The 127,376-nt window shown below is 48.8% G+C and overlaps 3 protein-coding genes, 1 long non-coding RNA gene and 1 other non-coding gene across 14 annotated transcripts; 2 read left to right on the top strand and 3 right to left on the bottom strand.

Annotated features, from left to right (window-relative positions):
• Positions 1 to 23,036: 23,036 nt before the first annotated feature.
• TRNASTOP-UCA (transfer RNA opal suppressor (anticodon UCA)) lies at positions 23,037 to 23,123 on the bottom strand. The gene has a single exon. It is a non-coding gene; the product is annotated as a tRNA-Sec (tRNA).
• A 12,235-nt stretch (positions 23,124 to 35,358) lies between these two features.
• FOSB (FosB proto-oncogene, AP-1 transcription factor subunit) lies at positions 35,359 to 52,106 on the top strand. 5 transcript variants are annotated; one of them, XR_013221413.1, is made up of 5 exons: positions 35,359 to 36,817; positions 45,696 to 45,977; positions 46,060 to 46,167; positions 48,590 to 50,882; positions 51,327 to 52,106. XR_013221413.1 is itself a non-coding variant. In XM_077286391.1 (5 exons), exons 1-5 carry the CDS (start codon positions 36,713 to 36,715, stop codon positions 48,990 to 48,992), a joined length of 804 nt encoding a protein of 267 aa, XP_077142506.1. In that variant the 5' UTR covers positions 35,359 to 36,712; the 3' UTR covers positions 48,993 to 52,106. The 5 variants fall into 5 exon arrangements, 4 of the variants coding, with proteins under 4 accessions (XP_077142506.1, XP_077142505.1, XP_077142508.1 ...); XM_077286391.1 differs by having other exon boundaries at positions 48,590 to 48,796; positions 48,891 to 52,106; XM_077286390.1 differs by having other exon boundaries at positions 48,590 to 52,106.
• On the bottom strand, positions 36,681 to 64,208 carry LOC143806231 (uncharacterized). Its single transcript, XR_013221414.1, has 3 exons — positions 64,138 to 64,208; positions 40,997 to 41,086; positions 36,681 to 36,903 (listed from the first exon to the last, which is right to left on the bottom strand). It is a non-coding gene; the product is annotated as an uncharacterized LOC143806231 (long non-coding RNA).
• A 15,992-nt stretch (positions 64,209 to 80,200) lies between these two features.
• LOC143806226 (uncharacterized) lies at positions 80,201 to 108,630 on the top strand. Of its 3 annotated transcripts, none has more exons than XM_077286382.1 (4): positions 80,201 to 80,288; positions 104,988 to 105,116; positions 106,764 to 106,894; positions 107,930 to 108,630. In XM_077286382.1, exons 1-4 carry the CDS (start codon positions 80,216 to 80,218, stop codon positions 108,488 to 108,490), a joined length of 894 nt encoding a protein of 297 aa, XP_077142497.1. In that variant the 5' UTR covers positions 80,201 to 80,215; the 3' UTR covers positions 108,491 to 108,630. The 3 variants fall into 3 exon arrangements, with proteins under 3 accessions (XP_077142497.1, XP_077142498.1, XP_077142496.1); XM_077286383.1 differs by lacking the exon at positions 80,201 to 80,288 and adding an exon at positions 101,101 to 101,229; XM_077286381.1 differs by lacking the exon at positions 80,201 to 80,288 and adding an exon at positions 102,012 to 102,066.
• A 24-nt stretch (positions 108,631 to 108,654) lies between these two features.
• POLR1G (RNA polymerase I subunit G) lies at positions 108,655 to 112,918 on the bottom strand. 4 transcript variants are annotated; one of them, XM_077286385.1, is made up of 4 exons: positions 112,787 to 112,918; positions 112,507 to 112,677; positions 112,279 to 112,399; positions 108,655 to 109,199 (listed from the first exon to the last, which is right to left on the bottom strand). In XM_077286385.1, the coding sequence occupies exons 2-4, from the start codon at positions 112,586 to 112,588 to the stop codon at positions 108,794 to 108,796; spliced, it is 609 nt and encodes a 202-aa protein (XP_077142500.1). In that variant the 5' UTR covers positions 112,589 to 112,677; positions 112,787 to 112,918; the 3' UTR covers positions 108,655 to 108,793. The 4 variants fall into 4 exon arrangements, with proteins under 4 accessions (XP_077142500.1, XP_077142499.1, XP_077142501.1 ...); XM_077286384.1 differs by lacking the exon at positions 112,787 to 112,918 and having other exon boundaries at positions 112,507 to 112,748; XM_077286386.1 differs by lacking the exon at positions 112,787 to 112,918 and having other exon boundaries at positions 112,472 to 112,545.
• Positions 112,919 to 127,376: the final 14,458 nt, after the last annotated feature.

Here is a 127,376-nt window from a genome sequence, read left to right as displayed (position 1 = left end):
GATCCGCAAAAATGAAAAAGTACTTTTTTTCACACAAAATTTCTTTTAGCCTCAATTCTTTCATTTTCACATGGGCAACAGGATAAAATGGATCCTAAAATTTGTTGGGCAATTTCTCCTGAGTATGCCGATACCTCATATGTGGGGGTAAACCACTGTTTGGGTGCACGGCAAGGCTCGGAAGGGGAGGCGTGCCATTTGACTTTTTGAATGGGAAATTAGCTCCAATCGTTAGCGGACACCATGTCGCGTTTGGAGAGCCCCTGTGTGCCTAAACATTGGAGCTCCCCTACAAGTGACCCCATTTTGGAAACTAGACCCCCCAAGGAACTTATCTAGATGCATAGTGAGCACTTATAACCCCCAGGTGCTTCACAGAAGTTTATAACGCAGAGCCGTGAAAATAAAAAAATATTTTTTCTTTCCTCAAAAATGATTTTTAGCCCAGAATTTTTTATTTTCCCAAGGGTAATAGGAGAAATTGGACCCCAAATGTTGTTGTCCAGTTTGTCCTGAGTACGATGATACCCCATATGTTGGGGTAAACCACTGTTTTGGCACACGTCGGGGTTCGGAAGGGAAGTAGTGACGTTTTGAAATGCAGACTTTGATGGAATGCTCTGCGGGCGTCAGGTTGCGTTTGCAGAGCCCCTGATGTGCCTAAACAGTAGGAACTCCCCACATGTGACTCCATTTTGGAAACTAGACCCCCAAGGGAACTTATCTAGATGTGTAGTGAGCACTTTGAACCCCCAAGTGCTTCACAGAAGTTTATAACGCAGAGCTGTGAAAATAAAAAATGTGTTTCCTTTCCTCAAAAACATTTTTTTAGCCCAGAATTTTTTATTTTTGCAAGAGTAACAGGAGAAATTGGACCCCAAAAGTTGTTGTCCAGTTTCTCCTGAGTACGCTGATACCCCATATGTGGGGGTAAACCACTGTTTTGGCACACGTCGGGGTTCGGAAGGGAAGTAGTGACGTTTTGAAATGCAGACTTTGATGGAATGCTCTGCGGGCATCAGGTTGCGTTTGCAGAGCCCCTGATGTGCCTAAACAGTAGGAACTCCCCACAAGTGACTCCATTTTGGAAACTAGACCCCCAAGGGAACTTATCTAGATGTGTGGTGAGCACTTTGAACCCCCAAGTGCTTCACAGAAGTTTATAACGCAGAGCCGTGAAAATAATAAATGTGTTTCCTTTCCTCAAAAATATTTTTTTGCCCAGAATTTTTTATTTTTGCAAGAGTAACAGGAGAAATTGGACCCCAAAAGTTGTTGTCCAGTTTCTCCTGAGTACGCTGATACCCCATATGTGGGGGTAAACCACTGTTTGGGCACATGCCGGGGCTCGGAAGGGAAGTAGTGACGTTTTGGAATGCAAACTTTGATCGAATGGTCTGCGGGCATCATGTTACGTTTGCAGAGCCCCTGATGTGCCTAAACAGTAGAAACCCCCCACAAGTTACCCCATTTTGGAAACTAGACCCCCCAAGGAACTTATCTAGATATGTGGTGAGCACGTTCAACCCCCAAGTGCTTCACAGAAGTTTACAACGCAGAGCCGTGAAAATAAAAAATCATTTTTCTTTCCTCAAAAAAGATGTTTTAGCAAGCAATTTTTTATTTTCACAAGGGTAACAGGAGAATTTGGACCCCAATATTTCTTGCCCAGTTTGTTGTGAGTACGCTGATACTCCATATGTGGGGGTAAACCACTGTTTGGGCACACGTCAGGGCTCGGAAGGGAAGTAGTGACATTTGAAATGCAGACTTTGATGGAATGGTCTGCGGGCGTCACATTGCATTTGCAGAGCCCCTGATGTGCCTAAACAGTAGAAACACCCCACAAGTGACCCCATTTTGGAAACTAGACCCCCGAAGGAACTTATCTAGATGTGTGGTGAGCACTTTCAACCCCCAAGTGCTTCACAGAAGTTTATAACGCAGAGCCGTGAAAATAAAAAATAATTGTTCTTTCCTCAAAAATTATGTTTTAGCAAGTAATTTTTTATTTTTACAAGGGTAACAGGAGAAATTGGACCCCAACAGTTGTTGCCCAGTTTGTCCTGAGTACGCTGGTACCCCAAATGTGGGGGTAAACCACTGTTTGAGCGCACGTCGGGGCTTGGAAGGGCGGGAGCACCATTTGACTTTTTGAACGCAAGATTGGCTGGAATCAATAGTGGCGCCATGTTGCGTTTGGAGACCCCTGATGTGCCTAAACAGTGGAAACCCCTCAATTCTAACTTCAACACTAACCCCAACACACCCCTAATCCTAATCCCAACTGTAGCCATAACCCTAATCACAACCCTAACCCCAACACACCCCTAACCACAACCCTAACCGCAACACACCCGTAACCCTAATTCCAACCCTAACCCTAATCCTAACCCTAATCCCAACCGTAACCCTAATCCCAACCCTAACCACAACTGTAACCCCAACACACCCCTAACCCTATCCGTAACCCTAACCACAAGCCTAATCTTAACCCTATTTCAAACCCTAGCCCTAATTCCAACCCTAACTCTAATTCCAACCCTAACCCTAAGGCTATGTGCCCACGTTGCGGATTCGTGTGAGATTTTTCCGCACGATTTTTGAAAAATCTGCAGGTAAAAGGCACTGCGTTTTACCTGCGGATTTACAGCAGATTTCCAGTGTTTTTTTGTGCGGATTTCACCTGCGGATTCCTATTGAGGAACAGGTGTAAAACGCTGCGGAATCCGCACAAAGAATTGACATGCTGCGGAAAATACAACGCAGCGTTTCTGCACGGAATTTTCCGCACCATGGGCACAGCGGATTTGGTTTTCCATAGGTGTACATGGTACTGTAAACCTGATGGAAAACTGCTTCGAATTCGCAGCGGCCAATCCGCTGCGGATCCGCGGCCGATCCGCTGCGGATCCGCGGCCGATCCGCTGCGGATCCGCGGCCGATCCGCTGCGGATCCGCAGCCAAATCCGCACTGTGTGCACATGCCATAACCCTACCCCTACCCGTAACCCTAACCCTACCCCTAACCCTAACCCTACCCCTAGTTCTAACCCTAGTTCTAACCCTAACCCTAGTGGAAAAAGAAAAAAAAATATTTTCTTTATTTTATTATTGTCCCTACCTATGGGGGTGATAAAGGGGGGGGGGTTTATTTATTATTTTTTTATTTTGATCGGTGCGATAGAACCTACCACAGCGATCAAAATGTACTTGTAATGAATCTGCCGGCTGGCAGATTCGGCGGGCGCACTGCGCATGCGCCCGCCATTTTCCAAGATGGCGGCGCCCATGGAGAAGACGGCCGGACACCGGGAGGGACATCGAAGCTAGGTAAGTATGGGGGGGTGGGATCGGAACACGGGGGGGGGGGGGATCGGAGGACCAGGGGAGCGGACAAGAGGACCGGGGGAGCGGACAGGAGGGAGGAGGGGAGCGGACAGGAGATCGGGGCAGAAAGGACGACTGGGGGGGCGATCGGTGGGGTGGGGGGGGGCAGATCGGGGTCTCCAGCCATGGCAGATGCTATTGCAGTATCGGCCATGGCTGGATTGTGATATTTCACCATTTTCAGGTGAAATATTACAAATCGCTCTGATTGGCTGTTTCACTTTCAATAGCCAATCAGAGCGATCGTAGCCACGGGGGGGGTGAAGCCACCCCCCCTGGGCTGAAGTACCACTCCCCCTGTCTCTGCAGATCGGGTGAAAATGGAGTTAACCCTTTCACCCGATCTGCAGGGATGCGATCTTTCCATGACGCCACATAGGCGTCATGGGTCGGATTGGCACGGGTTTTCATGACGCCTACGTGGCATCAAAGGTCGGGAAGGGGTTAAAGAAAAAAAATTAAAAAAAATAAAAAAATTGTGTGGGCTCCCGCGTAATTTTAGTAACCAGCAGAGGGAAAGCCAACGGCTGGGTGCTGATGTTAATATTCTGGGAAGGAGCCAATAGCCATAAAGGTTCACAGGCTATTAACCCCTTCATGACCCAGCCTATTTTGGCCTTAATGACCTTGCCGTTTTTTGCAATTCTGACCAGTGTCCCTTTATGAGGTAATAACTCCGGAACGCTTCAACGGATCCTACCGATTCTGAGATTGTTTTTTCGAGACATATTGGGCTTCATGTTAGTGGTAAATTTAGGTCGATAATTTCTGAGTTTATTTGTGAAAAAAACGGAAATTTGGCGAAAATTTTGAAAATTTCGCAATTTTCACATTTTGAATTTTTATTCTGTTAAACCAGAGAGTTATGTGACACAAAATAGTTAATAAATAACTTTTCCCACATGTCTACTTTACATCAGCACAATTTTGGAAACAAATTTTTTTTTTGCTAGGAAGTTATAAGGGTTAAAATTTGACCAGTGATTTCTCATTTTTACAACAAAATTTACAAAACCATTTTTTTAGGGACCACCTCACATTTGAAGTCAGTTTGAGGGTTCTATATGGCTGAAAATACCCAAAAGTGACACCATTCTAAAAACTGCACCCCTCAAGGTGCTCAAAACCACATTCAAGAAGTTTATTAACCCTTCAGGTGTTTCACAGCAGCAGAAGCAACATGGAAGTAAAAAATGAACATTTAACTTTTTAGTCACAAAAATGATCTTTTAGCAACAATTTTTTTATTTTCCCAAGGGTAAAAGGAGAAACTGGACCATGGACGTTGTTGTCCAATTTGTCCTGAGTACGCTGATACCTCATATGTGGGGGTAAACCACTGTTTGGGCGCACGGCATGGCTCGGAAGGGAAGGAGCGCCATTTGACTTTTTCAATGAAAAATTGGCTCCAATCTTTAGCGGACACTATGTCGCGTTTGGAGAGCCCCCGTGTGCCTAAACATTGGATCTCCCCCACAAGTGACCCCATTTTGGAAACTAGACCCCCAAAGGAACTTATCTAGAAGCATAGTGAGCACTTTAAACCCCCAGGTGCTTCACAAATTGTTCCGTAAAAATGAAAAAGTACTTTTTTTTCACAAAAAAATTATTTTAGCCTCAATTTTTTCATTTTCACATGGGCAACAGGATAAAATGGATCCTAAAATTTGTTGGACAATTTCTCCTGAGTACACCAATACCTCACATGTGGGGGTAAACCACTGTTTGGACCCATGGTAAGGCTCGGAAGGGAAGGAGCGCCATTTGACTTTTTGAATGAAAAATTATCTCCATCGTTAGCGGACACCATGTCGCGTTTGGAAAGCCCCTGTGTGCCTAAACATTGGAGCTCCTCCACAAGTGACCCCATTTTGGAAACTAGACCCCCCAAGGAACTTATCTAGAGGCATAGTGAGCACTTTAAACCCCCAGGTACTTCACAAATTGATCCGCAAAAATGAAAAAGTACTTTTTTTTCACACAAAACTTCCTTTAGCCTCAATTCTTTCATTTTCACATGGGCAACAGGATAAAATGGATCCTAAAATTTGTTGGGCAATTTCTCCTGAGTACGCCGATACCTCATATGTGGGGGTAAACCACTGTTTGGGTGCACGGCAAGGCTCGGAAGGGGAGGCGTGCCATTTGACTTTTTGAATGGAAAATTAGCTCCAATCGTTAGCGGACACCATGTCGCGTTTGGAGCTCCCCTACAAGTTACCCCATTTTGGAAACTAGACCCCCCAAGGAACTTATCTAGATGCATAGTGAGCACTTATAACCCCCAGGTGCTTCACAGAAGTTTATAACGCAGAGCCGTGAAAATAAAAAAAATTTCTTTCCTCAAAAATGATTTTTAGCCCAGAATTTTTTATTTTCCCAAGGGTAATAGGAGAAATTGGACCCCAAATGTTGTTGTCCAGTTTGTCCTGAGTACGATGATACCACATATGTGGGGGTAAACCACTGTTTTGGCACACGTCGGGGTTCGGAAGGGAAGTAGTGACGTTTTGAAATGCAGACTTTGATGGAATGCTCTGCGGGCATCAGGTTGCGTTTGCAGAGCCCCTGATGTGCCTAAACAGTAGGAACTCCCCACAAGTGACTCCACTTTGGAAACTAGACCCCCAAGGGAACTTATCTAGATGTGTGGTGAGCACTTTGAACCCCCAAGTGCTTCACAGAAGTTTATAACGCAGAGCCGTGAAAATAATAAATGTGTTTCATTTCCTCAAAAATATTTTTTTGCCCAGAATTTTTTATTTTTGCAAGAGTAACAGGAGAAATTGGACCCCAAAAGTTGTTGTCCAGTTTCTCCTGAGTACGCTGATACCCCATATGTGGGGGTAGACCACTGTTTGGGCATATGCCGGGGCTCGGAAGGGAAGTAGTGGCATTTGAAATGCAGACTTTGATGGAATGGTCCGCGGGCGTCACATTGCATTTGCAGAGCCCCTGATGTGCCTAAACAGTAGAAACACCCCACAAGTGACCCCATTTTGGAAACTAGACCCCCCAAGGAACTTATCTAGATGTGTGATGAGCACGTTCAACCCCCAAGTGCTTCACAGAAGTTTACAACGCAGAGCCGTGAAAATAAATAATCATTTTTCTTTCCTCAAAAAAGATGTTTTAGCAAGCAATTTGTTATTTTCACAAGGGTAACAGGAGAAATTGGACCCCAATATTTGTTGCCCAGTTTGTTGTGAGTGTGCTGGTACCCCATATGTGGGGGTAAACCTGTTGTGAATTTGGATTCTGGGCTCCCCCGGTGGCCGCTTGTGGAATTGGACTTGTCATCCTCTTTCCTGTTTCACCTGGTTCCATCAGTAGTGGGTGTCGCTATTTAAGCTCATTTCTCTGGTGGTTTCTTGCCGGTCAACAATGTTATCTGATGCCTCTCAGTGCTTGTTCCTGCTTCTAGACAACTACTAGATAAGTTGGACTTTTGTCCATGTTTCGTTTTGCCTATTTGTTCCAGTTCACAGCTGAAGTTTTGTTACTGTGTCTGGAAAGCTCTCGTTGATCAGGGATTGCTACTCTGGCGTTATGAGTTAATGCCAGAGTTTAAGGTAATCTCTGGATGGTGTTTTGTTAGTGTTTTTCTGCTGACCATGAAAGTATACTATCTGTCTTCTGCTATCTAGTAAGCGGACCTCAAATTTGCTAAGACTATTTTCCTGCTGCGTTTGTTGTTTCATCTGAACTCACCGTCATTATATGTGGGGGGCTACTGTCTTCTTTGGAATATTTCTCTAGAGGTGAGCCAGGTCTTATATTTCCCTCTGCTAGCTATTTAGGTCTTAGGCCAGAGCTGGGCATCTAGCGATAAATAGGAAATGCTACCTGGCTATTTCTAGTTGCGCGGCAGGCTTAGTTCATGGTCAGTATAGTTCCATCTTCCGAGAGCTTGTCCCTCTATAGGCTTGCTATGATCTCTGCCTGCAGAGATCATGATAGTTTGACCGGCCAATAAAGTGTTAAAGACCCAGGTTGAGAAAGGAGAGTTATAAGAAGTCTGCTGGAAATTTTTTTTTTTTTTTTTTTTTTTCTTTCCCTCCAGTCTGCCTTGCTGCAGTCTTTTTTCTCTCTCTCCTCCTAATCTCTGTATGGCTCTGTGTGCACCTGACAATAATGGATCTCCAGAGTGTAACTGCGGGTTTGAATAATCTCATCACGAAAGTACAAAATTTACAAGATTTTGTGGTACATGCTCCGGTATCTGACCCGAGAATTCCTTTGCCGGAGTTCTTCACAGGGAATAGAGCTAGCTTCCAGAATTTCCGAAATAATTGTAAGCTTTATTTGTCCCTGAAGTCTCGTTCAGCTGGAGACCCTGCTCAGCAGGTTAGGATTGTGATTTCCTTGCTCAGGGGTGACCCTCAAGATTGGGCCTTCTCATTGCCAGCAGGGGATCCTGCGTTACGCGATGTGGATGCGTTTTTTCTGGCCTTGGGCTTGCTTTATGAGGAACCTCATTTGGAACTTCAGGCAGAAAAAACTTTGATGGCACTATCTCAGGGGCAAGACGAAGCTGAAGTTTTCTGCCAAAAATTCCGTAAATGGTCTGTGCTTACTCAGTGGAATGAGTGCGCCTTGGCGGCAACTTTCAGAGAAGGTCTCTCTGATGCCGTTAAGGATGTTATGGTGGGGTTCCCTGTGCCTGCAGGTCTGAATGAGTCCATGACAATGGCTATTCAGATTGATAGGCGTCTGCGGGAGCGCAAACCGGTGCACCATCTGGCGGTGTCTATGGAAAAGACGCCAGAAAGTATGCAGTGTGATAGAATTCTGTCCAGGAGCGAGCGACAGAATTTTAGACGGAAGAATGGATTGTGTTTCTATTGTGGGGATTCTACTCATGTTATATCAGCATGCTCTAGGCGTACAAAGAAGCTTGATAAGTCTGTTTCCATTGGCACCATTCAGTCTAAGTTTATTTTGTCTGTAACCCTGATTTGCTCTTTGTCATCCATTGCCACGGACGCCTATGTTGACTCTGGCGCCGCTCTGAGTCTTATGGATTGGTCCTTTGCCAATCGTTGTGGTTTTGATTTAGAGCCTTTGGAGACTCTTATTCCTCTGAAGGGGATTGACTCCACCCCATTGGCTAATAATAAACCACAATACTGGACACAAGTAACCATGCGTATCAATCCGGATCACCAGGAGATTATTCGTTTCCTGGTGCTGTATAATTTACATGACGATTTGGTACTGGGATTGCCATGGTTGCAGTCTCACAACCCAGTCTTGGACTGGAGAGCAATGTCTGTGTTGAGCTGGGGATGTAAGGGTATTCATGGGGACTTACCTTTGGTTTCTATTTCGTCGTCCATTCCCTCTGAAGTCCCTGAGTTCCTCTCTGATTATCAAGACGTCTTTGACGAACCCAAGCTTGGGTCGTTACCTCCGCACCGTGAGTGCGATTGTGCCATAGATTTGATACCGGGTTGTAAATATCCCAAGGGTCGTTTGTTTAATCTGTCTGTGCCGGAACATGCTGCTATGCGGGAATATATAAAGGAGTCTTTGGAAAAGGGACATATTCGTCCATCTTCTTCTCCCTTGGGAGCTGGGTTTTTCTTTGTCTCAAAAAAAAGACGGCTCTTTGAGACCATGTATTGATTATCGGCTTCTGAATAAGATCACTGTTAAGTATCAATACCCATTGCCATTGCTTACTGATTTGTTTGCTCGTATAGAGGGTGCTAAGTGGTTCTCTAAAATTGATCTTCGTGGGGCGTATAATTTGGTGCGGATCAGGCAGGGGGATGAGTGGAAGACCGCATTTAATACGCCCGAGGGCCACTTTGAGTATTTGGTCATGCCTTTTGGTCTTTCTAATGCCCCTTCAGTTTTCCAGTCTTTTATGCATGATATTTTCCGCGATTTTCTGGATAAATTTATGATAATATATCTGGATGATATTCTGATTTTTTCTGATGACTGGGACTCTCATGTCCAGCAGGTCAGGAGAGTTTTTCAGGTTCTGCGGTCTAATTCTTTATGTGTGAAGGGGTCTAAGTGCGTTTTTGGGGTCCAGAAAATTTCCTTTTTGGGGTATATTTTTTCTCCCTCTTCCATTGAGATGGATCCCGTCAAGGTGCAAGCTATTTGTGACTGGACTCAGCCCTCCTCTCTTAAGGGTCTTCAGAGATTTTGGGGCTTTGCCAACTTTTACCGCCGATTTATTGCTGGTTTTTCGGATGTCGTTAAACCACTGACTGATTTGACCAGACAAGGCGCTGATGTTGCTAATTGGTCCCCTCATGCTGTAGAGGCCTTTCAGGAGCTTAAGCGCCGTTTTGCCTCTGCCCCTGTGTTGCGTCAGCCTGATGTGAATCTGCCTTTTCAGGTTGAGGTTGACGCTTCGGAGATCGGAGCTGGGGCAGTGTTGTCGCAGAAAGGTTCCGACTGCTCCGTCATTAGGCCTTGTGCCTTCTTTTCTCGCAAATTTTCGCCCGCAGAGCGGAATTATGATGTTGGGAATCGGGAGCTTTTGGCCATGAAGTGGGCGTTTGAGGAGTGGCGCCATTGGCTCGAGGGGGCTAGGCATCAGGTGGTGGTATTGACTGACCACAAAAATTTGATTTATCTTGAGACTGCCAGACGCCTGAATCCTAGACAGGCGCGCTGGTCTTTATTTTTTTCTCGCTTTAATTTTGTGGTGTCATACCTACCGGGTTCTAAGAATGTTAAGGCAGATGCCCTTTCTAGGAGTTTTGACCCGGACTCTCCTGGTAATTCTGAACCCACAGGTATCCTTAGGGAGGGAGTAATTTTGTCGGCCGTTTCTCCTGATCTGCGGCGGTCCTTGCAAGAGTTTCAGGCGGATAGACCGGATCGTTGTCCGCCTGATAGACTGTTTGTTCCGGATGATTGGACCAGCAGAGTCATCTCTGAGGTACATTCTTCTGCATTGGCAGGTCATCCCGGAATTTTTGGTACCAGGGATTTGGTGGCAAGATCCTTCTGGTGGCCTTCCCTGTCACGAGATGTGCGAGTCTTTGTGCAGTCATGTGACGTTTGTGCTCGGGCCAAGTCTTGTAGTTCTCGGGCTAGCGGACTGCTGTTGCCCTTGCCTATTCCTAAGAGGCCTTGGACACACATCTCGATGGATTTTATTTCAGATCTGCCTGTTTCCCAGAAGATGTCTGTCATCTGGGTGGTCTGTGACCGTTTCTCTAAAATGGTCCATTTGGTTCCTCTGCCCAAGTTGCCTTCTTCTTCTGAGTTGGTTCCTCTGTTTTTTCAGAATGTTGTCCGATTGCACGGTATTCCTGAGAATATTGTTTCTGACAGAGGTACCCAATTTGTGTCTAGATTTTGGCGGGCATTCTGTGCTAGGATGGGCATAGATTTGTCTTTTTCATCTGCTTTTCACCCTCAGACTAATGGCCAGACCGAGCGGACTAATCAGACCCTGGAGACATATCTGAGGTGTTTTGTCTCTGCTGACCAGGATGATTGGGTTGCTTTTTTGCCATTGGCAGAGTTCGCCCTCAATAATCGGGCCAGCTCTTCCACCTTGGTGTCCCCGTTTTTCTGTAATTCGGGGTTTCACCCTCGATTTTCCTCCGGTCAGGTGGAATCCTCGGATTGTCCTGGAGTGGATGCGGTGGTGGAGAGATTGCATCACATCTGGGGGCAGGTTATGGACAATTTGAAGTTGTCCCAGGAGAAGACTCAGCGTTTTGCCAACCGTCATCGTCGTGTTGGTTCTCGGCTTTGTGTTGGAGATTTGGTGTGGTTGTCTTCTCGTTTTGTCCCTATGAGGGTCTCTTCTCCTAAGTTTAAACCTCGGTTCATCGGCCCTTATAGAATATTGGAGATTCTTAATCCTGTTTCTTTCCGTTTGGACCTCCCTGCGTCCTTTTCCATTCATAACGTTTTTCATCGGTCGTTATTGCGCAGGTATGAGGTACCTGTTGTACCTTCAGTTGAGCCTCCTGCTCCGGTGTTGGTTGAGGGTGAGTTGGAGTACGTTGTGGAGAAAATTTTGGACTCTCGTGTTTCCAGACGGAGACTCCAGTATCTGGTCAACTGGAAGGGTTACGGCCAGGAGGATAATTCTTGGGTCAATGCATCTGATGTTCATGCTTCTGATCTTGTTCGTGCCTTCCATAGGGCTCATCCTGGTCGCCCTGGTGGATCTGGTGAGGGTTCGGTGCCCCCTCCTTGAGGGGGGGGTACTGTTGTGAATTTGGATTCTGGGCTCCCCCGGTGGCCGCTTGTGGAATTGGACTTGTCATCCTCTTTCCTGTTTCACCTGGTTCCATCAGTAGTGGGTGTCGCTATTTAAGCTCATTTCTCTGGTGGTTTCTTGCCGGTCAACAATGTTATCTGATGCCTCTCAGTGCTTGTTCCTGCTTCTAGACAACTACTAGATAAGTTGGACTTTTGTCCATGTTTCGTTTTGCCTATTTGTTCCAGTTCACAGCTGAAGTTTTGTTACTGTGTCTGGAAAGCTCTCGTTGATCAGGGATTGCTACTCTGGCGTTATGAGTTAATGCCAGAGTTTAAGGTAATCTCTGGATGGTGTTTTGTTAGTGTTTTTCTGCTGACCATGAAAGTATACTATCTGTCTTCTGCTATCTAGTAAGCGGACCTCAAATTTGCTAAGACTATTTTCCTGCTGCGTTTGTTGTTTCATCTGAACTCACCGTCATTATATGTGGGGGGCTACTGTCTTCTTTGGAATATTTCTCTAGAGGTGAGCCAGGTCTTATATTTCCCTCTGCTAGCTATTTAGGTCTTAGGCCAGAGCTGGGCATCTAGCGATAAATAGGAAATGCTACCTGGCTATTTCTAGTTGCGCGGCAGGCTTAGTTCATGGTCAGTATAGTTCCATCTTCCGAGAGCTTGTCCCTCTATAGGCTTGCTATGATCTCTGCCTGCAGAGATCATGATATAAACCACTGTTTGGGCGCATGTCAGGGCTCGGAAGGGAAGTAGTGACATTTGAAATGCAGACTTTGATGGAATGGTCTGCGGGCATCACGTTGCATTTGCAGAGCCCCTGATGTGCCTAAACAGTAGAAACACCCCACAAGTGACCCCATTTTGGAAACTAGACCCCCGATGGAACTTATCTGGATGTGTGGTGAGCACTTTCAACCCCCAAGTGCTTCACAGAAGTTTATAACGCAGAGCCGTGAAAATAAAAAATAATTGTTCTTTCCTCAAAAATTATGTTTTAGCAAGTAATTTTTTATTTTTGCAAGGGTAACAGGAGAAATTGGACCCCAACAGTTGTTGCCCAGTTTGTCCTGAGTACGCTGGTACCCCAAATGTGGGGGTAAACCACTGTTTGGGCGCACGTTGAGGCTTGGAAGGGAGGGAGCACCATTTGACTTTTTGAACGCAAGATTGGCTGGAATCAATGGTGGCGCCATGTTGCGTTTGGAGACCCCTGATGTGCCTAAACAGTGGAAACCCCTCAATTCTAACTTCAACACTAACCCCAACACACCCCTAATCCTAATCCCAACTGTAGCCATAACCCTAATCACAACCCTAACCCCAACACACCCCTAACCACAACCCTAACCGCAACACACCCGTAACCCTAATTCCAACCCTAACCCTAATCCCAACCCTAACCACAACTGTAACCCCAACACACCCTTAACCCTATCCGTAACCCTAACCACAAGCCTAATCTTAACCCTATTTCCAACCCTAGCCCTATTTCCAACCCTAACTCTAATTCCAACCCTAACCCTAAGGCTATGTGCCCACGTTGCGGATTCGTGTGAGATTTGTCCGCACGATTTTTGAAAAATCTGCAGGTAAAAGGCACTGCGTTTTACCTGCAGATTTACAGCAGATTTCCAGTGTTTTTTTGTGCGGATTTCACCTGCGGATTCCTATTGAGGAACAGGTGTAAAACGCTGCGGAATCCGCACAAAGAATTGACATGCTGCGGAAAATACAACGCAGCGTTTCTGCACGGAATTTTCCGCACCATGGGCACAGTGGATTTGGTTTTCCATAGGTGTACATGGTACTGTAAACCTGATGGAAAACTGCTACGAATTCGCAGCAGCCAATCCGCTGCGGATCCGCAGCCAAAGCCGCTGCGGATCCGCGGCCAATCCGCTGCGGATCCACAGCCAAATCCGCACTGTGTGCACATGCCATAACCCTAACCCTACCCGTAACCCTACCCCTAACCCTACCCGTAACCCTAACCCTACCCCTACCCCTAACCCTACCCGAAAACGAAAAAAAAAAATATATATATATTTTCTTTATTTTATTATTGTCCCTACCTATGGGGGTGATAAAGGGGGGGTTTATTTATTATTTTTTTTATTTTGATCGCTGTGGTAGAACCTACCACAGCGATCAAAATGTACTTGTAAGGAATCTGCCGGCTGGCAGATTCGGCGGGCGCGCTGAGCATGCGCCCGCCATTTTCCAAGATGGCGGCGCCCAGCGAGGAGACGTACGGACACCGGGAGGATCGGTAAGTATGAAGGGGTGGTGGGGGGGTGGATCGGAGCACGGGGGGGTGATCGGACCACAGGGGGGAGCGGACAGGAGGACGGGGGAGCCGGCAGGCGGACGGAGGGGACCGGACCCCATAACGGAGGACTGGGGGGGCGATCGGTGGGGTGGGGGGGGCTCACTTCAGGTTTTCCAGCCATGGCCGATGATATTGCAGCATCGGCCATGGCTGGATTGTAATATTTCACCTGTTTTTTTAGGTGAAATATTACAAATCGCTCTGATTGGCAGTTTCACTTTCAACAGCCAATCAGAGCGATCGTAGCCACGGGGGGGCCTGGGCTGAAGCACCACACCCCCTGTCTCTGCAGATCGGGTAAAATGGGAGTTAACCCCTTCACCCGATCTGCAGGGACGCGATCATTCTGTGACACAGCATATGCGTCACAGGTCGGATTGGCACCGACTTTCATGACGCATACGCTGTGTCACAGGTCGGGAAGGGGTTAATATCAGTTCACAGTTGTTTGTGTAGTCTGAACTGGCTAGTTTACAGGGGGACCCCAGAAAAAAATTGACATAGGATCCCCCTATAAAATCTAACGAGCAAAGCCTAGGCAGACAGCTACACCCAATCTGGTGCTTAGCCTCGCTCTTCCCACTTGCTCTGTAGCGGTGGCAAGTGGGTTTCATATTTGTGGGGGTTGATGTCACCTTTGCATTGTCAGGTGACATTATGACCACGGATTAATAATGGAGAGGCATCTATAAAACACCTATCCATTAACCCCTTCCCGACCTGTGATGCCACGTATGCGTCATGAAAGTTGGTGCCAATCCAACCTGTGACGCCTATGTGGTGTCATGGCGGGATCGCGTTCCTGCAGGTCGAGTGAAAGGGTTAACTCAAATATCACCCGACCTGCAGGTACAGGGGGACTTGTACTTGTCACAGCTGGGTGCTGTGGCGCACACCTGTAATCCTAGCTACTATGGGAGGCTTGGGCTGTGGGATCACTGGAGCTTGTCAGTTCTGGTCCATCCTGTGCTATGTGGATCAGGGGTCTTCTCTGTCCTCAGCATCAATATGGTGAATCTGAGCCAGCTGCTGGGAGACACTGAGTTGATGGAGGAGGGGATGTCCTTGGTCAAAAAAAAAGAAAAAAAACCCACACAAATCATAAAGTATCAGATCACTATGAAAAATAGGACTTGTACTTAAGCCCAGGGAGTGAGTGGCTTTGCCCCTCCCCCTGTGGCTACGATCGCTCTGATTGGCTGTTGAAAGTGAAACAGCCAATCATAGCAATTGTGAATGAAACTTGGTGAAATATTACAATCCAGCCGATGCTGCAATATCATCTGCACCGGCCACTGACTGACGGTGGCGATCTGCTGCCGCTGTCAGTCTTTTCTCCCCTCCGTCCTGTCCTCCGCTGCCCTCTTCTCCCCTCCGTCCTTTCCTCCGCTCCCCCGTGGTCCGATCCCACCCCCCTGTACCTCCCGAGTCCTGGTGTCCGTCCGTCTTCACTCATGGGCTCTGCCATATTACAAAATGGCGGGCGCATGCGCTGTGCGCCCGCCGAATCTGCCGGCCGGCAGATTAATTCATTCGTTCGTTCCATGTATATTTTGATCACTGTGATAGGGTCTATCACAGTGATCAAAATAAAAAAAAACCTGTAAATAACCCCCCCTTTAAATAAAGAAAATATAGTTATTTTTATTTTTCCACTAGGGTTAGGGTCAGAATTAGAGTTAGGGTTGGGATTAAGGATGGGGTTGGAATTGGGGTTAGGGTTGGAATTAGGGTTAAGATTAGGGGTGTGTTGGGGTTAGGGTTAGAGTTAGAATTGAAAGGTTTCCACTGTTTAGGCACATCAGGGGCTCTCCAAACGTGACATGGCGCCACCATTGATTCCAGCCAATTTAGCGTTCAAAAAGTCAAATGGTGCGCCCTCCCTTCCGAGCCCCGACGTGCGCCTAAACAGTGTTTTACCCAAACATATGGGGAATCAGATCAGAGTACTCGGGAAAAATTGCACAACTTTGGGGGTCTAATTTCTCCTGTTACCCTGGGTAAAATAAAAAATTGGGGGCTAAAAATGTATTTAAAAAAAATAAATGATTTTTTTATTTTCACGACTCTGCGTTATAAAATTCTGTGAAGCACTTGGGGGTTCAAAGTGCTCACTATAAATCTAAATAAGTTGTTTGGGGGGTCTAGTTTCCAAAATGGGGTCATTTGTGGGGGGTTTCTAATGTTTAGGCACATCAGGGGCTCTCCAAACGTAACATGATGCCCCCAGACCATTCCATCAAAGTCTGCATTTCAAAACATCACTATTTCCCTTCCGAGCTCTGCCGTGCGCCCAAACAGTGGTTCCCCCCACATATGGGGTATCAGCGAACTCAGGACAAATTGGACACCAACTTTTGCTGTCCACTTTCTCCTTTTACCCTTGGGAAAATGAAAAAATTGTTGCTAAAATATCATTTTTGTGACTAAAAAGTTAAATGTTCATTTTTTCCTTCCATGTTGCTTCTGCTGCTGTGAAACACCGGAAGGGTTAATAAACTTCTTGAATGTGGTTTTGAGCACCTTGAGGGTTGCAGTTTTTAGAATGGTGTCACTTTTGGGTACTTTCAGCCATATAGAACCCTCAAACTGACTTCAAATGTAAGGTGGTCCTAAAAAAAATGGTCTTGTAAATTTTGTTGCAAAAATGAGAAATCGCTGGTCAACTTTTAACCCTTATAACTTCCTAACAAAAAAAAATGTTGTTTCCAAAATTGTGCTGATGTAAAGTAGTCATGTGGGAAATGTTATTTATTAACTATTTTGTGTCACATAACTCTCTGGCTTAACAGAATAAAAATAAAAATTTGAAAATTGCGAAATTTTAAAAATTTTCGCCAAAATTCCAATTTAATTTTTTTCACAAATAAACGCAAAAATTATCGACCTAAATTTACCACTAACATGAAGCCCAATATGTCACGAAAAAACAGTCTCACAATCGCTAGGATCCATTGAAGCGTTCCTGAGTTATTACCTCATAGAGGGACACTGGTCAGAATTGCAAAAAACGGCCAGGTCCTTAACCCCTTAATCCCATATGACGTACTATACCGTCGAGGTGGGGTGGGCCTTAATTCCCGGTGACGGTATAGTACGTCATACGCGATCGGCCGCGCTCACGGGGGGAGCGCGGCCGATCGCGGCCGGGTGTCGGTTGCATATCGCAGCTGACATCCGGCACTATGTGCCAGGAGCGGTCACGGACCGCCCCCGGCACATTAACCCCCGGCACACCGCGATCAAACATGATCGCGGTGTACCGGCGGTACAGGGAAGCATCGCTCAGGGAGGGGGCTCCCTGCGGGCTTCCCTGAGACGATCGGTACAAGGTGATGTACTCACCTCGTACCGAACGTCTTCTCCCTGCAGGCCCCGGATCCAAAATGGCCGAGGGGCTGTATCCGGGTCCTGCAGGGAGCACTTCCGGGTCGGAGCAGGCTGCAGATGAAAGCTGCAGCCTGCTCCGATGAAAGTATGATCGCGGATCTGATAGAGTGCTGTGCACACTATCAGATCTGCGATCTGTGATGTCCCCCCCTGGGACAAAGTAAAAAAGTAAAAAAAAAAATTTCCACATGTGTAAAAAAAAAAAATAATAATTCCTAAATAAATAATAATAATAAAAAAAAAATATTATTCCCATAAATACATTTCTTTATCTAAAAAAAACAAACAAAAACAATAAAAGTACACATATTTAGTATCGCCGCGTCCGTAACGACCCAACCTATAAAACTGGCCCACTAGTTAACCCCTTCAGTAAACACCGTAAGAAAAAAAAAAAAAAGAGGCAAAAAACAACGCTTTATTACCATACCGCCGAACAAAAAGTGGAATAACACGCGATCAAAAAGACGGATATAAATAACCATGTTACCGCTGAAAACGTCATCTTGTCCCGCAAAAAACGAGCCGCCATACAGCATCATCAGCAAAAAAATAAAAAAGTTATAGTCCTCAGAATAAAGCGATGCCAAAATAATTATTTTTTCTATAAAATAGTTTTTATCGTATAAAAGCGTCAAAACATAAAAAAATGATATAAATGAGATATCGCTGTAATCGTACTGACCCGACGAATAAAACTGCTTTATCAATTTTACCAAGCGCAGAACGGTATAAACGCCTCTCCCAAAAGAAATTCATGAATAGCTGGTTTTTGGTTATTCTGCCTCACAAAAATCGGAATAAAAAGTGATAAAAAATGGTCACGTGTCCGAAAATGTTACCAATAAAAACGTCAACTCGTCCCGCAAAAAACAAGACCTCACATGACTGTGGACCAAAATGAGGAAAAATTATAGGTCTCAAAATGTGGAGACGCAAAAACTATATAAAAACTATATATTTGCTATAAAAAGCGTCTTTTAGTCTGGTTTCACACTTGCGTTTTTATCTGCATGCGTTTTTTAAAAAAACCGCATGTGTGAAAAAATGCATGTAAACGCGGTAAAACGCATGCGTTTTTATAGAAAAACACAAGAAAACAAGAAAAAAACAAAAAACCCTAACCCTACCCCTAACCTGAAATACGTGGCACTGAAATATACGTTTATATACGTATATACGTATATAAGTGCCACGATATTTCAGTGGCCACGTATATAAGTGCCACTTATTTAAGTGCCACGTATTTAAGTGCCACGTATTTAAGTGCCACGTATTTAAGTGCCACGTATTTAAGTGCCACGTATTTAAGTGCCACGTATTTAAGTGCCACGTATTTAAGTGCCACGTATTTACGTGCCACGTATTTACGTGCCACGTATTTTTCAGTGCCTGAAATACGTGGCACTGAAATACGTGGCACTGAAATATCGTGGCACTGAAATATCGTGGCACTGAAGTATTTACGTGCCACGTATTTTTCAGTGCCTGAAATACGTGGCACTGAAATACGTGGCACTGAAATACGTGGCACTAAAATATTGTGGCACTGAAATATCGTGGCACTGAAATACGTACGTGGCACTTAAATACGTGGCACTTAAATACGTGGCACTTAAATACGTGGCACTTAAATACGTGGCACTTATATACGTGGCACTTATATACGTGGCACTTATATACGTGGCACTTATATACGTGGCACTTATGACTGTCAGAAAATGTTCAGTAAACGGTTAGGGGTAGGGTTTCAGGTAGAATTGGGGAGTTTCCACTGTTCAGGCACATCAGGGGCTCTCCAAACGCGACATGGCGTCCAATCTCAATTCCAGCCAATTCTGCGTTGAAAAAGTAAAACAGTGCTCCTTCCCTTCCGAGCTCTCCCGTGCGTCCAAAAAGGGGTTTACCCCAACATATGGGGTATCAGCGTACTAGGGACAAATTGAACAACAACTTCTGGGGTCCAAGTTCTCTTGTTATCCTTGGGAAAATAAAAATTTGGGGGGCTAAAAATCATTTTTGTGGGAAAAAAAAGATGTTTTATTTTCACGGCTCTGCGTTGTAAACTGTAGTGAAACACTTGGGGGTTCAAAGTTCTCACAACACATCTAGATAAGTTCCTTGGGAGGTCTAGTTTCCAATATGGGGTCACTTGTGGGGGGTTTGTACTATTTGGGTACATCAGGGGCTCTGCAAATGCAACGTGACGCCTGCAGACCAATCCATTTAAGTCTGCATTCCAAATGGCGCTCCTTCCCTTCCGAGCTCTGTCATGCGCCCAAACAGTGGTTCCCCCCCACATAGGGGGTATCCGCGTACTCAGGACAAATTGGACAACAACTTTTAGGGTCCAATTTATCCTGATACCCTTGTGAAAATACAAAACTGGGGGCTAAAAAATCATTTTTGTGAAAAAGAAAAATAATTTTTATTTTCACGGCTCTGCGTTATAAACTGTAGTGAAACACTTGGGGGTTCAAAGTTCTCACAACACATCTAGATAAGTTCCTTGGGGGGTCTAGTTTCCAATATGGGGTCACTTGTGGGGGGTTTGTACTGTTTAGGTACATCAGGGGCTCTGCAAATGCAACGTGACGCCTGCAGACCAATCCATTTAAGTCTGCATTCCAAATGGCGCTCCTTCCCTTCCGAGCTCTGTCATGCGCCCAAACAGTGGTCCCTCCCCACAAATGGGGTATCAGCGTACTCCAGACAAATTGGACAACAACTTTTGGGGTCCAATTTATCCTGATACCCTTGTGAAAATACAAAACTGGGGGCTAAAAAATCATTTTTGTGAAAAAAAAAAATAATTTTTATTTTCACGGCTCTGCGTTATAAACTGTAGTGAAACACTTGGGGGTTCAAAGCTCTCAAAACACATCTAGATAAGTTCCTTAGGGGGTCTACTTTCCAAAATGGTGTCACTTGTGGGGGGGTTTAATGTTTAGGCACATCAGGGGCTCTCCAAACGCAACATGGCATCCCATCTTAATTCCAGTCAATTTTGCATTGAAAAGTAAAATAGCGCTTCTTCCCTTCTGAGCTCTGCTATGCGCCCAAACAATGGTTTACACCCACATATGGGGTATCGTCGTACTCAGGACAAATTGCACAACAACTTTTGTGGTCTAATTTCTTCTCTTACCCTTGGGGAAATAAAAAAATGGGGGTGAAAAGATCATTTTTGTGAAAAAATATGATTTGTTATTTTTACGGCTCTGCATTATAAACTTCTGTGAAGCACTTGTTGGGTCAAAGTGCTCAACACACATCTAGATAAGTTCCTTAAGGGGTCTACTTTCCAAAATGGTGTCACTCGTGGGGGGTTTCAATGTTTAGGCACATTAGGGGCTCTCCAAACGCAACATGGCGTCCCATCTCAATTCCAGTCAATTTTGCATTGAAAAGTCAAATGGCGCTCCTTCCCTTCCGAGCTCTGCCCTGCGCCCAAACAATGGTTTACACCCACATATGGGGTATCAGCGTACTCAGGACAAATTGCACAACAATTTTTGGGGTCCAATTTCTTCTCTCACGCTTGGGAAAATAAAAAATTGGGGGTGAAAAGATAATTTTTGTGAAAAAATATGATTTTTTATTTTTACGGCTCTGCATTATAAACTTCTGTAAAGCACTTGTTGGGTCAAAGTGCTCACCACACATCTAGATAAGTTCCTTAGGGGGTCTACTTTCCAAAATGGTGTCACTTGTGGGGGGTTTCAATGTTTAGGCACATCAGGGGCTCTCCAAATGCAACATGGCGTCCCATCTCAATTCCAGTCAATTTTGCATTGAAAAGTCAAATGGCGCTCCTTTGCTTCCAAGCTCTGCCATGCGCCCAAACTGTGGTTTACCCCCACATATGGGGTATCAGCGTACTCAGGACAAATTGTACAACAACTTTTGGGGTCTATTTTCTCCTGTTACCCTTGGTAAAATAAAACAAATTGGAGCTGAAATAAATTTTGTGTGAAAAAAAGTTAAATGTTCATTTTTATTTAAACATTCCAAAAATTCCTGTGAAACACCTGAAGGGTTAATAAACTTCTTGAAAGTGGTTTTGAGTACCTTGAGGGGTGCAGTTTTTAGAATGGTGTCACACTTGGGTATTTTCTATCATATAGACCCGTCAAAATGACTTCAAATGAGATGTGGTCCCTAAAAAAAAATGGTGTTGTAAAAATGAGAAATTGCTGGTCAACTTTTAACCCTTATAACTCCGTCACAAAAAAAAATTTTGGTTCCAAAATTGTGCTGATGTAAAGTAGACATGTGGGAAATGTTATTTATTAAGTATTTTGTGTGACATATGTCTGTGATTTAAGGGCATAAAAATTCAAAGTTGGAAAATTGCGAAATTTTCAAAATTTTCGCCAAATATTCGTTTTTTTCACAAATAAACGCAAGTTATATCGAAGAAATTTTACCACTAACATGAAGTACAATATGTCATGAGAAAACAATGTCAGAATCGCCAAGATCCGTTGAAGCGTTCCAGAGTTATAACCTCATAAAGGGACAGTGGTCAGAATTGTAAAAATTGGCCCGGTCATTAACGTGCAAACCACCCTCGGGGCTTAAGGGGTTAAGGTCAAAATAGGCTGGGTCATGAAGGCGTTAATAATCCCCAAAACACACACAGCATAAAGTCCTTTATTTGAAATAATAACAGATTCCTTTAATAATCTTAATCAAACAATACTCACCGAACGCCTAATCCGCCAACGCCTCCTGCAACAAAACTAAACCACAATATTACTCACCTGTCCACAGAGAAGATGATCCAGAATGTCCCACGATGATCCTGATCACTGATGTGACTGCAGGGTTAGGCTGCTTTCACACTAGCGTCGGTACGGGCCCGTCGCATGCTGTGAAATAAATGCCCGACGTGGGCAGCGGAAGCAGTCTTACGACGCTTCCGCTGCCCCATTGTAAGGTCCGGGGAGGAGGGGGCGGAGTTTCGGTCGCACATGCGCGGTCGAAAATGGCGGACTCGACACACGAAAAAAGTTACATGTAACTTTTTTTTGTGGTGGCGGTCCGCCAAAACACGACACAACCGTCGCACGTGTGGCAATGCCTCGCAATGCGTCGGTAATGTAAGCCTATGGGGAAAAAACGCATCCTGCAGACAACTTTGCAGGATGCGTTTTTTCTCCACAACGACGCATTGCGACGTGCAGCCAACAACGCCAGTGTGAAAGCAGCCTTACCGCCGATAAGAACTGCCACGCTGTTGTTTCCCACAGAGAGCTGACAGCGTGGGAAACACCATAGGGAGACGGCAAAACACAAAACAAAAACTCAGCAAATCCGCACACGGTTCTCTACCTGCGTTTTTTGCTGTGGAAATATTTGACTGACTCAATTGAAGTCAATGGGTGAAAAACGCTGCTAAAACGCACAAAGAATTCACATGCTGCAGAAAAAACGCTGCAAATACGGAAATGTACTGACCGTGTGCACAACACTGCAGGAGTGTCACAGCTGCCAGAAGGATTCCACAGCGTTTTTGGCCCATTTCCGTGTGGAAAAACGGCCGCAGAAACGCATCGAAACTGCGCTGTGCACACAGCCAACAGTGTAGGCGGGAGTGGAAGAGCCGCAGTCAGAGAGCAGAGTCAGGAACAGGAAAAAGGGAAAACAAATTTGAGGCACAAAAAAAGCGTCGTGTGACGGATCCTTCCCGCCAGCTGACAGGTGGCCGCGTGCCTCCCGCCCGGAGGGTGGAATTGAACCACTCTGTCCCTAGACAGCTACAGGTTTGAAGCCTGCACCCCAGACCACTGAGGATCATCCGGGCGGGAGCAATGGCGGCTGTGCGGCTATATAACGGCCGCCGGCCCGGAGACGCCTGACTCATGGAGAGCGCGGCACGGAGCCTCCGGTACCGGCCTCCTGGCTGCTCGCGGGACGCTCCGTGATTACAGACGCGTCCGGTGACCGGGAATTGGTGCAGCGACCGGAGAAACCTGAGGAAACGGAGGGCGGGGCGTATGCAAATGAGCGCAATGCACGCTGGTCCGCAGGGAAACTCGGTGTGAGCGGGGCCGCGCTGCGGGTGAGATGCTCTGCAGACACCGGACGGTGGTGGCGAGAAGCTCTGCAGCAGCGAAGGGTCAGGCCGTGAGTCAGCGACAGCGCGTCAGAGGAGCTGACGGAGAGAGGGGGCGACCCCGGCGAGCGGGGGGCTACACACAGCGGCTAATAATAGCCCGAGCTATAAATAGCCCGCGAGCTGACGTGTGAGCACGGCGCGCAGCCTGCTGGAAGCACAGGGACGGGAGAGTCACCCATGGCAACGGGAGTCACCCATAGCAACCGGCCTGTGCAGTCACCCATAGCAACCTACCTGTGCAGGGAACCACTATACTGCAGTCACCCATAGCAACCGTCCTGTGCAGTCACTCATAGCAACGGGAGAGTCACCCATAGCAACCGTCCTGTGCAGTCACTCATAGCAACAGGAGAGTCACCCATAGCAACCAAACTGCTGCCGTCACCCATAGCAATGGAAGAGTCACCCGTAGCTACCAATCTGCTGCAGTCATCCATAGCAACAGGAGAGTCACCCATAGCAACCAAACTGCTGCTGTCGCCCATAGCAACAGGAGTTGCCCATAGCAACCGAACTGCTGCCGTCACCCATAGCAATGGGAGAGCCACCCGTAGCTACCAATCTGCTGCAGTCATCCATAGCAACAGGAGAGTCACCCATAGCAACCAAATTGCTGCCATCACCCAAAGCAACAGGAGAGTCACCCATAGCAACCAAACTGCTGCTGTCACCCATAGCAACAGGAGAGTCGCCCATAGCAACTGACCTGCCGTCACCCATAGCAATGGGAGAGTCAACCGTAGCTACCAATCTGCTGCAGTCATCCATAGCAACAAGAGAGTCACCCATAGCAACCAAACTTCTGCTGTCACCCATAGCAACAGGAGAGTCACCCATAGCAACCAAACTGCTGCCGTCACCCATAGCAATGGAAGAGTCACCCGTAGCTACCAATCTGCTGCAGTCATCCATAGCAACAGGAGAGTCACCCATAGCAACCAAACTGCTGCTGTCGCCCATAGCAACAGGAGTTGCCCATAGCAACCGAACTGCTGCCGTCACCCATAGCAATGGGAGTCACCCGTAGCTACCAATCTGCTACTGTCACCCATAGCAACATGAGAGTCGCCCATAGCAACCGACCTGCTGCCGTCACCCATAGCAACGGAAGAGTCAATCACAGCAACCGAACTGCCTTCACCCATAGCAACACAACTGTTGCCCATAGTAACTGCAGTCACATATATCAATCACAGTCACCCATAGCTAGCCATCAGTGCTGCCCCTTCAGCATATTTAACATACTAACCTGTAGCGTAACCCATAGCAACCAGACCGCTGCTCAGTGTAACCCTGCGGGACACCGGAGAGATGACGTCACAGCAGTTAGAAGCCGCCGCTCGGGTAATGGCCAGAGGTGCGAGGTCTCAGGTGATCGAGTCGCTGCAGGAATGGGAACACTGCGCCTTTAACTGAAGCCACGCCTTGAAGCATTTGCCCCGCCCACTCAGGCAGCCCCAGACTTGTTGCTAGGAAACATAAATAAAGACAAGCAGAACGTCGTGACGTTGATAGTAACGTTGTTCCCACGGTAACAGGAGTAGTGTTTACCTGCGGCCCTGGCACACGTGGGAGCGAAGGAGACGAGACAGGCGAGCGCCCCGGAGACCGCACCGACCCCGGGGGACCGAGAGCAGCAGGGTCCGCTCTCCCGGGCTCTACAGCTTTCTGGTTCAGCTTTTGTCGCGGAATTCACACAATTCATCTGCTCAGGTTCACACTGCTGATATTAGTGGGGGGCGCCGGCTTCTTCCCACACAGGGCCCCGGAGCTGAGGGGTGCGCGGATGGGGAGACGCGACATTGTACAGGGGCACTTATCACGTGACTGAGCCCTACAACGAGTGGATCAGGAGCAGGAGGAGGCCGCGGCTCGGAGTGACGGACCCACCCGGAATGATCTGTGGGCAGTAGCAATCACACTAGTGACCCATCAAGAGGCCGAACCCACCGCGACCACCGTCCACCATGCTGCACCACGACTACAGCATAACCCCACCCCGCCATGATACACGCCCAACGTCACCCCACCGTGATACACCTCTGTCACCCCACCCCGCCATGATACAACTCCATCACCCCACCATGATACCACCCCGCCATGATACACGCCCAACGTCACCCCACCGTGATACACCCCACCTCATGATACACCTCCGTCACCCCACCCCGCCATGATACAACTCCATCACCCCACCATGATACCACCCCGCCATGATACACGCCCAACGTCACCCCACCGTGATACACCCCACCTCATGATACACCTCCGTCACCCCACCCCGCCATGATACAACTCCATCACCGCACCATGATACCACCCCGCCATGATACACGCCCAACGTCACCCCACCGTGATACACCCCACCTCATGATACACCTCCGTCACCCCACCCCGCCATGATACAACTCCATCACCGCACCATGATACCACCCCGCCATGATACACGCCCAACGTCACCCCACCGTGATACACCCACCCCACCTCATGATACACCTCTGTCACCCCACCCCGCCATGATACAACTCCATCACCCCACCATGATACCACCCCGCCATGATACACACCCAACGTCACCCCACCGTGATACACCCCACCTCATGATACACCTCTGTCACCCCACCCTGCCATAATACAACTCCATCACCGCACCATGATACCACCCCGCCATGATACACACCCAACGTCACCCCACCATGATACACCTCTGTCACCCCACCCTGCCATAATACAACTCCATCACCGCACCATGATACCACCCCGCCATGATACACACCCAACGTCACCCCACCGTGATACACCCCACCTCATGATACACCTCTGTCACCCCACCCCGCCATGATACAACTCCATCACCGCACCATGATACCACCCCGCCATGATACACGCCCAACATCACCCCACCGTGATACACCCCACCTCATGATACACCTCTGTCACCCCACCCTGCCATGATACAACTCCATCACCGCACCATGATACCACCCCGCCATGATACACGCCCAACGTCACCCCACCGTGATACACCCCACCTCATGATACACCTCTGTCACCCCACCCCGCCATGATACAACTCCATCACTCCACCATGATACCACCCCGCCATGATACACCCCCAACGTCACCCCTCCCCGCCGTGATACACCTCCATCACCGCACCATGATACACCAACCATGGTACCACCCCGCCATGATACACCACCTTCACCCTACCCCGTCATGATACACCTGCGTCATCCCACCCCGTCATGATACACCTCCATCACCCCACCGTGATACACTCCGTCACCCCACCCCGCCGTGATACACCCCAACGTCACCCCACCCCATGATACACCCCCAACATCACCCCACTCTCGCTGTGATACACCTCCGTCACCCCACCCCATGATACACCTCCGTCACCCCACCCCATGATATACCCCCGTCACCCCATCCCGCCTTGATATACCCCCAACGTCACCCCACCCGCCATGATACACCTTTGTCACCCCACCCTGCCATGATACACCTCCGTCACCCCACCCTCGCCGTGATACACCCTCGTCACCCCACCCCCTCAGTGATATACACCTCCGTCACCCCTCCATTATACACCTTAACGTGCAGGTTCTGAAGGGTTAATCTAGAGGGTCTGATATTCTGTAGGTGCAGTGTCACAGGTAGTGGACATTACCAGCAGTGTGGATGTGACCCGAGGACGCAGCTCCTGTGATTGAGAGATATTGGGGCCATCACAGAATAGGAAAGGTTTTACTGCAAATGTCAGCAGGGGGCAAAAAGGTGAGAGAAAAAGCCGCACATTAATTTACATCTCATTAGTCGCCCAATAATTCTGCTCTCAAAGATATTCTAAGAACAACAAAACCGCACAGCGACTTTCCTCCATATTCAGGTTTATTCACCTTTTGGACCGATGACCCCAGAGATGATCAGTGATAACATCAATAATCAATGTGCACACGGTACAAGGTTGTATCAGCGCTGGCCCCAGGTATTGTACATCATACTCCAATAGTGTAACCATATACAGTCTTGGGTAAAGGGTTGAGCCAGGTGTCGGTGTATCTGCCAGGGGGGCCATATGCACTGAACATTAGTAATTGGGACCGAAATAACCAAAGGCTGGACAATTAATTGGTACTAATGAAAATCAGCCGGAGGGTCAATTCTCAGCTAAGTGGCACGGCTGTGTATAAAGAGCATGTGGGAGAGGCAGAGTCTCCCAGAAGCGAAAACAGTCGGAGATCTGTGGACAACTGCAGCTAAAAGTTGTAGAACAATTTCATAAAAATATTCCTCAATGTATAACTTCAAAGACTGAATATTCAACATCTAGAGCAGATAATATCATCAGAAGATTGAGATTCTGGAGAAATCTTGTGTACAAGTGACAAGGACAACAGTCAATTTTAAATGCTCTTGTCTCTCGGGTCACACTGCAATAAATACCGGAATGATTCAGTCCTGCATATCTCTGCATGGGCTCAGGAATAATCCAGAAATCATTGTGGTCACAGGTCACCGTACAATCTACAAACGTAAGTGAAATCTATTGTGTAAAGAAGCTGTATAGCTACATAATCCAGAAATGCTGCCGTCTTCTCTGGGATGAAGCGCTTTTTCAATGGACGGAGGTAAAATATAAAACTTCTGTGGTCGGAGGAATCAAAATGTGAAATTCTTTGTGGAAACCTGAACGCTGTGTCCTGCAGACTCAGAAGGAGAAGAACCATCCAGCTTGTTGTCGATGAGGAACAAGGGGGACCATCCAGCTTGTTATCAATGAGAGGGATCATCCAGCTTGTTATCGAGGAGAGAAACTATCCTGCTTGTTATTGATGAGATGGACATCCATATTATTATTGAGGAAAGGATCTATCCAGCTTGTTATCAATGAGAAGGACCTTCCACCTTATCAATGAGAGGGACCATCCAGCATGTTATTGATGAGAAAGACCATCCACCTTCTTATAAATGAGAGGGAGCATCCAGCTTGTTACTGATGAGAGGGACCATCCAGCTTGTTATCGATGAGAGGGACCATCCAGCTTGTTATCGATGAGAAGGACCATCCACCTTATCAATGAGAGGGATCATCCAGCTTGTTATTCATGAGAGGGACAATCCATATTATTATTGAGGTGAGGAACTATCCAGCTTGTTATTGATGAGAAGGACCATCCACCTTCTTATCAATGAGAGGGACCATCCAACTTGTTATCGATGAGAGGGACCATCCAGCTTCTTATCGATGACAGACCATACAGCTTGTTATCGATGAGACCATCCACCTTCTTAATGAGAGGGACCATCCAGCTTGTTATCGATGAGAGGGACCATCCACCTTCTTATCAAAGAGAGGGATCATCCAGCTTGTTATCGATGAGAGGGACCATCCATATTATTATTGAGGAGAGGAACTATCCATCTTGTTATTGATGAGAAGGACCATCCACCTTATCAATGAGAGGGACCATCTAGCTTGTTATCGATGAGCGGGACCATCCAGCTTTTTATCGATGAGAGGGACCATCCAGCTTGTTATCGGGAAGAGAAACCATCCAGTTATTAGCACACAGTTCTTTGATGGTATGGGATGCATTAGTGCCTGTGGCAGCGGCAGTTACACATGAAAGGTGCCATCAATTCTGACTTATTTAAAGGTGATAGAACAATATCTGCTTGATCCAGACGCCAGGGAAGACCTTGTATTTTTCAGCAGGGCAATGGTAAACTATATACTGCATCTTTCACAGCAGCATGGTTCCGTAGAAGAAGAGTTCAGTGATTAACCAGATGCCTGCAATCCAGACCTTTCACCAAGACAAAAAAAATGTCACAATATGAAACAAAAAACTCAACAAAGACCCTGAATTTTGTCGCAGCAAGAATCAGACAAGAAGGGAACAATGTTCCTAAAACTCAAATTGTCTCCTCTCTTCCCCGACGTTTACAGACTGTTGTACGGAGAAGAGGGGGCGTTGCACAATGGGGACGCGGCTGGGGCACAATGGTTTTCTTCACATTTTAGAGTGGCCCATTTTTACATTGGTGTCAGATATAATCTGATATCAGTGCCGTCACAGCACTGGGCCAATGTTTTAGGAGTGGAAAAATTCTGCAAAATCAGAATACTTTAGAAAATAAATATGATAATTGTTTATTTTTATCAATTAACAAAATTCAAAGTAAATGATCAAAAGAGAAATCGGAATCAAATCCATCAATCTGCTTTCATGGCTGCAGCATCTCCAGACTTGTCTCCCATGGCTGCAGCATCTCCGGACTTGTCTCCCATGGCTGCAGCGTCTCCTGACTTGTCTCCCATGGCTGCAGCATGTCTGGACCTGTCTCCCATGGCTGCAGCGTCTCCTGACTTGTCTCCCATGGCTGCAGCATCTCTGGACTTGTCTCCCATGTCTGCAGTGTCTCCAGACTTGTCTCCCATGGCTGCAGCATGTCTGGACCTGTCTCCCATGGCTGCAGCGTCTCCTGACTTGTCTTCCATGGCTGCAGAGTCTCCGGAAATGTCTCCCATGTCTGCAGCATCTCTGGACTTGTCTCCCATGTCTGCAGCGTCTCCGGACTTGTCTCCCATGGCTGCAACATGTCTGGACCTGTCTCCCATGGCTGCAGCATCTTCTGACTTGTCTTCCATGGCTGCAGAGTCTCCAGAAATGTCTCCCATGTCTGCAGCATCTCCGGACTTGTCTCCCATGTCTGCAGAGTCTCTGGACTTGTCTCCCATGGCTGCAGCGTCTCCAGACTTGTCTTCCTTGGCTGCAGAGTCTCTGGACTTGTCTCCCATGTCTGCAGCATCTCCGGACTTGTCGCCCATGGCTGCAGCGTGTCTGGACCTGTCTCCCATGGCTGCAGCGTCTCCTGACTTGTCTTCCATGGCTACAGAGTCTCCGGAAATGTCTGCAGCATCTCCGGACTTGTCTCCCATGTCTGCAGCATCTCCGGACTTGTCTCCCATGGCTGCAGCATCTCTGGACTTGTCTCCCATGTCTGCAGCGTCTCCAGACTTGTCTCCCATGTCTGCAGCGTCTCCTGACTTGTCTCCCATGGCTGCAGCATCTCCAGACTTGTCTCTCATGGCTGCAGCGTCTCCTGACTTGTCTCCCATGGCTGCAGCATCTCTGGACTTGTCTCCCATGTCTGCAGTGTCTCCAGACTTGTCTCCCATGGCTGCAGCATGTCTGGACCTGTCTCCCATGGCTGCAGCATCTCCTGACTTGTCTCCCATGGCTGCAGCATCTCAGGACTTGTCTCCCATGTCTGCAGTGTCTCCAGACTTGTCTCCCATGGCTGCAGCATGTCTGGACCTGTCTCCCATGGCTGCAGCTTCTGACTTGTCTTCCATGGCTGCAGAGTCTCCGGAAATGTCTCCCATGTCTGCAGCATCTCTGGACTTGTCTCCCATGTCTGCAGCGTCTCCGGACTTGTCTCCCATGGCTGCAACATGTCTGGACCTGTCTCTCATGGCTGCAGCATCTTCTGACTTGTCTTCCATGGCTGCAGAGTCTCCAGAAATGTCTCCCATGTCTGCAGCATCTTCGGACTTGTCTCCCATGTCTGCAGAGTCTCTGGACTTGTCTCCCATGGCTGCAGCGTCTCCAGACTTGTCTTCCTTGGCTGCAGAGTCTCTGGACTTGTCTCCCATGTCTGCAGCATCTCCGGACTTGTCGCCCATGGCTGCAGCATGTCTGGACCTGTCTCCCATGGCTGCAGCATCTCCTGACTTGTCTTCCATGGCTACAGAGTCTCCGGAAATGTCTGCAGCATCTCCGGACTTGTCTCCCATGTCTGCAGCATCTCCGGACTTGTCTCCCATGGCTGCAGCATCTCTGGACTTGTCTCCCATGTCTGCAGCGTCTCCAGACTTGTCTCCCATGTCTGCAGCGTCTCCTGACTTGTCTCCCATGGCTGCAGCATCTCCAGACTTGTCTCTCATGGCTGCAGCGTCTCCTGACTTGTCTCCCATGGCTGCAGCATCTCTGGACTTGTCTCCCATGTCTGCAGTGCCTCCAGACTTGTCTCCCATGGCTGCAGCATGTCTGGACCTGTCTCCCATGGCTGCAGCATCTCCTGACTTGTCTCCCATGGCTGCAGCGTCTCAGGACTTGTCTCCCATGTCTGCAGTGTCTCCAGACTTGTCTCCCATGGCTGCAGCATGTCTGGACCTGTCTCCCATGGCTGCAGCGTCTCCTGACTTGTCTTCCATGGCTGCAGAGTCTCCGGAAATGTCTCCCATGTCTGCAGCATCTTTGGACTTGTCTCCCATGTCTGCAGCATCTCCGGACTTGTCTCCCATGGCTGCAACATGTCTGGACCTGTCTCTCATGGCTGCAGCATCTTCTGACTTGTCTTCCATGGCTGCAGAGTCTCCAGAAATGTCTCCCATGTCTGCAGCATCTCCGGACTTGTCTCCCATGTCTGCAGAGTCTCTGGACTTGTCTCCCATGGCTGCAGCGTCTCCAGACTTGTCTTCCTTGGCTGCAGAGTCTCTGGACTTGTCTCCCATGTCTGCAGCATCTCCGGACTTGTCGCCCATGGCTGCAGCGTGTCTGGACCTGTCTCCCATGGCTGCAGTGTCTCCTGACTTGTCTTCCATGGCTACAGAGTCTCCGGAAATGTCTGCAGCATCTCCGGACTTGTCTCCCATGTCTGTAACATCTCCGGACTTGTCTCCCATGGCTGCAGCATCTCTGGACTTGTCTCCCATGTCTGCAGCGTCTCCAGACTTGTCTCCCATGTCTGCAGCGTCTCCTGACTTGTCTCCCATGGCTGCAGCATCTCCAGACTTGTCTCTCATGGCTGCAGAGTCTCCGGACTTGTCTCCCATGGCTGCAGCATCTCCAGACTTGTCTCCCATGGCTGCAGAGTCTCCGGACTTGTCTCCCATGTCTGCAGAATCTCCGGACTTGTCTCCCATGGCTGCAGCGTCTCTGGACTTGTCTCCCATGGCTGCAGAGTCTCCGGACTTGTCTCCCATGTCTGCGGCATCTCCGGACTTGTCTCCCATGTGTGCAGCGTATCTGGACTTGTCTCCCATGGCTGCAGCATCTCTGGACTTGTCTCCCATGGCTGCAGCGTCTCTGGACTTGTCTCCCATGGCTGCAGTGTCTCCGGACTTGTCTTCCATGGCTTCAGCGTCTCCAGACTTGTCTCCCGTGGCTGCAGCGTGCCGGCAGCGGATCCTGATGATTTGTGCAATCAGCGGCAGAACCTTCCTCGGACAACTATTAACCTTGGTGACAGCAGCTGAGGACACCATTAATCCTGACCAAATCCACTACTCCATTTACTGAAATGCAGCCACAAACCTGACGGACCCTCCACCGTGCGTCACTGCTCCTGCAGACCCTCATTATTGTGCTGATCTCCAGCCTCTTGGGAATAAAATGCTTCTGTTATGGTTAAATATTTCACATTTTACTCCTCAGTCCAGAGCAGCGGCTGCCATTTTTCTGCCCCCAGTCCCTATGTTTTGGCCCAGAAGGTCTGTGTGTTGGTCACAATTCTTCTATAAAGGTCACGTCTGGCCAGGCTCCTCCGAACAGTAGACAGGTGTAGCTGGGTCCCTGGTTGTCAGTTCTTATCTGATGGAATTGCTGGATACCTTCCAATATCAGCAGGAGGTATTATGTATCTACTGCACTAAAGGTACCGTCACACTAAGCAACGTCGCCAGCGATCTGTGACGTTGCAGCGTCCTAGGGAGCGATATCGCTGTATTTGACACGCAGCAGCGATCAGAATCCCGCTGTGAAATTGCTGGTCGCTGCTAGAAGGTCTGCACATTATTTGGTCGCTAGGTCGCCGTGTATCGCCGTGTTTGACAGCAAAAGCAACCATACCAGCGACATTTTACGCTGGTAACCAGGGTAAACATCGGGTTACTAAGCGCAGGGCCGCGCTTAGTAACCCGATGTTTACCCTGGTTACCAGCGTAAAATGTAAAAAAAAAAAAACAGCACATACTCACATGCTTCCCCCGGCGTCCGCTTCCCACGCTGACTGAGCGCCGCAAATTGAAAGTGAAAGCACAGCACAGCGGTGACGTCACCGCTGTGCCCTGCTACTGCCAGCGCTCAGTCATTACAGGAAGCGGACGCCGGGGGACGCATGTAAGTATGTACTTACATTTTACGCTGGTAACCAGGGTAAACATCGGGTTACTAAGCGCGGCCCTGCGCTTAGCAACCCGATGCTTACCCTGGTTACCCGGGGACCTCGGCATCGTTGGTCGCTGGAGAGCGGTCTGTGTGACAGCTCTCCAGCGACCAAACAGCGACGCTGCAGCGATCGGCATCGCTGTCGCTATCGCTGCAGCGTCGCTTAGTGTGAAGGTACCTTAAGTTTCCTTGCCCGACTGCTGTGTCTTCAGTCCTGAACGTCACTCATTTCTTGGTGCTTCAGAGGAACTTGAAAAGCACATCATGAAACCTCAGTCTGCGGTGACTATGCCTGGGAGAAACCTCGCTGATGCAGTATAACTACCTTGTGCTTTGTTGCTGTGTTCAGTCTTGCCATGGTGAATGGCCAGTGACATGAAACCTTCCACATCATCACCATTATAGCAGTTTGACTTTTCCTCGCTTGGTTTTAAACCTCCTACCCAACTGTTTCTGTTTCAGTAAATGATTGTGTTTCCACATACGATGAAAATAATGATCATTATCACTTGTCTGGGATCAATGGTTACACGTACACCCAACTATAATCCTATAACCCCCCGCCGAGCTCCTTCATAACCTGTGTACAAGTGATCGAGAAAAAGTGATGGAGGCTATAGATATTCACTAGATACTGATGATGGAGGCAACGGGCGGTCACCAGATATTGATGATGGAGGCAACGGGCGGTCACCAGATACTGATGATGGAGGTGATGGGCGGTCACCAGATACTGATGATGGAGGTGACGGGCGGTCACCAGATACCGATGATGGAGGTGACGGGCGGTCACCAGATACTGATGATGGAGGTGATGGGCGGTCACCAGATACTGATGATGGAGGCGACGGCCGGTCACCAGATACTGATGATGGAGGTGACGGGCGGTCACCAGATACCGATGATGGAGGTGACGGGCGGTCACCAGATACTGATGATGGAGGCGATGGGCGGTCACCAGATACTGATGATGGAGGTGACGGGCGGTCACCAGATACTAATGATAGAGGTGATGGGCGGTCACCAGATACTGATGATGGAGGTGACGGGCAGTCACCAGATACTGATGATGGAGTCGGTCACATTATACACATATTGATGATGGAGGCGACGGGCGGTCACCAGATACGGATGATGGAGGCGCTCACTTTATACTCGGCCATACACATTAGATGGCGGTCGGATGAACCATCGACGCCTCTGATGTCGCCGTCTTCCCTTCTATACATTGTTCCGCCGCTTTCCTGGGTTTTCTCTGACTGTCTGAGGCTTCAGCAGGGGCTCATTTACAGAAGAACTATGAGATTGCTGTGTGAAGTCGGACATCAGTCGGCCGACTCTAGTGTAATGTATACGGGCCCTTACTATGCCGCACGTTTCCACCCCTGCCCCGTATATACCGCGCAGTGTAGACTGCTCTCAGGGCCGTTATGTTGCAGTAGTGATATTACGGTGTCCGCTCTCCTGGGGATTCCTCACACAGAGGCCCCGGCCCGGCCGCGCTGTCTCCGGCATAGTAGCAGCATAAAGCTATTAATACTCGTCTCTGCCAGCTGAGAACAGGGATTCCCTCTGACGTCACTGCTTGGTAACCAGATAAACACAGCAAAGACAAACCTTATATGGCTATGTACGTCACAGGAACACCGGGTGGGCGGAGCCGCCAGCAGTGTCCCCCAGAGATCAGAGCTCTCAGGGCATCTTTGGGGCTGAAAGTCGAGGAGAGCAGGCGGGGAGCTCTGGGGCTGCGGACTGGAGAGTTTGGGGGCGCTCGGTGCAGTCAATGAGAAGATATCGGCAAAAGAGTGCGTGACGTGTGCAGAGGGGGGCGGGCTCCACCGGTATAAATAGCTGCGAGCGAGCGGAGAATTTCATTCATAAATCTGAGGAAAAGCGGAGCGTGAGGACGGACGCTGCTGCCCGTATACTGTGCTGACACCACGGCCGCTGGGGGCGCCCTGTCCGGACTGCTGCACCCGAGGACTTATCATCTGTGACCAGGAGGAGATCCCACCATTTATTATCTGTGACCAGGAGGAGATCCCACCATTTATTATCTGTGACCAGGAGGAGATCCCACCATTTATTATCTGTGACCAGGAGGAGATCCCACCATTTATTATCTGTGACCAGGAGGAGATCCCGTCACTGATCCCCATACAGGAGATCCCATCGTTGATCCCAACACAGGATAAGATCCCATCATTTGTTACCTGTACTCAGGAGGAGATCCCATCATTTATTATCTGTGACCAGGAGGAGATCCCGTCATTTATCTGTGACCAGGAGGAGATCCCATCATTTATTATCTGTGACCAGGAGATCCCCTCACTGATCCCCATACAGGAGATCCCATCGTTGATCCCAACACCGGATAAGATCCCATCATTTATTACCTGTACTCAGGAGGAGATCCCATCATTTATTTACTGCACACAAGAAGAGATTTATTAACTGGACACAGGAGGAGATCACATCATTGATCCCAACACATGAGAAGATCCCAACACATGAGAAGATCCCATCACTGATCCCAACATAGGAAGGGATCCCATCACTGATCATTATACAGGAGGAGAGCCCACCAGCTTTTATTATCTGTGCCCAGGAGATCCCATCATTGCATCTTACACAGGAGGAGATCCCATCACTTATTTTACTGCAAAAGTTTGCTAAAGATCCATTATTGATCCCAATTAAATTCCAAGATTTCCTTCTTGATCCCATCACGGAGACCTATACAGGAGATAACCCCATTATTTATCTTTACAAATATCTAAGGAAATCCCCTAATTTATTTCTTTAGGGGGGACCTAGCGTGGATCTACAGCCAGGAGTGGATCCCAATATTTATCTCTCCAAAGAAGGAAATCCCATCACTGATCCCTACCTAAGAATGAAGAGCTCTCACAGCTGATCCCTGCAGAAGGCTAGAAGATCCCATTGTTGATCCCTACAGAAGACGCTACTGCGGATCCCCGTGATCCCATCCACAGCTGATCTCTGCTTAGTGCTGAGGAGATCCCTGACGTTTGGACACTCGGGATCTACTGTTTGACATCGAGGCCGCAGCGTAGGATTCCGGGGGACATGTACCAGGGATACGACTCCTCCAGTTCCTCCCCCTCGGCCGAGTCTCAGTATCTGTCATCCGTGGATTCATTTGGGAGTCCATCCACGGCTGCTGCCCCACAGGTGAGTGTGACGTCACAGGACAAAGGCGACGTCATAGGGAAGTCAGGGAGTCACGGGGCAGGTTCCGTCCCGAGAGTCAACAAACACTGAAGAGTGAGAAAATACAAAGGGGAATCAAGTTCATGCTGTGATCGCCTCAGGGCAATAGGATGCTGGAGTGTCAGGAGGAGTCAGCAGGCAGGGCAGGGCTGTAACAGGAGACCACAGGCAGGCAGGGGTGTCAGGAGGAGACAGCAGGCAGGGCTGTAACAGGAGACCACAGGCAGGCAGGGGTGTCAGGAGGAGACAGCAGGCAGGGCTGTAACAGGAAACCACAGGCAGGCAGGGGTGTCAGGAGGAGACAGCAGGCAGGGCTGTAACAGGAGACCACAGGCAGGCAGGGGTGTCAGGAGGAGACAGCAGGCAGGGCTGTAACAGGAGACCACAGGCAGGCAGGGCTGTAACAGGAGACCACAGGCAGGCAGGGGTGTCAGGAGGAGACAGCAGGCAGGGCTGTAACAGGAGACCACAGGCAGGCAGGGGTGTCAGGAGGAGACAGCAGGCAGGGCTGTAACAGGAGACCACAGGCAGGCAGGGGTGTCAGGAGGAGACAGCAGGCAGGACAGGATTATAACAGGAGACCACAGGCAGGCAGGGGTGTCAGGAGGAGACAGTAGGCAGGACAGGATTGTAACAGGAGACCACAGGCAGGCAAGGGTGTCAGGAGGAGACAGTAGGCAGGACAGGATTGTAACAGGAGGCCACAGGCAGGCAGGGGTGTCAGGAGGAGACAGTAGGCAGGGCAGGATTATAACAGGAGACCACAGGCAGGCAGGGGTGTCAGGAAAAGACAGTAGGCAGGACAGGATTGTAACAGGAGGCCACAGGCAGGGCATGAATATAAGAAGGAGACCACGGGCAGGGCAGGGGTGTAAGGAGGAGACCACGGGCAGGGCAGGGGTGTAAGGAGGAGACCACGGGCAGGGCAGGGGTGTAAGGAGGAGACCACGGGCAGGGCAGGGGTGTAAGGAGGAGACCACAGACAGGGCAGGGGTGTAAGGAGGAGACCACAGCCAGGGGTGTAAGGAGAAGACCACTGGCAGGGCAGGAGTGTAAGGAGGAGACCACAGGCAGCACAGGAGTGTAAGGAGGAGACTACATGCAGCTCAGGAGTGTAAGGAGGAGACCACAGGCAGGGCAGGAGTGTAAGGAGGAGACCACTGGCAGGGGTGTAAGGAGGAGACCACAGACAGGGGTGTAAGGAGGAGACCACAGCCAGGGGTGCAAGGAAGTGACCACAGATAGGGCAGGGTTGTAAGGAGGAGACCACAGACAGGACAGGGGTGTAAGGAGGAGACCACCGACGGGGCAGGGGTGTAAGGAGGAGACCACCGACGGGGCAGGGGTGTAAGGAGGAGACCACAGACAGGGCAGGGGTGTAAGGAGGAGACCACAGACGGGGCAGGGGTGTAAGGAGGAGACCACAGGCAGAGGTGTAAGGAGACCACAGGCAGAGGTGTAAGAAGGAGACCACAGACGGGGCAGGAGTGTAAGGAGGAGACCACAGGCAGAGGTGTAAGGAGGAGACCACAGACAGGGTAGGGGTGTAAGGAGGAGACCACAGGCAGAGGTGTAAGGAGACCACAGGCAGAGGTGTAAGAAGGAGACCACAGACGGGGCAGGAGTGTAAGGAGGAGACCACAGGCAGAGGTGTAAGGAGGAGACCACAGACGGGGCAGGAGTGTAAGGAGGAGACCACAGACAGGGCAGAGGTGTAAGGAGGAGACCACAGGCAGAGGTGTAAGGAGGAGACCACAGACGGGGCAGGAGTGTAAGGAGGAGACCACAGGCAGAGGTGTAAGGAGGAGACCACAGACAGGGCAGAGGTGTAAGGAGGAGACCACAGGCAGAGGTGTAAGGAGGAGACTACAGGCAGGGCAGGAGTGTAAGGAGACCACAGACAGGGCAGGGGTGTAAGGAGGAGACCACAGACAGGGCAGGGGTGTAAGGAGGAGACCACAGGCAGGCAGGGTAGGAGGCTGCAGTCAGGGACGGCAGAGGAGTCTGGGTCCCTCGTTGCTGTATTATCAGCGGGTGGATAATTCTTGTGACATATGGTGGAAGGATAGTGAGGAGATCGTCCTCTGCTGCCTCTCACTTTGGTCGCAGAGCTCTCGGACGTTAGGAGTTGCAGTACTTTGTACGGTCGCGTGTTGCCACTTGTCAGTCATAGCTTGGGTGGGCGGAGCTGACGAGCAGTGACGCCGGCGTGCTATTTTGGAACGCAGCGTCGGTAGAGCGCTGGGACGTAACAGGCGCTGCCGACGTCAAGGACCCAAGGGGCGGAGATCTGAAAAAACGCGCCCACAGCAGCGAAATCTCCACAGGGAATCCCGAGATAATGTGAAATGAACCGGACGTAGGAAAAGAGGCAGAATATAGGAGCGCGGAGCTGGGGGCAGAGGAGCTGCATCTGAGGGGGCTGTTAGCTCTGCAAGGGGTGGATCAGTGAGAAGATGCACCTGAGGGGGCTGTTAGCTGTGCAAGGGGTGGATGAGTGAGAAGATGCAGCTGAGGGGGCTATTTGCTGTGCAAGGGGTGGATGAGTGAGAAGATGCACCTGAGGGGGCTGTTAGCTGTGCAAGGGGTGGATGAGTGAGAAGATGCATCTGAGGGGGCTGTTAGCTGTGCAAGGGGTGGATCAGTGAGAAGATGCACCTGAGGGGGCTGTGTTAGCTGTGCAAGGGGTGGATGAGTGAGAAGATGCAGCTGAGGGGGCTATTTGCTGTGCAAGGGGTGGATCAGTGAGAAGATGCATCTGAGGGGGCTGCTAGCTGTGCAAGGGGTGGATGAGTGAGAAGATGCATCTGAGGGGCTGTTAGCTGTGCAAGGGGTGGATGAGTGAGAAGATGCACCTGAGGGGGCTGTTAGCTGTGCAAGGGGTGGATCAGTGAGAAGATGCACCTGAGGGGACTTTGCTGTGCAAGGGGTGGATCAGTGAGAAGATGCACCTGAGGGGACTTTGCTGTGCAAGGGGTGGATCAGTGAGAAGATGCACCTGAGGGGGCTATTTGCTGTGCAAGGGGTGGATCAGTGAGAAGATGCAGCTGAGGGGGCTATTTGCTGTGCAAGGGGTTGATCAGTGAGAAGATGCATCTGAGGGGACTGTTAGCTGTGCAAGGGGTGGATGAGTGAGAAGATGCACCCGAAGGGGCTATTTGCTGTGCAAGGGGTGGATCAGTGAGAAGATGCACCTGAGGGGGCTATTTGCTGTGCAAGGGGTGGATCAGTGAGAAGATGCACCTGAGGGGGATATTTGCTGTGCAAGGGGTGGATCAGTGAGAAGATGCAGCTGAGGGGGCTATTTGCTGTGCAAGGGGTTGATCAGTGAGAAGATGCAGCTGAGGGGGCTGTTAGCTGTGCAAGGGGTGGATGAGTGAGAAGATGCATCTGAGGGGGCTGTTAGCTGTGCAAGGGGTGGATGAGTGAGAAGATGCACCCGAGGGGGCTATTTGCTGTGCAAGGGGTTGATCAGTGAGAAGATGCAGCTGAGGGGGCTGTTAGCTGTGCAAGGGGTGGATGAGTGAGAAGATGCACCCGAGGGGGCTATTTGCTGTGCAAGGGGTTGATCAGTGAGAAGATGCAGCTGAGGGGGCTGTTAGCTGTGCAAGGGGTGGATGAGTGAGAAGATGCATCTGAGGGGGCTGTTAGCTGTGCAAGGGGTGGATGAGTGAGAAGATGCACCCGAGGGGGCTATTTGCTGTGCAAGAGGTGGATCAGTGAGAAGATGCACCTGAGGGGGCTATTTGCTGTGCAAGGGGTGGATCAGTGAGAAGATGCACCTGAGGGGGCTATTTGCTGTGCAAGGGGTGGATCAGTGAGAAGATGCAGCTGAGGGGGCTATTTGCTGTGCAAGGGGTGGATCAGTGAGAAGATGCACAGGAGGAGGCTTTTACCTGTGTAGGGTGTGGATCAGTGAGAAGATGAAGCCGAGGGGGGTTGTTACCTATGCAGGGGGTAGGTTAGTAAGAAGATGCACCTGGGGGGCTGTTAGCTGTGCAGTGGGGTGGATCAGTGAGAATACGCAGCACAGGGGGCTGTTACCTGTGCAGGGAGTGGATCAGTGAGAAGATACACCCCAGGGGGCTGTTACCTGTGCAGGGAGTGGATCAGTGAGCAGATGCACCAGAGGTAACTTACCTGTGCAGCGAGTGGATCGGTGAGAAGATGCACCGAGTGGGGTTTTGCTTGGGTGGATCAGAGAGGATATGCACTTGTGGGGGCTGTTACCTGTATTAGGAAGAAGAAGTGGTGGATTGGAGAAAAAACACGAGGAAATGTTATGGTAAATTAACCTGTTACAAGCAACCATAGCAGAAGATGTGACTATTCCAGCAGCTCCCAGCCTGCGTCTCTGAGCATCCCTACGGGTGACTGACAATCACTTATAGCAGTGCTGGGTAGAGCCGGCCAGGGACGGCGTGAGACTAGTCAACTCTCCATGATTGTAGTGAACCATGCACTATCAGTTTTAGGGTATGTGCACACGCTGCAGATTTTGCTGCGGATCCGACGCAGCAGTTTTCCCAAAGTTTACAGTACCATGTAAACCTATGGGAAAAAAAACCCGCTGTGCACATGCTGTGGAAAAATCCGCGTGGAAACGCAGCGGATTATTTTCCGCAGCATGTCAATTCTTTCTGCGGATTCCGCAGCGGATTTCAACATGCACCAATAGGAAAGTGCAGTTGAAAACCCGCAGAAGAAACCGCGATGAAATCCGCAGTGAAAACCGCAGTGGTTTTGCACTGCAGATTTTCCAAATCCGCTGCGGAAAAATCCACAGCAGAATCCGCAACGTGTGCACATACCCTTACAGTCTGAGACTCTGATCTTGTCCTGTTCTCATCTGGATCAGACTTGGCCATTAATTATTATTAAGGGAATACGTGTAACACGGCAGACACCCGGGGGTATACACGGCAGACACCCGGAGGACACAGTGAGGACACACGGCGGACACATTGAGGACACACGGCAGACACCCGGGGGTACATATAGCAAACACCCGCGGGTACACATGGCAAACACCCGGGGCGACACACGGCAGACACCCGGCGGACACATAGAGGACAGACCTTGTAATTCAGGTTCCATACGAGTTTAATCCATTTTAAACTGATCCATGGTTGAGTTAATGGGTAAAAAAAAAATAAGAGCTGCTTCAGTGAACAAAACCGGATGCTATGAGTAGGACACCTGTGAAAGAAATAAGCCCATCTTCCTCTGGGGTTAGAGAATGTGTGAATGTAGCAAATAGATGGGTCAGTGAGAAAATACACCAAAGGAGAGGTGAAATTACCTGTATTGGGGAAGACAATGATTCAGTGATAAGATGCCCCAGAGGGAACGTTACTTGTGCAGAGGTTGGATTAGTAAGTAAAGAGACCAGTACAGTGTGGATCAGTGAGAAGTGGGACCATTTTCTGTATTAGGAGTGAATGAATTGAAAGAGGGGTTTTCTGGAAAGGAGGGTGGCTCAGTGAGATATTCCAGAGACGAACTATTGCCTGTACAAGGAGGGAGATCAGTGAGAAGATGCCCCATAAAGGATCTGTTACATGTGAAGGAGGTGGATCAGTGAAACATGAAGAGTTGTTACCTGTAGGGAGGTTGTAGATTGTTGAATAAAGAAAGGGTCTTCTATCTCTACAGGTCCTTCTCAAAAAATTAGCATATAGTGTTAAATTTCATTATTTACCATAATGTAATGATTACAATTAAACTTTCATATATTATAGATTCATTATCCACCAACTGAAATTTGTCAGGTCTTTTATTGTTTTAATACTGATGATTTTGGCATACAACTCCTGATAACCCAAAAAACCTGTCTCAATAAATTAGCATATTTCACCCGACCAATCAAATAAAAGTGGTTTTTAATACCAAACAAAAAAAACATCAAATAATAATGTTCAGTTATGCACTCAATACTTGGTCGGGAATCCTTTGGCAGAAATGACTGCTTCAATGCGGCGTGGCATGGAGGCAATCAGCCTGTGACACTGCTGAGATGTTATGGAGGCCCAGGATGCTTCAATAGCGGCCTTAAGCTCATCCAGAGTGTTGGGTCTTGCGTCTCTCAACTTTCTCTTCACAATATCCCACAGATTATGGGGTTCAGGTCAGGAGAGTTGGCAGGCCAATTGAGCACAGTAATACCATGGTCAGTAAACCATTTACCAGTGGTTTTGGCACTGTGAGCAGGTGCCAGGTCGTGCTGAAAAATGAAATCTTCATCTCCATAAAGCATTTCAGCCGATGGAAGCATGAAGTGCTCCAAAATCTCCTGATAGCTAGCTGCATTGACCCTGCCCTTGATGAAACACAGTGGACCAACACCAGCAGCTGACATGGCACCCCACACCATCACTGACTGTGGGTACTTGACACTGGACTTCAGGCATTTTGGCATTTCCTTCTCCCCAGTCTTCCTCCAGACTCTGGCACCTTGATTTCCGAATGACATGCAAAATTTGCTTTCATCAGAAAAAAGTACTTGGGACCACTTAGCAACAGTCCAGTGCTGCTTCTCTGTAGCCCAGGTCAGGCGCTTCTGCCGCTGTTTATGGTTCAAAAGTGGCTTTACCTGGGGAATGCGGCACCTGTAGCCCATTTCCTGCACACGCCTGTGCACGGTGGCTCTGGATGTTTCCACACCAGACTCAGTCCACTGCTTCCTCAGGTTCCCCAAGGTCTGGAATCGGTCCTTCTCCACAATCTTCCTCAGGGTCCGGTCACCTCTTCTCGTTGTACAGCGTTTTCTGCCACATTGTTTCCTTCCAACAGACTTACCATTGAGGTGCCTTGATACAGCACTCTGGGAACAGCCTATTTGTTGAGAAATTTCTTTCTGGGTCTTACCCTCTTGCTTGAGGGTGTCAATGATGGCCTTCTTGACATCTGTCAGGTCGCTAGTCTTACCCATGATGGGGGTTTTGAGTAATGAACCAGGCAGGGAGTTTTTAAAAGCCTCAGGTATCTTTTGCATGTGTTTAGAGTTAATTAGTTGATTCAGAAGATTAGGGTAATAGGTCGTTTAGAGAACCTTTTCTTGATATGCTAATTTATTGAGACAGGTTTTTTGGGTTATCAGGAGTTGTATGCCAAAATCATCAGTATTAAAACAATAAAAGACCTGACAAATTTCAGTTGGTGGATAATGAATCTATAGTATATGAAAGTTTAATTGTAATCATTACATTATGGTAAATAATGAAATTTAACACTATATGCTAATTTTTTGAGAAGGACCTGTACAGAGGGGGGGATCAGTGAGAAGATATCTCAGAGAGGGGATGTTTCTCTACTGGGGTGGGGGTGATCAGATGCTTCACAGAAGGGAAGTCACCTGCATCTCTCCTCTCCAGCAAACTTCTCACAAATCTACACACCCCATTCCATTTTTGCGTGAGACCCTCAGAATTGTGAACAAGTATTTAACCCCGAAACTATCACTGAGCAATACCTGTAATATTAACCTGAGACTGTGCAAAAGTATCTGCCCCTGTGCTGATCTGTACACCACGCGCTAGTCGCGCCGAGGAATTGTAGACTCAGTTATTTCAAAAGCAGAAAAACTTCTCAGCTCCTGTGACCCTGAAATGTGAAGATCATGTAGGAGAACGAGAGGAGGAAAACCCTCATCAGCCGCAGAGAAGATGGAGGTCCGGTTATAGAAAGCAGAGGGAGTTACATCTGTAATTATCTACACCCTTCTCTATCAGGACAATCGGGGACAGCCAGGAGGATATTTCACAAGTAATATGGGGGTAGGAGACATTTAGGAGGGGTGCATGTACTTTTCACGGCTCTGTGAAATTTCAGATATGAACATCTCTATTTCTTTTCCCTCTTCATTTTGTTTTCTTCCATTCTTTTTCCTCTCCTCCATGCGCTTCTCTTTCATCTCCCCTCTATTATCACTTCCTTTCATTCTCTCTTGTCCCTTTCTTTTTTCCCTTTTTCCACTCTCCTTCATGCTCTTTTCTTTCTTCTTCCTTTTCTTTCTCACTTTGTTTCATTCTTTCTTCCCTTCTCCTACATCCTCTCTTCAGCTTTCTTTTTCCTCTCTCCAGCTTTCTTTTCCCTCTCTCCTTCATGCTCTTTTCTTTCTTCTTCCTCACTTCATTTCATTCTTTCTTCCCTTCTACATCCTCTCTTCAGCTTTTTTCCTCTCCTTCATACTCTTTTCTTTCTTCCTCGCTTCGTTTCATTCTTCCTTCCCTTCTCCTACATCCTCTCCAGCTTTCTTTTTCCTCTTCTCTCCTTCATGCACTTTTTTTTTCTTCCTCTTCTTTCTCACTTCGTTTCAATCTTTCTTCCCTTCTCCTACATCCTCTCTTCAGCTTTCTTTTTCCTCTCTCCTTCATGCTCTTTTATCTTCTTCCTCTTCTTTCTCACTTCATTTCATTCTTTCTTCCCTTCTCCTACATCCTCTCTTCAGCTTTCTTTTTCCTCTCTCCTTCATGCTCTTTTTTCTTCTTCCTCTTCTTTCTCACTTCACTTCATTCTTTCTTCCCTTCTCCTACATCCTCTCTTCAGGTTTCTTTGTGCTCTCTCCTCCAGGCTCTTCTTTCTTCCTCTTCTCTCCATTCCCACTTCTCTTCATTCTCTCTTCTCCCTCTTTCCTTCTTTCCTCCCTCAATCATCTTTTTTCATCTCCATTCTTTAATCTATACCCTTCTTTCTCCTTGTTTTTTTCCCTTTCCGTCTTTCTTTTTATCTCCATCCTCTCCATTTTCTCTTAGCCTCATTTTCTTTAGTCTAGTCTCCCCCATTTTTAGATGTCTCTTCCATGATTGTGAATATCTCTGTCTCTCTCTCTCTCTGCCAGGAGTGTGTGGCCCTATGTGATGTCCCCTCTTCCTTTGTGCCCACTGTTACGGCCATCACCAGTAGCCAGGACCTCCAGTGGTTGGTCACACCTGCACTTATTTCCTCCATGGCTCAATCCCAGCCAACACCAGGACCGTCCATTGACCCCTATGACCTGCCGGGCCCCAGCTATGCGTCGCCCTCCGGGTCCTCATATGGCACAACACAGCCTGCTGCTTCTTCATCTGGACAGGAGGAAACTCGCCCGACAAGACCCAGAAAAAGACCTCGAGAAGAAGCGGTAAGTAGCAGTATCCAGATGGAGATAAACGCTGCTCACAGTCGTATTTCCCCTCTCACCAGATGTCCCTCTCTCTGTACAGTTAACCCCAGAGGAAGAGGAGAAGAGGCGAGTCCGGCGAGAAAGGAACAAATTAGCTGCCGCCAAATGCAGAAACAGGAGACGAGAGCTGACTGACAGATTACAAAACGTAAGCAGTGATCCTTGAAGGGGTCGTCCATTTCTTCCCCATATTCAGTCTTGACTCTTTGGATTTTTTCCAGAGATTTGTGCTGATGTTCTTACCTGGCGAAGGATTATCTACACTGATACATAGTAACAAATGCTCAGCATGTGAGCAGGACTAGAGCAGGTTTTAAGCTCCTGTAATGTAAACTATTGTTGATGAGGCTATTGGACATGTCGCCAATTTCCTAAATGAATATATTTCTAAAGGTGCTATTGACAGTTTCTTTCCACTTCCAGATTATGGCACCAACCGTTTTCAATCGAGCCTTGAGTAGTTTAGAAATTCTTCTGTAACCAATGCCATTAATATGTTTTGCAACAATAAGGTTGCAAAGGTCTTGACACAGCTCACTGGTTTTACCCATCATGAGAGGTTTCTTGTGTGGCACCTTGGTAATGAGACACCTTTTTATAGACCATCAGTTAAACCAGCTGATATTATTTGTCACTAAAGGTACCTTTACACTAAACGACTTACCAACGATCACGACCAGCGATACGACCTGGCCGTGATCGTTGGTAAGTCGTTGTGTGGTCGCTGGGGAGCTGTCACACAGACAGCTCTCTCCAGCGACCAACGGTCAGGGGAACGACTTCGGCATCGTTGAAACTGTCTTCAACGATGCCAAAGTCCCCCTGCAGCACCCGGGTAACCAGGGTAAACATTGGGTTACTAAGTGCAGGGCCGCGCTTAGTAACCCGATATTTACCCTGGTTACCATTGTAAAAGTAAAAAAAAAAAAAACACTACATACTCACATTCTGATGTCTGTCACGTCCCCCGGCGTCCACAGGGTTAAAACTGCTTTCGGCAAGAGCGCTGCTAATATGCACGCGTTGCTGCCGAGAGCTTCCCTGCACTGAATGTGTCAGCGCCGGCAGTCACAGCGGTGATGTCACCGCTGTGCTCTGCTTTACGGCCGGCACTGACAGTCAGTGCAGGGAAGCTCTCGACAGCAGCGCGTGCATATTAGGCTTCTTTCACACTAGCGTCGGGCTCGGCCCGTCGCCGTGCGTCGGGCCGAGATCCCCGACGCTAGCGTTGTCCCCGCCGCACAACGGGTGCAGCGGATGCATTTTTCCAGCGCATCCGCTGCCCCATTGTGAGGTGCGGGGAAGTGGGGGAGGTGGGGGCGGAGTTCCGGCGGAGTTCCGGCCGCGCATGCGCGGTCGGAAAAAGCGGACCGTCGTGAGCAAAAAACGTTACATGTAGCGTTTTTTGCTCCCGACGGTCCGCCACTGCACGACGCATTCGTCGCACGACGGGTGCGACGTGTAGCAATCCGTCACAATGCGTCGCTTCATGTTAATCAATGGCGAAAAAACGCATCCTGCAAACACTTTTGCAGGATGCGTTTTTTCAGCAAAACGACGCATTGTGACGGAATGCAGTTAACGCTAGTGTGAAAGTAGCCTTAGCAGCGCTCTTGCCGAAAGCAGTTTTAACCCTGTGGACGCCGGGGGACGTGACAAACATCAGAATGTGAGTATGTACTGTTTTTTTTTTTTACTTTTACAATGGTAACCAGGGTAAATATCGGGTTACTAAGCACGGCCCTGCGCTTAGTAACCCGATATTTATCCTGGTTACAAGTGAACACATCGCTGGATCGGCGTCACACACGCCGATCCAGCGATGACAGCGAGTGATCAGCGACCAAAAAAAGGTCCTGATCATTCCCATCGACTAACGATCTCCCAGCAGGGGCCTGATCGTTGGTCGCTGTCACACATAACGAGATCGTTAGCGGGATCGTTGCTACGTCACCAAAAGCGTGACGTTGCAACGTTATCGTTAACTATATCGTTATGTGTGACTCCGCCTTAAGTGGCCAAATTGCTTTCTAATTACTGATAGATTTCAGCTGGTGTCAGCACTTTTCATGGCTTTTTGCACCTCTCTTGGTTCATGTGTTCAATAATTGTTCCTGGTGTCATTTCTCATTATTACAGATAACATAATTTATGGACATCTATTCTTTGATTTCTTTGCCTTAGTGGATTGGATGGTTTGTTACCAACATGTGGGGAGAATTTCATGTCAATTGCACCTTTAGAAATAGATTTACTTAGAAAATTGGTGACATGTTCAATACTTATTTCACCTGCAGTATTACTGGTGATCAGTTTCTTCTTGTTTTCTCTTTATCAGTAACATAGGAGTGGGGCACTTACTTTTTTACAAGACTGTAGACTGTGAGTTGATGAGCACAGTGGGGGCAGGTATGGAGTCTGGCGTGGTGGGGGGCTGCGCTGTGTAGATCTACAGGCCGTCTCCATCCTCAGAGCTGAAATAACCTCCCGTCCGCTCTGGGGCAGGATCTCTGTGCGCCTAGAGGAGAGCGAGCTGTTCAGTTCTAATGTGAACTCCATCCATCTTGTAGGAGACGGATCTCTTGGAGGAGGAAAAGTCCAACCTTGAGGCAGAAATTGATGAACTGCGCAGACAGAAGGAACAGCTGGAATTTGCTCTTCTCTCCCACCGATCTGGATGCAAAGTGCCCTATGAGGACCCCGACCTGCCCCACACTGAGCCAGCCGCATCCTTCCCCCATGGCGGACTGCTGCCTTCATTCCCCCCCCAGTTGGAGGTATCATTCCCTGTCTGTTTGCCTCCAGTACCGGACTCAGACTGTATCACCAGCGCTGGATCTTACACATCTTCATTTGTGTTCACCTCCCCAGAGGGAGGAGCCTGTGGAAGCCGGTACCAGCGCAGCAGCGGAAGCGAGCGCTCCTCCTCCGACTCACTCAGCTCCCCCTCACTTCTGGCCCTCTGAAACATAACCTCCCAGTCTGCTCCTGGCCCTCTGAGACACAGCCTGCCTGCACTCCTGGCCCTCTGAGACACCTGTCCCTGCCTGTGCTCCTGTCCCTCAGACACAGACCATCTCTGCCTGCGCTCCTGAGACAGCCTGCCCCTGCCTGACCTTCTGGGATGCAGCTTGCCCCTGCCTGCGCTCCTGGCCCTCTGAAACACAGCCAGACCCTGCCTGCGCTCCTGTCCCTCAGACAGAGACCATCCCTGCCTGCACTCCTGGCCCTCTGAGACACCCTGCCCCTGCCTGTGCTCTGGTCCCTCAGGCACAGACCATCCCTGCCTGCGGTCCTGAGACAGCCTTCCCCTGCCTGACCTTCTGGGATGCAGCCTGCCCCTACCTGCGCTCCTGGCCCTCTGAAACACAGCCAGACCCTGCCTGCGCTCCTGTCCCTCAGACACAGACCATCCCTGCCTGCACTCCTGGCCTTCTGAGACACCCTGCCCCTGCCTGTGCTCCTGTCCCTCAGGCACAGACCATCCCTGCCTGCGGTCCTGAGACAGCCTTCCCCTGCCTGACCTTCTGGGATGCAGCCTGCCCCTGCCTGCGCTCCTGGCCCTCTGAAACACAGCCAGACCCTGCCTGCGCTCCTGTCCTTCAGACACAGACCGTCTCTGCCTGCGCTCCTGCCCCCTGAGACACAGCCTTCCCCTGCCTGACCTTCTGGGATGTAGCCTGCCCGTGTTTGTGCTCCTGACCTACTGGGACACAGCCTGCCCCTGCCTGTGATCCTGACCCTCTGGGACACAGCCTGCCCCTGCCTGACCTTCTGGGACACAGCCTGACCCTGCCTGCACTCCTGACCTGAGACACAGCGTGCCCCTGCAAGCGTTCCTTGCCCTCTGAGACAGACTGTCCCTGCCTGCACTCTTGGCCTTTTGGGACACAGCTTGCTCCTGACCTGGGACACAGCCTGCCCCTGTCTGTGTTCCTGACCCTCTGGGACACAGCCTGCACCTGCCTGCGCTCCTGAGCCTTAGGGACACAGCCTGCCCCTGCCTGCGCTCCTGACCTTCTGAGACACAGCCTGCCCCTGCCTGCGTTCCTGGCCCTCTTGAGACACAGACTGCCCCTGCCTGCGCTCCTGGCCCTCTTGAGACACAGCCTGCACCTGCCTGCGCTCCTGAGCCTCAGGGACACAACCTGCCCCTGCGAGTGTTCCTGGCCCTCTGAGACAAAGCGTTCCCCTGCCTGCTCTCCTGGCCCTTGGAGACAGACTGCCCCTGCCTGCGCTTCTGACCTTTTGGGACACAGCGTTCCCCTGCCTGCGCTCCTGACCCTCTTGGACACAGCCTGCGCTTCTGATCCTCTGGGACACCGCCGGCCCCTGCCTGCACTCCTGGCCCTCTGAGACACAGCGTTCCCCTGCCTGCGCTCCTGACCCTCTGAGACACAGCGTTCCCCTGCCTGCGCTCCTGACCCTCTTGGACACAGCCTGTGCTTCTGACCCTCTAGGACACCGCTGGCCCCTGCCTGCACTCCTGGCCCTCTGAGACACAGACTGCCCCTGCCTGCGCTCCTGACCCTCTGGGACATTGCCCCTTCTCATATTCATTTGCTTCCTTATAGTTGTGCTTGTCTTGCTCCTTGCATTCCCACAATGTAATGCTCCTGATGTCTCCTGTAGTCTTAGGTGGAGGCTCCACATCAGAGGCTCTTGCTCCCTTGTTATGAGGGCTCTAGCTGCTGCTTCCTTCTCTTCTCCCATTTTTCATTGCCCCTCATCCTCCTTCTTCCCTGTATGTGTGCGGGGGGCTGAGTGCTGTCAAGAAGAACTTGCCGTCTACATTCCGAAACAAAACTGCTGCCAATCAGACCCGGGACCAGGATCTCTGGACGAGAAGCCGCGACCATTGCTGTGAGATGGGGTGTTATGGGGAGGGCGCGGGATGAGCCCCAGCCGGAGGGCAGCATTTAATGTTCCTGCTGCGAGGGATGCTGCTGCCACTGCTGAGCCTTCCTTCCCTTTCAAGCAGAAGTCTGTAAAGTATTTGCCCCCTCTCCTCTGTGAGTGTTATGTGTTTCTGCCCCCTACTGGTGAAAGAGAGTGGAGACTGGCCCTGTTCAGATGGAAGGTTCTGCATTGTAATGGCCATTTGGACGCTCCTGGTCAGCGCGGCGGTCTATAGGTGACAATCCCATATATGATGAAACTGTACGTCGGTGTATACACCGCAGGGTCGTCCATGTACAAAGCTGCACCGTGCACGCCTGTGTATATAGATATTTCAGAATATATTTTTGATGCTTTATATATTTTTATATATAGAAGTATTTATATACACACATCTATATATTACAGCGCTGGATCCAGTCCTGACAATATGAGGAGCCCACGCACCAGGTGCAGCCATCTTTCTGCAGAGAGCAGTGCGTCAGCAGACCAGAAGAAATACTGAAGTCCCTAAAATATATGAAAACTGCTCTGGAATCTCTTCATCCTCTGCTGAGATCTGAGCATTTTGAAGTCCTAGGCCCGAAGCCTGAGGCTGCACGACTGTGAGACTCTGATGACAGCCCATCCTGTGAGCTGCACTGTTGTCATTGACACATGTGTTGTCCACATCACCATCCACATTGAGATCACCATCCTGCCCGAGATGCGGTGCGGACCTGGATGTGGAAGGTGATGAGCGCCTCTTACTTTTTGGGCCTGGATCTTCCAGTGCTCAGATTTCATCAGAGATGACAGAAATGAGGGAATGGTTCTCACATTTAGCCTAGTGCCCATTCTGCTCCGAGTCCTCCTATCCTATCCACAGTGACCGTGGTGGCTGCAGCATGGAGGACTGTCCATTGTGTCGCCACCGTCCATGTGGGCAGCATACGAGGGCCAGACTAAGCTACTGGGCCAGGAGAAGCCTGCGGACCCTCACCGAGGAGCATGTTTATTGTCGGGGCCCCTCCTGCCTGCACCTGCCCATAAAGAGATAGACACTGCCTGTCGCAGAGGGGGTGACAGCGGAGGGGCTGTTCTGTGTATAGTTCCTGTAATAGTGCTGTAATTTTTAGAGGATTATATTATATATTATATCTATTTTTTGAATTCATTATAGTTTATGTCTTTATGAAGCGGTGACCAATAAACTGCATTAAACTATAACAAGTCTCGGTCTCTTTCTTGTGGCATCTCCGGCTTCTAGACCGATCTGACTCGGGAACATAGAGGCCTCCTTTCTCTGTACCTCTGGGGTCTGATTCCTGCATGGAGGAGGATCTAGCATCAGTGCTTCAGGATTCCTGGGCTTGTAGATAAAGATCTGATTTCATGAGCTCCTGCCACATAGACAGAGTGCTCCCTTCCCTTGTGTTAGGCTCACCTGGTGAGATGGATCCACTAAACCACAAGTCAGCGCTAACACGTGGAGCGAGGGTGATGGGACAGCGGCAAGAACCAGGACAATGGAAGCCACAGAACCGGAAGTGTAGACAAACACAAGACAGCAGATGAAGGGTTAACAGAATGTAGCAGAAGATAGGTTAACCTGCAGGTCTGTGAAGCCATAAATGCAATTTACAGACACCACAGGAGTTTTCAGATCTGATTGTAGCTTAAAGTGAATGGTTTATAAACAGTTCATAATGCTTACACCAAGCAATGGGTTAATCAAGGAGTCTGAGCAGTAGATGCAAGTTGTAGAAACCACAGGAGATTGCAAAGCTGATTGCAGCTGAAGCAGTAGGATGCTGGGAAAATCAGAGACAAACTGCAACTGAATACAACACTGACTGAATACTAAGGGTACCGTCACACAGTACCATTTACATCGCTACGACGGCACGATTCGTGACGTCGCAGCGTCGTATAATTATCGCTCCAGCGTCGTAGACTGCGGTCACACGTTGCAATCACGGCGCTGGAGCGATGCCAAAGTCCCCGGGTAACCAGGGTAAACATCGGGTTACTAAGCGCAGGGCCGCGCTTAGTAACCCGATGTTTACCGTGGTTACCAGCGTAAAAGTAAAAAAAACCAAACCGTACATACCATCTGATGCCAGTCAGGTCCCTTGTCGTCTGCTTCCTGCTGACTGAGTGCAGCCGTACAGTGAGAGCAGAGCGCAGCGGCGACGTCACCGCTGTGATCTGCTCTCACTTTCCGGCCGGCAGACAGTAAGAGCGGAAAGCAGACGGCAAGGGACCTGACGGACATCAGATGGTGAGTATGTACGGTTTGTTTTTTTTTACTTTTACGCTGGTAACCACGGTAAACATCGGGTTACTAAGCGCGGCCCTGCGCTTAGTAACCCGATGTTTACCCTGGTTACCAGCGAACGCATGGCTGGATCGCTGTCACACACAACGATCCAGCGATGACAGCGGGAGATCCAGCGACGAAAGAAAGTTTCAAACGATGTGCTACGACGTACGATTCTCAGCTGGGTGCCTGATCGCAGTAGCGTGTCAGACACTGCGAGATCGTAACGATATCGCTACAACGTCACGAATCGTGCCGTCGTAGCGATAAAAATGCCACTGTGTGACGGTACCCTAAGAAACCACGTGTCTAAGGGCCGTTAGTGGGCCGTAAATGGCCCTGGATGATGATAGCAGTGGGTTACGCCGAGCAACGTATGAAACCCGACGGGGAGCACAGCATAGGGTGGTGGCCATAGGGAAAGGGAGTGGAGCTTGACGCTGGAGTCAAGACAGGTAGTTAACAGTATCCCTTCAATCTCTTGAGCAAGACTGGAGCATCCATATCCTTTTGGGGTTTCAAAAATGACCTTGGGACAGTATCCCTTCAATTCTATCAAGTAGATAAAGTTTCCATAAATCTTATACCAGTCTCGACTTTGGCGGATCTCATTCTCTGTGTCTGGATAAAAGGAAAAAGCAGGAACTGACATGACCACAGGGGAGAATTTGTTGAGCACCAGAGGGTCTAGTAGTGAGATATGAAAAGCATTAGGAATTGTTGACGTAGAAGGCAAACGAATGCGACTCAACAATTTGTAATGATGCAATGGACTTAGGAGCAACGTATTTGCAGCGCCATCTTGGAGGAGGAATTTTTTTTTCTTCTCCAGTAAAAAGAAAGCACTTTTAATCCTGTTTAGCACCAGGAAATTTGGGAATGGCACAGTCAAATGGCCGATGTGGAGTTGGCTTCTCCAGGGGTGAACTCAGACAGAAGAGGCCTCTATGAAAGAACAGAACATGGAACCTCTGTGTTCTAATAACTTGTCTGCAACTAACTGCTTGCTGTTATGGAGGAGGATGTGGCCCCTGTACCTCTTGGGCCCCTGTGTAGCTGCACAGGTTGCACCAATGGTATATCTATCCCTAAGTATTTCAGCCTTCAGCTTAAAGGTGAAGTCCAGGTAAAGGGGAGGCATAATGGAGGTAGATCAGAGTTTTAGAGAAGGTGGTAGAGGCAGAGCTTTGATGCAGTTATGAAAGAAATATGATCCACACTGGGTGATCTAATCAATGACCAATCAATGACCGGAGAATGTAGCCATAGCCAAGGAAGTTGCTAAAGCACCAATGCGTCAGAAAGGGACACAATTAAAAAATAAATACATGTAGTTCACCAATCTGAATAGTCACCTCAGTCATGAATTGGATACGACCATCAGGAATTGCAGAGCCATTAACTTTAAGGGTGTCTGCAACAAAACAAAACTTTAATCTTCAGCCTTTTGGCAAAAGATAAGTCAATAAAATTCTCTGTAGTTCTAGAATCAATTAAATAGACATCAGTAAAAGCAATTTGTATTTAGTGGAGGGTAGAGTTAATCCCAGGACGATCCCTCCTCCTCCATCACAGGTCTGAAGTTTCCCTGTCTGGTCTTCAGCTTGGGACAGATGATCCCGGTCACCACAATATAAGTAGCGTCCTTCAGTCAGGCAACAGGTTCTGTGGGTTCTGGCTCGGCCTTCCTGGGAGAAGAAGCTTTGGAATTTGGGACACAGGAATCTTGAGCTTTATCCTTTGACGGCTCTGTAAAATGTAAGTCCACTTGGATGTCGAGAGATATTTCTTCAGCAAGGAGGGATGGCAAATCTCTGCCAGCATCTTTGATCTGACTGGATAGGCTGGTGAAGAACACAGCCAGGAGGTCATCATTGTTTCCCGCCAATTCCACACAAGGGGTACGGCCCAAGCTGGCATGTTGTCGCACAGAGGAAGTCCCTTGTGTAAGCTGCAGTTTGGAGTCAGCAGCTGAGTGGCCATGACCTGGTTCGTTAAACACTCCGAACATCCCACTGCCATAATGGTGCCGCCCCAACCAAGGCATCTCCTGGTATAGAAAGTGGCGTACAATTTTCTTTTTTTAAGTCAGAAAACAATTGCTGGGGACACAACTCAAAGTGTGCAATGCATGGAATCATAAAGCCGCGTCAAGTTTAGGATCACCATCAAAATGAAGTAGGAGAATATAGTGATGCCGCCCTCTACTGTCACCATTAATAACTGCTAAACAGAGAATATCACTGTACATAGACCAACGTATGATAATAGTAATTATATAGGTCATAAAGACGCCCATAAGATTAAAGCTGATTTCAGCAAACAAACACTGATCAGGTCAAATGTAACAATGAATTATCATTTTAGCGACCCGAGGATACTCCGCCATTTTTTTAAAACTAGTTGGAGAAGTTTGAATGATTTCTCTAACAGTCACACACAAGAGATGTCGTCCTCCTGGTGTCAGTAAATCAGTATGGCCCAAGTTATACAACTGTGACGCCCAATGTGGACTAAGATGTGAATGGCTCTATTGGTGGAATGATCATTCAGCAAGGATCGCTTCCCCACCGACCTCCATCTAATACACAGGGCTACTGTTATGCTGCATACAGTACATACAACGCATGCAGCGCACACTACTACCTTAAGGTACCGTCACATTAAGCGACGCTGCAGCGATCTAGACAACGATGCCGATCGCTGCAGCGTCGCTGTGTGTTTTTTTTTTACTTTTACAATGGTAACCAGGGTAAATATCGGGTTACTAAGCGCGGCCCTGCGCTTAGTAACCCGATATTTACCCTGGTTACCATTGTAAAACATCGCTGGCATCGTTGCTTTTGCTGTCAAACACGACGATACACGCCGATCTGACGACCAAATAAAGTTCTGGACTTTCAGCAACGACCAGCGATATCACAGCGGGATCCAGATCGCTGCTGCGTGTCAAACACAACGAGATCGCTATCCAGGACGCTGCAACGTCACGGATCGTTGTCGTTCTCGTTGCAAAGTCGTTTAGTGTGAAGGTACCTTTACACTAGTTACACCAGGGGGTCTCCAGAAGCCGTTTAACGAGTGGCAAATAATTTACCCTGTTTACATAAGACATGGTAAGGGTACCGTCACACATTGAAATTTTCATCGCTGCGACGGCACGATTCGTGACGTCGCAGCGTCGTATGATCATCGCTCCAGCGTCGTAGACTGCGGTCACACGTTGCAATCACGGCGCTGGAGCGATGCCGAAGTCCCCGGGTAACCAGGGTAAACATCGGGTAACTAAGCGCAGGGCCGCGCTTAGTAACCCGATGTTTACCCTGGTTACCAGCGTAAACGTAAAAAAACAAACCGTACATACTCACCCGTCGGTGTCCTTCAGGTCCCTTGCCGTCTGCTTCCTGCTCTGAGTGCAGCCGTACAGTGAGAGCAGAGCGCAGCACCGCTGCGCTCTGCTCTCACTTTCCGGCCGGCACTCAGAGCAGGAAGCAGACGGCAAGGGACCTGAAGGACACCGACGGGTGAGTATGTACGGTTTGTTTTTTTACGTTTACGCTTGTAACCAGGGTAAACATCAGGTTACTAAGCGCGGCCCTGCGCTTAGTAACCCGATGTTTACCCTGGTTACAAGCGAACACATCACTGGATCGCTGTCACACACAACGATCCAGCGATGTCAGCGGGTGATCAAGCGACGAAAGAAAGTTCCAAACGATCTGCTACGACGTACGATTCTCAGCAGGGTGTCTGATCGCAGTAGCGTGTCAGACACAGCGATATCGTAACGATATCGCTAGAACGTCACGAATCGTAACGTCGTAGCGATGGAAATTTCAATGTGTGACGGTACCCTAAGGACGCCTCCATCGCACCCCAAAATGATAATACATCTCCCATCAGGAAACCTACAGACCCTAGATAGGAAGCCAGAATAACTACAGACCCCAGAGCAAAATACAGACCCCAACCTTTCTCCTCAGAAACGCTATAGACCCAAAAACAGATCCTAGAATAAGTGCAGACCCCAGACCTTACCGTATAATAAAGAGACCAAAAAGACGGAGTATAAGCATCCAATGAATCATAGTAATAATTAGAAAAAGTATTTTATTATATTGCAACCAAATTACACCATAAAATACTCATATGGTACTTACAGAGAGGAAATATGGAGGAGACATGTAGGTATGCTGGGTTATGCAGGGGAAACAAGATACATCCAGAGCAAAAACACGTGGGAAGTAAAATAAATAACACAAAACTATCAGAACAATCCCATGCTACAAATAGAGCCAGGAAACATACATAGATTTATAGGTACAATACCCCATAGATACTCCTACTCAGATAGTAAATCCCAGGTGCTTACCCATGTCCAAAGGGAGGGTTCCCCCGGCTCACCCAGCAGCCCCTGGGTGCTTAATTAAGAACCTGGGTAATTAAGAACCTGAAGACCCACCTCTTCCGCCAAGCCTACAACCTGCAGTAACCACCGATCGACCAAACCGCTGCATGACCAGCTCTACCCTCGCCTACTGTATCCTCACCCATCCCTTGTAGATTGTGAGCCCTCGCGGGCAGGGTCCTCTCTCCTCCTGGACCAGTCGTGATTTGTATTGTTTAAGATTATTGTACCTGTTTTTATTATGTATACCCCTCCTTACATGTAAAGCGCCATGGAATAAATGGTGCTATAATAATAAATAATAATAATAATAAGTACAGACCCCGGACCTTACCTTATAATAAGTACAGACCCCAGACCTTACCTTATTAGGCCGGGGTCACACATGCGTGTTTTACGGACGTAAGAGCGCAGAAACTACGTCCGTAAAACTCGCATTACATACGGCACAATTATTCTCAATGGGGCTGCTCCTATTAGCCGTATATTACGGTTCAGTATTATACGGCTTTCTACGGACGTACAAAATCGCAGCATGCTGCGTTTGTCAGCGTATTGCGCAAATAATACGCCAATGAAAGTCTATGGGGGCGAGAAAAATACGGATTCCACACGGACCTGCAGTGTGACTTGCGAGAAATACGCAGCGGTGTTAGTGAAAAGTCGGTAATTCAATTGCCGGCTTTTTCCTTCTCCTTCACAAACCCGACAGGATATGAGACATGGTTTACATACAGTAAACCATCTCATATCCCCATTTTTTTTGCATATTCCACACTACTAATGTTAGTAGTGTGTATGTGCAAAATTTGTGCACTGTAGCTGCTAAAATAAAGGGTTAAATGGCGGAAAAAATTGGCGTGGGCTCCCGCGCAATTTTCTCCGCCAGAGTGGTAAAGCCAGTGACTGACGGCAGATATTAATAGCCAGGAGAGGGTCCATGGTTATTGGCCCCCCCGTGGCTAAAAACATCTGCCCCCAGCCACCCCAGAAAAGGCACATCTGGAAGATGCGCCTATTCTGGCACTTGGCCACTCTCTTCCCACTCCCGTGTAGCGGTGGGATATGGGGTAATGAAGGGTTAATGCCACCTTGCTATTGTAAGGTGACATTAAGCCAGATTAATAATGGAGAGGCGTCAATTATGACACCTATCCATTATTAATCCAATTGTAGGAAAGGGTTAAAAAACACACACACACATGATTAAAAAGGATTTTAATGAAATAAACACAGCGGTTGTTGTAATAATTTATTGTTCTCGCAACCATTTGCAAACCCTCGCTTGGCAAAATAATAAACGCACAATATACATACCTTCTGATGTCAGATCACGTCCCACGATGTAATCCATCTGAAGGGGTTAACTAATATTACAGGCAGGAGCCCTGCTAAATGCAGCGGTGCTCGTGTCTGTAATCCCCCGGCGAATGAATGAAATGTAGGTCATTGACCTACATTTCCTTCAGTCGCGGTGATGCGCCCCCTGGTGGATGTCCTCATATGACCTGGAGCGTGGGAAAAAGTTCCCAGGCTGCAGTTCATGAGAACATCCACCAGAGGGCGCCTCACCGCGACTCAATGTAAGTACAGATCCAGCTTTCCTTTCAGCACCCGGGGATTACAGGCACGAGCGAGTGGTTTATCGCAGCTCGTGCCTGTAATATTAGTTAACCCCTTCAGATGGATTACTTCGTGGGACGTGATCTGACATCAGAAGGTATGTATCTTGTGCGTTTATTATTTTGCCAAGCGAGGGCCTGGAAATGGATTGCGAGAACAATAAATTATTACAACAACCGCTGTGTTTATTTCATTAAAATCCTTTTTAATCATGTGTGTGTGTTTTTTAACCCTTTCCAACAATTGGATTAATAATGGATAGGTGTCATAATTGACGCCTCTCCATTATTAATCTGGCTTAATGTCACCTTACAATAGCAAGATGGCATTAACCCTTCATTACCCCATATCCCACCGCTACAGGGAGTGGGAAGAGAGTGGCCAAGTGCCAGAATAGGCGCATCTTCCAGATGTGCCTTTTCTGGGGTGGCTGGGGGCAGATGTTTTTAGCCACGGGGGGGCCAATAACCATGGACCCTCTCCTGGCTATTAATATCTGCCGTCAGTCACTGGCTTTACCACTCTGGCGGAGAAAATTGCGCGGGAGCCCACGCCAATTTTTTCCGCCATTTAACCCTTTATTTCAGCAGCTACAGCGCTGAAATTTTGCACATACACACTACTAACATTAGTAGTGTGGAATATGCAAAAAAAAAGGGGATATGAGATGGTTTACTATATGTAAACCATGTCTCATATCATGTCGGGTTTGTGCAGGAGAAATGAAAAGCCGGCAATTGAATTACCGGCTGTTCACAGATATCGCGCTGAATGAAATCTAAATACAGAATATATATATATACAGGTCCTTCTCAAAAAATTAGCATATAGTGTTAAATTTCATTATTTACCATAATGTAATGATTACAATTAAACTTTCATATACTATAGATTCATTATCCACCAACTGAAATTTGTCAGGTCTTTTATTGTTTTAATACTGATGATTTTGGCATACAACTCCTGATAACCCAAAAAACCTGTCTCAATAAATTAGCATATCAAGAAAAGGTTTTCTAAACGACCTATTACCCTAATCTTCTGAATCAACTAATTAACTCTAAACACATGCAAAATATACCTGAGGCTTTTAAAAACTCCCTGCCTGGTTCATTACTCAAAACCCCCATCATGGGTAAGACTAGCGACCTGACAGATGTCAAGAAGGCCATCATTGACACCCTCAAGCAAGAGGGTAAGACCCAGAAAGAAATTTCTCAACAAATAGGCTGTTCCCAGAGTGCTGTATCAAGGCACCTCAATGGTAAGTCTGTTGGAAGGAAACAATGTGGCAGAAAACGCTGTACAACGAGAAGAGGTGACCGGACCCTGAGGAAGATTGTGGAGAAGGACCTATTCCAGACCTTGGGGAACCTGAGGAAGCAGTGGACTGAGTCTGGTGTGGAAACATCCAGAGCCACCGTGCACAGGCGTGTGCAGGAAATGGGCTACAGGTGCCGCATTCCCCAGGTAAAGCCACTTTTGAACCATAAACAGCGGCAGAAGCGCCTGACCTGGGCTACAGAGAAGCAGCACTGGACTGTTGCTAAGTGGTCCCAAGTACTTTTTTCTGATGAAAGCAAATTTTGCATGTCATTCGGAAATCAAGGTGCCAGAGTCTGGAGGTAGACTGGGGAGAAGGAAATGCCAAAATGCCTGAAGTCCAGTGTCAAGTACCCACAGTCAGTGATGGTGTGGGGTGCCATGTCAGCTGCTGGTGTTGGTCCACTGTGTTTCATCAAGGGCAGGGTCAATGCAGCTAGCTATCAGGAGATTTTGGAGCACTTCATGCTTCCATCGGCTGAAATGCTTTATGGAGATGAAGATTTCATTTTTCAGCACGACCTGGCACCTGCTCACAGTGCCAAAACCACTGGTAAATGGTTTACTGACCATGGTATTACTGTGCTCAATTGGCCTGCCAACTCTCCTGACCTGAACCCCATAGAGAATCTGTGGGATATTGTGAAGAGAAAGTTGAGAGACGCAAGACCCAACACTCTGGATGAGCTTAAGGCCGCTATTGAAGCATCCTGGGCCTCCATAACATCTCAGCAGTGTCACAGGCTGATTGCCTCCATGCCACGCCGCATTGAAGCTGTCATTTCTGCCAAAGGATTCCCGACCAAGTATTGAGTGCATAACTGAACATTATTATTTGATGGTTTTTTTGTTTGGTATTAAAAAACACTTTTATTTGATTGGTCGGGTGAAATATGCTAATTTATTGAGACAGGTTTTTTGGGTTATCAGGAGTTGTATGCCAAAATCATCAGTATTAAAACAATAAAAGACCTGACAAATTTCAGTTGGTGGATAATGAATCTATAGTATATGAAAGTTTAATTGTAATCATTACATTATGGTAAATAATGAAATTTAACACTATATGCTAATTTTTTGAGAAGGACCTGTATGTGTCTCAATGACATTATATATATATATATATATATATATATATATACATATATATATACATATATATATATATACTGTATATATGTTTTCCCTAACATTTGAGCACATAAATCCATTAGATGTAGGTTTTGCAAGCCTGCGCGAAAATCTCGCAGTACGGATGCCATACGGATTACATACGGAGGATGCCATGCGCAAAATACGCTGACACACCCTGACTACGGATCAATATTTTGGGAACATTTCTCCGTATTACGGCCGTAGTACGGACGTATAATACGTGGCGTATTGTCTTACGCCAAGTGTGACTCCAGCCTAATAAGTACAGACCTTACGTTATAATAAGTGCAGACCCCAGACCATACCATATAATAAATACAAACCCCAGACCTTACCTTATCATATGTACAGACCCCAGATCTTACCTTATAATAAGTACAGACCCCAGACCTTACGTTATAATAAGCACAGACCCCAAACCTTACAATAAGTACAGACCCCAGACCTTACCTTATTATAAGTACAGACCCCAAACCTTACCTTACAATAAGTACAGACCCCAGACCTTATCTTATAATATGTACAGACCCCAAACCTTACCTTATAATAAGTACAGACCCCAGACCTTACCTTATAATATGTACAGACCCCAGACCTTACCTTATAATAAGTACAGACACCAGACCTTACCTTATAATAAGTACAGATCCCAGACCTTACCTTATAATAAGTACAGACCCCAGACCTTACCTTATAATAAGTGCAGACCCCAGACCTTACCTTATAATAAGTACAGATCCCAGACCTTACCTTATAATAAGTACAGACACCAGACCTTACCTTATAATAAGTACAGATCCCAGACCTTACCTTATAATAAGTACAGACCCCAGACCTTACCTTATAATATGTACAGACCCCAGACCTTACCTTATAATAAGTACAGACACCAGACCTTACCTTATAATAAGTACAGACACCAGACCTTACCTTATAATAAGTACAGATCCCAGACCTTACCTTATAATAAGTACAGACCCCAGACCTTACCTTATAATAAGTGCAGACCCCAGACCTTACCTTATAATAAGTACAGACCCCAGACCTTACCTTATAATAAGTACAGATCCCAGACCTTACCTTATAATAAGTACAGACCCCAGACCTTACCTTATAATAAGTACAGATCCCAGACCTTACCTTATAATAAGTACAGACCCCAGTTCTTACCTTATTATAAGTACAGACCCCAGACCTTACGTTATAATAAGTGCAGACCCCAGACCTTACCTTAAAATAAGTGCAGACCCCAGACCTTACCTTATAATAAGTACAGACCCCAGACCTAACCTCATAATAAATACAGACCCCAGACCTTACCATATAATAAGCACAGACCCCAGAACCTTACCATGTAATAAGTACAGACCCCAGAGTAAATACTAAGCCCATGATGAGCAGACACCTTTGCTGTAGAGTCACTGGCTAGAGATGTTACTCCAGACACATTCATGATTCATGGCAGAAACATGAGAAAAGTGCGATGTGCAATCATCTCTATGACACAACGCAGGTGGAGTGCAGGTCTGGAGGCCACAATGCCACTATGACCTACAGTCCTAGGAGAGGGCGACCTAATATCCTCATCTCTCCCTGAAGAGGTAATTTGCATATTTAATTTCCCAGAGGAGTATGCATGGCATATAAGTCTCCTCAGACATGCCAGGCGTGGCTTGTCACTCTCCACAAGGGGAAACCTTACCCCGTAGATCCTAGTCTTAAGCCTCTCACCTAGCCAAATCCGATCTCATACTTTCAGTGATGAGGGGCAGTTACCCCAAAACACTGTCTGCACATTGAGATACTAGTTTGGCTCTGATCCTAAGCCATGTGACAAGGCTCATTAAAGGGTCAAAATTGACTTCTAGGATCACTGTTTCCAATAGATGGCATTGGAGTTTAAGTCCTCTTCCTCTCTGAAGTGGCGATTTGCATATTTCATCAGCCATCACAGACCCCTGTCACCAGCAGCTGAAGGTGCGTAGAAAGATTGTACAAGTGCATGCAGCCAACAGCCACAAGGTGGCGCCACATCCACAATAAACTAAATGACAGCCTCTGGCGTTCTATTCACCATGCTCACACACGTTCTATTCACCATGCTCACACAGTCCAGCTTCTGACTTTGGTGGAGTGTTTCCCCCTCAGTCGTTTCATGGTTCTCATACCAGATTACCCTAAAGACTGACATATTAATTACAGTCTTCCTCTGAAGAAGAATGTTCCTCAGTAATAACCATCAACGGACTGTAGGGCTGCCACCAGGAATTTCGGGGCCCCATAATGGCAAAATCTTCGGGCCCCTTTGAGACTCTGCCCAGGCTTCACCACAGCCCCGCCTCCACCTCGCGAACTGTCCACAGTCCCATCGCTCTCTCTTGGAAAAATAGGGATTTTTGTGTACTCACCGTAAAATCCTTTTCTCAGAGCCATTCACTGGGGGACACAGACCGTGGGTGTATGCTGCTGCCAATAGGAGGCTGACACTAAGTGATACAAAAAAAGTTAGCTCCTCCCCAGCAGTATACACCCTCCTGCTGGCTCTTAGCTAACCAGTTCGGTACAAAAGCAGTAGGAGATCAATAACAACATATGAGAGTATAGCATGTCAAATTATATATGAGAGTATAGTATGTCAAATTATATATGAGAGTATAGTATGTCAAATTACAAAACAAGCCGAACCTAATAACAGGGTGGGAGCTGTGTCCCCCAATGAATGGCTCGGAGAAAAGGATTTTACGGTGAGTACACAAAAATTCCTATTTCTCCTTCGCCTCATTGGGGGACACAGACCGTGGGACGTCCCAAAGCAGTCCCTGGGTGGGGACAACAATATATCAGGCCCTGTGTAACTGCTACTTACAATAGCGCCACTGCGGCCTGCAGAGTCCGCCTGCCCAGACTCATAACAGTAGAAGTCTGAGAATCATAGTGCTTCATGGCTGCATGCGGACTGGATGAGTCCGCAAGCTTGCAGGTGTGCTTTATTGACGCCTGGTGCCTAGAGCCCAAGAAATCTCGATCGACAGAGTGGAGTGGAGTGGAGTTAGGCTGACTTTTAACCCAGAAGAACTCCTGGATGGTGTAACGAATCCACCAGGCTACCATGACCGATTAAATGGCTAAACCCTTCCTGTAACCATCAGGAAGCACTCCTCTGACCGTCAGGAAGCCCAAATAAGGTGTCCAACCTTCAGAAGGACGCCGTGCTCAATATGTACCTACTCAGAGCACTTACTTCGTCCAGAATATGGAGAACCCATCCCCCTTTTTGCGGACTGTTAACAAAGGACGGGGATGACCAGGGGTGGATTAAGGGTAGCCAGGTGTCAGGGAGAGACTAGGTGAGCGAGAGTTAATAACCCGGGCCCCTGCAGTTTCCCTCAGACTAGGGAAATCCTGACTGACCCTCTACCTGGAGTTTACACTGAAGGTGTGCATGTCCAGGCCTCGAACCTCACTCTGTCTCCTGAGCTCAGCATTAGGCTGAAACCTCCGCCCACCACCTAGTGAAGATGTTATTTTCCAATACCCACAGTTAGCACAGACAAGGATAAAGGAAAATATACACCACGCCGCAGTCACTCAGGAATACACTATAAATGTGCAGGGCAAAATAAATACAAATATAGGAAGGAGTAAATAAGACAAAGGAAAATACACCACCAGCAACGAATCTCCAACCACCAGCTCTCCTCACCAGACCGAGATAACAACACACAAGACAGAAGCTATAATCGGCGACGCCCAAAGATCAGGAGAACTATTTAAAGGCAGTGGGCATGGCCCAGCTTCCAATCAAAGGATTAGGTAAATTAACCCTGGAACAGCTAGATAAAATCTAGCAGACGCCAATGAGCAAATAGTGGTCAAAAGCGAAATTACTGCTGTCTGTCAGACGACCTGGTCTGAACAGCGTCCGACATGACAGTACCCCGCCTTCTACGAGGGACCCCAGGGCCCTCACGGCTAATAGGACCCGGCTTGTCCGGATGACGGCGGTGAAACAACCTGACCAGCTGGTCAGCATGAACGTCCGAGGCTGGTACCCAGGACCTCTCCTCAGGCCCATAACCACGCCAATGTACCAAGTACTGTAAAGTGCGATGCACTACACGAGAGTCAACCACCTTGGAGACTTCAAACTCCAAATTACCATCCACCAAGACTGGAGGTGGCATAGGCGCCACGTCCACAGAACCCACCACCTTCTTTAGAAGAGACCTGTGGAACACGTTGTGTATCTTATACACCGTAGGGAGCTCCAATCGGTACGCTACTGGGTTAATGACGGCAGTGACCCTAAATGGACCAATAAACCGTGGACCCAATTTAAGGGATGGTATTTTGAGTCTTATGTTTTTTTGTGGATAACCACACCCAGTCATCCACACTCAGGTCCGGAACTGGCACACGCCTACTGTCAGCCACACGTTTGTACCTATCACCCACACTCAACAGGCGCTGTTTAACTCTCCTCCAGACTGATGACAATTGTGTTCCTAACTGGTCCTCCTCCGGAACGCCGGAAGAGCCCCTCTGACTCAAGGTACAAAATTGAGGATGTAGCCCGTAGACACAAAAAAACGGAGACTCCCCAGACGACTCCTGGCGGTGATTATTGATGGCAAACTCAGCCAAAGGAAGAAAGGTAGACCACTCCTCCTGGTTATCAGAGACAAAGCAGCGTAAGTACTGTTCCAAATTTTGGTTCATACGCTCAGTCTGACCATTTGACTGAGGATGAAACGCCGAAGAATGAGATATCTTGATTCCCAGCCGTGAGCAAAACGCTCTCCAAAATTTTGCCACAAACTGAGACCCCCTATCAGACACGATGTCAGACGGAACCCCATGAAGTCTGACCACCTCCTGAACAAATACTTGGGCCAGAGTCTTAGCGTTAGGCAACGCAGGCAAAGACACAAAGTGCGACATTTTAGAAAAACGATCAACAATCACCAAGATGACCGTGTTTCCAGCTGATGAGGGCAAATCAGTGATGAAATCCATGGAGATTTCCGTCCATGGCTTACTAGGTACCTCAAGAGGAAGTAGTGTGCCAACAGGACGGGAGCGAGGCGTCTTAGCCCTAGCGCACGTGGTACAAGCTGACACGTATGAGACCACGTCCTGTCAGATCTTGGGCCACCAAAACCGACGTGACACCAACTCCAAGGTACCTCTAACCCCTGGGTGACCAGCCAGGACAGCATCATGATGCTCAGCCAAAACCTTTAGGCGGAGATGAAGCGGTACAAAAGATTTGTTGACGGGAAGCTCAGATGGTACCTCCTCCTGAGCCTCGGCAATCTCAGCCTCAACCTCGGTAGTGAGAGCCAAAACCACAACACCCTTTTGGAGGATGGGTACTGGATCTTCCCGAGGTTCTCCCCCCGGAAAACACCTGGACAGAGCATCCGCCTTAGTGTTTTTAGACCCCGGTCTGTAAGTGACCACAAAATTGAACCGCGTGAAAAACAATGCCCAGCGAGCCTGCCTGGGGGACAGACGCTTGGCAGACTCCAAATACAGCAGATTCTTATGATCGGTAATAACAGTTACCTGATGTACCGACCCCTCCAAGAAGTGTCGCCATTCCTCAAAGGCCAACTTAATTGCCAACAACTCCCTGTTGCCGATATCGTAGTTACGTTCGGCGGACGACAGTTTCTTGGAGAAATAGGCGCACGGACGGAAACCACTCAAAGATGAGCCTTGAGATAGTACCGCCCCCACACCTACCTCAGACGCATCGACTTCCACAACAAAGGGTTTAGATACGTCTGGCTGCACAAGAATGGGGGCTGAAACAAAACTGTTCTTAAGAAATTCAAATGCGCGCACAGCAGCCTCAGGCCAAACGGAGAAATTGGTACCCTTTTTAGTCATGTCAGTTAGCGGTTTAGCAATGATGGAAAAATCCTTGATAAATTTCCTATAGTAGTTAGAAAACCCAAGGAACCGCTGAAGTGCTTTCAGGTTATCAGGACGTTCCCAACGCAGCACCGCCTGCACCTTAGCGGCGTCCATTTTAAAACCAGAAGCAGACACAATATAACCCAAGAAAGGCAACTCTTGAACAGAAAATACACATTTTTCAAGTTTAGCATACAGCTTATTCTCTCTGAGAATCTGTAACACCTGCCTGACATGATCTAAATGAGTATCACGGTCGCAAGAATATATGAGAATGTCATCTAGGTACACGATAACGAATTTCCCCAAAACATGCGAGAACACATCATTGATGAAATGTTGGAACACTGCAGGTGCGTTAGTCAACCCCAACGGCATCACCAAATTTTCAAAATGACCCTCAGGGGTATTAAAAGCCATCTTCCACTCATCACCTTGACGGACTCTTATGAGGTTGTACGCCCCCCTGAGGTCAAGCTTGGTAAACCACTTAGCACCTGCCACCTGGTTGAACAAATCTGGTATCAGAGGCATCGGGTATGGATCACGAACCGTAATCTGGTTCAACTCCCTGAAATCCAAACACGGGCGTAATCCGCCATCTTTCTTCTTCACGAAGAAGAACCCTGCTGCCACCGGCGAGGATGACGGCCTGATGTGCCCTTTGCTCAAGCTTTCAGCAATGTAATCTTTTAACGCTTGTCTCTCCGGACCGGAGATGTTAAACATCCTTGCTTTAGGCAATTTGGCCCCTGGTTTAAACCTGATAGAACAGTCATAAGGACGATGTGGCGGCAACTCTGAACAACCCTTCTCAGAGAACACATCCACAAAATCCTGAAGTGACTCCGGAACGCTTGAAGTCACCGCAGCCACACATGTGGCCAGGCAATTCTCCTGGCAGAACTCGCTCCACCGAATTATGTCCTTAGTTTTCCAGTCAATTACCGGGTTGTGCATAGACAACCAAGGAAAACCCAAAACCACCTGAGCAGGAAGATTCCTGAGCACCTTACATGTAACCCGCTCAGAATGTAGAACTCCAATGTGGAGTTTCACCTCAGCCACAAATTCAGTAATCTCCCCCTGAGAGAGAGGAGCAGCATTGATGGTGACCACGCGGATAGGATGAGACAGTTTTTCAATCCTAAAACCTGCTGTGCGCGCAAACTCCTCATCAATGAGATTTGTGGCTGAACCACTATCCACAAAAACTGTAATTGGCAGCTCACTGCCAGCAACAAAAACCTTAGCAGGGAGCATGCACTGGGAAACCACCATGGAGGATATACATAAGCTCAGACTGGTCTCCTCCACACCCTCTGAGCTTAGAAGTTTTCTGCCGTTGTGTTTTTCTTAGGCAGCAGAGGACAGATGTTAATAAAATGACCCGTTTACCACAGTAAAAACAGGCTCCCTGCTTCCTGAGCTCAGGGACTGGACGCTTCACATGTGACACCCCTGCGATTTGCATAGGCTCCGTGGGCTCACCTGCAGCAACCTCACGTGAACCTAAACCCTCTCCCATAGGCGGTGTCACATGCTCCCCCTGACGCAAACAGCGATCAATGCGGACAACCAGACTCATGGCGGAATCTAGAGAAGCAGGAGTCTCGTACATCAGAAGGGCTTTTTTAACCCTTCCAGAAATCCCATGTATAAACTGACTCCGCAATGCTGGATCATTCCATTGTGTATCGATCGCCCAGTGACGAAATTCAGAACAGTAATCCTCTGCAACTCGCTCCCCCTGGCGAATAGAGCGTATCTTAGATTCTGCTAGAGCCATTTTGTCAGGTTCATCGTAGATTTTCCCAAGACAGGAAAAAAAACTCTCCACAGAGTCAAATGCAGCAGAATCAGATGGCAAAGAAAACGCCCATGCTTGGGGATCCCCACTTAACAATGACAACACCAGGCCCACACGTTGATCCTCATTACCTGAAGATATCGGGCACATACGGAAATATAGTTTGCAAGCTTCACGAAAAGAAACAAATTTACTGCGCTCCCCAGAAAATTTTTCAGGCAAAGGAAATTTAGGCTCAGCAACTCTTCCTGTCGCTCCAGCTTGCACATTAGACACTGCTAGTCCCTGTTGCTGTACTGCCCCCCTTAACTCCGTGACCTGTAGGGACAGCGCCTCCAACTGGCGGGTTACGGAAGTCATGGGATCCATGACAAATCACACAAAAAAAAGAACCCCCTTTTTTTTTTTTTTTTGTGTTGTTGGGCCGATTATAATGTCAGGGAGAGACTAGGTGAGCGAGAGTTAATAACCCGGGCCCCTGCAGTTTCCCTCAGACTAGGGAAATCCTGACTGACCCTCTACCTGGAGTTTACACTGAAGGTGTGCATGTCCAGGCCTCGAACCTCACTCTGTCTCCTGAGCTCAGCCCTAGGCTGAAACCTCCGCCCACCACCCAGTGAAGATGTTATTCCCCAATACCCACAGTTAGCACAGACAAGGATAAAGGAAAATATACACCACGCCGCAGTCAGTCAGGAATACACTATAAATGTGCAGGGCAAAATAAATACAAATATTGGAAGGAGTAAATAAGACAAAGGAAAATACACCACCAGCAACGAATCTCCAACCACCAGCTCTCCTCACCAGACCGAGATAACAATGCACAAGACAGAAGCTATAATCGGCGACGCCCAAAGATCAGGAGAACTATTTAAAGGCAGTGGGCATGGCCCAGCTTCCAATCAAAGGATTAGGTAAATTAACCCCAGAACAGCTAGATAAAATCTAGCAGACGCCAATGAGCAAATAGTGGTCAAAAGCGAAATTACCACTGTCTGTCGGACGACCTGGTCTGAACAGCGTCCGATATGACACCAGGGCCCCGGGCTGTTCAGACACTGTGGGCCCCCCCGGTCATGTGACGGGGTCATGTGACGGGGTCATGCGACGGGGTCATGTGTGTCATGTCACAAAGATTTTGTAAGCCGCCACCATAACACGGTAGACACTTTTTGGCCGGGCCCTACTCTACTGTAACCTATTAAATATTTGTTAAAATATGCAATACAATTTAGGTATATTATGATTTATTTTTCAATTTTTAAAATGACCAATATCACATATAAGGAACAAATACCACCGCACCATGACCAGACCACATATTACAACCACAGTGATTGAATAAAATCACATACAAGGAACAAATACCGCTACACCACTACACCATGTCAAGACCACATATTACCACCACTTGGTGACCAAATAGCACATACAAGGGACAAATACCGCAACACCATTTCCAGACCACATATTACCACCACATAGTGACTGAATACTACAATACTGATCAGAAATTAAAAAAAACAAAAAAAAACACAATACTATCACCATAAGTGCCAGTATTCACAGGAGATCTGTATTTAGTATGCAGTGTCTGTGTAGAGGTTATACAGCGATCACTGGTGACATTATACACAGGACCTCTGTATATAGTATACAGTGTATAGTGTCAGTGTATAGATAACACTGACTCACCAGTGACGTCTCTAGGTGAAGTCCTTCATCTTTCATCCAGCACAGACCGCCATCATTTCTTCCAGCCAGGACTCGTTTCTGCAGGAAATAACACGGTTATCTCGAGCTCCGCTTGCAGAACACATTACTTAATTTTGCACAACTTCTACATTACACCACGTGAAGAAAAAAAGGCGATATAGTGTCACTCTGCACAGTAACAGGACTGCCCCCCATTTAAAACAGTATACTCAAAAAATAAAATAAATACATCACTGCAGTAATAATATCCCTTAATTAGCCCCTATGGTAATAATATTCCCAATCCTGGCCCCGTTCATCTCATTCCTGGCTCCAGCCATATGTTCTCGCATCCTGCCCTCATGAGTATTCATTCTACCCCATATGATCTCCCCATCCTGCCCCATCAGTCTCCATCCTGCCCGATGATCCAATCCTGCCCCCATGTCTTTCATTCTGCCCCGTGTCTCCAATCATGCCCCGTATCTACATTCTGTGTCCAGCATATTACCCCCAGTGTGTCCAGCAATCTGCCCCAGTGTGCCAGCATATTACCCCAAGTGTGTCCAGCAATCTGCCCCAGTGTGTCCAGCATATTACCCCCAGTGTGTCCAGCAATCTGCCCCAGTATGTCCAGCAATCTGCCCCAGTGTGTCCAGCATATTACCCCCAGTGTGTCTAGCAATCTGCCCCAGTATGTCCAGCATATTGCCCCAGTGTTTCCAGCAATCTGCCCCAGTGTCTGACTCCAGCATATTGCCCCCAGAGTGTCCAGAAATCTGCCCCAGTGTGTCCAGCATTGCCCCAGTATGTCCAGCATATTGCCCCAGTGTGTCCAGCAATCTGCCCCAGTGTGTCCAGCATTGCCCCCAGACAGTGTGTCCAGCAATCTGCCCCAGTGTGTCCAGCATATTACCCCAGTGTGTCCAGCAATCTGCCCCAGTATGTCCAGCATATTGCCCCAGTGTGTCCAGCAATCTTCCCCAGTGTGTCCAGCATATTACTCCCAGTGTGTCCAGCAATCTGCCCCAGTATGTCCAGCATATTGCCCCAGTGTGTCCAGCAATCTGCCCCAGTGTCTGACTCCAGCATATTGCCCCCAGTGTGTCCAGCAATCTGCCCCAGTGTGTCCAGCATTGCCCCCAGTGTGTCCAGCAATCTGCCCCAGTGTGTCCAGCAATCTGCCCCAGTGTGTCCAGCATATTACCCCCAGTGTGTCCAGCAATCTGCCCCAGTGTCTCCAGCATTGCCCCCAGTGTGTCCAGCAATCTGCCCCAGTGTCTCCAGCATTGCCCCCAGTGTGTCCGACTCCAGCAATCTGCCCCAGTGTCTCCAGCAATCTGCCCCAGTGTCTCCAGCATTCTGGCCCGCCCGGGCTCCCCGGATTGCCGTTAGCAAAAAAAAAAAAAAAAAGAGTTCTCCTCACCTGACCTTTGCGCTCCAGCGGCGAGCTCCCTCCAGCAGCGCGCACTCGCAGGCGACTGACAATGACGTCAGACGCCCGCGACGTGTGCGCTGCGCCTGTGGCCGACTTCAGCTGCCAGCCTCTAATTGGCTGGCGGCTGTTGTTAACTATTGACATGCGGGCGTGCGCCCGCACGTCAAAAGGTGGAACTGCCGCAGCGCCGGTAGGGGCCTGGTGAGCAGATGAGACGGGGCCCGATGCGGGCCCCCTCTCTGCCCACCGGGCCCATATGCCAGTCAGGGCAGTAATGCCCTGACTGGCGGCGGGCAATCTGAGCGGTAGCCGAGGGCCCCCCCATACCGCTGGGCCCTGGGCTACCGCCCAGATTGACCCTATTATAATCCGCCCCTGGGGATGACCTGAGGACAACCTTGCCTTCATGGTAATAAGAAAAAAAAAAAAAAAGGGATTCCGCCCACTTCTTACAGAACTCCGGAAAGTATATCTTGAATTTAGAGCCCTCTGCCCCGAGAACGCCTATCCGGCCGCTCCCAGTGACGCTGTACTAAATCCTCAAACTCAGGATAAGAACAAAAAAACTCTATGGGGCTGTTTGGTCCGCTTAAAATACACCTTATGACCGGAAGCCAAAGCGGATACATCCTCTAACCCCAGGTTTTAGTTGACGGCTTCAATGAGGCTGTCTACTGACTCCTGGTAATCAGACGCCTCCATATCGAGTGGCCCTTCGGAATCGTACTCCAAACCATGTTCACTAATCTCCGCTGGTGAGGGTGAACAAGAGACGGAACTCAAGGATGCAGATGCACCTGACGGACCGGGAGACGCGGAGTGGGTTCGTTTCCCCCGCGTCTGCCTAGTGAGAGAGCGGCCCCTGCAGGTCGGAGGCTCCTGTGAGTCGGAGGACCTCTCTAGGACAGGCGCACCGCTGCCCCTGGACCTAGATGGGGTCTGAAGGGACTCGATTGCCTTTGTTAGGGATGCCATAGATTGCGACAAAGACAAAGCCCATTCCGGGGGGAAGACCACGCTTTCTGCTCCTGACACACTGGGCTGAGTCGCAGGGGAGGGCTCCTGAGCGCGCTCGGAACCGCAGGCCTCACAGAGACGAGCCCTCTGGGCAAGCGGAACGACAAGTGAGACAAGAGGTATATAGAACCGTATGAGCCTTGGTCCTTCTACTGTAGACATGCTGACCTACCTGCCGGTATAATATTTGCATAAAGGCAGGTAAAAGCAAGAGTATCAGCCAGGCTGGAGGGAGTAGCACTTACCCCAGTCCTGAAAACCCAGACTGGCCTATTGAACACGTCCCAGAGCGCAGCAGGAGACTTTTCTTGACACAGGCTCCAAAAAAGCGCGCCCTCCTGAAGGGGTGGATCCGCTGACACAAGTTTGTGGGTGGAGATTCTGAGGCCAAATGAAGGCCGAAAGCAGACCCTAAACCCTCCTCCCCCGGCGTCTGCCCAATAGTAGAAGGGTGCGGAACCTCCGGAAGATGACACGGCAAGGAGGGCGGGGCTTCCACCTGAGGCCTAGCGGCCCAGAAACCGGGGGCTAAATTTACCAGCGTCCGTCCGCGGATATGGAGGGCGAATACGGCGGGCCTAATCTTTCGGAGCCCGCCTGAATTTACTGGAGCGGGGCCGGAGATACCGCTAGAGAGCCACAGATCCAGAAGCCTGGAGCAGGTGAAGCTCTGCGGCAGGAGCCCTCCCAGCCCCATGATCCAAGGTTAGCAGGGGGGCTATAATGCAGGACGGTGCAGGCACCCTAACTCCACCATCCCTTCAGGAGATGAGGAGAGGGACCGTCCGCCTCCTTCCATCACCGCAGTCTCAGCATTGGTGATGCAGTGGGGGCCGCACAGGCTCCCATACGCACCTGTACAGCCTAGGGTTTCACTACCTTAGGGTGGTCAGGGCTGAGTCCGGCATGGTGTCCCACGTTGCGGGAGAGGATACGTGGAGGCGACACTCCACGTGCTCGCCCGTTGATGGTTTGGGGAGATCGGACCCCTTCAAAAGGGTCTGTCGCCCCTGTCTCATCTTCATGCTAAACAAAAAAAAGAATCTGGGGAAAATCCAGAGATGTGCCTCCTACGGACACTAAGCATGAACTGGTTAGCTGAGAGCCAGCAGGAAGGTGTATACTGCTGGGGAGGAGCTAACTTTTTTGTATCACTTAGTGTTAGCCTCCTATTGGCAGCAGCATACACCCACGATCTGTGTCCCCCAATGAGGCGAAGGAAAAACTCCACTTCTCACCGATCACACATTAACAGTTCCCATCACCAGCACATACATAACCGGCAGCTTTTGTTTTGGCCAAAACATTTTTTTAATCCGCCAGAACGACAAGGTAGACTCTTCTCGCCGGGCTCTACTGTAACCTATTAAACATTTGTTAAAATATGCAATACAATTTAGGTATATTTTTATTTTTCAATTTTTAAAATGACCAATAATATATACAAGGGACAAATACCACCGCACTATGACCATACACCATATTACCACCACATAGTGACCTATAATACCATCTACAAGGAACAAATACTGCCACACCATGCCCAGACCACATATTACCACCACATTGTGACTGAATAGTACAATACTGATCACTAATTAAAAAATAAATACTATCACCATAAGTGCCATTATACCCAGGACATCTGTACTTAGTATGCAGTGTCTGTGTACAGGTAATACAGATATCACCAGTGACATTTATACACAGGAGCTCTGTATATAGTGTCAGTGTACAGGTAATACAGGGATCACCAGTGATATTATACACAGGAGCTCTGTATATAGTGTCAGTGTACAGGTAATACAGGGATCACCAGTGACATTATACACAGGAGCTCTGTATATAGTGTCAATGTACAGGTAATACAGGGATCACCAGTGGCATTATACACAGGAGCTCTGTATGTAGTGTACAGGTAATATAGGGATCACCAGTGACATTATACACAGGAGCTCTGTATATAGTGTCAGTGTACAGGTAATAAAGTGATCACCAGTGACATTATACGCAGGAGCTCTGTATACGGTATACAGTGTATAATGTCAGTGTACAGGTAACGCACTGACTCACCAGTGACGTCTCTAGCTGAAGTCCTTCATCTTTGCGTTTCTTTTTAATCCAGCGTAGACTGCCATCACTTCTTTCAGCCAGGACTTGTCTCTGCATAAAATAACACAGTTACCTAGAGCACCGCTTCCAGAACACATTCCTCACTTTTTCCCTTTCTTCTACACTACGCATCTGAATACATTCACCCACCATTAAAGGGACTCTGTCACCTGAATTTGGAGGGAACAATTTTCAGCCATAGGGGCGGGGTTTTCGGGTGTTTGATTCACCCTTTCCATACCCGCTGGCTGCATGCTGGCTGCAATATTGGATTGAAGTTCATTCTCTGTCCTCCGTAGTACATGCCTGCACAAGGCAATCTTGCCTTACGCAGGCGTGTACTATGGAGGACAGAGAATGAACTTCAATCCAATATTGCAGCCAGCATGCAGCCAGCGGGTAAGGAAAGGGTGAATCAAACACCCGAAAACCCCGCCCCTATGGATGAAAATTGTTCCCTCCAAATTAAGGTGACAGAGTCCCTTTAATATATAATTGGTTATTATGCAACCCACCATTCCAAATATAAATTGTAATCCTCCACTGTTCCCCCACTATCTGTACGTAGCCACTCTCCCCATTAAATATATAAATTAATTAGCACCTGTATTCTTTCCCCCAATTTATTTCCACTTTATCCCCAACGACCCCCTCTATGTACCTCCCGCTCTAACCCTTACCCCGATTCATTATAGTTACATGCCCCTTCTGCCTCAATTCATTGTCATGTCTTCTCTCTCTCCCACCCTCTATTCATTATCAACTGCTCTTCCCCACCCTCAAAATTCATTATTTGCTCTCCCCACCTTCAATACACCATCTGCTCTCCCCACCCCCACCTTGAATTCAATTGCTGTCCCCCGTCCCTCACACTCACTTCATTTGCAGTCCCCATCACCCCCACATCATCATTTGCAGTCCCCATCACCCCCACATCATTTGCAGTCCCCATCACCCCCACATCATCATTTGCAGTCCCCATCACCCACACATCATCATTTGCAGTCCCCATCACCCACACATAATTTGCAGTCCCCATCACCCCCACATCATTTGCAGTCCCCATCACTCCCACATCATTTGCAGTCCCCATCACCCCCACATCATCATTTGCGTCCCCATCACCCCCACATCATCATTTGTAGTCCACCTTACTTCATTTACAGTCCCCTATCCCCCTTCACTTCATCTGCAGTCCCCCTTACTTCATCATTTGCAGACCCCTATCACTTCATCATTTGCAGTCTTACTCCCCCCACCTCACCCATTTAAAAAAACAAAAACATTTTTTATACTTACCTCAGTCGTTCCCGGGGCGTCTAGTATCTTCAACAGTGAAGTAGCTAGAATGTATGGGCTAGGTCGTCAGGACCTGCAGGGAGCTCATACATTCTAGCTACAGCCGAGCAGGAGCTGCGCAGCCGACTAGGTAAGACGGATGTGGACAGCTCCAAAAAGGCTCCCGGGCCCCAGCGCCAACGTGTGCGCCACAGTGCACAGTATTTTAGTGCACGATGGGGCCCAATCAGCAGAAGCACAAGAGCGGGACCCCGAATCTGCGGGCCTCTCTGTGTACTGCTGCTGACCGGGCCCCATACAGCAGTAAGGGCAGTAATGCCCTGATGGCGGCCCTGACTGACTATTAGAAATGGCCCCACTAGATCTAATTGTACCTCTAGAATCGCTGAGACCTTTAGATCTACCAGGATCCATAATGTAGCTGGTTCTAGATCCATTGAGACTATAGTTGCCCCCTGACAGGATACTACACTGATTTGCATAATATTAAGAGACAGAAGCCACCACCGGTGCAGGCAATTAATATTCCACAATTGTAATATTGGTTTGTAGCCCTCTCCTTTGGTCGCAGCGTCAGTGTGTCATCTCCTATAGCTATGATCCATTGCCTTTTTTTAATCGCTGATTCCTCTGGACCCACTAGCAGCTTTACAACAGTTGGCTCCTCCAGCGTCTCCGACTTCTCGTAAAATCTCCGGCCACTCTAGGCCAGCTTCTCATGGATTGTCAGTCTTCTTAGTGGAGGGTCTTCTGGTCTACTATAATAAGTAAGTTCATATCTGTCTAATCAGGGCACGTAAGATGGCGCATTCTATCAGAATTCTTTTGTAACCAAATTTAGATGGGACACCTTTTAAAAGGGAAAAATAATTGAAAGTGTGACTTGACTAGAACATGTGGTTGCAAAGTAAACTACCACCTGAATACTCAGGCAGCACATAGCCACCTGAATCTTGAATGATGACATCATAGGTATCTTCCATAGTAACCCAGTGTGGACTAGCACAGGGGGAGCTGGACTTAGGAGAAGGGAAACCCCAGCCCCGTAGCCATGACAGGTGAATAACAAGTCTAAATGAAAATGTTTTTGGATTTTTTTTCCACAGATGCTGGAGAAACTCTCTTTTCTTTTTATTCTAGGAGATAATACAATAAATGTAATAAAACAATGAACTATTTTGGGGTTATTCTCCCCAACATAAGTTATCCCCCATCCATAGGGTCTGACCACTGGTATCCCCAAAATGATTTTGGAACCCAGAGAATGGGTCTCTGCAGCTCAGTCTTGAGTTTTCAGTCTCTGCCCCATTCATTATCTATGCGACGGCTGAAAATAGCAAAGATGTACTCAGCAGTCCCGTAGACAATGAATGGATCGGAGGTCCAGCATGTGCATCTTCATTCCATTTAAGATGAGGCTGTAGAGCAGTGTTCCCCAACGCCAGTCCTCAAGAGCCACCAACAGGTCATGTTTTCAGGATTTCCTTAGTATTTCACAGGTGATGGAATTGTCTGTGAAGGTGATGCAATTATCACCTGGGCAATACTAAGGAAATCTTGAAAACATGACCTGTTGGTGGCTCTTGAGGACCGGAGTTAAGGAATACTGTTGTAGAGCCTGTATCTCAGGATCGCTGGGGTCCTGGTAGTCAGACACTCAGCCATTAGGACATTAATCCTTATCTTATTGATAGGAAATAACTTTTTTTTTTTTTAATAACCCTTTAATATTTGTAAGAGGGTGGTCGATTCAAATTCAACCCTCTTACATAGAGTTTTGGTGGGAGCGGCTGACCAACTTTGGGTTTGGAGACCACTAGACTCTTCTCCAACAGATGATGTTGAGGAACCACCAAAAAACGGAGCAAAAATATTCCAAATACCATAATTAAAATAAGATACAAAGTTTATTTAAATAGTACAAAATGACAATACAGCTAAAAATTATACGTATATCTGCTGTAAGCAGTATATACTAACACAGAAGTATCGCAGGGAAAACATATCGGTACACCGGATTACATGTGAGTGACACAATTCATCCCTGGGGTAAGGAACAGGTGCATATCTCTATATATACAGAGCAGTAAAATGGTGGGTACTATAAAGATTTCTAAATCATGGTATCCCCATGTAAAGCGGGTCCACAATCCGCTATGTAGCAAATAGTACTGCACACTTACCCATAATGAGAATCAGGGGAGCAACCCTCACGTCACCCGGCAGGCCCCGACGTGCGTTTCGCGGTATAGCTTTTTCAACTGTTCAAATCATATAAACACAGCACACAATACCCTCCAGGTCGCAGCTGGGAACCATATCCTCTGGATTAGTCACTAAACACGCCAGTCCACCTCTGAAAAGTTGCCGTGGGCGACTGCACCGCCGTGTTAATGTCTCTTTACTCACAGCAATACACAGTACTCGATATCCTCCAGATCGCAGCTGGGAACCATATCCGCCAGTTTACCCGCCAGTCCTCCTCTGACCAGTTTCCGTGAGCGACTGCACCGCTGTGCATGCTGTGGGTGCCAGGCGTGTCAGCTCCCCTGGCTGCTTGGCTCCCCTTGCCTGTGTTGCCTCTCACAGGAGCTCCACAGAGCTGACTGCTCTACTCTAGCATACACCAGCCGGATACTGACTCTGACCCTGACACAACCAAACCCTTTACTGCAGGGATTTAAACTGGGATCTGTGGCCTTCAGCCAAATGGAAAGCCCGGGCCTGGAATGAAAAGGACTGCACAACTACCATCCTGCAGTCTGTTACAAAATACAAAAACCCCAGAGCAGGTTTTCCCAACTCTGCACTGGAAACTAACATGCCCAAGACCAACACTTATTTTTAGTCTGCATTGCAATCACAGCTATGCCTGTGACCGCAATGCACTCTCATGGCCTCCATACGCCTCCTGGCGAGAATATACAGTGACCCCTACCTGTGACACCGGTCACTGCCTCACAATATATACACAGGTGTGTCTCACAAAATTATCTGTATTATCTGGGTTCTATATTTAGAGTGTCTAGCACCCCAATTGTGTTTTTTGGACATATTTTAATTATTATGTTTGCTGTTTTCAAACAGATTGGTCCATTCCAAATATCTAAAATGAATTTACAAGACAGAATTACGTCCTGTTTGTTGGGCTCTCCATGCATGTGTTGTGACAGTGAAACAGAAGCGACACATGCAGCTGTGGCGCCGGATAGCTGATCAGCAGGAGCGATCCAGAAAGCCAGGTTCCCTCTACAGCTTATTCGGTAAGTGCTATAGCTTGCCGAATAAGGAGGGACCTGAACACATTCACTCATCTCTAATCCTGGGCCCCATCCTGGTATATGTCCTTCATTCTAGGCGCCATCCTGGTATATATGTTCCCTATCCTGCTATATGTCCCCAACATGCCACTGTTCTCTAACGTATAGAAAAAAAAGAAACCATTATACTCACCACATAGAAGTCATGGGGCCCCATAGCAGAAGTATAATGCTCTCCCCATAGTCCTCCATATAGTATAACGCAAAGCCCATAGTCCTCCATATAGTATAACGCACAACTCATAGTTCTCCATACAGTAAAATGCACCCCCCCATAGTCCTTCATATAGTATAATGCACTCCCCATAGTCCTCCATATAGTATAATGCACCACATAGTCCTCCATAGTTTTATGCACCCCACAGTCCTGCATGTAATATAGTGCACCCTCCATAGTCCTCCATATAATATAATGCACCGTACATAGTATTCCATAATGTACCCTCAAAATTCCTCCATATAATGCACCTCCATATATAATACACAGCCCATAGTCCATCTATATATATAAAGTTGAGTGTGTGTGTGTATACAGAGCCAAGTGTGAACGAGGTCTAATACAGGAGGAGATGACATACAGATATATACTATATACAGGAGGCGATGACACACAGGTACATACTATATACCGGAGGAGAGGACATACAGGTATATACTATATACAGGTATACAGGAGGAGATGACACACAGGTATATACTATATACAGGAGGAGATGACACACAGGTGTCTATCTATATAATCATCTAAGGGGCACTTCCGTCTGTCTGTCACGGAAATACCGCATCGCTGATTGGTCGCAGCCTACCGGCCGTGACCAATCAGCGACGGGCACAGTCCGGCCACAAATTCGCCCCTTCCTACTCTCTGTCAGTGCCCCCTCCAGTCAGCGCTCACACAGGGTTAATGGCTGTGTTACACCGCGTTATGCCGCGGTGTAACGCAGTCCGTTAACGCTGCTATTAACCCTGTATGACCAACTTTTAACTATTGATGCTGCCTATACATCATCAATAGTAAAAAGATCTAATGTTAAAAAAAATTAAAAATCTCATCCGCAATGCATTCTTGGGACCGGAGCGTTGCGAGGAGCATCGCTAAACGCCTCGCCTGGATCTGGGGGCCGCCGGAAGGTGAGTATATAACTATTTTTTATTTTAATTCTTTTTTTTTATTTTTTTTTTAACAGGGATATGGTGCTTAGATTGCTATATACTACGTGGGCTGTGTTATATACTACGTGGGCTGTGTTATATACTGCATTGGCTGTGTTATATACTGCGTGGGCTGTGTTATATACTACGTGTCTGTGCTATATACTACGTGGGCTGTGCTATATACTACATTGCTGTGCTATATACTACGTGGGCTGTGTTATATACTGCATGAGCTGTGTTATATACTGCGTCTTTGTGCTATATACTACGTGGGCTGTGCAGTATATTACGTGGCTGGGCAATATACTACGTGGCTGTGTTATATACTGCGTGAGCTGTGCTATATACTACCTGGCTGTGTTATATACTACGTGGCTGGTTAATATACTATGTGGCTGTGTATATACTGCGTCTCTGTGCTAAATACTACGTGGGCTGTGCTATATACTACATAGCTGTGCAATATATTACGTGGCTGGGCAATATACTACGTGGCTATGTTATATACTGTGTGAGCTGTGCTATATACTACATGGGCTGTGCTATATACTACGTGGCTGTGTTATATACTTCGTGGCTGTGTTATATACTACGTGGGCTGTTATATACTGCGTGAGCTGTGTTATATACTACGTCGCTGTGTTATATACTACGTGGGCTGTGCTATATACTACGTAGCTGTGCAATATACATGGCTGGGCAATATACTACGTAGCTGTGCTATATGCTACGTGGCTGTGTTATACACTACGTGGCCTGTGTTATATACTACGTGGGCTGTGCTATATACTACATGGGCTGTGTTGTACGCTGCGTGGGCTGTGCTATACACTGTGTGGGCTGTGCTATATACTGCACAGGCTGTGCTATATACTACATGGGCTGTGTTATACACTGCATGGGCTGTGCTATATACTACGTGGGCTGTGTTATACACTGCGTGGGCTGTGCTATATAATACATGGCTGTGTTATATACTACATAGCTGTGTTATATACTGCGTGAGCTGTGCTATATACTATGTGGCTGTATTATATACTACGTGGGCTGTGCTATATACATGGCTGGGCAATATACTACGTAGCTGTGCTATATACTACGTGGCTGTGTTATACACTACGTGGCTTGTGTTATATACTATGTGGCCTGTGTTATATACTACATGGGCTGTGCTATATACTACGTGGGCTGTGTTATACACTGCATGGGCTGTGCTACATACTGCGTGGTCTGTGTTACACACTGCGTGGGCTGTGTTATACACTGCGTGGGCTGTGTTATATACTGCGTGGGCTGTGCTATATACTACGTGGGCTGTGTTATACACTGCATGGGCTGTGCTATATACTACGTGGGCTGTTATACACTGCTTGGGCTGTGCTATATACTACGTGGCTGTGTTATATACTACGTGGCTGTGTTATATACTGCGTGAGCTGTGCTATATACTACGTGGCTGTGTTATATACTACGTGGGCTGTGCTATATACTACGTAGCTGTGCAATATACATGACTGGGCAATATACTTTGTGGCTGTGCTATATACTACGTGGCTGTGCTATATGCTACGTGGCTGTGTTATATGCTATGTGGGCTGTTTTATATACTACGTGGCCTGTGCTATATACTACGTGGCCTGTGCTATATGCTACGTGGGCTGTGGTATATTTCTCTGCTGTATCTGTGCATCATGAATCGTGGTATGTGTTAAAGAGGGGGGCCCACTGAGACTCTTTCGCCCAGGGCCCTCAAAAACCTGGAGCCGGCCCTGGCTTCACTGATTGGTCACGCCCGGCCGGCCGCGAACAATCAGCGACAGGCACAGTCCGGCCGCAAACTGGCGCGGAGTTTGAACCACGCTTCGCTAATTGGTCGCGCCCGGCCGGCCGAATCCTGTGTATAAATTGTATTATGCTGAAAACTTCATAAATAATCTACATACATTTTCTAGAATACCCAATGCGTTAGAATCGGGCCACCATCTAGTATACTATATACAGGGGAGATTACATACATGTACATACTATATACAGGGGAGATGACACAGGTCTATACTATATACAGAAGGAAATTACATACAGGTATATACTATATACAGGAGTAAATGATATACAGGTATATACTATATACAGGAGATGACATACAGGTATATACTATAAACAGGAGGACATGACACAGTTATACACTATATACAGGAGCAGATGACACACAGGTATATACTATATACAGGGGAGATGACATACCAGTGTATACTATATACAGAAGGAAATGACATACAGGTATATACTATATACAGGTGGAAATGACATACAGGTATATACTATATACAGGAGGACATGACACACAGGTATATACTATATAAAGGAGCAGATGACACACAGGTATATACTATATACAGGAGGACATGACACACAGGTACATACTATATACAGGAGCAGATGACACGCAGGTATATACTATATACAGGAGGACATGACACACAGGTATATGCTATATATAGGAGCAGATGACACACAGGTATATACTATATACAGGAGCAGATGACACACAGGTATATACTTTATACAGGAGGAGATGACACACAGGTATATACTATATACAGGAGCAGATGACACACAGGTATATACTATATACAGGAGGAGATGACATCATCTGATTCCAGGCTGCCATTCTAATTGCCTCCACTCCCTCCCACCCCTAAATAAAAATATTCACATAATATATGTTTATACACAATACACACACACACATATATGGCGATGTTCCAACCTTCATAAACCAGGGGAAGGAGATGCATTATGACAAATAAACAGTATTTATGCTCCTATTGAAACCCGATATTCTCATCAGTGATACCCCTTTTATGGCCATTATAAAACACTAGCTATTGAACCCGTTCTACGCCCGGGTGGCGAGCATTTATATTGGTATAGGGCCTCCATCCTGTCATGTGCTGCTCCATCCTGCGCCCCCATCCTGTCATGTGCTGCTCCATCCTGCATCCCCATCCTGTCATGTGCTGCTCCATCCTGCGCCCCATCCTGTCATGTGCTGCTCCATCCTGCATCCCCATCCTGTCATGTGCTCCATCCTGTGCCCCCATCCTGTCATGTGCTGCTCCATCCTGCATCCCCATCCTGTCATGTGCTCCCATCCTGTCATATGCTGCTCCATCCTACACCCCCATCCTGTCATGTGCTGCTCCCATCCTGCGCCCCATCCTGTCATGTGCTGCTCCCATCGTGCGCAATCATTCTGTCATGTGCTGCTCGCATCCTGTGCCCCCATTCTGTCATGTGCTGCTCCCATCCTGTGCCCCCATTCTGTTGTAATGTGCTGCACCCATTCTGCCTGTTCCTGTTTCCATTCTGCCATATGTTGCTCCCATCTTTCTCTCTCCAGCTCTACTGCCCGAGTGCGGCTGTGCTGAGTGCGGGCGGCTGTGCTGAGTGCGGGCGGCTGTGCGTGGCTGTGGTGAGTGCGGGCGGCTGTGCGTGGCTGTGGTGAGTGCGGGCGGCTGTGCGTGGCGGTGGTGAGTGCGGGCGGCTGTGCTGAGTGCGGGCGGCTGTGCTGAGTGCGGGCGGCTGTGCGTGGCTGTGGTGAGTGTGGGCGGCTGTGCGTGGCTGTGGTGAGTGCGGGCGGCTGTGCGTGGCGGTGGTGAGTGCGGGCGGCTGTGCGTGGCGGTGGTGAGTGCGGGCGGCTGTGCGTGGCGGTGGTGAGTGCGGGCGGCTGTGCGTGGCGGTGGTGAGTGCGGGCGGCTGTGCGTGGCGGTGGTGAGTGCGGGCGGCTGTGCGTGGCGGTGCTCAGTGCGGGCGGCTGTGCGTGGCGGTGCTCAGTGCGGGCGGCTGTGCTCAGTGCGGGCGGCTGTGCTCAGTGCGGGCGGCTGTGCTCAGTGCGGGCGGCTGTGCGTGGCGGTGGTGAGTGCGGGCGGCTGTGCGTGGCGGTGATGAGTGCGGGCGGCTGTGCGTGGCGGTGGTGAGTGCGGGCGGCTGTGCGTGGCGGTGGTGAGTGCGGGCGGCTGTGCGTGGCGGTGGTGAGTGCGGGCGGCTGTGCGTGGCGGTGGTGAGTGCGGGCGGCTGTGGTGAGTGCGGGCGGCTGTGGTGAGTGCGGGCGGCTGTGCTCAGTGCGGGCGGCTGTGCTCAGTGCGGGCGGCTGTGCTCAGTGCGGGCGGCTGTGCTCAGTGCGGGCGGCTGTGCTCAGTGCGGACGGCTGTGCTCAGTGCGGGCGGCTGTGCGTGGCGGTGTTGAGTGCGGGCGGCTATGCGTGGCGGTGGTGAGTGCGGGCGGCTGTGCGTGGCGGTGGTGAGAGTGCGGGCGGCTGTGCTGGGGGCCTGAGCAGGCGGGGACACCGGCGCGCTGTGGGTGTCAGGTGCCGGAGTCGCCGCTAGCTCAGGCCCCCGGCACTTGCTATATTTACCTGTCCCCCGTTCCACCGCTCCGTCTTCCGGGTCCTCTGGCTGTGACTGTTCAGTCAGAGGGCGGCGCGCATTAAGCGCGTCATCGCTCCCTCTGAACTGAATGTCACAGGCGTCCGCGCTTTCCGGCACCATTTTCTTGAAGACACGCAGTGTGTCTTCAAGAAAATGGCGCCAGAAAGCGCGGACCGCGCAGGCGTCGATTCCGGGAGCAGGGGGACATTCATGGCCCGGAATCGCGTCGGTGGAACGGGACAGGTAAGTATTGCATACTCACCCTCCTGGCTCGTCCCTGCTTCTCCGTTGGAGATCGCGGTGTGCGTTCAGCGCTTACGCATACCGTGATCTCCTGGGAGCGTCACTCTGTGGAGTCCAGACTGCGCCGGCGCTTGCGCAGTCTATAAAGGCTTCGGACAGAGTGACGCTCCCAGCGTTATATTATAGATGTTTACAAAAATCCTCCTACCCCCACACACATTGGTTGCGATATCTGCACAGTGAATCACTCCCACAGAGTCACTTCGCACTTACAATATGATGCCCCAATAGTGCCACCAACAAAGCATAATACCGCCATAGGGAAAATTTGAGGTGTGAGTGCAAAATGAGAGGAGTGAGGGAAAATAGTGGAGTGATCGGAAAATGACAGGTGTGCGGTCAAAATGACAGGTGTTGAGGGGGAAAATGAGAGGAGTGATGGGAAAATGAGAGAAGTGAATTGTTATAACTAACCACAGTTAGTTACCATGCCCGGGCAACGCTGGGCTCTTCAGCTAGTATAGTATAATGTACAGACCACAGTCCTCCATATAGTTTTATGCACCCCACAGTCCTGCATATAATATAGTGCACCCTCCATAGTCCTCCATATACAGTAGTAGAATGCACCCTACATAGTATTCCATAATTTACCCCACCAAAATTCCTCCATATAGTATAATGCAACTCCATATATAATGCACAGCCCATAGTCCTTCATATAGTATAATGCACAGCCCACAGTCCTCGATATAATATAATGCACAGCGCACAGTCCTCCATATAATATAATGCACAGCCCTTAGTCCTCCATATAATATACTGCACAGCCCATTGACCTCCATATAATATAATGCATAGCCCATAGTCCTCCATATAATATACCGCACAGCCCATAGATCTCCATATAATATACTGCACAGCCCATAGTCCTTCATATAATATACTGCACAGCCCATAGTCCTCCATATAGTGCCCATCGTCTCCCATATAGTACACAGCACAGCCCATAGTCCTACATATAACATAATGTACAGTCCATAGTCCTTCATATAACATAATGCACTCTCCATAGTCCTTCATGTAGTATAAAGCAATTTCCATATACCTCCATATAGTATAATGCACAGCCCATAGTCATCCATGTAGTATTATGGCCACCGTGTACTCAGTGATTAAAAAAAAAAAAACCCTCGCCTTCCCTGCACCCCCCCTCCCCCCCGTGTAGCATCCTCTTCTGAAGCCGGCAGTGCGCCCCAGTCACGTGCACGCTGACGTCAGCTGCTGGCCTCTGACTGGCAGCGTATATTGAAGCCGCCCGACACTGTGCGCTCCAGTCACTAATATTCCTAAACCAACAAAGAAATCAATAGTGACTGATCGGTAGTGATCCCCCATCTACAACACACGTGCATCCATGGACCATAGACTGTTGGGCCCCTCAGACACTGGGGCCCGGGTGTGACTATTGTCCTGTACACTGCTGATCGCCCATCCTGGGCTTTTATGTGTGCCTGCTCCTCGGGCGCCCGGATTGTTTTTCCGCAGACACATTGTACTTTTGGCTGCGCTCCTGTGACTGTCAGTTCCCTCGTGTTCCCGTTGGCTCCTGTCCCGGGACATGAGGGGGAGGCGCCGTCTACTGGAGCATTCTGTACCCTGTGGCCACCGCCGCTCCGACTGTACAATCCAATCATTATGTAAGAGCGTTTACAGCTATTTACAGAACATCAGGGAGGCGGAGCGGTGTACAGTAATCCCCGCTGGCTGCTCGCCATACTGTATCCTGACCGCCCATAGGCACCTGTGTAATCCACAATGGGCGGCCTCCTCTGAGCCCCCCACACACGGAGGACAATCAGCCACTGCCGTCCATACAACAGCTCGTCCCCCGTGTCCCCTCCCTGACCACGCTAAATCCTACCCCCCCAGGCAGGGGTTAATCCCCAGCACATGGCTGACCGAGTGCTACTGTACGTCAGCGGCACACACACTGACACGGTGCCAGGAGGGGGAGCGGGGCCGGATGGACAGGCGATGGATGAATACATGATAGACAGATACCACAGACAATAACAAGGAAAACGAGCAACACAGTCCTAATGTTGTGGGTGCAATACTTCAAGCAGCCAAGAAGCCTCCAAATGATGAAATAATAGATACATGGGATATTTCAGCTCATTTGAAGAATTCTCGAGAAAGGCTTTAAACGAGGAGCTGAAACGTTGCATGTGTCGGTGTGTGTCAGCAGCTGCTATTAATGAATGTTCGTACTCCACTATTGTTACACATGTAAGAAGCAAAAAGTAGTTGACATTTTGTATAAAAAAGTGTAAAAGTCACAATGGCAACTGGTGATGTCATGGACGCTCCTCGCTCTGATGTCACCGCTTCATGTGCCCAGACAGGTCTAAACTAAAAATGGAGAAGAGATAGGTACCGGGTTCAACTCACTGATGAGGGTTTACAGCTAAGGAAGGCCTGCACCCCCACAGATTAATTACAACGGCGGCCTTCATGTACTCATTAGTCGCAGTGCGCAGGCGCAATGTGGAGGACTGTATATTGACTGCAGCGGACTTGTGAACCTGTACATTAATACCAAGCTGTGCGGCCCTATATACAGTACAGACCAAAAGTTTGGACACACCTTCTCATTTAAAGATTTTTCTGTATTTTCATGACTATGAAAATTGTAAATTCACACTGAAGGCATCAAAACTATGAATTAACACATGTGCAATTATATACTTAACAGAAAAAAGTGTGAAACAACGGAAAATATGTCTTATATTCTAGGTTCTTCAAAGTAGCCACCTTTTGCTTTGATGACTGCTTTGCACACTCTTGGCATTCTCTTGATGAGCTTCAAGAGCTAGTCACTGAAAATGGTTTTCACTTCACAGGTGTGCCCTGTCAGGTTTAATAAGTGGGATTTCTTGCCTTATAAATGGTGTTGGGACCATCAGTTGTGTTGAGCAGAAGTCCGGTGGATACACAGCTGATAGTCCTACTGAATAGACTGTTAGACTTTGTATTATGGCAAGAAAAAAGCAGCTAAGTAAAGAAAAACAAGTGGCCATCATTACTTTAAGAAATGAAGGTCAGTCAGTCCAAAAAATTGGTCAACCGTTGAAAGTGTCCCCAAGTGCAGTTGCAAAAAACATCAAGAGCTACAAAGAAACTGGCTCACATGAGGACCGCCCCAGGAAAGGAAGACCAAGAGTCACCTCTGCTTCTGAGGATAAGTTTATCCGAGTCACCAGCCTCAGAAATCGCAGGTTAACAGCAGCTCAGATTAGAGACCAGGTCAATGCCACACAGAGTTCTAGCAGCAGACACATCTCTTCAACAACTGTTAAGAGGAGACTTTGTGCATCAGGCCTTCATGGTAAAATAGCTGCTAGGAAACCACTGCTAAGGACAGGCAACAAGTAGAAGAGATTTGTTTGGGCTAAAGAACACAAGGAATGGTTATTAGACCAGTGGAAATCTGTGCTTTGGTCTGATGAGTCCAAATTTGAGATCTTTGGTTACAACCACCGTGTCTTTGAGCGACGCAGAAAAGGTGATCGGATGGACTCTACATGCCTGGTTCCCACCATGAAGCATGGAGGAGGTGTGATGGTGCGGGGGTGCTTTGCTGGTGACACTGTTGGGGATTTATTCAAAATTGAAGGCATACTGAACCAGCATGGCTACCACAGCATCTTGCAGCGGCATGCTATTCCATCCGGTTTGCGTTTAGTTGGACCATCATTTATTTTTCAACAGAACAATGACCCCAAACACACCTCCAGGCTGTGTAAGGGCTATTTGACCAAGAAGGAGAGTGATGGGATGCTACTCCAGATGACCTGGCCTCCACAGTCACCAGAACTGAACCTAATCAAGATGGTTTGGGGTGAGCTGGACCGCAGAGTGAAGGCAAAAGGGCCAACAAGTGCTAAGCATCTCTGGGAACTCCTTCAAGATTGTTGGAAGACCATTTCCGGTGACTACCTCTTGAAACTCATCAAGAGAATGCAAAGAGTGTTCAAAGCAGTCATCAAAGCAAAAGGTGGCTACTTTGAAAAACCTAGAATATAAGACATAATTTCAGTTGTTTCACACTTTTTTGTTAAGTATATAATTCCACATGAGTTTTTTCATAGTTTTGATGCCTTCAGTGTGAATTTACAATTTTCATAGTCATGAACATACAGAAAAATCTTTAAATGAGAAGGTGTGTCCAAACTTTTGGTCTGTACTGTATGTTATGTTTTTGTAGATAAATAGGTCAGGTAGAAATAGCAGAAAAGTGAATTTTGGTGTATATTGTTTTGCACAAAAATGGCATCTTATGGTATTTTACACTGCTCTCGACACTTCAGAAAGGCGGCGGCCAAAGGAGACGTAAATGATCTGTGAACCAGATTTATGTAAAAAAGTCCCAACCTTGGGGTGGGAAACAAGTTATGATAAAATAATTACTTTTGTCTGCATGTAATGTTATTCTTTAAATTTAATAAAAAGATTAAAAAAAAAAAAAAAAAAAAAGTCCAAATCTTTATATATACAGGTTCTTCTCACAAAATTAGAATATCATCAAAAAGTGAATTTATTTCAGTTCTTCAATACAAAAAGTGAAACTCATATATTCTATAGAGTAATTACACACAGAGTGATCTATTTCACGTGTTTATTTCTGTTAATGTTGATGCTTATGGCTTACAGCCAATGAAAACCCAAAAGTCATTATCTCAGTAAATTAAAATAATTAACAAAAAACACCAGCAAAGGCTTCCTAAGCGTTTAAAAAGGTCCCTTAGTCTGTTTCAGTAGCTCCACAATCATGGGGAAGACTGCTGACCTGACATATGTCCAGAAGGCAGAAAAAGCAACCGGGATAACCGCAGCCTTGAAAGGATTGTTAAGACAAGACCATTAAAAAATGTGGGGGGAGATTCACAAGGAGTGGACTACTGCTGGAGTCATTGCTTCAAGAGCCAACACACACACATACACGTATCCAAGACATGGGCTACAAGTGTCGCATTCCTTGTGTCAAGCCACTCATGACCAATAGATAACGCCAGAGGCGTCTTACCTGGGCCAAGGAGAAAAAGAACTGGACTGTTGTCAGTGGTCCAAGGTGTTGTTCTCAGATGAAAGTAAATTTTGCATTTCATTTGGAAATCAAGGTCCCAGAGTCTAGAGGAAGAGTGGAGAGGCCACAATCCAAGCTGCTGGAGGTCTAGTGTGAAGTCTCCACAATCAGTGATGGTTTGGGGAGCCGTGTCATCTGCTGGTGTAGGTCCACTGTGTTTTTATTAAGACCAAAATCAGCGCACCCGTCTACCAGGACATTTTAGAGCACTTCATGCTTCCCTCTGCCGACAAGCTTTTTGGAGATGGAAATGTCATTCTATAGCAGAACTTGTCCCCTGTCCACACTGCTAAAAGTACCAATACCTGGTGTACAAACAACAGTATCACTGGGCTTGATTGGCAGCAAACTCGCCTGACCTTAACCCCATAGAGAATCTATAGAGTATTGTCAAGAGGAAGATGAGAGACACCAGACCCAACAATGCAGATGAGCTGAAGGCTGCTATCAAAGCAACCTGGGCTTCCATAACCCCTCAGCAGTGCCACAGTCTGATCGCCTCCATGTCACACCGTACTGATGCAGTAATCAATGCAAAAGGAGCCTCGACCAAGTACTGAGCGCATTTACTGAACATACATTTCATTAGGCCAACATTTCGGATTTTAAAATCATTTTTTCAAGCTGGTGTTATAAAGTATTCTAATTTACTGAGATAATGACTTGCGTTTTCATTGGCTGTAAGCCATAATCATCAACATTAACAGAAATAAACACGTGAAATATATCACTCTGTGTGTAATGTCTCTATATAATATGTGAGTTTCACTTTTTGTATTGAAGAACTGAAATAAATTAACGTTTTGATGATATTCTAATTTTGTGAAAAGCACTTTATACACTGCTCAAAAAATAAATGGAACACTTAAACAACAGAATATAACTCCAAGTAAATCAAACTTCTGTGAAATCAAACTGCCCACTTAGGGCTGTCCCACACGTCCAGATAATTCCGGTACCGGAATAAATCGGTACCGGAGTTATCCGTGTCCGTGTGCCTGGGAACTCACGGAGGCCATATGTGCGGCACACGTGTGCCGCCCGTATGGCGAGTGGGTACCACACGGAGCGTGTGGTACCCACTCTGCATGGAGCTGAAGCTGCGATTCATATCTTCCCTGCAGCAGCGTTTGCTGCAGAGAAAATATGAAGAATAGTATTTAAAATAAAGATCCATGTGTCCGCCGCCCCCCCACCCCCTGTGCGCCCCCCCGCTGGTCAGAAAATACTAACCCGCTCCCTCGCTGCTTCCTGGTCTGGCCGCGGCTTCTCCTGCATGCGGTCACGTGGGGCCGATCATTTACAGTCATGAATATGTGGCTCCACCTCCCATAGGGGCGGAGCCGACTATTCATGATTGTAAATGATCGGCCCCACGTGACCGCATACAGTAGGAGGCGCGGCCAGACCAGGAAGGAGCGAGGGAGCGGGTAAGTATTTTCTGACCAGCGGGGGGGCGCACAGGGGGTGGGGGGGCGGCGGACACCTAAATCTTTATTTTTAACACTATTCTTCATATTTTCTCTACAGCAAACGCTGCTGCAGGGAAGATATGAATACCGGCTTCAGCACCATGTGGGGGGGACAGCGCTTACTGTAGCGCTGTCTCCTGCACGCACACGGACCCCAGACGGAGAATGTCCGTGTGAGGTCCGTGTTTTACGCGGACCCATTGACTCTATTGGGTCCGTGTAAAACGTGCGCTCCCACGAACACTGACATGTCTCCGTGTTTGGCACACGGAGACACGGTCCGCAAAAAATCAATGACATCTGAACAGATGCATTGATTTTTATGGGTCTACGTGTGTCAGTGTCTCCGGTACGTGAGGAAACTGTCACCTCACGTACCGGAGCCACTGACATGTGAAACCGGCCTTAGGAAGCAACACTGATTGACAATTTCACATGCTGTTGAGCAAATGGGATAGACAACAGTTGGAAATTATTGCCAATTATCAAGACACCCTCAATAAAGGAGTGGTTCTGCAGGTGGGGACCACATCTCAGTACCAATGCTTTCTGGCTGATGTTTTGGTCACTTTTGAATGTTGGTTGTGCTTTCACACTCGTGGTAGCATGAGACGGACTCCACAACCCACACAAGTGGCTCAGGTAGTGCAGCTCATCCAGGATGGCACATCAATGCAAGCTGTGGTAAGGTGGTTTGCTGTGTCTGTCAGCGTAGTGTCCAGAGGCTGGAGGGGCTACCAGGAGACAGGACAGTACACCAGGAGAAGTGGAGAGGGCCATAGGAGGGCAACAACCCAGCAGCAGGACCGCTGCCTCAGCCTTTGTGCAAGGAGGAACTATGTCAGAGCTATGCAAAATGACCTCCAGCAGGCCACAAATGTGCATGTGTCTGCACAAACGGTTAGAAACCGACTCCATGAGGATGGTCTGAGTGCCCGACGTCCACAGATGGGGGTTGTGCTCACAGCCCAACACCGTGCAGGATGCTTGGTATTTGCCACAGAACACCAGGCTTGGCAAATTCACCACTGGCGCCCTGTGCTCTTCACAGATGAAAGCAGGTTCACACTGAGCACATGTGACAGACGTGACAGAGTCTGGAGACGCTGTGGAGAGCGATCTGCTGCCTGCAACATCCTTCAGCATGACTGGTTTGGCAGTGGGTCAGTAATGGTTACATAGTTACATAGTTATTAAGGTTGAAGGAAGACTTTAAGTCCATCTAGTTCAACCCATAGCCTAGCATGCCCTAACATGTTGATCCAGGGGAAGGCAAAAAAAACCCATGTGGTAAGAGTAAGCTCCATCATGGGGAAAAAAATTCCTTCCCGACCCCACATACGGCAATCAGTAAAAAGATAATGGTGTGGGGTGGCATTTCTTTAGAGGGCCGCACAGCCCTCCATGTGCTCGCCAGAGGTAGCCTGACTGCCGTTAGGTACCGAGATGAGATCCTGAGACCTCTTGTGAGACCATATGCTGGTGCGGCTGGCCCCGGGTTCCTCCTAATGCAGGACAATGCCAGACCTCATGTGGCTGGAGTGTGTCAGCAGTTCCTGCAAGATGAAGGCATTGAAGCTATGGACTGGCCCGCCCGTTCCCCAGACCTGAATCCGATTGAACACATCTGGGACATCATGTCTCGCACCATCCACCAACGTCACGTTGCACCACATACTGTCCAGGAGTTGGCGGATGCTTTAGTCCAGGTCTGGGAGGAGATCTCTCAGGAGACCATCCGCCGCCTCATCAGGAGCATGCCCAGGCGTTATAGGGAGATCATACAGGCACGTGGAAGCCACACACACTACTGAGCATGATTTCCTTGTTTTGAGGCATTTCCACTGAAGTTGGATCAGCCTGTAACTTCATTTTCCACTTTGATTTATTTTGAGCCTCATTCCAACTCCAGACCTCCGTGGGATATTAGTTGTGATTTACATTCTTCATTTTTAGGTTTTATTGTTCTCAACACATTCCACTATGTAATGAATACATATTTATAACTGGAATATTTCATTCAGTGATATCTAGGATGTGGGATTTTAGTGTTCCCTTTGTTTTTTACTATATATATATATATATATATATATATATATATATATATATATATATATATATATATATATATATATATATATATATATATATATATATATATATATATATATACATACACACACACACACATATATATACACACACGTGTATATATATATATATATATATATATATACACAGTGGGGCAAAAAAGTATTTAGTCAGTCAGCAATAGTGCACGTTCCACCACTTAAAAAGATGAGAGGCGTCTGTAATTTACATCATAGGTAGACCTCAACTATGGGAGACAAACTGAGAAAAAAAAATCCAGAAAATCACATTGTCTGTTTTTTTATCATTTTATTTGCATATTATGGTGGAAAATAAGTATTTGGTCAGAAACAAACAATCAAGATTTCTGGCTCTCACAGACCTGTAACTTCTTCTTTAAGAGTCTCCTCTTTCCTCCACTCATTACCTGTAGTAATGGCACCTGTTTAAACTTGTTATCAGTATAAAAAGACACCTGTGCACACCCTCAAACAGTCTGACTCCAAACTCCACTATGGTGAAGACCAAAGAGCTGTCAAAGGACACCAGAAACAAAATTGTAGCCCTGCACCAGGCTGGGAAGACTGAATCTGCAATAGCCAACCAGCTTGGAGTGAAGAAATCAACAGTGGGAGCAATAATTAGAAAATGGAAGACATTCAAGACCACTGATAATCTCCCTCGATCTGGGGCTCCACGCAAAATCCCACCCCGTGGGGTCAGAATGATCACAAGAACGGTGAGCAAAAATCCCAGAACCACGCGGGGGGACCTAGTGAATGAACTGCAGAGAGCTGGGACCAATGTAACAAGGCCTACCATAAGTAACACACTACGCCACCATGGACTCAGATCCTGCAGTGCCAGACGTGTCCCACTGCTTAAGCCAGTACATGTCCGGGACCGTCTGAAGTTTGCTAGAGAGCATTTGGATGATCCAGAGGAGTTTTGGGAGAATGTCCTATGGTCTGATAAAACCAAACTGGAACTGTTTGGTAGAAACACAACTTGTCGTGTTTGGAGGAAAAAGAATACTGAGTTGCATCCATCAAACACCATACCTACTGTAAAGCATGGTGGTGGAAACATCATGCTTTGGGGCTGTTTCTCTGCAAAGGGTCCAGGACGACTGATCCGGGTACATGAAAGAATGAATGGGGCCATGTATCGTGAGATTTTGAGTGCAAACCTCCTTCCATCAGCAAGGGCATTGAAGATGAAACGTGGCTAGGTCTTTCAACATGACAATGATCCAAAGCACACCGCCAGGGCAACGAAGGAGTGGCTTCGTAAGAAGCATTTCAAGGTCCTGGAGTGGCCTAGCCAGTCTCCAGATCTCAACCCTATAGAAAACCTTTGGAGGGAGTTGAAAGTCCGTGTTGCCAAGCGAAAAGCCAAAAACATCACTGCTCTAGAGGAGATCTGCATGGAGGAATGGGCCAACATACCAACAACAGTGTGTGGCAACCTTGTGAAGACTTACAGAAAACGTTTGACCTCTGTCATTGCCAACAAAGGATATATTACAAAGTATTGAGATGAAATTTTGTTTCTGACCAAATACTTATTTTCCACCATAATATGCAAATAAAATGATAAAAAAGCAGACAATGTGATTTTCTGGATTTTTTTTTCTCAGTTTGTCTCCCATAGTTGAGGTCTACCTATGATGTAAATTACAGACGCCTCTCATCTTTTTAAGTGGTGGAACTTGCACTATTGCTGACTGACTAAATACTTTTTTGCCCCACTGTGTATATATATATATATATATATATATATATATATATATATATATATATATATATATATATATATATATATATATATATATATATATATATATATATATATATATATATATATATATATATATATATATAATTGTCTAAGGGGTACTTCCGTCTTTCTGTCTGCAACTTCCATCACGGAAGTCGCGCGTCGCCAGCTGCCTGTCAAGGCTGCCGGGACCAATCAGCGACGGCCACAGTCCGATTAGTCCCTCCCTACTCCCCTGCAGTCAGTGCCCGGCGCCCGCATACTCCCCTCCGGTCACCGCTCACACAGGGTTAATGCTAGCGGTAACGGACCGCGTTATGCCGCGGGTAACGCACTCTGTTACCGCTGCTATTAACCCTGTGTGTCCCCAACTTTTTACTATTGATGCTGCCTATGCAGCATCAATAGTAAAAAGATGTAATGTTAAAAACAATAAAAAAAACAAAAAACCTGCTATTCTCACCCTCCGTTGTCCGACGATACGCTCCTGCCTCCCGCCATCTTCCGTTCCCAGAGATGCATTGCAAAATTACCCAGAAGACTTAGCGGTCTCGCGAGACCGCTAAGTCTTCTGGCTAATTTCGCAATGCATCCTGGGAATGGAAGATGGCGGCAGCCACGCGCGCATCGCCAGAGCTTTGGTAGATCCCGTCGGATGAGTATATAACTATTTTTTATTTTAATTATTTTTTTTTTTACAGGAATATGGTGCCCACACTGCTAAATACTGCGTGGGCTGTGTGATATACTACGGGGGCTGTGCTATATACTACATGGGCAGTGTGATATACTGCGCGGGCAGTGTGATATACTGCGCGGGCAGTGTGATATACTGCGCGGGCAGTGTGATATACTGCGCGGGCAGTGTGATATACTGCGCGGGCAGTGTGATATACTGCGCGGGCAGTGTGATATACTGCGCGGGCAGTGTGATATACTGCGCGGGCAGTGTGATATACTGCGCGGGCAGTGTGATATACTGCGCGGGCAGTGTGATATACTGCGCGGGCAGTGTGATATACTGCGCGGGCAGTGTGATATACTGCGCGGGCAGTGTGATATACTGCGCGGGCAGTGTGATATACTGCGCGGGCAGTGTGATATACTGCGCGGGCAGTGTGATATACTGCGCGGGCAGTGTGATATACTGCGCGGGCAGTGTGATATACTGCGCGGGCAGTGTGATATACTGCGCGGGCAGTGTGATATACTGCGCGGGCAGTGTGATATACTGCGCGGGCAGTGTGATATACTGCGCGGGCAGTGTGATATACTGCGCGGGCAGTGTGATATACTGCGCGGGCAGTGTGATATACTGCGCGGGCAGTGTGATATACTGCGCGGGCAGTGTGATATACTGCGCGGGCAGTGTGATATACTGCGCGGGCAGTGTGATATACTGCGCGGGCAGTGTGATATACTGCGCGGGCAGTGTGATATACTGCGCGGGCAGTGTGATATACTGCGCGGGCAGTGTGATATACTGCGCGGGCAGTGTGATATACTGCGCGGGCAGTGTGATATACTGCGCGGGCAGTGTGATATACTGCGCGGGCAGTGTGATATACTGCGCGGGCAGTGTGATATACTGCGCGGGCAGTGTGATATACTGCGCGGGCAGTGTGATATACTGCGCGGGCAGTGTGATATACTGCGCGGGCAGTGTGATATACTGCGCGGGCAGTGTGATATACTGCGCGGGCAGTGTGATATACTGCGCGGGCAGTGTGATATACTGCGCGGGCAGTGTGATATACTGCGCGGGCAGTGTGATATACTGCGCGGGCAGTGTGATATACTGCGCGGGCAGTGTGATATACTGCGCGGGCAGTGTGATATACTGCGCGGGCAGTGTGATATACTGCGCGGGCAGTGTGATATACTGCGCGGGCTGTGTGATATACTGCGCGGGCTGTGTGATATACTGCGCGGGCTGTGTGATATACTGCGCGGGCTGTGTGATATACTGCGCGGGCTGTGTGATATACTGCGCGGGCTGTGTGATATACTGCGCGGGCTGTGTGATATACTGCGCGGGCTGTGTGATATACTGCGCGGGCTGTGTGATATACTGCGCGGGCTGTGTGATATACTGCGCGGGCTGTGTGATATACTGCGCGGGCTGTGTGATATACTGCGCGGGCTGTGTGATATACTGCGCGGGCTGTGTGATATACTGCGCGGGCTGTGTGATATACTGCGCGGGCTGTGTGATATACTGCGCGGGCTGTGTGATATACTGCGCGGGCTGTGTGATATACTGCGCGGGCTGTGTGATATACTGCGCGGGCTGTGTGATATACTGCGCGGGCTGTGTGATATACTGCGCGGGCTGTGTGATATACTGCGCGGGCTGTGTGATATACTGCGCGGGCTGTGTGATATACTGCGCGGGCTGTGTGATATACTGCGCGGGCTGTGTGATATACTGCGCGGGCTGTGTGATATACTGCGCGGGCTGTGTGATATACTGCGCGGGCTGTGTGATATACTGCGCGGGCTGTGTGATATACTGCGCGGGCTGTGTGATATACTGCGCGGGCTGTGTGATATACTGCGCGGGCTGTGTGATATACTGCGCGGGCTGTGTGATATACTGCGCGGGCTGTGTGATATACTGCGCGGGCTGTGTGATATACTGCGCGGGCTGTGTGATATACTGCGCGGGCTGTGTGATATACTGCGCGGGCTGTGTGATATACTGCGCGGGCTGTGTGATATACTGCGCGGGCTGTGTGATATACTGCGCGGGCTGTGTGATATACTGCGCGGGCTGTGTGATATACTGCGCGGGCTGTGTGATATACTGCGCGGGCTGTGTGATATACTGCGCGGGCTGTGTGATATACTGCGCGGGCTGTGTGATATACTGCGCGGGCTGTGTGATATACTGCGCGGGCTGTGTGATATACTGCGCGGGCTGTGTGATATACTGCGCGGGCTGTGTGATATACTGCGCGGGCTGTGTGATATACTGCGCGGGCTGTGTGATATACTGCGCGGGCTGTGTGATATACTGCGCGGGCTGTGTGATATACTGCGCGGGCTGTGTGATATACTGCGCGGGCTGTGTGATATACTGCGCGGGCTGTGTGATATACTGCGCGGGCTGTGTGATATACTGCGCGGGCTGTGTGATATACTGCGCGGGCTGTGTGATATACTGCGCGGGCTGTGTGATATACTGCGCGGGCTGTGTGATATACTGCGCGGGCTGTGTGATATACTGCGCGGGCTGTGTGATATACTGCGCGGGCTGTGTGATATACTGCGCGGGCTGTGTGATATACTGCGCGGGCTGTGTGATATACTGCGCGGGCTGTGTGATATACTGCGCGGGCTGTGTGATATACTGCGCGGGCTGTGTGATATACTGCGCGGGCTGTGTGATATACTGCGCGGGCTGTGTGATATACTGCGCGGGCTGTGTGATATACTGCGCGGGCTGTGTGATATACTGCGCGGGCTGTGTGATATACTGCGCGGGCTGTGTGATATACTGCGCGGGCTGTGTGATATACTGCGCGGGCTGTGTGATATACTGCGCGGGCTGTGTGATATACTGCGCGGGCTGTGTGATATACTGCGCGGGCTGTGTGATATACTGCGCGGGCTGTGTGATATACTGCGCGGGCTGTGTGATATACTGCGCGGGCTGTGTGATATACTGCGCGGGCTGTGTGATATACTGCGCGGGCTGTGTGATATACTGCGCGGGCTGTGTGATATACTGCGCGGGCTGTGTGATATACTGCGCGGGCTGTGTGATATACTGCGCGGGCTGTGTGATATACTGCGCGGGCTGTGTGATATACTGCGCGGGCTGTGTGATATACTGCGCGGGCTGTGTTATATACTGCGTGCCGTGTTATATACTACGTGGCCTGTCTTATATACTGCGTGGCCTGTCTTATATACTACGTCGCCTGTGTTATATACTGTGTGGCTGCTATATACTGCGTGGGCTGTGTTATATACTGTGTGGCCTTTATTAACGCATCGGGTATTCTAGAATATGTATGTATGTACATAGCAGCCACATAGTATACAGCACAGGCCACGTAGTATTTCTCTGCCATATACTACATGGCTCCTATATACTACGTGGCCTGTGCTATATACTATGTGGCTGCTATATACATACATATTCTAGAATACCCGATATATATATATATAACAAATCTGGCGTGGATGTGGCCACAAGACAAGGTGACTGTAGATAAATAGACAATGACAGAGATGGATCCATAGATGTGAGACAGATCCAGGTTCTCTCCCCAGAGTTGGGCAGCGCCCTGCACACACCCCGGGGTCTGTCCTCTAGTTTGCCGCCCACAGCGCCGAGCATGGGGCGAATTCTATTATATAACAGTCGGAGAATCGGAAAAATGATAGAAACAATTGTAATCTCCTCCTCCTGTTCCCTGTGTGAACAGAGAGGAGGAGAAATAAAAGAGGAGGAGAAATAGAAGAGGAGGAGAGCAGGGCGGCCTGAGAGCAACCACAACACAGAGCAGAGTGTGAACAGGAGAGCAGAACCTCAGCGAGAGCAACACAGACAGCAGGTAACTAACTTTTCCTACATGTGTACAGATAGATAATAGAGACAGACAGGCAGATTCTGTTGTCACCAGCAGAGTTTGTAGAATCTTTAGGATTTCACTTTTCCATTTTCTTCTGTGATGAATCTTATTAAGGAGAAATACTCTGTCCAGAAGAGACACCAGGGAGAGCTGACATTAGAACAGAGAGGGCAGGCACAAGTGTGACTAGACAGGTAGTCAGAGACGGAAAGGAGGTCAGAAAAACAGCTTTATGATCAGAAAACTGGGTAACCAGAGACACAGCAGGGTGGTCAGAGGTGCAGGCGGGAGGGTCAGTGGTACAGCTGTGTGGTCAGCGACACAGTTGGGTGGTCAGAGACACAGTTGGGTGGTCAGAGGTGCAGGCGGGAGGGTCAGAGACACAGTTGAATGGTCAGAGACACAGTTGGGTGGTCAGAGACACAGTTGAATGGTCAGAGACACAGTTGGGTGGTCAGAGACACAGTTGAATGGTCAGAGACAGTTGGGTGGTCAGAGACAGTTGGGTGGTCAGAGACAGTTGAATGGTCAGAGACACAGTTGGGTGGTCAGAGACACAGTTGGGTGGTCAGAGACACAGTTGAATGGTCAGAGACACAGCTGGGTGGTCAGAGACACAGCTGGGTGGTCAGAGACACAGCTGGGTGGTCAGAGGTGCAGGCGGGAGGGTCTGAGAATCTCGGTGCTGGCTTGGGCTGTGAAGGAGCCCCCTGTGACACTGGCTCTTGAGTCTGCTGATGTCCCCCCGGCTCCATATAATAATCTGGGAGGGTTGTTGGATGGTGAGGAGGAGCTGCTCCTGTCTGTACAGAGATTCAGGTGTCTGGTACCAACTAGTGCTGCTCATGTGTAGAGGTAGAGCCCCCTGCACAGCGGCCCACAGGGGCCCTCTCCTCTCTGTCCCCTGTGGACCAGTCCAGACCAATGTGGCGTCAGACACGTGGTGGGGAGAGGCTCTGTACTTGCAGTCAGATGGGAGGTGAGGACAGGGCGAGTGTCGGCTGTAAACACGCTGTTCCCCACGTGCGGTGAGTGTACGGGAGGAGCCGGCACAGAGCGTACAGTACAGCAGCGTGACTCACACCACCCTGCAGCGGGAGCGCCGGACTCTGTGTGCTGTACATCTGGGGGCGGAGCCTGCGCACTGTACACAGACGGGCTGCCAGAGCAAGCGGGGCCACTGGGGACTATACACCCGTCACTGTACATTATAGCCTATATACCGCACTATACACAAGAACCCGGCCCTATATACCGCATGATGCACAAGAACCCGGCCCTATATACCGCACTATACACAAGAACCCGGCCCTATATACCGCACTATGCACAACCCGGCCCTATATACCGCACTATACACAAGAGAACCCGGCCCTATATACCGCACTGTACACAAGAACCCGGCCCTATATACCGCACTATACACAAGAACCCGGCCCTATATACCGCACTATACACAAGAACCCGGCCCTATATACCGCACTATACACAAGAACCCGGCCCTATATACCGCATGATGCACAAGAACCCGGCCCTATATACCGCACTATACACAAGAACCCGGCCCTATATACCGCACTATGCACAACCCGGCCCTATATACCGCACTATGCACAAGAGAACCCGGCCCTATATACCGCACTGTACACAAGAACCCGGCCCTATATACCGCACTATACACAAGAACCCGGCCCTATATACCGCACTGTACACAAGAACCCGGCCCTATATACCGCACTATACACAAGAACCCGGCCCTATATACCGCACTGTACACAAGAACCCGGCCCTATATACCGCACTATACACAAGAACCCGGCCCTATATACCGCACTATACACAAGAACCCGGCCCTATATACCGCACTATACACAAGAACCCGGCCCTATATACCGCACTGTACACAAGAACCCGGCCCTATATACCGCACTGTACACAAGAACCCGGCCCTATATACCGCACTATACACAAGAACCCGGCCCTATATACCGCACTATGCACAACCCGGCCCTATATACCGCACTATACACAAGAGAACCCGGCCCTATATACCGCACTGTACACAAGAACCCGGCCCTATATACCGCACTGTACACAAGAACCCGGCCCTATATACCGCACTATACACAAGAACCCGGCCCTATATACCGCACTATACACAAGAACCCGGCCCTATATACCGCACTGTACACAAGAACCCGGCCCTATATACCGCACTATACACAAGAACCCGGCCCTATATACCGCACTATACACAAGAACCCGGCCCTATATACCGCACTGTACACAAGAACCCGGCCCTATATACCGCACTATACACAAGAACCCGGCCCTATATACCGCACTGTACACAAGAACCCGGCCCTATATACCGCACTGTACACAACTCGGCCCTATGTACCGCACTATACACAAGAACCCGGCCCTATGTACCGCACTTTACACAAGAACCCGGCCCTATATACCGCACTATACACAAGAACCCGGCCCTATATACCGCACTGTACACAAGAACCCGGCCCTATATACCGCACTGTACACAAGAACCCGGCCCTATATACCGCACTGTACACAAGAACCCGACCCTATATACCGCACTGTACACAAGAACCCGGCCCTATATACCGCACTATACACAACTCGGCCCTATGTACCGCACTATACACAAGAACCCGGCCCTATATACCGCACTGTACACAAGAACCCGGCCCTATATACCGCACTGTACACAAGAACCCGACCCTATATACCGCACTGTACACAAGAACCCGGCCCTATATACCGCACTATACACAACTCGGCCCTATGTACCGCACTATACACAAGAACCCGGCCCTATATACCGCACTATACACAAGAACCTGGCCCTATATACCGCACTGTACACAAGAACCCGGCCCTATATACCGCACTGTACACAAGAACCCGGCCCTATATACCGCACTGTACACAAGAACCCGGCCCTATATACCGCACTGTACACAAGAACCCGGCCCTATATACCGCACTGTACACAAGAACCCGACCCTATATACCGCACTGTACACAAGAACCCGGCCCTATATACCGCACTATACACAACTCGGCCCTATGTACCGCACTATACACAAGAACCCGGCCCTATATACCGCACTGTACACAAGAACCCGGCCCTATATACCGCACTGTACACAAGAACCCGACCCTATATACCGCACTGTACACAAGAACCCGGCCCTATATACCGCACTATACACAACCCGGCCCTATATACCGCACTATACACAACCCGGCCCTATATACCGCACTATACACAACCCGGCCCTATATACCGCACTATACACAACCCGGCCCTATGTACCGCACTATACACAAGAACCCGGCCCTATATACCGCACTATACACAACACTGCCCTATATACCGCAGTATACACTGGGTTATATACACGCTGACCAGTGATTGATGTTTCTCTCTCTCATGGTGCATGGGTCCAATTTCCCTGCAGCGCCCCCACATGACAGATTGCAGTAATAATAATAATAATTTGTATTTATATAGCGCCAACATATTTCGCAGCGCTTTACAATTAAGTGGGGACATGTACAGACAAATTCAATACAAGTTAAGACAATTTAATTACAGTCAGGTCCTCTAGTGATGGTGGGCTCCTGCTGATAGCGGATGGCCGGGTGCTGGGGTATACGAGTCCGGACCCCCTGCTCCCCTCATGTAATGACGCAGTCTCTCCTCCACTCTGCAGATATGAAGTCTCCTCCACCAGACGCCGGACCTCCTAATCCCGGGGAACAGCAGAGTGCGGAGGCCGAGATGCCACCGGTCACAAAAGAGCAGTCAGTGAGCGAGACCGAGAAGGATTCTGGGTACTCCGGTGAGCGCCATTTATCCACCATACGACCCTCCGCTCCTGCGTACTACAACCCTCAGCATCTCCTTGGTGCACGACTGTGGTTACATTCTCAGCTTTGTGATAACTCCCATCTATTCCCCCCCCCCCCCCCGACGCCGACATTACCTCATGGTCCCAATAGCGCCGTGCTGGGGTCTGTGTGACACAGTCTCAGCCGTGGAGCCCAAACCTAATGTGAACACGACCGTAGAGCCACTCACCTACCTGACAGGACCCTGTGGACCATGCTGGTTCCTCAAACACCTCTGTTGTAAAAATGGATTAATCCACTTACAGCAACCAATCAGAGCACAGCTCTCATCTACTGCTCTCGGACAATGAAAGCTGCACTCTGATCATCAAGGCATAGCAACCAATCAGTCAGTTTACAACAGTCTTCAGGGTCCGCACAGATCACAATATCTGACCCCAGACAGCAATGTCGTCCATACTTGGCCTCCCGGGCGCTGCTCTCAGCGTATTCTCCCACTGTGGAGCTAACAATTTATGGAATTTTCCAGGCATTTATGGTGGTCCGCCTTTGTTACCCATAGCAACCAGAGCGCAGCTTTCATTTCTGAAACTGCTGTGGTAAAGTGAAAGCTGCGCAGTAATTGGTTGCTACAGGCAACAAAGGGTACCGTCACACAATGCAATTTTGATCGCTACGACGGCACGATCCGTGACGTCGCAGCGTCGTATGATTATCGCTCCAGCGTCGTAGACTGCGGTCACACGTTGCAATCACGGCGCTGGAGCGATGCCGAAGTCCCCGGGTAACCAGGGTAAACATCGGGTTACTAAGCGCAGGGCCGCGCTTAGTAACCCGATGTTTACCCTGGTTACCAGCGTAAACGTAAAAAAAACAAACAGTACATACTTACATTCCGGTGTCTGTCCTCCGGCGTCTCAGCTTCTCTGCACTGTGTAAGCGCCATAGCCGGAAAGCAGAGCGGTGACGTCAGACGTCACCGCTGTGCTCGCTTTCTGGCTGGCCGGCGCTCACAGTGCAGAGAAGCTGAGACGCCGGGGACAGACACCGGAATGTGAGTATGTGCTGTTTGTTTTTTTTACGTTTACGCTGGTAACCAGGGTAAACATCGGGTTACTAAGCGCGGCCCTGCGCTTAGTTACCCGATGTTTACCCTGGTTACAAGTGAACGCATCGCTGGATCGGTGTCACACACAACGATCCAGCGATGTCAGCGGGAGATCCAGCGACGAAAGAAAGTTCCATACGATCTGCTACGACGTACGATTCTCAGCAGGATCCCTGATCGCTGCTGCGTGTCAGACACTGCGATATCGTATGGATATCGCTGGAACGTCACGAATCGTACCGTCGTAGCAATCAAAGTGTGACTGTGTGACGGTACCCAAAGACCATTCTGATAAAGCTGGCGGTCACGACCACTGCAGGCATAATCTCTGCAGTCGTGGGAGGGTCAGCAGAGTCCACTGCCAGATTACAGGTGAACCTACCCACCCCGGGGCAGAGACATAGCTCCGCCCACACAATGCTCCGCCCACACTGTCCCGCCATCCTGGTCCCGCCTCTGTACAGAGGTGTGAGGGAGTATGGATCCGGCCCGCTGCCCCGCCAGGGACTGACTGATGTTCTCTTCACAGACAGCAGCTCGGAAAGCATCAGCTCAGAGGACACGCCGCCATCAACAAGGGCCAGCGTGACGGCCGCCACCCCACCAACACAGCCGGCGTATACTCCTATATACATCCTACAGAACGTCGTCCTCAAACAGGTGAGGAAGAGAAAAACAAGATGTGTGTCCGACAAAATGTTTGATTCCACAATTCTGTAAACTTTGTATAATTACTGATTGTTAATGACTCTCTGTAATATACGCCACTTTCTTATTGTGCTTCATCCTCTCTCATGTGTCGTTATAACTGGAGATGAGCGAATATTTCAATATTCAGTTCGGATTATGATCGCTGTACTTGCAATATTCGCCCAACACCATTGGAGCTAATAGGAGTACTAAGGAGCGAATATGTTCAGAAACGATCAAACAAATTTGCCACCAATATGGTACGAATATGGCAAATTTGGAATCGGCGATCATTTTCCGAACATATTTTCTCATCTCTAGTTATAACCTTGTAGATCATGCTCCTTTAGAAGCTGATTTGAGCTGCTGCTCCAGCAAGAATCATAGGCAAACATTATTTCCAGCTTCTCTGTTCCCCTCCGCCAAACTCATCTCCCTCGCCCATACTCCCCTCCATCCTCTCCTGTGCTCAGACAGCGGATAGTTGACTAGGGTTTCTTGCTGGATAGCAGGTCAAAGCAGCTTCAAAAGGAGCATGAAGTAGGAGGTTATATCGACACATGAGAGAAGAAAGCAAAATAAGACAATGGAATATATTAAAAATATTCATAACTTTACAAAGGATGATCAATAATTAATAAAGGTTGTAGTTACTCTTTAAAAGAAGGTTTTCCTGGATGAAAGGGTAGGATCCTCTCCAGTACAAGCACCTGGAACCAATCCTATCCACCCGGACCAGCGGTGGCACCTCCCTACCCCCTGCAGTCACTGCTATAAGCCCCCATTTCTGATGTACCCCTTCAGGGGTCTTCATCAGCTGCAGTTTCCATGCGCGAGTGACAACTCCGTTCTGACGCTACGTTTCTTGTAGTCACACCCCGTTCTCTGCCCACATCACATTGAGATACGTTCATTTATCATCTAGTTGCCTCAGTGCTGCCGCCCTGGTGGCGAATCTGCTCCTCATGGTCATGTCTGGTAACTTTTCTCTATTTCTCCTTCTAGCCTCGCCTTGTGCTTCTCCAGGCTCCTGTCAGACGCCATCGTAAAAGAGCTTCCCCTTCCTCCTCCTACCTGCCCATCCTGCGCTCTTATCCCAAGATTGCACCACGTCTACCTCCTCCTCCCCCAAGTTCGGCTTCTGATCCTCCCATAGACACAGCCCTCGCTCCTCCTCAGCCCAAGCAGGCGGCACCGCAGATCCTGGAGGTCTCCCTGCGCTCGCTAGCCTTGCTGCGCCGGACACGAGAGACTCAGAGGTCAATCCGAGAACTGAAGGCTCACACTAGACTCTATGAGAGAGCGCTACAGGGCGAGGAGGGCGGCTGGGAGCGGCTGCGGAGGGCGATGGAAAGGAGCGGAGGCTACAGAGAAATTCCACCCGCCGCCCCCGACTCAGGCACAACGGAAGAAGTGATGAACACGACTGAGGCTTCCAGTGCGACCAAAGACAACGACTCTGAGTCAGCAGAATTGACCGAGGAAGAAGAGAAAGTGACATCACCGGAGGAAGCCATGACATCAGAAGCAGCGCCACCTGCCTGTGATCTGGGGGGCGCAGTATGACCGCAGTGGACAAACCCTCCCCTCTGACCTTTGTACATTTCCATTTTTATAGCATAAAACTTTTTATTGTCGGTTTCTCTGGGACGTGACGACGTTATGATCTGTATCTGCTTTATTTCATCAGAGCGTGATTTTATCTACCACTTGTCTGATTGGTTCTTTGCCCCCATGTGATCCCTTCAGCTCTAAAAGGACACTATCTACACCTAGTGGCCAGTGATGGTAACACAGGCTGCATCGCACAGGTGTTTATTAAATTCGAAGGTCCCCATACAAAAAAATCCCACGATCCAAGTCCAGAGTTCAGGCGTCAGCCACCACCTCCTCCTGCTTCCGTTTCTTTGCTCTTTTCTTTTTCTTGGTGCTTCCTAATAACTGGGAGTCTTCTCTATTCACCTCACTAACGTTCGGGGCAATAGCACCAAATGGACTAAACCGCTGTTTCAGTCCCTGTGGGAGGGATAATGGCGGCCGGTCAGGAACACTGTGCAGGGCTGTGTGGTCTCCGTGGGCCTCTGACAAAGTGATGACACCTTGTAATGGAGAAGCGGCCTGGAGCTTGTCCTTCGGGAGCCCTGAAGGCTGCAGAAAGGCGCACAGTGGCAGCGCAGGGCCCGGCGTGGACACCATGTGGTAATACTTCTTCACGCCGCCATCTTTGATCCTCTGCATCTTGTAGCCGGATAATGGGAAACGATGAGAGTTAAAGCTGATGACAAGAAGAGAGATGACGTTACTCCCATCCCCTCGTCCATTACTGCACAGACCCCTCCACCAATGTATCTGTGATAATACAGCGCAAAGGTGGTGGCGCTGGGAGAATCAGACCTGAAAACTAGCAGAACAGTGAGTGCAGCTCTGGAGTACAGGCTGGAATGGTAAATGTGATGCCTCCTGCTCTAGAAGACATTGAGGCCTCGTCCAGTGCAGCCGGGAGCCCCCTGTATCCAGAGCTCATGTATTAGGATCAGTCTCCAATTCTCTGGACACATGTCTGAGCCTGCAGGACTCGCTGTGGACATAATCCCAGATACAAGTGCTGGGCCGTTCTCCACACTGGACGCTCCTGAATAAACTGCTCTAAGTAGCACTACAGCCCCCATTATACATCTGCCCAGATAAATAGACTGTGCCCCCTCTCATTACTTAGTTCCAGGTTTATAGTTACATCCATTACACACAAGCACCTATAATCCAGTGCAGTAATCAGAAACTGACAGCAAGGATGGAAATCACACATGTGGTCAAATGACTGACCACCAACACGGGGAATACAGTGGGCTCATGACAGACAGTAGGCAAAGGGGGTGCAGATATTTCTTCCGAGACTGGACGGCCCCTTTAATCACAACCCCTTCAATATTGCAGCACAGCTTCTCACTCAAATTCATCACCTACTCATAAGTGTAGCACAAATTCCCAGACCCCTCAAAATCCTGGAGACTTTCCTACAGAGTGAAGGATGGGGCCAACAGCCCGACCCCGTGGACGCTAACAGCATGGAGTCAGCCCGTACCCCAGGGGTAATAAAATGTATAATCACTGCACTCGTACAGAAGGTGGTAGTATCGTTGCGGTAGATAAATATGAGGGTGTATACATACAATCATTGGTATTTGGTTTTGAAAAAAGGACACGTCCGTGTTTAAATGGAGGAGTTACAGTGCTGGTCGGCGTTGGTGATACAGTGGAAATGCTGAGATCTATATATCCAGGCAAGGAGGATTTATAGCCAAAAGAGGGTTTGGAAACAAGTCTGTTGGTGGCGCAGCTGTGCCTGCAGATCAGGCAGTTCCCCTGGAGTTGCTGTAGGAGCCACTGTTGGTGGCTAAGTGGGAGATGCTGACACAGACGTGTCTGAGCAGAAGGAGCAGGTCTGTGTCAGCATCTCCAACGCTGACCAGCGCAGTAACTCCATTTAAACACAGACGTGTCCTTTTTTCAAAACCAAATACCAATGATTGTATGTATACACCCTCATATTTATCTACGTCAACAATACTACATGTTCAAATTCTAGAAAAGAACCTACGAAAGGCGACATTGTGATCAAGGGCACTGATTGGCCGAAACGTTAATTTTTTCCTGTCGCCTCACTTTTCACCAATAAATTATCCACTTGAAGCAAACCTTCTCCTGTACGAGTGCAGTGATTATATATTTTATTATCGATAGGACTACTGGCTCCGTTCACTTGCACCGTTACCTCCACAGAAGTCTAGTGCTAGCCTTTTTCTACGTACCCCTGGGGAGGCGGGGGGCTCAAGAGCCCAGAATAAGCCCACCCCTTGGAAGGCTGGGGGCCCAAGAGCCCAGAGTCAGCACGCCCCCTTGAGAAGAGGGGGGGGGGGGCTGGACCAAGAGCTCAGAATCAGCCCACCCCTTGGAAGGCTGGGGGACCAAGAGCTCAGTCATCCCACCCCCTGAGGAAGCGGGGGGGGGGGGGGGGGGACCAAGAGCCCAGTCATCCCACCCCCAGAGGAAGCGGGGGGGGGGGGGGACCAAGAGCCCAGTCATCCCACCCCCAGAGGAGGCGGGGGGACCAAGAGCCCAGTCATCCCACCCCCTGAGGAGGCGGGGGGGGGGGACCAAGAGCCCAGAGTCAGCACACCCCCTGAGGAGGCGGGGGGGACCAAGAGCCCAGAGTCAGCCCACCCCTTGGGGAAGTGGGGGCCCAAGAGCCCAGAGTCAGCACACCCCCTGAGGAGGCGGGGGGACCAAGAGCTCAGAGTCATCCCACCCCCTGAGGAGGCGGGGGGGACCAAGAGCCCAGTCATCCCACCCCCTGAGGAGGCGGGGGGGGGGGGACCAAGAGCCCAGAGTCAGCACACCCCCTGAGGAGGCGGGGGGGGGGGGGACCAAAAGCCCAGAGTCAGCACACCCCCTGAGGAGGCGGGGGTAGACCAAGAGCTCAGTCAGCCCACCCCTTATGGAGGTGGGGAACCAAGAGCCCAGAGTCCGCCCACCCCTTAGGGAGGTGGGGGACCAAGAGCCCAGAGTCAGCCCACCCCCTGGGAAGGCGGGGGGGACCAAGAGCTCAGAGTCAGCCCACCCCCTGAGGAGGCAGGGGGGACCAAGAGCTCAGAGTCAGCCCACCCCCTGGGGAGGCGTGGGGGGACCTAGAGCTCAGAGTCAGCCCACCCCTTAGGGAGGTGGGGGACCAAGAGCTCAGAGTCAGCCCACCCCTTGGGGAGGTGGGGGACCAAGAGCTCAGAGTCAGCCCACCCCTTGGGGAGGTGGGGGACCAAGAGCTCAGAGTCAGCCCACCCCCTGGGGAGGTGGGGGACCAAGAGACCAGAGTCAGCCCACCCCCTAGGGAGGCCAAGGAGCCCAGAGTCAGCCCACTCCCTGGGGAGCCAACAGCTCGAAGTCAGCCATACCCCCTGGGAGGCGGGGGGCAACAGCTTATAGTTAGATTGACCCCCGGGGAGGCAGGGTCAACAACAGCCAGGAGTCAGTCCGACCCCCGGAGAGGCAGGGGGACCCAACAGGCCAAAGCCCAACCCCCTCAGCAAAATTTTCATAAAGCTCCAATGTGGATTTCGTCAGCTCAGTAATGTCCTGAGTGTTTTCCTGTTCCACAATGTCATTATTTGTGGCGGCCGCAGGTTCTTTGTTGTGATGACGGAGCGCCTCCTACTGGTGTGACGGTCACTTTTGCTCCATAGCGCCCCCATGGCGGTCTCTGGATACAAGAAGCGCACCCTGCAGCTGCCTCACGTGTTGGGGGGGGACACTTACTTTCTGCAGACAGACCCATCACCCTCAGGCATCATCGCTCCTCTCACCTCTCCGGAGAAAAGTCTGCAGGCGCCTTAATCAGCCAAAGCTCCATATCTGGGTCAGAGGTCGCCGAACCGTCACATTCCGCCACAGGGACAAAACTCTGCGGACACCGGAAGCCGCCACCTGAGGGACAGAACACCGTCAGTCACACAACATCCCAACTACGACCTCCAACATCAGCCCAAAGAGCCATACACCCCAGAAGCCGCATCAGTCATCATTACAATCACCAGCTTCAGCACACGGAGCCTGCACTCTGTGACTGACGATCCCCGTCACATGTAGCACGGGCGCCGCCATCTTACCCTCCATCACTCGGAACTACTGGCGGATGACGTCATATCCGTGCGACACAGGAGAAAACAGTGCAGTGATCGGGAAAATATGCGCGCCAGCGCCACCTGCCGGACACAGATGTAACATAATGTAATGCTCGGTATAACCCAGGTACCAGCGCCACCTGCCGGACACAGATGTAACATATTGTAATGATCGGTGTAAATCGGTTACCCGGGTACTAGCGCCATCTGCTGCTTACAAAAGGTAATACAGTGTAATAAGCAGTATAAGTTAGGTATCAGCGCCACCTGCCGGACACAGATGTAACAGTGTAATGATCGGTATAACCCAGGTCCTAGTGCCACCTGCCGGACACAGATGTAACACAGTGTAATGATCGGTATAACACGGGTACTAGCGCCACCTGCTGGACATAGGAGGTAACACTGTAATAAACGGCATAACCCAGGTACTAGCGCCACCTGCTGGACACAGATGTAACACAGTGTAATGATCGGTATAACCCAGGTACTAGCGCCACCTGCCGGACACGGATGTACCGGTGTAATGATCGATATAACTCAGGTACTAGCGCCACCTGCGGGACACAAGCGGTAACACTGTAATAAAAGGTATAACCCAGGTACTAGCGCCACCTGCCGGACACAGATGTAACACAGTGTAATGATCGGTATAACCCAGGTACTAGCGCCACCTGCCGGACACAGATGTAACACAGTGTAATGATCGGTATAACGTAGGTACCAGCGCCACCTGCTGGACACAAGAGGCAACACAGTGTAATGATCGGCATAACCCAGGTACCAGCGCCACCTGCTGGACACAAGAGGTAACACAGCGTAATGATCGGTATAACCCAGGTACCAGCGCCACCTGCTGGACACAAGAGGTAACAGTGTAATGATCGGTAGTAAAAGTTAGAAGTTCTGATTACTTCAGTTACACATACAGGGCTCTCAGCTGCAGTTTCCTCTCCCTGCCAACACAAGACTGGAATTCTAAGCCACCCTTCCTCCCTCCCCTCTGCTATATAGTTGTAATCTGAGACCAGCGTGCCAGCTCCACTGAGGAATTTTTATGGCTTTGTGCTGCGAAAGCTAGTCCTCTCCCTAAACCCCTCATCCCTCCTCCCGCCTGATACCAGCTATAACTGGTACAGCAAATTTCAAACCGCATGGGACTCTTTTGTTCTTGAAAAGTTATGTACAAGGGCACCGATCAGGGATAGCGATATAAAAGTTACATATTCTGTATGTCCACCGAGAAATCTATAACTCACTGAAATCGCTAGGATCTAAGTCAACAAAATCCAAGGAATGGATTTCTCCGTAAGCGGGTCATATATCTACGCTGTGTTTATACTTAAAAGAACCCTCATGACGTGGTGAGCATCATGATCATTTTGTGGTTCTTCTCCGAGGTTCATACAGCGAGTTATGTATAGAGATGACTTGTTATAACTCTGAGAAAGGGGAGTATTCAGCCTCTGAGTGAGGTCACCACAGGGGGAGTGCCTTGGTTCTGGGCACGGAGATAAGTGAGTGAGCCATCAGTCTTCACATGTCTTATTGCCCTGGGTCTAGCTACGAGACAGGGGTGTGATGCATCTAGATGTGTGCCCCTCCCCCACCGCACACGGTCAGCCATGAGATGAAACGATATGAACGAAATGTGTTTTTTCAACTTTAATCCCATTTTATTTGTAATTGTACTGTACATACGATACTTGTCTTCTTTAGGGTATGTTTCCACGGTAAGTAAACGCTGCTTGTTTGACGCTGCAGCGTCAAACAAGCAGCGTCCAGATGTTCCAGCATAGTGGAGGGGATTTTATGAAATCCCGTCTCCACTATGCGTGGAAACCCGCACGCGGCGGCCCTGCGACTCCGGACATGCTGCGCGTCTTTTCAGATCGCAGCATGTCCGTACACCTTGCGGGGACGCAGCGTCCCCGCAAGGCATATCACAGGGCCCTATGGCGAGGGGTGCGATGATCCCGGATGTGTACTGTACACATCCGGCATGATCACGTCCCAGGAAGGGGGCGGGGCTTAGCGCCGAGCGGCTTCGCCGCTGCGGCGATACTGCCGCCCCTCCGGACCGTGGAGCCATACCCTTATAATATCTTTTCATACTTCTGTAAACACTACCTACCTTTTTTTGGAGTAAAATATATAAAATTACTAGCTTTGTCTTTCCTTGCTATATAACGTACTGTCACGTCCTCTGAAGTGAATTACTAATCTGGGCTGGCTCCTGAACCCCTTAATTCAGAGATAGGAGCTGGTAGCAGCAGAAATTGTCTTGTGCTTTTGGGGAAAACTGACAGAGACGGACGGCGTTGATGATTATTGTTCCCGCCTGAGTGGGAGTAGTTATATCACCCTCACTGCAGTGTGCCCATTAGCCAGTACAAAGTAAGGCAGCCTTTCTGCTGACTAATTATCTTAGGCGCAGTACCCTGTCTGACCTAAGGGTAAGGGGGCACCAGAGAGCTGCAAGTTCCTAACCGGAACTGGGAAGTGGGATATAGATAAATCCCCTTCAGAAAAGAACTGGGCACCCAAACAACCCCAGTTCATGTCAAATTGGTGTGAGTGGTGGGGATGATAAAGGTATTCTCCCCGTGAAGCATGACATAATGGTGGCAGCGGTGGGATAATAGAGTATTAGTGATCTGGTCTGAGCAATCATTCCTTTCACTAAAAACCTGCACAGTTCTTGCCAGGACTTTGCGTAAAAAAGTTTTGGAGAACGAGCTCGGTGTTAACTAGTCCTGAGACAATAGTGTGTACTTGCGATTACCCCCTCCCTTTCTCTTTGTTTTTCTATCCTATCTTTTATTTGGCAATGATGGCCGCAAAAGGAGAAGACTGGTACACCCAGCAGAAGAAGGACACTCTTGTCGGAATATGCACGTACCACGGCCTGGACCCCCATGGCAAAACCAAGGCCCAAATGGTCACGGAACTGGTACAATTTGAAGAGGACCAAGCCAGTCCTCAGAGCCCAGCGGACGCAGAAGCTAGCACCAGCGCAGGTGGTGCTGCTGCCGAGGTCCAACTGCTGAATGCTGGCACTACTTGCAACCAGGGGAGCGTGGACCCCCGCCTGCAGCTGGCTCTGCAACAATGCTCCGCAGATGACACAGAGAGACGTCTGCAGCTGGTCCTGCAATTCCAAGAGGCCGAGAGAGAGCCCAGCGGGAGGCAGAGAGAGCGAGCGGCAAGCGGAGAGAGCCGAGCGACAAGTGGAGCTGGAGCACCGGCTGGAGTTAGCCTGACTCCAGGGGCTGAGGTCGTCCCAATCCAGCGGCGAGCCCAGCAGTGCTCAGATCCCTAAACCCCGGCCAGAGCACTTTTCTGTGATGGAAAAGGATGGGGACTTGGACACTTTTCTGCGGGCCTTTGAGAAAGCCTGCCGACAATACCTGCTGCTGTATAACCAATGGGCCCAATACCTGACCCCAGGGCTAAAATGCAAAACTCTGGAGGCATTTGCTTCTCTCCCGCCAGACCAAGATGAAGACTATGAGGCCATCAAGCAGGCCCTGATAAAGAAGTATCAGCTAACACTTGAGGTTTACCGTAGAAGTTCTGGAACCTCCAACGTGGCCCACATGACAGTTATAGCGATGTGGTGCATGGACTCAGGACCCACTTTAACCAGTGGACCCAAGGACTGTCAGTGACCACCTTTGAGCAGCTGGGAGACCTGATGATCAAAGACCAGTTCTTATATCTTTGCCCAGCTGAGGAGCGACAGTTCGTGATGGACAGGGAGCCCAAAGATGTGACAAAAGCAGCACATATTGCTGATGCCTATGAGGCCAACCGAAAATCGGAAGTGCGGAAGCCAATCACCACCAGCTGGAGAGGGGGTAAGCCTACAACCAACATCAGTGCCTCTGCCAGCCAACACACCAGAGGCCCTGTCCTTGTTGCCAACAGCATCAGACTTACCACCGACCCTCGCCAGTGTTTTTCCTGCAAACGGACTGGTCATATCAGTGCCAACTGTCCAGAGAAGCAGAAGATCCCCCCAGCCAAGGCCCCAGGGCCTAATTCAGCAGTTCTTTTGGTGGGTGGGGCGGTTGGGTGTGTGACAATGTGCAGCACATCACCGTGGGGGGCCATGTTGCTACAGGCCTCAAGGACACCGGGGCTGAACGAACCCTCATCCGACCCTAAGGCCATGTGCACACGTTCAGTATTTTTCGCGGTTTTTTTCGCGTTTTTTCGCTATAAAAACGTGAAAAAAAACGCTTACATATGCCTCCCATTATTTTCAGTGTATTCCGCATATCTTGTGCAAATGTTGCATTTTTTTCCGCGAAAAAATCACATTGCGGAAAAAAAAGCAACATGTTCATTAAATTTGCGGAATTGCGGGGATTCCGCACACCTAGGAATGCATTGATCTGCTTACTTTCCGCATGAGGCTATGCCCACCATGCGGGAAGTAAGATCATGTGCGGTTGGTACCCAGGGTGGAGGAGAGGAGACTCTCCTCCACGGACTGGGCACCGTATAATTGGTAAAAAAAAAAAAAAAGTATTAAAATAAAAAATAGTCATATACTCACCTTTGATGGCCCCCGCAGTCTTCCCGCCTCTCAGGTGCACGCTGCCGCTTTCGTTCCTATAGCTGGTGTGGTGAAGGACCTGCGATGACGTCGCGTTCACGTGACCGCGACGTCATCGAAGGTCCTGCACACACCATCTATAGGAACAGACGCCGCTGAGGAGATTGGATGTCTGCAGGTGAGTATAACCATTTTTTTAATTTTTTTATTATTTTTAACATTCTATCTTTTACTATTGATGCTGCATCTACAGTAAAAAGTTGGTCACACTTGTCAAACACTATGTTTGACAAGTGTGACCAACCTGTCAATCAGTTTTCCAAGCGATGCTACAGATCGCTTGGAAAACTTTAGCATTCTGCAAGCTAATTACGCTTGCAAAATGTTAAAAAAAAACGGGAAAAAAACGCAAAAAGAAACATGCGGATTTCTTGCAGAAAATTTCCGGTTTTCTTCAGGAAATTTCTGCAAGAAATCCTGACGTGTGCACATACCCTAACTGGCGGCCCCTGAAGAGATTATTCTGGGGAAAACCCTGACTGTCACCGGGATTGGGGGCATCTGCTGTCCCCTGAAAATGGCCCGGGTGTATACAGATTGGGGTGCCGGGAGCTGGGTGAAGGAAGTGGGGCTGTCCGATAACTTGCCCACTGATGTTTTATTGGGGACTGATTTGGGGAGGATTGTTGCATATTATGTCCCTGACTCCCCTCCCCGATCGAATGCTGATGGTAGCGATGGGAAATTGCATGTGTTACCTGACAATGCTTTACCGGTTAATGATGTACCTGATAATTATTTTTCTGAAAATGCCAAGGGTGATACTGATGATGAAAATCTGCATGTTCTACCTGCTAACCATTTATTTCCTAAGAATTATGTGTTCACAGGTGCAGGAGTGCTCAGCCACGTCACTCTGCGGGGTGGAATGGCTGAGGAACTCCTAACAGGAGCAAGCGTTGTTACTTAAGGAAATGGGGAGATGCATGTGAACAGTGAGGAATGTGATGCTGTGCAACTGATCAGTGCCACAGAGGAAGGTAACTGGCCCATAAGTAGCACTGCTCGTGCGATGTTGGGGGTGGATGGGGAGGTAGTACCCATAGCAGCGCCGGCTGATGGGTCTGTGGAAATTCCCGGGGAGACAGCCTACGAAGCTGCTGTCACCCGCAGTCAGAGTGCCCGGAACGCAGATAACGTTCTGCCTTCTGGACCCTCATCAGTCACAAGGGTGACTGAACCAGAGATGGATCAAGATCAGGTCCCAGAGGGTTCCCGTGGGGAAGGGACCCTGACGTCGCTTCTTTCTTTCCCTAGCCAGGAGATCCAGGCTGCTCTGCACTCAGATGCGAGCCTGGAGAATTTGAGACACCTTGACGAGGCGCCCACCTCCGTGACTGATAAGGAGAGGGTGTTCTGGTAAGGAGGGAGGTTGTATTGGGAGACAGTACCCGGAAAATCCCAAAAGGAGTGGTTGAGGGAAAGACAGCTGGTTGTCCCGTACCAATTCAGCGGTGAGTTGTTGCTGATTGCCCATGAGATCCCACTCGCTGGACACTTGGGGATCAGCAAAACTAAGGCCCGGCTGTTTCAACACTTCTATTGGTCCAAGATGGGGACAGATATGACAAACTACTGCCGCACCTGTATCACCTGCCAAAGAGTGGGGAAGGCGGGGCCTGCTCTTAAGGCTCCCCTGATCCCTTTGCCAGGGATAGAGGAGCCTTTTCAGAGGATCGCGGTGGACATTGTGGGCTCGCTGGCCATCCCCAGCAGCTCTGGAAAGCAATACGTCCTCACGGTGGTAGACTACTCTACCCGGTACCCAGAGGCAGTGGCTCTGTCCTCAACCAGAGCAGATAAGGTGGAGGATGCACTGTTGGCCATCTCTTCACGGGCAGGATTTCCCAGGGAGATGCTTACCGATCAAGGGACCCAATCCATATCTCGCCTAATGGAGGCTCTCTGTAAGAAAATGCAGGTGAAGTGTCTGGTATCGAGTGCGTATCACTGCCAGACCAATGGCTTGTGTGAGCGGTTCAACGGTACCCTCAAACAGATGCAACGCATGCTGTTTGAGACCCAAGGACGCGACTGGGAGAGGTACCTCCTACACCTGCTATTCGCTTACCGAGAGGTTCCGCAGGCCTCGATGTGGTTCTCCCCCTTTGAGCTCCTGTATGGCAGGTGAGTCCAGGGACCCCTTGGGTTGGTAAGGGAATCCTGGGAAGAGGAGCCGAACCCTTCTGAAGTGTCCATAGTGGAGAATGTCATGCGCTTCCGTGACAAAATGCAGTTGGTGCAGAACAACATGACGCAGGCTCAGGCTGATTAGAACCACTGGTACGCCCAGAACACCCGGGAGCCGACCTACCAGGTGGGTCAAAAGGTGTGGGAGCTGGTCCCTGTACTAAAGGATAAGCTTCAGGCAACTTGGGAAGGCCCATACATCGTCCACTGTTGTGAAATTGGATTTTGGGCTCCCCCGGTGGCCACTGGTGGAATTGAACTTGTGTGCATCATCCCCTCTGTTCACCTGTTCCCATCAGGATGTGGGAGTCGCTATTTAACCTTGCTCCTCTGTCACTTCCATGCCGGTCAACATTGTAATCAGAAGCCTTTCTGTGCATGTTCCTGCTTCTAGACAACTCCCAGCTAAGTCGGACTTTTGTCCTTGTTTGTTTTTTGCATTTTGTTCCAGTTCACAGCTGCAGTTTCGTTTCTGTGTCTGGAAAGCTCTTGTGATCTGAAATTGCCACTCTGATGTTATGAGTTAATACTAGAGTCTTAAAGTAATTTCAGGATGGTATTTTGATAGGGTTTTCAGCTGACCATGAAAGTGCCCTTTCTGTCTTCCTGCTATCTAGTAAGCGGACCTCGATTTTGCTAAACCTATTTTCATACTACGTTTGTCATTTTCATCTAAGATCACCGCCAATATATGTGGGGGCCTCTGTCTGCCTTTCGGGGAAATTTCTCTAGAGGTGAGCCAGGACTGTATTTTCCTCTGCCAGGATTAGTTAGTCCTCCGGCTGGCGCTGAGCGTCTAGGGATAAAACGTAGGCACGCTACCCGGCTACTGTTAGTTGTGCGGCAGGTTTAGTTCATGGTCAGTTTAAGTTTCCATCCTTCCAAGAGCTAGTTCATATGTATGCTGGGCTATGTTCTCTTGCCATTGAGAACCATAACAGTTTGACCGGCCTACAAAGGGTTAAATTAATTGGCAGAGAAAGGAGAGAAAAAAGAAGTCTGCTGAAAATTTTTTTTTTTTTTCCTTCAGTTCTGAGTGTGCTTTCAATTGAATCACTTGCAAGTCTGCCTATATTGCAGCCTTCCTCTCTCTCCTTCTAATCCTGGAATGGCTCTGTGTTCACCTGTTTAAAATGGATATTCAGAGTTTAGCTGCAGGTTTGAATAATCTCACCACGAAAGTTCAACATTTACAAGATTTTGTTGTTCATGTTCCTATATCTGAACCTAGAATTCCTTTGCCTGAATTTTTCTCGGGGAATAGATCTTGCTTTCAAAATTTCAAAAATAATTGCAAGTTGTTTTTGTCCCTGAAATCTCGCTCTGCTGGAGATCCTGCACAGCAGGTCAGGATTGTGATTTCCTTGCTCCGGGGCGACCCTCAAGATTGGGCTTTTGCATTGGCTCCAGGGGATCCTGCGTTGCTCAATGTGGATGCGTTTTTTCTGGCCTTGGGGTTGCTTTATGAGGAACCTCATTTAGAGCTTCAGGCGGAAAAAGCCTTGATGTCCCTATCTCAGGGGCAAGATGAAGTTGAAATATACTGCCAAAAATTCCGTAAATGGTCTGTGCTTACTCAGTGGAATGAGTGCGCCCTGGCGGCGAATTTCAGAGAGGGTCTCTCTGATGCCATTAAGGATGTTATGGTGGGGTTCCCTGTGCCTGCGGGTCTGAATGAGTCCATGACAATGGCTATCCAGATCGATAGACGTCTGCGGGAGCGCAAACCTGTGCACCATTTGGCGGTGTCTACTGAGAAGACGCCAGAGAATATGCAATGTGATAGAATTCTGTCCAGAAGCGAACGGCAGAATTTTAGACGAAAAAATGGGTTGTGCTTTTATTGTGGTGATTCAACTCATGTTATATCAGCATGCTCTAAGCGCACTAAGAAGCTTGATAAGTCAGTTTCAATTGGCACTTTTCAGTCTAAGTTTATTCTATCTGTGACCCTGATTTGTTCTTTATCATCTATTACCGCGGACGCCTATGTCGACTCTGGCGCCGCTTTGAGTCTTATGGATTGGTCCTTTGCCAAACGCTGTGGGTATGATTTAGAGCCTCTTGAAACTCCTATACCTCTGAAGGGGATTGACTCCACCCCATTGGCTAGTAATAAACCACAATACTGGACACAAGTAACTATGCGAATTAATCCGGATCATCAGGAGATTATTCGCTTTCTTGTGCTGTATAATCTACATGATGTGTTGGTGCTTGGATTGCCATGGCTGCAATCTCATAACCCAGTCCTCGACTGGAAAGCTATGTCTGTGTTAAGCTGGGGATGTAAGGGGATGCATGGGGACGTACCTTTGGTTTCCATTTCATCATCTATTCCCTCTGAGATTCCTGAATTCTTGTCTGACTATCGTGACGTTTTTGAAGAACCTAAGCTTGGTTCATTACCTCCGCACCGGGAGTGCGATTGTGCCATAGATTTGATTCCGGGTAGTAAATACCCTAAGGGTCGTTTATTTAATCTGTCTGTGCCTGAACATGCTGCTATGCGAGAATATATAAAGGAGTCCTTGGAAAAGGGACATATTCGTCCTTCGTCATCTCCCTTAGGAGCCGGTTTTTTCTTTGTGTCTAAGAAAGATGGCTCTTTGAGGCCGTGTATTGATTATCGGCTTTTGAATAAAATCACGGTTAAATATCAATATCCGTTGCCACTGCTGACTGATTTGTTTGCTCGCATAAAGGGGGCCAAGTGGTTCTCTAAGATAGATCTCCGTGGGGCGTATAATTTGGTGCGAATTAAGCAGGGGGATGAGTGGAAAACCGCATTTAATACGCCCGAGGGCCACTTTGAGTATTTGGTGATGCCTTTTGGCCTTTCAAATGTCCCTTCAGTCTTTCAGTCCTTTATGCATGACATTTTCCATGATTATTTGGATAAATTTATGATTGTGTATCTGGATGATATTCTGATTTTTTCGGATGACTGGGACTCTCATGTCCAGCAGGTCAGGAGGGTTTTTCAGGTTTTGCGGTCTAATTCCTTGTGTGTGAAGGGTTCTAAGTGCGTTTTTGGGGTTCAAAAGATTTCCTTCTTGGGATACATTTTTTCCCCCTCTTCCATCGAGATGGATCCTGTCAAGGTTCAGGCTATTTGTGATTGGACGCAACCCTCTTCTCTTAAGAGTCTTCAGAAATTTTTGGGCTTTGCTAACTTTTATCGTCGATTTATTGCTGGTTTTTCTGATGTTGTTAAACCATTGACTGATTTGACTAAGAAGGGTGCTGATGTTGCTGATTGGTCCCCTGCTGCTGTGGAGGCCTTTCGGGAGCTTAAGCGCCGCTTTTCTTCCGCCCCTGTGTTGCGTCAGCCTGATGTTGCTCTTCCTTTTCAGGTTGAGGTCGACGCTTCTGAAATCGGAGCTGGGGCGGTTTTGTCGCAGAGAAGTTCCGACTGCTCCGTGATGAAACCTTGTGCTTTTTTTTCTCGTAAATTTTCGCCCGCCGAGCGGAATTATGATATTGGGAATCGGGAGCTTTTGGCCATGAAGTGGGCTTTTGAGGAGTGGCGTCATTGGCTTGAGGGGGCTAGACATCAGGTGGTGGTATTGACCGACCACAAAAATTTAATTTATCTTGAGTCCGCCAGACGCCTGAATCCTAGACAGGCGCGCTGGTCGTTGTTTTTCTCTCGGTTTAATTTTGTGGTGTCATACCTACCGGGTTCTAAGAATGTTAAGGCGGATGCCCTTTCTAGGAGTTTTGAGCCTGACTCCCCTGGTAATTCTGAACCTACAGGTATCCTTAAGGATGGAGTGATATTGTCTGCCGTTTCTCCAGACCTGCGGCGGGCCTTGCAGGAGTTTCAGGTGGATAGACCTGATCGTTGCCCACCTGGTAGACTGTTTGTTCCTGATGATTGGACCAGTAAAGTCATTTCTGAGGTTCATTCTTCTGCGTTGGCAGGTCATCCTGGAATCTTTGGTACCAGGGATTTGGTGGCAAGGTCCTTCTGGTGGCCTTCCCTGTCACGAGATGTACGAGGCTTTGTGCAGTCTTGTGACGTTTGTGCTCGGGCCAAGCCTTGTTGTTCTCGGGCTAGTGGATTGTTGTTGCCCTTGCCTATCCCGAAGAGGCCTTGGACGCACATCTCGATGGATTTTATTTCGGATCTTCCTGTTTCTCAGAAGATGTCTGTCATCTGGGTGGTGTGTGACCGTTTCTCTAAGATGGTCCATTTGGTTCCCCTGCCTAAGTTGCCTTCTTCTTCCGAGTTGGTTCCTCTGTTTTTTCAAAATGTGGTTCGTTTGCATGGTATTCCGGAGAATATCGTTTCTGACAGAGGAACCCAATTCGTGTCTAGATTTTGGCGGGCATTCTGTGCTAGGATGGGCATAGATTTGTCTTTCTCGTCTGCTTTCCATCCTCAGACTAATGGCCAGACCGAGCGGACGAATCAGACTTTGGAGACATATTTGAGGTGTTTTGTGTCTGCAGATCAGGATGATTGGGTTGCTTTTTTGCCTTTAGCGGAGTTTGCCCTCAATAATCGGGCCAGCTCTGCCACCTTGGTGTCTCCTTTTTTCTGTAATTCGGGGTTTCATCCTCGATTTTCCTCCGGTCAGGTGGAATCTTCGGATTGTCCTGGAGTGGATGCTGTGGTGGAGAGGTTGCATCAGATTTGGGGGCAGGTAGTGGACAATTTGAAGTTGTCCCAGGAGAAGACTCAGCTTTTTGCCAACCGCCGGCGTCGGGTTGGTCCTCGGCTTTGTGTCGGGGACTTGGTGTGGTTGTCTTCTCGTTTTGTCCCTATGAGGGTTTCTTCTCCTAAGTTTAAGCCTCGGTTCATCGGCCCGTACAAGATATTGGAGATTCTTAACCCTGTGTCCTTCCGTTTGGACCTCCCTGCATCTTTTTCTATTCATAATGTTTTTCATCGGTCATTATTGCGCAGGTATGAGGTACCGGTTGTGCCTTCCGTTGAGCCTCCTGCTCCGGTGTTGGTTGAGGGCGAGTTGGAGTACGTTGTGGAAAAAATCTTGGACTCTCGTGTTTCCAGACGGAAACTCCAGTATCTGGTCAAATGGAAGGGATACGGTCAGGAGGATAATTCTTGGGTGACTGCCTCTGATGTTCATGCCTCCGATCTGGTCCGTGCCTTTCATAGGGCTCATCCTGATCGCCCTGGTGGTTCTGGTGAGGGTTCGGTGCCCCCTCCTTGAGGGGGGGGTACTGTTGTGAAATTGGATTTTGGGCTCCCCCGGTGGCCACTGGTGGAATTGAACTTGTGTGCATCATCCCCTCTGTTCACCTGTTCCCATCAGGATGTGGGAGTCGCTATTTAACCTTGCTCCTCTGTCACTTCCATGCCGGTCAACATTGTAATCAGAAGCCTTTCTGTGCATGTTCCTTCTTCTAGACAACTCCCAGCTAAGTCGGACTTTTGTCCTTGTTTGTTTTTTGCATTTTGTTCCAGTTCACAGCTGCAGTTTCGTTTCTGTGTCTGGAAAGCTCTTGTGATCTGAAATTGCCACTCTGATGTTATGAGTTAATACTAGAGTCTTAAAGTAATTTCAGGATGGTATTTTGATAGGGTTTTCAGCTGACCATGAAAGTGCCCTTTCTGTCTTCCTGCTATCTAGTAAGCGGACCTCGATTTTGCTAAACCTATTTTCATACTACGTTTGTCATTTTCATCTAAGATCACCGCCAATATATGTGGGGGCCTCTGTCTGCCTTTCGGGGAAATTTCTCTAGAGGTGAGCCAGGACTGTATTTTCCTCTGCCAGGATTAGTTAGTCCTCCGGCTGGCGCTGAGCGTCTAGGGATAAAACGTAGGCACGCTACCCGGCTACTGTTAGTTGTGCGGCAGGTTTAGTTCATGGTCAGTTTAAGTTTCCATCCTTCCAAGAGCTAGTTCATATGTATGCTGGGCTATGTTCTCTTGCCATTGAGAACCATAACAGTCCACCAACAGCTCAAACCAGTCACTTACGTGGTCACGCTTGACCACGCTCGGGGTAGGCGAAAGGCCTTTCACGTCAATATAATGAAGGCACATCTTGAACGTGAAGCCTACGTCCTACCGATCTGTAGCCTGTCCGAAGACTGGGAGGAAGACCCCCTCCTTGTCATGCTGGCTCAAGCCAAGGCCAGTTGGTCCATTGAGGACTTGGAGCTAAGCACTTTGTTAACCGAACCCCAGCGGTCGCAGTTGCAGACCACGCTGGAACCCTTGCGGGCTGTGTTCTCCAGCCGACCTGGAAGGACTAAGTTAGTGGTCCACAAGGTGGACACCGGGAATTATGCCTCACTATGGCGAACACCCTATTGGATCTCCGACGAGGTGCAGCAGGTTATGCGCCAGGAGATCGATGAGATGTTACAGCTTGGGATGATTCAACGGTCAAAGAGCGCGTGGGCCTCATCTGTAGTTCTCGTGCCAAAGAAGGATTGGACCACCCAGTTCTGCGTGGACTACAGGGGTCTCAACGCCATCACAGCCTCTGACATGCACCCCATGCCACGCATCGAGGAGCTGCTTGAGCGGTTAGCTGGCGCAAAATATCTGTCCGTAATGGATCGGGGATACTGGAAGATTCCCCTGAGCCCCGAGGTGCAGGAGAAATCCACCTTTATCACACCCTTCAGACTGTATGAGTCCACAGTCATGCCCTTCAGCATGAAGAATGCCCCTGTCACTTTCCAGCGGATGGTCAACCACCTGCTTCAGGGACTGAAGAAGTACGCGGTGGAGTACTTGAATGAAATTGCCAACTTCAGTTCCTCCTGGGATAAACACCTGCAGCATCTACAGGAGGTGCTCTAGCGAATTCACCAAGCAGGTCGGACCATAAAGCCGGGAAGGTGCCAGATGGGCATGAGAGAGGTCCACTACCTGGGGCACCGGGTAGGTGGGAACTCCATGAGGCCAGAGCATGGCAATGCAGATGGGTTGTCCTGCCGATGTAAACCTGCCGAGGTGCGCATGGAGGAGTACCGAGAGGTTCTACCTCCATAGCGCAGTCCAAACGGGGGAGGTGTCAGGAAATAGGAAGAAGTTCTGATTACTTCAATTACACATACAGAGCTCTCAACTGCAGTTCCCTCTGCCTGCCAGCACAAGGCTGGAATTCTAAGCCACCCTTCCTCCCTCCCCCTTCTATATAGTTGTAATGTTAGACTAGCGTGCCAGCTCCATTGAGGAATTTTTATTGCTTTGTGCTGCGAAAGCCAGTCCTCTCCCTAAACCCCTCATCCCTCCTCCCGCCTGATACCAGCTATAACTGGTACAGCAAATTTCAAACCGCATGGGACTCTTGTTCTTGAAAAGTTATGTACAAGGGCACCTCTCAGGTATAGCAATATAAAAGTTAAATATTCCGGATGTCCACTCACTGAAATTGCTAGGAAATAAGCCAACGAAATACAAGGAACGGATTTCTCCGTAAGCGGGTCATATATCTACACCGTGTTTATTCTTAAAAGACCCCCATGACGTGGTGTGCATCATGATCATTGTTGTTGTGAATTCTGTTCTTGGGCTCCCTCCGGTGGTTATAAGTGGTAGCGCTGCTGTCTGTCCTTCACAGCAGTTATCAGGTGTGTCCACTCTGGACTGGGCTATTTAGTCTGGCCTCACCCTTTAGTCAGTGCCAGTTGTCCATTGTATTCTGGAGGATTCACATCCCTTCATGGTTTCTCCTGCTTCCTGGTCTTTTCACCAAGATAAGTTCTGCTTGTTTTGCAGCCCACATGTTGTGGGCCTCATTGTTCAGTGCATTTCATGTTTTTTTCTTGTCCAGCTGAATCTGTGTAAGGATTTATGCAGTCAAGCTGGAATCTCTGGAGAGGCAGATATACCCTCCATATCTTTAGTTAGATGTGGAGTTTTTTGTATTTTCTGTGGTGGATATTTGCTAGTATTTTAATACTGACCGCATAGCTCTCTGTCCTATCTTTCCTATTTAGCTAGATTGGCCTCCTTTGCTAAATCCTGTTTTCA

Source organism: Ranitomeya variabilis, chromosome 2 (assembly GCF_051348905.1).
Source record: "Ranitomeya variabilis isolate aRanVar5 chromosome 2, aRanVar5.hap1, whole genome shotgun sequence".
NCBI classification, from domain to species: domain Eukaryota; kingdom Metazoa; phylum Chordata; class Amphibia; order Anura; family Dendrobatidae; genus Ranitomeya; species Ranitomeya variabilis.
This window is presented reverse-complemented; position numbering and strand designations above follow the sequence as displayed.

Coding starts and splice junctions, on each gene's coding strand:
- FOSB (XM_077286390.1), top strand. CDS start 36,713: ATGTACCAGGGATACGACTCCTCCAGTTCCTCCCCCTCGGCCGAGTCT. Junction 36,818..45,695: donor CCACGGCTGCTGCCCCACAG/GTGAGTGTGACG, acceptor TCTCTCTGCCAG/GAGTGTGTGGCCCTATGTGA. Junction 46,168..48,589: donor TGACTGACAGATTACAAAAC/GTAAGCAGTGAT, acceptor TCCATCTTGTAG/GAGACGGATCTCTTGGAGGA.
- LOC143806226 (XM_077286382.1), top strand. CDS start 80,216: ATGCAGCTGTGGCGCCGGATAGCTGATCAGCAGGAGCGATCCAGAAAG. Junction 80,289..104,987: donor TTCCCTCTACAGCTTATTCG/GTAAGTGCTATA, acceptor TCCACTCTGCAG/ATATGAAGTCTCCTCCACCA. Junction 106,895..107,929: donor AGAACGTCGTCCTCAAACAG/GTGAGGAAGAGA, acceptor TTCTCCTTCTAG/CCTCGCCTTGTGCTTCTCCA.
- POLR1G (XM_077286385.1), bottom strand. CDS start 112,588: ATGGAGGGTAAGATGGCGGCGCCCGTGCTACATGTGACGGGGATCGTC. Junction 112,400..112,506: donor GGCTCCGTGTGCTGAAGCTG/GTGATTGTAATG, acceptor TCTGTCCCTCAG/GTGGCGGCTTCCGGTGTCCG. Junction 109,200..112,278: donor GCAGACTTTTCTCCGGAGAG/GTGAGAGGAGCG, acceptor TCTTGTCATCAG/CTTTAACTCTCATCGTTTCC.